At 35.5% G+C, this 144,179-nt stretch overlaps 10 protein-coding genes, 1 long non-coding RNA gene and 1 other non-coding gene across 27 annotated transcripts; 6 read left to right on the forward strand and 6 right to left on the reverse strand.

Moving 5' to 3' along the window:
- Window positions 1-608: 608 nt before the first annotated feature.
- On the reverse strand, window positions 609-4,632 carry LOC124637524 (larval cuticle protein LCP-17-like). Its single transcript, XM_047174040.1, has 4 exons — window positions 4,572-4,632; window positions 3,643-3,837; window positions 1,645-1,749; window positions 609-805 (listed from the first exon to the last, which is right to left on the reverse strand). The coding sequence occupies exons 1-4, from the start codon at window positions 4,572-4,574 to the stop codon at window positions 683-685; spliced, it is 426 nt and encodes a 141-aa protein (XP_047029996.1). The 5' UTR covers window positions 4,575-4,632; the 3' UTR covers window positions 609-682.
- Window positions 4,633-12,047: 7,415 nt separating this feature from the next.
- On the reverse strand, window positions 12,048-13,585 carry LOC124637525. The gene is made up of 2 exons (XR_006985245.1): window positions 13,384-13,585; window positions 12,048-12,307 (listed from the first exon to the last, which is right to left on the reverse strand). It is a non-coding gene; the product is annotated as an uncharacterized LOC124637525 (long non-coding RNA).
- A 664-nt stretch (window positions 13,586-14,249) lies between these two features.
- On the reverse strand, window positions 14,250-16,284 carry LOC124637790 (larval cuticle protein LCP-14-like). Its single transcript, XM_047174444.1, has 4 exons — window positions 16,151-16,284; window positions 15,410-15,589; window positions 14,941-15,045; window positions 14,250-14,499 (listed from the first exon to the last, which is right to left on the reverse strand). The coding sequence occupies exons 1-4, from the start codon at window positions 16,151-16,153 to the stop codon at window positions 14,395-14,397; spliced, it is 393 nt and encodes a 130-aa protein (XP_047030400.1). The 5' UTR covers window positions 16,154-16,284; the 3' UTR covers window positions 14,250-14,394.
- A 20,055-nt stretch (window positions 16,285-36,339) lies between these two features.
- Window positions 36,340-46,261, forward strand: LOC124637720 (erbin-like). Of its 2 annotated transcripts, none has more exons than XM_047174348.1 (4): window positions 36,340-37,274; window positions 45,060-45,210; window positions 45,409-45,978; window positions 46,083-46,261. In XM_047174348.1, exons 1-4 carry the CDS (start codon window positions 36,551-36,553, stop codon window positions 46,198-46,200), a joined length of 1,563 nt encoding a protein of 520 aa, XP_047030304.1. In that variant the 5' UTR covers window positions 36,340-36,550; the 3' UTR covers window positions 46,201-46,261. The 2 variants fall into 2 exon arrangements, with proteins under 2 accessions (XP_047030304.1, XP_047030303.1); XM_047174347.1 differs by lacking the exon at window positions 36,340-37,274 and adding an exon at window positions 42,831-43,433.
- Window positions 46,262-46,456: 195 nt separating this feature from the next.
- Window positions 46,457-50,395, forward strand: LOC124637520 (potassium/sodium hyperpolarization-activated cyclic nucleotide-gated channel 4-like). Its single transcript, XM_047174036.1, has 8 exons — window positions 46,457-46,665; window positions 46,982-47,156; window positions 47,444-47,746; window positions 48,137-48,338; window positions 48,678-48,769; window positions 48,924-49,109; window positions 49,310-49,499; window positions 49,838-50,395. Exons 1-8 carry the CDS (start codon window positions 46,457-46,459, stop codon window positions 50,161-50,163), a joined length of 1,683 nt encoding a protein of 560 aa, XP_047029992.1. The 3' UTR covers window positions 50,164-50,395.
- Window positions 50,396-50,397: 2 nt separating this feature from the next.
- On the reverse strand, window positions 50,398-76,303 carry LOC124637468 (PAN2-PAN3 deadenylation complex catalytic subunit PAN2). Of its 4 annotated transcripts, none has more exons than XM_047173969.1 (23): window positions 76,048-76,303; window positions 74,910-75,070; window positions 74,165-74,334; window positions 73,699-73,819; window positions 73,079-73,278; window positions 72,469-72,691; window positions 71,044-71,183; window positions 61,053-61,205; window positions 60,640-60,736; window positions 60,367-60,462; window positions 59,888-60,004; window positions 59,622-59,703; window positions 58,722-58,879; window positions 58,189-58,447; window positions 57,995-58,027; window positions 57,594-57,736; window positions 56,888-57,075; window positions 56,354-56,438; window positions 56,121-56,209; window positions 55,208-55,322; window positions 53,849-54,048; window positions 53,249-53,389; window positions 50,398-52,750 (listed from the first exon to the last, which is right to left on the reverse strand). In XM_047173969.1, exons 1-22 carry the CDS (start codon window positions 76,097-76,099, stop codon window positions 53,281-53,283), a joined length of 2,991 nt encoding a protein of 996 aa, XP_047029925.1. In that variant the 5' UTR covers window positions 76,100-76,303; the 3' UTR covers window positions 50,398-52,750; window positions 53,249-53,280. The 4 variants fall into 4 exon arrangements, with proteins under 4 accessions (XP_047029925.1, XP_047029927.1, XP_047029929.1 ...); XM_047173971.1 differs by having other exon boundaries at window positions 57,594-57,730; window positions 76,048-76,302; XM_047173973.1 differs by lacking the exon at window positions 57,995-58,027 and having other exon boundaries at window positions 57,594-57,730; window positions 76,048-76,301.
- On the forward strand, window positions 54,502-54,583 carry Trnal-aag. The gene has a single exon. It is a non-coding gene; the product is annotated as a tRNA-Leu (tRNA).
- A 525-nt stretch (window positions 76,304-76,828) lies between the features above and the next one.
- LOC124637455 (dynactin subunit 5) lies at window positions 76,829-78,393 on the reverse strand. The gene is made up of 4 exons (XM_047173954.1): window positions 78,233-78,393; window positions 77,970-78,157; window positions 77,527-77,638; window positions 76,829-77,317 (listed from the first exon to the last, which is right to left on the reverse strand). The coding sequence occupies exons 1-4, from the start codon at window positions 78,278-78,280 to the stop codon at window positions 77,117-77,119; spliced, it is 549 nt and encodes a 182-aa protein (XP_047029910.1). The 5' UTR covers window positions 78,281-78,393; the 3' UTR covers window positions 76,829-77,116.
- A 539-nt stretch (window positions 78,394-78,932) lies between these two features.
- Window positions 78,933-94,404, forward strand: LOC124637822. Of its 2 annotated transcripts, XM_047174509.1 has the most exons (9): window positions 78,933-79,067; window positions 79,144-79,204; window positions 79,503-79,626; window positions 88,969-89,059; window positions 90,348-90,488; window positions 91,470-91,549; window positions 93,338-93,446; window positions 93,710-93,848; window positions 94,168-94,404. In XM_047174509.1, exons 1-9 carry the CDS (start codon window positions 79,028-79,030, stop codon window positions 94,319-94,321), a joined length of 939 nt encoding a protein of 312 aa, XP_047030465.1. In that variant the 5' UTR covers window positions 78,933-79,027; the 3' UTR covers window positions 94,322-94,404. The 2 variants fall into 2 exon arrangements, with proteins under 2 accessions (XP_047030465.1, XP_047030466.1); XM_047174510.1 differs by lacking the exons at window positions 78,933-79,067; window positions 79,144-79,204 and adding an exon at window positions 79,290-79,379.
- A 7,523-nt stretch (window positions 94,405-101,927) lies between these two features.
- On the forward strand, window positions 101,928-102,695 carry LOC124637521 (farnesol dehydrogenase-like). Its single transcript, XM_047174037.1, has one exon. The coding sequence runs from the start codon at window positions 101,928-101,930 to the stop codon at window positions 102,693-102,695; it is 768 nt and encodes a 255-aa protein (XP_047029993.1).
- Window positions 102,696-103,100: 405 nt separating this feature from the next.
- On the forward strand, window positions 103,101-103,826 carry LOC124637789 (farnesol dehydrogenase-like). The gene has a single exon (XM_047174443.1). The coding sequence runs from the start codon at window positions 103,101-103,103 to the stop codon at window positions 103,824-103,826; it is 726 nt and encodes a 241-aa protein (XP_047030399.1).
- A 28,278-nt stretch (window positions 103,827-132,104) lies between these two features.
- On the reverse strand, window positions 132,105-137,387 carry LOC124637578. Of its 11 annotated transcripts, none has more exons than XR_006985256.1 (3): window positions 134,870-137,387; window positions 133,888-134,003; window positions 132,105-132,472 (listed from the first exon to the last, which is right to left on the reverse strand). XR_006985256.1 is itself a non-coding variant. In XM_047174151.1 (2 exons), the coding sequence occupies exon 2, from the start codon at window positions 136,118-136,120 to the stop codon at window positions 133,271-133,273; it is 2,850 nt and encodes a 949-aa protein (XP_047030107.1). In that variant the 5' UTR covers window positions 136,121-136,126; window positions 136,791-137,387; the 3' UTR covers window positions 132,105-133,270. The 11 variants fall into 11 exon arrangements, 9 of the variants coding, with proteins under 9 accessions (XP_047030107.1, XP_047030115.1, XP_047030116.1 ...); XR_006985255.1 differs by having other exon boundaries at window positions 132,105-132,674; XM_047174151.1 differs by having other exon boundaries at window positions 132,105-136,126; window positions 136,791-137,387.
- Between the last annotated feature and the right edge of the window lie 6,792 nt (window positions 137,388-144,179).

Here is a 144,179-nt window from a genome sequence, read left to right on the forward strand (position 1 = left end):
GATACTGTTTCGTAATCATTGAGAGGCCTGCTTTGTTTTAATTTCATTATTTAAAAGTGGGTTCCACCATGTCCACCATTATGTTGTCTTTATGGGATTATGTTCACCAATCCACCTTGAGCAAGCGTGATTATACACTCATTTCTTCTCTTTATGAGAAGAAGCCTGTTCCCATATATAGTGACCTATATATAGTGATACAACAGAGAAGGCTGATGATGATTATGATGATACTTTCTTTTTAGAATTGATGGTACTCAGAAATAGCCCAGCGAAAGCTATATAGAGTAAGAAGGAATGATGGATATAGGGTAATTACAATTTATATTAGAGAACATTCGAAGAACCCGATAAGAATAATTTATTGGTTTTGCACCATAGGCTTACCATGCACTCCTATTAACATATTTTATACAAATTCATTATTAGCAATAGTTCGTGAACATTTTTCAATGTCCATGTCTTGATCCCTTAGACAGTAGTAGAGCAAGATAGAAGATAGTTTCATCACCACAAGTCCCGTAACAGGTTGGGTGCCAACATTCCCTGTTCTAACCTAACCTGGTTCAGAAACAGTAACAGGCGTGGGTCATAAGAATACACAGAAATCACGAACAATAATAACTTTATTTACTACAATACAATGGCAGTAGGGTTTGTACTAGCTGGTGTTGTTGACATCTTAACCGTAAGCGGGTTTGGGGACAGACTTGACTCCCTCAACTGGTGGGGGGTGAGCAGCGATGTAGGCCAGGGAGCGAGCGATGTACTCAGGGATGGCGGGGCCGACGGGGAGGTGAGCGCCCTGTAAAAAAAAAATAGGGAAATTAGAATATATAAGTAATCAATTAGCTTTGGGGTGACCAGAGAACCAGGTAGATGTTCAGGAGTCAACTTTAAATATAAACAATAAATAAAGGAAAAGTATAGTGATGTTGTCATAAAGACTATTATTATCAGTATCACCAGGTACTCTGAACGTCTTTGAAACGTTAAGTAAATAATACACCAATTACTTATCATACTTGACTTGACATAATTAAAGCATAATAAATTATTATTATACTCTATGCATAATATTATCATTCTAATTAGATAATTAGAAGGTACTGCAATGCACTGACAATTGCTTTGTACAAACACTAAGATATTCGAATACTGTTTATGAAATTCTTACAAAACTTGAAGGATTGCTTATTTATGTTGCATTTCCAAATTAGTGCTTTAAACTTGACTTTTCATAAGATTTGTAATTAATATATCGTAAATCATGAATATTTTATTGACAGCAGTGATAAATTAACTGCATCAAAAGTCAATCTGAATCAATATTCCATGCTTCACCTTTGTTAATATTTTGGTGTAAAAATTATCCAAAGATTGTATAAAATCATTAATATTTGCCAAACAGGTATCAGGCCACCCAGTAGGCCTCCGAATTTTGATTTCATTTAAATTATTCAATCTTATATTCCGTAAAGAAGATTATTAAATAAATATATTACGATATACGTTTTGAAAAAAAAAAAACAGAGAAAGTAATATTATTATGTCACATTCCCCTAAAATTACGGAATATTCTTTTGCTGACTTCTGGACCCTAAATAGTTCTTAACAATCCCCGTATTTTAAAGTAAGTCTTACCTGGGGTTTGTAACCGTTCTCGTCAGCAGTGTAGGACAGTTCCACGGGGGTACCATCGGGGGCGGTGTACTTGTAGGCTCCAGCTACCTCCAGGGAGGGGTATTCCTGGAAAAGAAGATAATGGCTGATCAGACCGCGTGGTCTGTAGTTTCCTAGAAGTCTTACCTAAAGGCCACATCTTGTTGGCGCTAAAAACTTTATGACCAACTTCATTATCAAATGATAATCCAGTAACTATACTCCAGTTTTTATCAAGAAAGTAATCTTTTCAAAATATGCATTTGAATCGGACTAGAAACATCCCAAATGATATCCTTTGTCAATTGTGTAAATAGTTACATCAGTTAATCATGCGGAACTAGATTTAAAACCATAATTTATAACCCCCTTCTTCATAAAACGTAGACTTTGTATATTCACAATAAGTTAATGTTTGATTATAATAATCCACTATTCTGTTATTTATTACTCCACGTGGTCGGCTCGTGATACAAAACTAGTTTTCATCAATTTATTTGCCTGCGACAAGGTCTCTAAAGCTTTTATTTAACGATCAATATAATTTAAATATATTCCGAGTATTCCTTGCATTAATTTAACATATAGTTAACATATATTTTAGCCTTGACACGACTTCGTCGGATGGACGTCTGATTATTTTTTCTAGACGGTAGATTTATTTCAAGCCTTTTCTATGAATGCTAAGTTAAGGCAATGAACTTCTTGAAATATTTCTCTATTATTGCTTGACATTAGCAATACTGCATCTGCAGTCATTAGTGTAAGACTTGATGATTTCGTTTCATTGATTTGATTCGATACGGCTATTATGGTTTACTCATTAGGCTAGCTCAAATGTTTTTTTGTTTAAATGAACACAAAAAGTTCATCTGTTTCTTCATTGCTCAATCCTTTTTTGGCTCTTGCCGAATCTGAATTTGGACGATTATCTACGGTACTAGAGAATTTTGTTTTCTAACATATATCTACCTCAGTAACTAATGGCGTGTGTTTAAACACCACCCAAAAAAGTACCTATTTTACAACCAAAAAAATTCTAAACGGTTACCAAAATGGATAAATGGTCACCAAATAACGTTTCCAAAAATATTATTAGATAAAACCATTTTTTCATATTATTGACTACTAAAAAAATATATGGACGCCTTTAAAATACACTTTAGACCAAATATTATATATTGTCACTACTTAGATGTTACCAATTATGTAATACCATGACTCCTAATTTGGTCATTTTTGTTAGACTAAAAAAGCTAACGATCGCTAGAATATTTCCCAAATTTATACCAATTAATATACTAGGGTTCCCAAACGTACGTCGCTTATTTATTGTTATATGAATTTGTGTGTAACTCAGTGCGTTTAAAATGTAAGCACGCAACATGCAGCAAGCATGGCTTCTGTCACGGCTCCGGCGCTGCAGGGCTCCGGCGGTCCCATGGCCAGGCCGCCTCGCCCCTCCGCGCCTACGCAGTTTTGAATTGCACTCTAGGGGTAGGGCAGACAAGACTACGTGGAGTCGGTTTTGCAGCGATTCGTTTTCGTCACTAACTTTGATTTTTGGTGGTAATATTAATCTTTTAGTTGGATAGAATTTGGTGACCATTAATCCATTTTGGGAACCAAAAATAATATGAGTGCGAGATTTGCGATTTTTCTGATGTTATTTTATTTTTTTTGGATCATAATATTATATACTTTAGTGCCCTTTTAATAAAGTCAATTTATTTTTTTTTGGAGTTGTTTATTTTATTTGGTGCCTCTGCTTAGAGTCTTAAAAATATTTTTGGTGACCGCCTAAATTATACCCGTAACTAATGGCCAGTTTCACTGATAAAGTCTCTGAGAGCCTATCAGGAACTTATCTGTCAGATAAACTATGAATTTTTGTTTCATAAGTCTTGGATAATTAACTGGCACTTTATCGTTAACTGTATGGTGGTGAAATCGGGTCTAAATCTTACAAGTGTAACTTACCGAGTTCTGGTTCTTGACGGATCCAGAGGCCTGGGCGTAGATGCCGTTGCCGGTTTCATACGCGTACTGGAAGGCACCCTCGGGGCTGATGTCGTAGCTGGACTTGACGACGGGGGCGCTGTAGTCAGCGCTGACAACGTGAGACACGTCGGCGCTCGCGCACGCGACGGCTACAGCAAGGACTACTAAGAATTTCTGGAAAAGGTTGATGGAATATTTTTAGTCACACTTATATTGTACAAAAAGAAAATGAATGTGTGTTTGCAACTTCTGCACGCTGCTCTACTTCTTTTTCAGCTGAACAGATTTTGATGAAACTTAGCAGTGATATAGCTTATACATCAGAATAATATGTAGGATATTTTTTATCCGATATTGGGATGTAGTTTCCTCAATGAGCTGGTAGTATGATATATGCTATGCTATATCTATGATATGCTATATGCGATATAATGCTATGGATGCTAGTATGATATAATAGTAATATAAGTGTTCGTATTTGAACTTCTAGTAATTTTATATTACTAGTATGATTTACTAACGGCCAGTTTCTTCATCAAAAGTTAGTTAAAGTTATGGTTAAAGTAATGTCTAAAGTAAAAGTAACGGTTAAATTCAATTTTTCTATTAGTTTTGTCACTTTAGCCTTGAAAAAACGAATTTGACCGTTACTTTTACTTTAGACATTACTTTAACTTTAACTTTTGATGAAGAAACTGGCCGCAACAAGTGGTAGGTTTGTTATAATAAAAAAACTAAGTGAAAACTTAATTTAGATTTTCTAGACATAAAATTCTACACTCTACACACATGAGAAGAAAAATACACATGATCCAATTACAAAAAAACTTAGAAATGAATATTTAAAAAAATATAACAATTTAAAAACTCTTATTTTAAATAGGTCACGTAAAAGAATCAATGCTTACCATGTTGCTAGCGGGATGTCAACTTTTTGTTTCAATCTGATTGAATTAAAGCAAGTTCGTCTTTATATACTAAACGTCCAGAATAGAAAATGAGGAGGTTTTGCTACCAGTTTCAAAAACCGGCCGTTTGTCAAAGACTATAAATCTGATGCAAATTATCCTTTTGATGCATTCTAAAATGCATAAATTATGTCAAGGCTATGAGGATATTGGATGAGAGTTATGTAATTATCTATTTTATTTTCAAAAGAAGTTATTTTGTTTTCTTTTTTGAGTCTCATTGTAGACTCTAGTAAACTAAGTAAGACGGAAGGTGTAAGTAAAGCGAAATAGCTTAATTGTAAAACATTAATAAAGTCGGCATTCATTACGTTCTTTTAAGATAATAGTAAAGAAAAAAGCGTCTTTCGACCATAATATCAATTCAATTAAAATAAGAGATGATTGAAAAATTTGCCAATCCAGAAAATAGTTACAGACGTATTTTTCCATCAATTATTTTCAAATAAGTCTAAATTGAAATGAATGACAAAATTATGCATAAAAACAGGTGGAAACTAATAAGTTTGTTTGTGAAAAAGGAATGTAAATAAAAAGTACTTCTTAATATATTTTTTATATCTGAAAATAAAAAAGAAATAGATGTAGGTAGAATATATGCGATTTGAAATGGCTAGTTTACAGAGTAACACATCTATGTATTTTTATTTAATTTTGTTGGTGTCCATTTTTTTCCTGGCTATTTTTATTTATAGATTTTTTTCCGAAATGAAAATTCTGAATCCACTACATAATTATATATCGTTATCTTCATTTGTTCCTATATACATAATATGATCGAGTATGACTATGGGTTTTTTTTTTCGAATAATTATTACATACAATTCAGATAACACCGGAAGAATTGGTATTAAAACGATCTGCAATTATGTTTTTTGTACTCATTGTAGTTAAAACCATTTGCAAAAGCAAATAGTGTTTGCTCTAATTAATAAGGCGTGAATAATTCATTAGGAGTCAATTTATTAATGGCCCATTAAAATAGTAATGGGCTTTTTTGTCGTGAGAACAACAAAATTTGATACTAAAAGTAGCTAAGAGGAAACCTTCATAATAATTACTAAATAGGTGATCGCTAAAATTAGTCTAATATTGGTATTGAATTTTTTTTCCTTAAATGATTATTATTCTTAAATGAGTCTAATTGGCCTTAAAACACCTTTTCTAGAATATACGAATTAGGTACTAGAATTGGGATTTATGTTTTCACATGTTTGTTTGCGTGAAGTTTATCCAGGATTTATAAAAAAAAAACACAACTTTCTTATTAATTATCATTATGAAAGTACATCATCCTCCGAGCCTTTTTCCCAACTATGTTGGGGTCGGCTCCCAGTCTAACCGGATTCAGCTGAGTACCAGTGCTTTACAAGAAGCGACTGCCTATCTGACCTCCTCAACCCAGTTACCCGGGTGACCCGATACTACTTGGTTAGACTGGTGTCAGACTAACTGGCTTCTGACTACCCGTAACGACTGCCAAGGATGTTCAATGACAGCCGGGACCTACAGTTTAACGTGCCATCCGAAACACAGCCAATGGTGTCTAAGATATACTTAGAAAGTACATACAAACTTACAAAAGTTGCATTGGTACTTGCCTGACCTAGGATCGAACCCGCGCCCCTCATACTTGAGAGGTTGGTCCTTTACCCACTAGGCCACCACGACTTTTTTTTATTACATTATGAAAGTACATATTCAAAAGAAATATTATAAGTAAACTACTTTATTTGGCATAGTTCATATACAACTTTTCGTTGATAAATTGTGGGAAAAAATCAATCAGCTCATTTGTCCGATCTTCTCTAATCAACTATTACATAATCGTTGACCACTCCTAATGTGATATTATTAAAACGCGTGATATTTACTTAAATTTATGCTAGGCGAGTAGCATCAGGCGACTGTCCACTGATCTTAACATTCAAGGTCAAATAGTATCCAAGTAGATGTTGTTCTCTTTTTTCTCATTATATTGCATATTGTGTATCATGAACTTAATTAAGTGTATTTTATTGATATATTTTACATCATTATCAGCCTTTTTAGCCCCATTGCTGGGCACAGCGGCCTCCTCTCACACAGAAAAGGATTGAGCGTTAATCACCATATTTGCTCAATGCAACTGCCTAATTTCAGTTTTTTTAATATAGTCATGTAGCTACCTCGAGACGTTTTCCTTCATCACTCACACCCAGAGGTTGGTTCTTTACCCACTAGGACACCACGACTTATCTTTCATTCCGTTTGCTTTGAAGCTATAACAATGTTTAGACTTTGGACGTCTAGGTCAAACGTTGACCTTTACAAACTTACGATACTGACACAGCAGTTTTATTTGGTGAGATTACGCTGTTATACCCTCTATTACTTATAGTCATTTAGTAAGTAAGAGATTATTAAAACGTGATTTTAATTAAGAAGGCTTGTATTCTATCTAATAATTAAACTGTTGCCATGTGCATAAGTAAAACATAAGGAATCAACATTACCATAACGTGTAATAGACATACGAACCTATGTAAATTCGTATCATTTTCATTCTTATCGTACTTTGTATCTCCGTAAACCTAATGTCATTTTTATGTTACATACTTAGGTACAAATACTAGCAATTATTTATGTCGACAAATCTCACGCTGGAGAGTGTTTTTTGCTTGAATACGCTTTTCCTAGAAATTGCTTTCATCATCATCATCATCTCAGCCATAGGACGTCCACTGCTGAACATAGGCCTCCCCTTTAATCTCCACAGATACCTGGAAATTGCTTTGGTCTTGTTGAAAAATATTTCAGTTAAAAATAACAACATTAGATAGTCCATTTAGGGAGTCTATTGTTTACTTTTAATACGGGAGTTAGGAAAAACCTACCACGGGACGCAAATAACTTCGCTGCCAATAGCAACTGTATGTTATAATTTTTCAGTGGTTTCTAATGAAATCTGGCTGCTGTTTTACTGCGATTCAAATACAGACAGACAAGAAAACAAGTCACTATTAAACTTATCGATTTGTGGAAAACTAGAATTAGGTACCTACTTTATTAACATGTTATAATTCATTAACATATACATACTAACAGATGTTAAAAGAAATGTTTTGTAAAAGCATTTTCCAGAAAGAAAATAATATCAAAGAATTTGAGGAGCAAAATTATTGATGCAAAATAACTTCCATTAGTGTCAAGTTAATCAAACGGTCAAGGTTAGGATTCATTACAGATTTCCTGTTTACAGTTAGGTATCAACACTCGAAGATTTATAGTGCACTCATAAAATGCAGTCGATGTAAGGATGCTTCTACACGGTGCAAGTAGCTTGCGCATATTGAGGCACATGCGCAGGTTACATGCATTTTATAAACGTCCGGGTCCAGCGACTCACGCAGGTACAGTAAACTCCAGGTCAGTGGTAACAGTTTTATAGGAAAATCGTACTTATTACTCATTTATTTATTTATTTGATTTACACGACATCAAAAGTCACTTACATAAATCAGAGTAGGTAAGTAAATTTCTTACTAGGAAACTTAAAAATAAAGAAAATTAAAAAAAACGATAACAAAAAAAATAGAAACAAGGTGCATGACTGTTACCACTGATGTGCGGTCTACCGTACCAAAGCAAAATACCCATCCGCGTGCTCTTGTCACTTGTCACTTGCGCATGTTAACTTGCTCCAGCTACATGCACCGTGTAGACGCACCCTTACTTTCAGACGTCATTCACTTCTTCCCACCACGCGGCAACATAGTATTGCCATATAATACTTGCATTCTTGACCTTTGTCGGATTATATACCTTTATGATATTTTTCTCGTGTTGTCTTAGTCAATGAGAAAATCGTTGCAATAAATATTAATTTTCTTCTTCGTTCTTTATTGTGGCTTTTATCCACACCGTTCCTCTCATTTTATAGCCATTAAGACTAAATAATACAGGAGTTCGTGAAAACAGCTTTCTATAAGTCAAAATTTTTCCAAAATCTGCCGAATAGTTTAGGGAAATACCCACAGTAAAGCTAGCATGACTTGTTAATATCTCGTTGACATTTAATTAACGTATAAATTAACATACATAAGTGGTATTTTAACTAAATGGATCGCCTCTAGGCATCATCCTCAATTTAGGAACTAAATAGTGTTGTTTAGTACTTACGTCAATCATTACAGGTTATTCTTGTTAAGTGTTAAAAAGCCTGTTAATATGTTATTGTGGTACCCCCCGTTGCCTCAGCTAAAAATTTCTAGAACCATCTATAAGACTGGTATGAACATTTTACAATAGATAACTGATGGTTTGTGTGGTTTTCCTGTTGTTTTCCATACAGTTAGAAATGCTTCAACAGTTTCCAAGATGTAAGGTCGCATACAAATAGATATGAAGCTCAGTTAGCAGCTATAGATGTAACCCATCTATGAATGTACAATGGATATTTTTAGACCTTCATTTGGAAACAAAAGCTTTAAAAGTCAAGTTTGCGCTTGTCCAAAGAATGTCACTTATAGTTTTATTGTGAAGATGATATCATTATCGTGAATACCAGATGAGCTGCCGCACTGAACGCAGTCAGAATACCTAAATACAAATCAATTCTATAATAGGTAACCTACCACGGAGTAGTGAAAGATGAGTGGAGATGCTATGATGCAGGTAGGTCAGGCACCTTCTTCTAGGTCAAATTCGTACGGTGGGCATGACCAGTACGATCAGTTACGAGTGAACTAACGAGGCGTTTGGATTCTTTGATAAATCTGTCAACGAGTTTTGAAATTGCAAAAAAATAATCGCATCCAAAAAAGGCGTATAAGAGCGAAAACAGTAACGTTCTTCGTTCTCCGCTCAAACTCATTTTGGCGCCCTACTTTCTTAGACGATTTTTCGTGGCACCTCCGCTAGTCATTTTGTTCTCTATGGTACCTACTTACATGAGTACTGGCACTTGCTTGAGGCTTTTACTAATTCCGCCAATTATTTTGGGGATTACCTACTTTGTGGTATTGGGCCAAACCAGATTCTCAAGTGGTTTTATAAATATTAATGTTACGTTTTCTTTACACTGAAGATTAAGAATGAAGTACATAGATAGGGAATAACCCAATTTTACTACATAATGTGGGTTAGTAAATTGAATGTTTAGAAGCTTAAAAAATATTTCATTAAGTTCTTAATAAATATAATATAAAGAAAATAAGACGAGTATTATAAAAGCTATTTTTTAATAAAGGTGCAATTTTATAAAAATAACTGTAATTCTTTCACCTTGGCGCGCTACATTATCCACGAGCAACTACTTTTTTCTATGCAAGGACGATGCAATAATACAGAAGCTTGTTTATTAATAGTAATAGCAATTTGATTACTTCGTGAACCTCCCTACCTACTTAGGAAACAGTCGAAAAATATATTTTTCAACAAGACCCTTTTTTACATAAGAGCAAATCTTCTTTCTTAGAAGAAAGATGATAAAAATATTTTAGAAGAAAGATGACCTCCTTCTCCAATCAATAAAAAAAATGAGATGCCAGACGCATGCGGGATTGCTTGAATGGGTTACCGTGGTGCTAGTACATAATAAAGGGCTTAGGCTTATATTATTAGGCTTACATGGTGAGTTTAAATTAGTAAAAGTCTAACACCCATAACGGGTTGATGATTTCCTATCTAAACAAAAAAAAAAGCAGAATATGATATTCTACAATATTGATCCCTAGATAATAATAAAGTAATTTTCAATCGATATGTAATGCGTTTTGTCTCAACATGGCTGACACGATATGTGGCGTGCACACTACGAACCATGCATTTATAATGGTGCCGTAATGTCGTTAATCATGTTAGGGTTGAACGGTTGATTAGTTAATGAAAATACCTATATGTTGATGATGTTTAATAACGATATTGAGTTTTCATATTGCGTTTTTTTTATTACCTGTACTAAACATACCAAAAAAAAATAAGAAAAAACGCACGTAGAAAAAAATATAATATCGAAATCTAAAGGTCCCATATCTCAATGAATTAAGATTATGAGCATCCGAATTTTCTTCATTTAATCCATATATTTTTAGCTCTATAATTTAATGTCACTGTTTTAAAAGCACTCAATAAAAGCCCTTCTAGTGGCGGTACGTATACGTGTAAGTTTTTCAGTGTGACTTACCTTCAGCATTCAATTCTTGCATCAAAATCACCAGATTGGACCCCCATAAAAGGACTGCACATCAAAACGCAACTGACCACTAACAAAAATATATTCCGTCATCCCTACATTTGCTTTTACCTGTGTAGTACATAACTTAGTTACAGCAGGTACTTTAAAAAGGACACCGCTTAGAACACAACAGGAATCGCTAGGGAAATGAATACGACAACAGCTTTCATTTGTACCTACATTTTACCTCATGTGGACATAAAACACTGCTCTATGGCTGCGGTTTAAAAGCGGTGACAATAGACGAGGAGAATTGACTTCTTTATGTGTTTCTATTACCTCTATTAGTTCGCCTTTTAGAGCTATAAACTCAAAAGAAAATTCATTTCGAAACTCCTATTTTGCGAAAAAATATTTTAGATAAAGGTAGGTCAGATGGGCACTCACTCCTTGTAAACACACACTCAACTACATTCGGTTAGACTGGAAGCCGACCACTACATAGTTGGGAAATAGCCAGATGATGATGATGTAAGACAGAACAAGTGGCGCAAGAAGAACAGTTCCTCCAGGACGCGCGTGAACCCGCACGCTGAAAGCTAGTGTTCAATAAATACAGAACACAATTCCCGTTCAAGTTAACTTCGATGGCCAGTAGTTCTAAATATATACAAAAAACTATTCTCTACTAGTGCCAACGACCCTACGATTAAGATTTGCAAAATTATAATTTATAAAATCTCATTTGTCGAATGTTTCCTTGACAAACAGATTTCGTATTGATTAAAATGTAAAAGGCGCAAATTATTACGAACGCTTAACATACGAAAAGCATTTCAATTATCTGTTAAGCTGTTAATCTTCATATTATTATGATATATCGAAATTGCATTCAGACGCAATAAAAAAATGAAAAGTAATGTATTGAGTTCCTTTATAATATTGCATGGATATTGATTCTCTCGATGGACTTTGAACTTGCCGAACAATAAAGAGTTACATCCAAATCAGTCAAGACCAATGAGGTCAAGCTTAGTCTCTATTAAGATGAGATCCAGACGGTGTTTTGCGTAAAAATCCAAGCGTAATTCACAATTTAGAAGAAGTGTTTTGTACAATAAATTAATATGTAATTAATTGAGATCTAATAAGCACTAAGCTACTAGCACTACTAGATCTAATAAGATATGAATACTTGATTGACAGACAAGTTCTACTGTTGCATAAAATGCGTGATCACACAAAATTAAACAAATGAGTATCAATCATTATGTATATTCGCTCGATTAATATACAAAACGCTGTTTTGACAAATCTAACTGGAACTTATCAGATGTATAGCAAATATTCATCATTTGGAACATGGTACAAGGGTCAATAGATCAAGGTACACCACAGTTGCCGCGGTCATTCCCAGAGGCAAGATTCCACTGTTAGCCACTGTGACGGACAATGTACTACGTGTCTAACAGTAAGACGGCGGCGTTCGTATATAGAAGTAAATTTTCTCGACCGAAACCTAAAATTATAAACAGAAGCTGTAGTGACTTCTAATATTGAAGTTGTAGAATAAAATGCATACACAAAAAATATGATCAGTTCCTTATATCTTGTCCATGAATATTATATTAATTTCACATTTTTGTGCGAAGAATTTCATATTTTTATAAATATTTGAATAAAAATCTAGGTTAAGCTAGGCTATTTTACAAATAGATATGAAGATGATATTAGCAATATATCATTAGTGGTGTTGCATGGCAAACCTTGGCATTTGTGTGTCACTAATAAACATAATTCGATTAATTATATAATGATGCGTCTGAGATGCATCTAACTAGATGGCTGCAGGGTATGAGCGTCCGATAGCGAGTACAATTACCACCAAAATTGATGGTACCGTTTTTCAAAAGCACCACTTGTCTACCACTTGTAGTATGAGTAGGGCTGCCATCTCGAATTTCGCAAAACCCGGACAAAGATTAAAAAAACCCACATTTGGAGACATTTTTCCCGGCCGAATTCGCAAATAATATAAAAAACAAGACCTCATTTTCATCATAAAAACCTGTGATAAAACTTTGTTTAAAAAATTCCCCCGTTAAACCACAGTGCATTTAAGATATTTCAATAACAGGTTCCAACACACAGATTCGAAGGTTTCCTAGCCGGTTTGATGGTGATAAATAACATTGTATTAATAACTGATGATTTATAATAATATGACAGCTGCATTTCTGCACCTTGAGAGGATTTAAGGTGAAGATTTTTTGTAATATATATTTTTTCAAGGCTAGGCATATTTTGTATTTTCCAAAGATTTTTAGGAGACATACATTTAACAGTGACTTCCAACATCTACAAAGAAAATAATCTATAGTGTTTTGTTATTTTATAATTACTTCCATGCTTAGATATCGATATAATAACTTGAATCGAATAGCATCTGCCATTAACGGTAGGTAGGTATGACTGCTGATTGTAATAACCGATTTGTTCGTTGTTTTTCGATTAGGGATTGAAAATTTTAATACATTTTCAATATCAAACAACGAATCGATTATTGTAATCAGCAGTTAATCTACTTCTACTAACCTTAACTTCCAGAGACAGTCAAGCATGATTTTGTTCCTCAACATATTATTATGTTCACGCAAGCCTTAACAGTTGTCCTCAATATTCCTTGTTTATGGTCTATATTAATCTGTGCTGTCAGCAGACGGTTTCCAAAACCACCTGTGAAGTACCCTAATGTCGTTAGTAGCTGTGATGCGGTCAGGAATGCTACCAATGTGGTAATGGCAGCATGCCCGTATACTGACCACTTACATAGCAGTATGTTCTGTTTACACTGTCTATGATTGAAGACCACATGGATAATTGAAGATTATAAGTCAGTTGCAGAAGGTCCATTTAAGTCAAAGCTTCTTTAAATCTATTGCTGACTCTTTCTTTGTCAACAAGATAAAAAGTGTTAGCAAAAGATTTAATTGAGGTTTTTAATTTATCTTTGTGCAACTGACTGTGTAGCCATTTAATATCAATTTAATTAAAATAGTGTTGCTGAGAGGTTGGTTGCACCACTTCTTCTTCAAGTGGTGAGGGGTGGCCATTTTTGGGTGCTGTCTCATGTCATTTTAATATTCGATTTGCTTCTGTCTACTTTGAATAGATACTTTTTGATTATTTTTTATTCAGTTACGTAATTACTAGATTAAAGTGTTCAAGAATTTTAACTATTAAACCGTATCATTGAGTATATTCTGAATACGTTTTAATAATTTTTGATAGCGCGGTTATTAATATATTTTAATGAGCTGACAACAATACTTACTTATTTTTTTTTTATTATAAAATTTATAAAAAATTTAGGTTTAATATATTTTTTATTTAAATTAAACTCACCACGAAGTCAATCGTCAATCGTGAAGTAGACACAAAAAAGGATTAAAACAACAGCATTTGGTAAACGTTTTTACATTATTTATTGTCTAGAAAACAAAAAAATTAACAAAAATTAAAGTTGTTAAAGCCATTTTACGCTTTACGCACATTGCTTTAGGTTACATTATACATTGTTTTGGTTTGTCTAAAGTTGTTACGTATTTACAATTTCTTTTCGACGTAGGGGTGTTCAGCGATGTATTGGAGAGCCCTGGCAATGTACTCTGGGATGGGCTCAGCGGGAGGAGGAGTGGGGAGGTGGTCACCCTATGGACAATAAAAAATACATTAGAAATACAGAAAAACAGATAAAGTTAGGTCTTAAGAAAATTCAATCCGAAATACACTTGTCATGGAGGATGAATTTTCCTAGAATAATCTATCAAATAAAGCAAAAAAATCCGCCATCTTTTAATCTTTTTCTTTTCCTTTTTAGTGACCCTTTGCCCTCTAGTACAAACATCTTCGAAAAAACTGGATGATATTTCGATTGTTGGTTAGCGAAGGATTTCAATAAAGGTCAAACTAAGGAAATCAGGTTTGAGAGATTATATACGTCTTCTTTTATACATAGATTTCTTTAGTGTTGGTTAGAAGATTGATTATATTATCTAAAAGTTCGATATGCACAACAATCTACCAAAGTTCTTAATGTTGTGTTCAACTACCTATTAAAAGACTTCGAAGTTTTAATATGTTTGTATTTACCTGGGGCTGGTATCCGTTCTCGTTGGCTACGTAGGTGACAGAGATGACCTGACCTTCGGGGGATTTGTAGCTGTTGGCACCAGCGACCTCAAGAGCGACCTCGTCCTGAAACAAAATATTTAAACATTGAGGACCCATCATGGTAGACGCACGCAACTGCACTTTGACACCTGTATTCCTCAGTAAATCTGCAGTTGTTCTTAACCCATACCCTTCATAACCTTCAAAATTTCAACTCTAAAACACTGTAGATACAGAATGAATTTTATATAGAACCATATTCATTTGTCAAAAAGTTACTTGCGAGAAATTCTCTCTGCTTATCCATCTTTCTCTTCACTTCTTCCCAGAGTTTTTTCCTAACTATCTTGGGGTCAGCTTCCAGTCTAACTGGATTCAGCTTAATACCAGGATTTTTTGTCATCAAACTTTTCTAACGAGATAATAATTTAATAACAGTCGAACTCACCTTTCCGACGACCTTGACTTTGCCCTCAGCCTGTCCAGCGATACCGTTGTCAGTTTCATAAGCGTACTGGAAGTTACCCTCGGGCGACTGATTGTAGTCGGAGCGCAGGACCTGGGCAGCCTGCTCGGGGGACGCGGCGTAAGCGCACGCGAAGAGGCAAAGGGCTACGATGAAGGATTTCTAGAAAAACGATATCCGTGGTTAAAAGGAGTTTGTATGTCGTATTGTTGTGGACTTGATTTGAATTTATAGGATGAGTTTTTTATTATTTTATGACTTGAAGTTAATTGTTTTATTATTATACAAAGTACTGAAATATAACTGATAAATCAATTATGCAGTTATCAATGACCATCATGTATAAATATCATTGTCAAGTTGTCTAGACAAATTCCACAAGAATGTCTTAATAACCAAAATAATGCAATAATTACTCAGTCAAGAGTGTCAAATCTAATTTCTTTTGGTAACCACTCACAAACGCACAAAGTATATTAAATGTATTCACTCGTAACTAATAACTTTGTATAATCAATTATAATATTCATCAATGTTACGCATCTTAAAAATTATATTCAATTCACACTGCATTGTAAAACTTTTTTGCAACAATTAAGAAATTTAGTAAATCACATATTGATTAACATTCACACTTTTTGCGAGGCGTCTCGAAATCACTAATTATTCACATTTTTTCACCATTAATAAATTCTTTGTCGTTTGGTAGACGAGTGCACTTACCATTTTGGTTGTTGCTTATTCGAACTACTAGTTGAATCTAATGCTGGAGTGAGGTTCCAAGTTTCTTATATACACGTTCCCAGGAATATCGTTTATGATATCATACCTACTAATACCTACATAGAAAAGGTCAACTTTTTATTTTTTTCTCAACAGGCTTTAGTCTTTAAATATAAGACCGATAAGACTATCGGCCGCTCTTTTGACATTTTCGCTTTGTAAGAAAAGCTAGTTTTGTGTTAATGAAAAAAATACATATATGGCTTTACTTGGGATCTTGGTCTGAATAAGAAAAAATAAATTGTTAGCATTCATAGTCGGGAGTTGGTATGGGCCACTTGTCGATGGATTTGCGTACCTACTTGTTCGGTTTTGTCGCAGGAGATATTTTTCTTGACGCCAAAAATATATTCAAGAACCTTTTGTATGAAAAGTAAATTGTATATTTAAACTCAAGGTAAATGTTTTGTTTTTATTTGGTAAGTGATTAGTTAGCGTTGATATTTAGATTTGATAACATTTTTTAAAAATTAGATACTTTTTTCCAAGTAAATAATTTATGACGAAACATTTGTCTCTTTCTGTTTCGTCTACCATGGTTGCACTTAAACTTTTGATTGAATAACCAATAACCATGCATCTATTTTTCGTGAAAAATAACAAAGGAGATTACTTGAAAGTGAAATTATGCTTTCACATTATTTATTTACTTTTCATAACAGATAATTTAAATTATACGTAATTATTATCTACAGTAGGTTCGTTAACTGAAACCCTATTTAAATTTATATTGTCAGTAGTAATTATGCAGTAGGAAGCTAAACAATAGCCGCCTATCATCCTATGTGTTTTCGCAAACCTATACTTGAATTAATTTTATGCATAGGTAACTTAAAGACGTCTAAATTAAATTAATTATTCTTACTAATATTACAAATAATGAATTTGTCTGCAGCCTTCTCGTGGTAAAAATAATGATCTGACTGAGGTGAAATATATCAAGATGACTGAGATTCTGCCGAAAATTAGCTAAGCTTTAATCGAGTGCAATAAAGTTACCTTCAGGGGTTGTGGAAGTCAGTTACACCAATCTCTGAGAACCTATAAAAGTAACATTTGTGAATATCATGTGTAGGTACATGAATTTGTCGAAAAAGGGATTCATTCCTTTAGTTCAATGAATCCACATTAATTTACCCTTGACTGTGTTTGGATATATTGACCATGGACAGCATTGTAAGCAGACGCACGTCGAATAGGTACACTTCACTTACCAAATAGCTTAAAATGTGGTTTAGGTATAATTAATATCACTCCTGAAGAGCTTACATAATATTAATCCACCATTTGAGAATGCGCCATTTCACCTAGTACTTAGCTTAAGGCCAATGTCTTCATTCAGTGTCCACAGATCAGTATTCAATCGGTCTGAGATAGTACTTACCTAGTTAAGTAGTAGTACTTTGGTAGTTATATCAATGAAATATTGATTCATTGATGAGTAAGACGTAGGATACCTAGAAATGAATCCTAAGGTGAGTGTTCCTAATCAAGCTATTGCATCTAATAATCATGAATACAATAGCTTACGAGGAAATGAATAACAAAAGAACAGCTGACAAGATTAGTTCAAGGCCGAAATGGCGTAACGAAGATCTTAAGTCCGTAGGTGGCAGTGGGCTCAGAATGCCGAATATTAATTATATTTACCTTACAATTACGTAGTTATTTGTTAAAACCGCAGTCCTCTCAACGATTTCAAAATGTGTATCGGCCTATAGACTATTAATAATGTCATAGTTGAGCAAAGAGTTTCGTTAATCACCTCGTGTCGACATCATTGGGCCTCCGGCGAAGCTTAGGTGTAACGGCCGTTTAAACAAAGCTATGCTGGCCTGATTTTTTTGCACTGACAGCCTCTCAAAAGGCATCTTTATCATTGTTATTGTGCAAATGAAGGCGATGTGTTCTCCATTTCGATATGTTGAAATTATTCCAATCCTAGTGGATAAAAGAAATGTTTTAAGACAGAGGACCCTACACAATTAAGTTTTCATAAGTTAGGAATACGCTAGGAATAATTGCAGCACATTCCATGTCTATTATTGTACCTAAGTATCAAACATATATGGGTGGAAATAAAACAGCACATAATATTAAAGATTTTAATTCACGTATAATAATAATTCCATTCTGTGGAGCAAGCAGAATCTTGGTATTTTATTTTTATTCCAGAATAAAAAGGTACGTTACTGAGTTACCTACAATTAATTTAATGAGCTAAGAAGCTTCATTTTTAGAGGACACCGGTTCTGTAAGTTTTATTACCATTATCGGTCTAAAAAATGGAATGTCTATTTTTTCAAATATGGTCGTTAATTTTTCAGATAAAACAAATGGATGAAAAAAATTCATTGCTATCCATTAAACGAATGTAACCTTTGTGGAACTTGTTCCATTCTTGTTGAACATTGTAATAAATAAATAAGATTTTTATATTCATTTTTTATATTCAAAAAGTCGTGGTGGCCTAGTGGGTAAAGAATCAACCTCTCGAGTATGAGGGTGTGGGTTCGATTCCATTTCCAGGTCAGGCAAGTAACAATGCAACTTTTCAAAGTGTGTATGTACTTTCTTAGTAATCTTAGACACCAATGGCTGATAAAAAGGTGAAGAAAAACATCTTGAGGAAACCTGGACTATAAAGTCTGAAATCACCAACCCGCAATGAGCAAGCGTGGTGATTAATGCTCAATCCTTCTCCATGTGAGAGGAGTGCCCAGCAGTGGGACGATAAAAAGGCTGTAACAGTAACAGATATATTCATTTTACTTATTAATATTTATCATTTGAAAAATACTAGTGACGTTTTTGGCGGAACTACTTAACCTTTTACCTAGACTTTCTGAGCAGTCAGTAGGACAAAAGTTTATATAAGATTGTCGCCAAATTGATGTAACTTGCTTTAAATATTCAACACATTATTCGCTATTGTTATGGTTATCATGGGCTCAAAAAATAGTTTTTTATAATTCGATTTCATAACACCGATTAGATAGAGGTTTGGCGCCACCCTCTTTCTATGTTCTTTTACAAGAGAATTATATTTTTACTTCATGCACAGTACATAAATGACGAGAATATTTGCTACATATATTGAGCTCTGTAACAAATTGCTTCTAATCTAGTAATTTTCTTCTAATGAATATAGGATTATACTATTTACAAAATGTGTATTTACGCACCTATTTTCAAAATTAGCAACATTTAGGTAAACTTATACTGCTTAAGACCTATTTTGTTCTTAAGTATCTTACCTTTTAAAACTCTTTGATATCACACCCAAAATAATAATCAAAGCGTGTCATTACTAATAAATTGCCACAATTAATATTTTTACCTTGGCAGTGACTTTTAATACCTGTAATATGACGTCAAGACGAATATAACCTTGATCAAACATTTATATGCTGTTGAAAATAAGTTACAAAGTATGAAGTCCCTACATAACATATTGGCACCTGATTTTGTACCCAAGAACTTTTGTTAATAGACTGGCTTCCGTACGTAAAGTCAAATTCGAAAATAGAGGAATAATTCGCTAATTCGGAATTCAAAAGTAGCAACCATTGATGTTATAAGGACACGTGTCCCACAGACCTATGAAGTATAGATGGCACGCAACCTTCTTCAAGTTATTTCTAAAAAGACGTGAACATTCCTCAACTAATTCTCTTGACCTAAGACCTGACATAGTCTAGCGAAGAACACACTGACTTGGTCACCTTGGATCAAAAACTTTCGTCTGAACGGCAGCATACAAGAGGAAAACAGCCAAAATAAATCGAAAAATTAATTTTATTTTTAATTGGAAAATTGCTCCAACCTTCGTTTATTTTTGATTATATCGGAAGAAGTATTCATGAAAAGGTTAGACAAGTTCGTCTATTTTTGGTTAAAAGAAGGTTATTTTTTGTCGAAAGTTTTATGTTTTCTTTAATGAAACTTCCGCCGTGAACGTGGAATGGATTAATTCTGGTTCAATCTTGAGCAATCAATGTAAAGTATAGGAAAAGTTTGATAGCTTGTAATTTTAATGTCGCTTTTTTAATAATTTATTTTTGGAATAGAAGCTTATATTTTCAAAGACATTAAATATGAGGAAGTTTTAATTGCTGTGATGTAAAAATAGAAACGTACTTTGTATATGTATTTTTTGAATGCGCCTATTAATAACAGTTAGTTGATAATTTTATTAAATTGTTCTGTCTTGTGTAAAGTCGTCCACAGGTTGGGCGCGTAAACATAAACTTTTATTTTCTCGGTGACATTAATGTCACATGTTTTATCATAAATGCATTATTAATATATGTTTATTGCACTCGCATTTAATGTTTTAAACTTCCTTTTGCATCTAGCGATGCACGTGAGTGCAAAATATGAAATATTTATTAATCATTTAGGTTTTATTTAATTAAGATCATATAAATGTTAATTAATTTTGTTCTGTTTGGTATATTTTAACTCGATTTGGTTTTATTTTTATTAGAATTGACTTGCAGATTATTTGGGAACAAGAATTCTTTGGGAATACCGGGTTACTTCTATTAAATTCTATTACATGATAAGTCGTGGTGGCCTAGAGGGTAAAGAACCAACCTCTCAAGATGAGAGCGCGGGTTCGATTCCAGGTCAGGCAAGTACCAAAGCAACTTTTCTAAGTTTGTATGTACTTTCTAAGTATATCTTAGACACCAATGACTGTGTTTCGGATGGCACTTTAAACTGTAGGTCCTGGCTGTCATTGAACATCCCTGATAGTCGTTACGGGTAGTCAGAAGCCAGTAAGTCTGACACCAGTCTAACCAAGGGGCCTTGGGTTGCCCGGGTTGGGTCGATTAGGTCAGATAGGCAGTCGCGTTGAATCCTACTCAGTTGAATCCGGTTAGACTGGAAGCCGACCACAGCATAGTTGGGAAAAAGGCTCGGAGGTAAAAACTTGGTTACTTCTATTATTAAAAAAAAAGATAGTTATCAACCAGCGCTTTACATATAAGACTCTGGACTCAACTTTGGTACATGAATTTTCGTACATAAAAAAATTGCATGCTTTGTATAAGTATATGTAGACAACATGGACCTCTCTTTTGTCTGTCAACCACCAAAGGCTGTATCAACGAAACTGTTCTACACAACAACGAACCCTTCGCATGTTTTGCTTTCACAAGAAAAGTTCCCCAAAAAATAATAGGCTTTTCTGTTTCAGTTGAAATAAAGTATGCCTTAAAAGAACAAAAAAAAACATTGTGATTTAAAACGCCGTATTGTGCGAGGCTTAGAGCATTGATCCAACTAGAACCGTCATGAGCACAAATATTTCTGTAACAATTGGCCAGTATACGCGGAAAGTGAGCTAACGCATCAAATGATGCTGGTTACTGATAACTCAACCATGCATTTACGATGACATAGTAACTATTGCACACGATAAAATTAACAAACACAAGCCTAAATGTGTCAACATCTGCACGCGACCCTGTACCTTAGTAACGGTTCGTTCTAATGGAGCGATCTTGGAGCAAATACGAATCGTTGTTGCATCTATGTTTACCTATGTACAGTAATGGCGTCTCCGGTTGGTTAAACGGTCTAAGTTGCGAGGAAACGGCGATGACATCCTTTAGAAAACAATGGTGTTTGGAACCATTGTATGCCATGATTTATAAATAATAATAATAATGTCTGGACACCTTTTCACACACGGTCGGTTAGCCCCATGGTAAGTTATTTATTAACTTGTGTTATGGGTGCTAACACAACTGATAAACTACATATAGCTACATATATACATATTTATGAATACATATTGAATATAAAGTTTCCGCTCTAAGCACACCGCTGTTACTTTTCTTTGGATATCGGCCGTTTTGTGGTGTCAGGAATCTGCAATTCGTGGAAATCTTTAACTTACCTACCTACATATATTTTGGAGCAATTAATTAAGTAGATATTTATTTATTTTGCTCTGTCATTATGTTTTGCTGATATTATTAAGAGAGCGTACAGCTGAGAAACAAAAATAGTAGGTAGGTATACCACTACATATACCAATCATTAATTATTTTATTCGGTGAGAAACTAATAATAGCAATCTGATACACGTGTATAACAAAAAGAATGTCGTTTTATTAAACCGCATCCTCTATCAAACTTTTATTTTTTAGCTATTAAAAAAAGCTGAATAAAATACTTAGTGCAAATTATACCCAGTCCAGGAAGAGAGAATTCTAGCTTAAGAGTGATTGCCTGAGACGGTATACTCTAGATTAAACTATGACTTCCTGCAACCCAGAAAAGCGAAGAAAATTACTGCACAGTCCAATGTTTTCTCATAATAAAAAGTCATAGAAGTTTTTATGTTAAAAATAACATTATACTAATATCTTTTTCATACACGCTTTAACCAAATTTATGTGCAATTATTGCAAAGGTCTGGATTATTAAAATAATAACTCACACAGGATGTCCATGTTGCCTTATATTAAACGTATTATTTATACTTTGTATTAAAATAATAAATATTTGCAAAGTTGCATATTGTAAGATACAGTGAAGGAAAACATTCTGTCTCGAGAGGGCCGATGTATCATGATAAAATTGAAAAGAACGCTTTGAGAATTTAGTTTCAGAAATTCCAAGCGATTTTCCCCTTCAAGAGGTATAAGAAACATTGCTGTTCTTTGCTTTAAAAAACGATGGAAAACGTTTGTGCATTTTCTTTTAAGTTAGTTACAAAGTCCTACGGAATTTGTAGTTCACGAAAGCTTCTTAAGGATACCTATGTGTATGTGTGTAAACAATATAAAGGACGATGATAATGATGAGGCAAACAACAAACAAACTCTTCGCCTTTATAAAATATCCACATTAAGCAAATAATAACCCTACCTAGTATTAATGTACAATAATTTACTAACGTCTTGCCCTTTCACCAGACCTTTGTAAGTCCCTTTTGGTCCCTAATAAGTCGAAATTCCGAACACAGTCATCCAGTTACCTAAATGATGGTAACGTCTCATTTTCTGTCCTAAATCAGGTTAAAAGGACAATATTTCTTTAAATCTGAGGAGCTCCGTCAAGAAATGGTGCTGAATTTGGTTAGAATTCTCATATACGCATTTTCTTTCAACGCAAAGAAAAGCCAGGATACCAGAATCAATATATTGATGTATCTTAAGCACACTTTATTTAAAAGCTTTAAGTAAATTGAAGTTTCCTCAAAGACGTTTTATGTTGCAATATTCTTTTGTACCTTTTTGTAATCCTTCAAGACAGAAGGATGTTACCTTTCTGAATCTATTGTTAAGATACCAGGTCAAACCGGTTAGTAAAATATACATAATATACAATAGGCCAATCTTTATTAATTTGTCACATAACAGAATCGCAAATATTTACATAATCAGCTTAATCTTAGGCTTACTATGACGTCATAATTTTGAGAAAAAACCTACTTTATTACATCGGGTGTGCCGTATGAAACCTATCAAACACTTTCAATTTCAAGCCTACGCTACGTTTAGTTTTGTAGCGAGTATGCTATTTTCAAATGATTTTAGTCCAACTAATTTTCCAATAGACAGCCGTCTGCAAACACTACACTTTTATACAAAACCTCAGTATATTTCCGTAACGACTTCATTTTCATTCTAGCCTCTTTTTTTAAAACGTTGAAAGACTTTCTTAGCGCCTTAACAAAATTAATTCTAGATGCCACCGAGACCGACGCTTCTGTAGTTAGATTAGTTAGAATCCTACAATTAACTCTTGCTAAGCCTTATACTGTAAACTCTGCCTTACCGTTCTACGTGACAGACTGGTACTGAGATTAAGCTGGCTTTAAACCCTGAACGTTGCCATGTATCCTCAGAAATATTTAACAAATGTGACAGTGATTTAGATATAATTTTGTTGGCTTTCTGTGGATTTCAATAATCGTTTAGTTGTTTTGCGATTGCATATTGAATGACATTAGCTTCATTTAGATAATATCACAGTCTCTCAATGGACGGATCAGTTACCGTAACATGCAGATAAATAGTTTCATATCTAACCGTAAGAAACAGTCGATACCGTGCATAGAATTATAAAAATATTCTAGTCATGAATTAAAGTGGTGGACTCCACAAATATAGGTATAAGAATAAAAAAATCATATAAGAATAAAAAAATCGTAATTTGCATTTAGTATTTGTCTTTTTATCTCATCCGTCTTTTATGCATATTATTAGTTAGCATTAATTTCAGACAAGTTTGTTTTTATTTTCTTGTTCAACCTGTTTATGGGAAAATATTTCCAAACCTCATTAATTATCTAGGTTTTTGTTTGTTTTGTGGTATAACTTTTATTGTTATCACTTAACAATTATACAGATGTCATATTACACTGTATGGAATAAAAATGGAACCTAAAAAACATAGAAAAAATATTGAAGCAACCCAGAAGTAATGGAAATATGTCTAGGCAAAATAAGTGGGACCTACAGTGTATGTGACCAACATACGTTATAGAGGAGAGATTTCGAGAGGATCTAGTCAAATTACATGCGAAATCCACCCAGACTGAAAGAGATAGCTTTCGTAATGCAAATAAGCTGTCAACTTTAGTTCCTAACTTATGATGTAGAATTTAAAAGGTTTTTTATGTGAAGGTGAAACGGGATGACTTGGTGAACGTGTTTGAATACATTTTTTTTTAAATAATTTTGACGTATATATAACGTATTTTTTAACCGACTTCCCAAAAAGGAGGAGGTTCTCAATTCGGCCGGTATGTTTTTTTCTTTTTCTATGTATGTACATCGATTACTTCGAGGTTTATAGACCGATTTACGTGATTCTTTTTTTGTTCGACGCGGAATAGCTGCCAGATGGTCTCATAGTCATCAGGTCACGGATCTGATGATGGAAACCCTGAGAAATCGAGGGCAAACTTCGAAAGTTGTAGGCATACATAGAGTAAAAACTTGACACTCAGGTGTATGCCTGAAAGCACTATTCAACAATGAAGGTTTGGAGCTGACCTGATGATGGAGATCAGAGAGGGTCGAGGGAACTCGACAACTGAATATGTAAACTATCTCGTGTTTGGGCTTATATTATTTGTATTGACGAGACCTCTGCAACAGTGAAGGTTTGGAGCTGATCTGATGATGGAGACCAGACAAGGTCGAGGGAACTCGACAACCGAATATGTAAAATACCTCGTATTTGGGCTTAAATTCTTTGTATTGATGAGAACTTTCGACTTATATGGATAGTGACAACTATTCGTATCACTGAAAAGCTGTAAATAAAAAACTTTTTTACAAAAAAATTAAACAGACTTCCAAAAACACTAAAAAGCAAAATTAACTTAGTAACATCCATTAGACACCGACTTCTACGCCGATGCCCCTAAAATTAGTTTTTTTTACTTTTTAGTGTTTTTGGAAGTCGGTTTATTATGTATATTCTTTTATATTTAAGTAAGTTGAATGATACAAAAATAAAACTATTCTTTGAAACGAAAACTTGATATTTTTAACTGGAAATATATAAAAAAGGAAAATTAACCAAAAATTCAATTTCCCTGTAGCTCTCAGAAAATTGACTTTAGTACTTACATAAGGTAGTACCTAGAATTTTACGACCGTACCCAAAACCAGTCATTAAAAAATATTGTACGCCTTTTTACTTGTTGGGTGGATTAAATGGATTTACTTCATATTTCATGTATGAGTTCGACGAATTTTAGCGACATTTGTAATTTAAAACATAGGTAAGTGTAGTTCTACACACTCTACCCTTCGTAAATTAGGATCAAACGATTTAGGGTACTCGTAACATATCTTTGATGTTAATGGCACGATCTTTTTTATCTAGCAATCCCTTTTATTTAAAAGTAACTTACTATTAAATAAAAAAAAACACATGTTCGGACATCAATTTAACCCTGATAAAATGATATAGGTTTATGTTTGAAAAACCCTAGATCCTTAAACTGAAAGATTTATCTAAAAACATTATTAACACTATTCGTATCACTAAAAAGTTGTAAATAAAAAACTTTTTTACAAAAAAAAATAACTAATTTTAGGTGCATCGGCCTAGAAGTCGGTGGCAAAATTAACTCAGTAACATCCATTTGCCACCGACTTCTAGGCCGATGCACCTAAAATTAGTTATTTTTTTTTGCTTTTTAGTGTTTTTGGAAGTCGGTTTAATTTTTTTGTAAAAAAGTTCTTTTTGGGAATTCGGTTAAAAATATGACACAGAGCCTACGAATTTCTTAATAGCAATGACCATGAGCGTCAAAATCTCTCTTACTGAAGGCGTGTATACCTTATCTACTCTTATTCTATATAACTGTAGAATAAGACATACCAGATAAAAATAACAAATGAACAATTAAATAAAAATTATACCAAAAATAGAAAAGGCAAACAGAGAAAAGTCAATTCATAAATCTTAATGGTATACAGAATCGCTACGGAATTCAATAACATTGGCAACGCAAACGTTTCGTGGAAAATTCAATAAGACTGAAATTGAGAGCTGCTGAAGTAATATCATGAAAACCCAATTCTCCTCATTAAGGACGCGTTTGACGCTATTCAAAACAATTTTCGAGTCCGATTAACCGGCCGAGCTATCGATGTTTGTATCGATATTTTATTCGAATAAATGATCGAATTAAAGAAAGATCTGAGTGTCAATATTTGGTTTTATTTTTGGTAAAATGTACAGTTATCTCGGTTTTGTTTTGTATTTTTCAAAAATCTTCTACGCTGGTTTTCTAAACTGGACTTTTCAATTCGGACAAAGATTTGCGCTTTTGGTGTAAATTGGTTTAAGAGTTGAATGATAACATTAGAGATAGCAGTAGCTAAAAATCATCGCTATATAATCATCGCTACCTGTAACTACTACGCACTTTCTTACGTCTCTCCATCAGACGTAAATATTTCCTTTTACATACTTGTATCTAATTTCGTAACCAATACACAAACCCACGTATCATTTTACGTCCTTTTTGATATAAATATGAGGATGACAGTTTCCCGCTTCAGCAAATAACAAAAGCTACATAAATACCTCAAATTAGCCGGTTTTTCACCAAAATCATAAGGTCGTAAATACAAAATTCACCATTTCAAAGAGCTGTGTTGTATCTCATGACAATGGCTTTCAGCTTCATTAGTCACGAGTATGAAAAGCTTTGAAAAAAACGGCTTCCGTCTTTTTAAGGGAAATCAAAATTGGCCGTTCATAGCGAACATTAATACACCTTGTTACTGATAAATACTGCTTATATTGAATATTGAAGCTCTCTTATTGGCCGTTGGCATCAAGACAGGAAGCCAATTAATAGCTTTGTGCACAGAGAAATCTTTTCAAAAACGACGTCTTTCAGACGCAAAGCATGGCTTTTAATGAAGTCTCTTAGAAGGTACAATTTGGATAGTAATAACAATGTATTTAGTTTGTAGTCAACTTCACTTTACATACACATAAAATAGCCAAGTTGTATTTTATCAGGATATACAAAGCCTGATACAACTATTAATAAACATAATTGAAAAAAAAAAGCACAACATTGGTGTCGTTGGTGAAGTATGGATATATAATTTATATACCATTTACACAATCAAATTTTAATATCAGTAGATCAGTAAATATAGGTATAATGTAACCTACACCCACATCTGCACTCTAATACAGAATCGTTGGTCGATGCTATAAAACCACGACCTTAATATCAGATCTATGCGTATACGCATCAATTATGATGACTAAGTGTTGCTTCACTATCACGTGCATTAACACCTACAAAGAAATTTCTGCATATATTAATGACTAGCATCTGCCCTCGGCTTGGCCTGCGTAGAGTTCGGTTATATCGTTTAGGGTTTCCAAGAGAATTCTTCACAAAAGTCCGGGATAAAATCTATCCTATGTTCTTTCTCAAGGTCAACTCTATCTCTGTACCAATTTTTATTAAAATCAGTTCAGTGGTTTAGACGTGAAAGCGTAACAGACAGACAGACAGAGTTACTTTCGCATTTAGTATATTAGAAGGGGTACTAGCTTTGATTCGCGGTTTCGTCTTTGTGCCCATACTTTAACGAAACGTTATATATTTGGGCTGAACCTAAAAAATGATATTAAAAAGCCTATATTCCTATAACTCAAATACTACCTTTCTCCATAAATTGGCCTTTCAAGTGCATTTATATAACACAAGGTTTGAACAAACAAATAAGCTCTCTTTATTATTATGATGATGTACCTGTGAATAGAAGTAGTATGAAATAGATTCTTCTGACATTTTGATTTTGATGAAACAATCAAGATGGCTAAGGTGATCTTCACACTGCCCCGCATCACGCTGCATCTTGCGTGTCGACGCACCTACGCGCGTTCCTGCGGGAGTGCAGATCTGCATCATCGTGCGGGTTTTTCACGCACTCACGCGCGTAGGTGCGTTTTGTAAATTCACGCACAGCGAGTTCCATTTTCAAATATACACGTCACGCCCATTCAAAATCACGCGCGGCATTGCGGGATTCAGTGTGCCATACCTTGCGTCTCGCCCCGCACCTACGCGCGGGGGTGCGTGTTTCTCCGCATGTATGTGCGTGATCCGCATGAACGCGCGTGGATGCATTTTCAGTGTGTTGGACTATGCGTGTTTTCCATACAAACGGAAATATTTCCATACAACGGAAAAAAACGCATCCACGCACTACGCTGCATCATGCGGGGCAGTGTGATAATCGCCTTAGACGGCCTATCAAGATGGTGTGCTTTCGCAACAATTACAATGGGATAAAAAATCCGGTAATTGAACTAAAATCTGCTTTTAGACACTCAACAATGATATGTCTGAAGTTTATATTCGTATAGAACATTTTAAGTCTTGATTGTAAGGTTGTGATGAGCATGAATCAAGAGTATTATTGCTCGGTATTGACTAGAGCAATCGCACTTGAAGCCGATAGGATAGCAGGTTAGACTTACAAATAGGTACAAAATATGTGTTACTTCAAAAAGAAGAATATTAATTTGTAATAAACAAAATCTTTTCCTAAAATAGAACTTTATCTTTACAAAATTACCGTGCGCCCTAGTTCCCGAGTGGCGTCGGTAAAATATAAGTATATATACCTTCATTAGCCATTCATAAAACACGCTAATTACTTAGCTACACCTTTCTTATCTCTGACAAGTATCATAATACTTCGCTCTCATTTTAATGAGGCGTAATTAATACTGTAAAAGCTGATACTTGTTCATACATTAATGGGAATATTTCTTGTACAATGCAATGCAATATAGGGGGAAATTTTCCAAGATAATAGATTTTATTATCAAATAAATAACAAGCCTTTAGTGTTTGGTATACTTAACAGAAAAAAAATATTGAAGAAATTCGTCGCATTATCCGAAAAAACGTATAAAGCCTGCAAAGCCTTTCTCGATAAATAGGCTGTTTTACACTGGATGAATTAATGGCTTAGGTAGATTTCCAAGCCTGATAATTTCTCCAAAAATCCTCCCACAGAAAGTAAACAAAATAATTCACCAAACATCTACATAATATCTTTTCCTCCGTAATAGATTTTCTGTCAATTTCCCTAATAAGTCTAGCTGGAGGTGCATAATAAAATGTCCGTGTAATCCCGTGTATCGCAATACGTACATTAGTGCGGCAGGTGCGAACGTTGCTGTTTCGGGGGAAGATTCTGGAATGTGTTACGTCATTACTCTAGTTTTGGGTGATTTTAGTGGGGCTGTTGTGAAGAAATTAAAAGTTATAGTGGAGTTGTATATTTGAGGTTCATAAAAAGCTGTATATGGTAAAAATTTGTAATTATCTTTATTGTTGATTCTTCTTTCCTGCCCCATGGTACCTACTGCCCTGTTCGCTGTTGACTGAAAATTATAACTTCATTAGCATTTAAAACATATAAAATAATGTAACTTTGTTAAGATGAATTGATCTGCAGATGAATCCATCTTTTCTTCAGGGACTTTGAGCAATTGAGGAATTTTTGTTGAAAGTAATCTTCATCACATCAACTGCCGATGCAAAAGAATGCAATAGAATACTATTGTGTAATGTAATGCAATAGACTGGATTCTGCATTTATCCAGTATACCATCAAGTTCAACATATCCTAACTTCCCTATTTCATAATCCTCGTGAAGGATATAAGTTCTCAATCAGCACATATTGTGACGAGCACTCCCATTGGTCGTGAAAGGTCAGGCTCCACGTTTGGTTAGCAATCATCCACTTATCTATGAACGGCTATATTATCTGATCTCTGGGAACTATTCAATAGGAACTCATGTCTACATACTGTTTAGTGTTTAAGTAGCTATGTTAAGTATTTTGTTGTAAGCGAGCTTTTAATGTCTTGTTTAGCTGTTAAATATTCGTGAGTTCCACCACTTCATCCCACTTATTCTTAACTATTTTAGAAGCGGTATTCGTACCATTACTTCACACGTTTTCATTAACATTATTATCAACATCTGTAAAATACCTTAACAAGTCAATAAATATTTTGAGTTACGATACCTCGGCATTCGCCCTCTTCTAACCTTAGCATTTTATTTTTTTATCATACTACGCAGATATGATTGAAAGGGTCATTATATATTATATTAAGGGTAAAATGAACTGCATTATCTCAACAATTATCACACATTTCCTGACACCACGCAACAAACCAACAAACCAACGAGTCAACAGCGGAATATTCAAATCATTTACTTCCGTAATTATATCTGATTTACCGATTCATTAGCCAGCTGTTTTGTCGCCAATTTTAGCGTTGTTGTTATAAACAGCTCGGGCTCAATGTCAAGGTAGGTTGGTGAGAGATGCTGGCAGGTTGCCACTTATGTACATGTGGTGTAAGACCTGACACGACAGTGTTTAGTGATGTTCTCTAAGTGTGTTAATCTAAGTCCTGGTGACAGTATTGACAGAGTCTTCTGAAACATTCCGAACGGCAGGTGACTTGGCATTGTATGCCAACTTTTATTTCTAGTATTAATAGATAGAAAATCTTCTTGACAGGTCGTTAGAATGCTTAGTAAGCATTGTTTGTATAAAAATCTCACCAATCCTCTCATTTGTATAAACACTGTCAGTGTACTTGAAGCTCACACTATTCAAAACACTATGTCAACCCAATATCGAATACAGAATATAGAAGGAAAAAAACTGTCTTCGTAAGTAATCGCAGCTATGCAGTTCTCAGTACACAGAATAGGTCTGCAGTTGCATATTTTAATGCGCAGCCGAATGCGACGAAGCGTGAAATGGAAATCTTTCGGGATCGTAACTGCCTGCCTTAACTGCACTGCAATATCGGAATACTGTTTTGGAAAAAATATGCTATCAAGGATATTGCTAGCACTTTTACAATATTCTGTATTAGCAAAATATTTTATATCATCTATTAATTTAATGGTACAGTATTGAAGGGTTTAACTTGTGTACGAAATAGATGGCAAGTGAAATACGTTCATTTGTTCGTTTCGTTCATATCACATAAAAAATACGCCGGTTTTTATTGATCTTACCAATTTTTTTGTCGTTAGAAAATATAGGTTAGGATAAGCAATATGATAAATGGGAGCAGAGTCTTTGAAGTGCAGTGAAACGCAACATGTATATAGGTACAATAAAAATAAAAATAGCAACATTTAAAAGCAAAATCCGCATTTCTTATTTAACGAAGATATTTATAACTACCCAGTGCATCTAATCCAAATAATAAATAGCATTATTCCCAGTATTAAAGAATCGTTCCACGTAAAGATAAGTGCCTCGAGCACAACTGTAGAACAACAACCGATGTCGGACAGACGCCAAACAAAACAAATATGAACGCTTATTAAATACTTGCTTCTGTCAGCGGTTTCACCCGCATCCCGTAGGAACCACGGCACGAACCCGGATAAAAAGTAGCCTATAGCCTTCCTCGATAAATGGGCTATCTAACACTGAAAGAATTTTTCAAATCGGTCCAGTAGTTCTTGAGATTAGCGCGTCCAAACAAACAAACAAACTCTTCAGCTTTATAATATTAGTATAGATAAACAAAATTATAGAAAACATTTCTGTTCGCAGTTTTCTTTTAACTTGGTTTGCTTTCGGATAGAAGTATTTTTTGAGGGGTAATAAATTCTTTATCATGATTTAAATATTAATGTTATTGTATTTCTAATTTAATAAGTAAGTTAATTTTAAGTGTTACTAAGTTAATTTTAAATGTTCCTTACGGTGTCCTACTTATCGGTTATCCTATTGACATATGTTAATATATCAAAAAATCATGATGATAATGCATCTTTTTTTAAATGGCTGAAAAAAGGCCATAAGCTTAATGTTACTATTCACCGTCCAAAAATCATGATAATAGTATGTAGATTTTATTATTTCATTTTTAATTAAGTATCAGTAAAACATAAATACTAACAATGCACAACAACAAGCTTTTCATCTGAAACGTTGCATCTTTTTATAATCTGAATCAATCACCAGCGTATTTCAAACAGTTTCATAACCCGACTTACGAGAAGTGCTTCTATAATTATACTTATTTATTTATGACGTACGGTATAGTTCTGAAAGATCGCATCAATATTTCCTTTCGTGGCTATAAAGTATGCCATTTATATTAAAATAAGTAATGTGTGCAGCTACAAACATTTTTAGATATGAATTGAAGGATTGCCACATAGCTATACTACTTTTGAAGTGTTAACACCCTGGTGTAGTAGGTAATATAGATTTCTAAGTCTATCTGTGACTTGATGTATGCAGCCTTATGGGTTTTGCCTTGATCCTGAACTTAAACAGCAGCCAAGAAACATATTTTTACTATAATCTAGTGCCTGACCTGAGCAGATTTTTTATCTCTCGTTCATTTAACCCTACAACTATAGTTACGAACTCTTCTTAAGAAGCTTCACTACACCGTTGTTAGAAAAGCAAACTTCGGAAACAGAACACATAGACTTAAGCCAAAAATCTATCAAATATCTTAAGACAGCCACAGAAATATCGACAACACCGCAAGACACGGTAATTACCACGTTCTCCTTATGTAATATGGTTAATTCCACTTCCCCTGCTACTGGTGGTGTAACCAGGAAAATGGGAACAAACGCCTTATAGTCCACTGAATTATTGACGCCACTCGCGTCCAAATTGAGTTCGTGAGCTTCTGTACTATTACTCGGTTAATATATTATATATAGATGTAGGTACATGATAAGCATTTATTATTGACTGGGAACAATGTTGAAATGCTTTTAAAACCCTTCGTTACATTTTCGTCTCGTATTTACAGCAGTCGTTTGTTTTATTGCTTAACTACCTACATGATTCAGATACAAATACATATTTTTGTTCGTAGACATTTTTATTTTGGTTTGGATCAACCTACCTATAGCTGTACTATAGATACATCTAACTATCTAGACACACGGCAGTGTGTCCGCCAAGTTCGAGCAAAAAAAGCGACACACCGGCCGTGGGTTATATTACACGAACCATTTCGGGCCAAATTCGACCCCCCTGTAACTCAAAATCTATTTTATTTACGCATATCAAATTTCTAGTATCTATTGAGACCCCCTCACTTATCTAAAATACAAAATTTCATTAATATACCTATTGTAGGTCTTGAGTTATTGACGTCAGAAAATCGCTATTTTTACTATACACTCACTGACTGACTGATTCACTGACTCACTCATCAAAAACCTAGACCACTTCCAATGGTCGTATTGACTTGAAATTTGGCATGGAGGTAGGTCTTTATGTCAAGGTAAAGGGAAAAATCTGAAAATGGCCAAGTGTGAGTCGGTTTCAAAATAATGAAGGTGTTTTATACCAGGTGTAAATTTATACCCCTAAGGAACTAAAACGAACTAAAGAACAATGGGCACTTTGTATGGGATTTGGTACCCGCTCCAACAGTAACGTATGATATATCATTAGAAAGGTATTTACGTGAACAATAATAAAAACTTTGGGGCTTGCCTCAATTAGCTGTCCGATCCGAGTAACGATAAAAATTAAATCGACATAGAAACAAGTATGTCATCCATATATGCAAATTCATTAAGAGGCATATGTCTTCAGTATAATAATTTTAAACTCAGTTAATAGACATCTTACATTGTTTGAGATACACTCTATTATAATCTAAAGGTTGTAATAGTCTATGGAGTCATACTACGGAAACACAATCGTCATCTGATTTGACAAAAGTTCAAAACATTTCTGAAAACACAACTAATCATTTTAGTTACATACTATCTTTAAACATACTGGCTTCCATGTACCTACACATTATATGAAATAAAAAAACCTGTTATTAAAACACGATAATCATTAAACATTAATTGATTGTAAATACTGAAAGACTTTCATCAAATACATAAGCTATATTCTGCGTGAACTGCAAAGGTTTGCACACAGACTTTTTTTAAAGCAGTGGGCAGGCAAACATTCTAAGAAGGCCAAATTCTTGTTTTTTTGTTACTTTACCAGTTTTTATTCAATACAGTTGGATTTAAGAACTACATCTACGTTGATGATTTATGAACATTATACATTCTATTAGTCGATGTCACGCGAAATGGACAAGGAATTGGGACTAGTCGTCATAGTAAACATTTTTTGGCTTGCCAAGACCTACGCAATGGTACTAGAATCAACACTGTTGGACAGGGTACCAAAACGCCCATCGTCCTTTATCTATATTTATATAATATATCTTCGAATGGTTTGTATTTAGTTTAGTTAGAAGTAAAATAGTGTAGTTAGAAGTAAAATAAAAATCTGAAAACGGCCAAGTGTGAATCACTTTCGAAAATAACGAATGTGTAACTTTGATCCACGAACATAATATATGATAACATGTCATGTCAGTCAGTTGGTAAATCTAGTCCATTTAGTTAATCTAGTTCATTTCTTTGTAAGAAACAGTGCATATTAAAAAATCTAAAAGATAGTATAAATGAGACATTCCTTTAACTAACTTCATCATAAGAAAAAAATAAAATAAACAACCTTACAAAAATAAATGAAATCCCACCCAAAACAAAAATGTGAAAGACTGCCAAGTTCGATAATATGGGAATGCTTCGCCTATAAAAGAAGTGAGATCTGAATAAGTACCAAGTTCCATACACATACCTTAGTTTAAAATAGTTACTTTTTAATGATGTTACTTGGCAAGTTTTAATAGAAAATTAAATACTTGATTCATTGCGTTTAGTAGGTTTATAACAAGGTGTATGAAAACTTTCCAAGTAACATCGTTTGTTTTATTGCTTAACTACCTACATGATTCAGATACAAATACATATTTTTGTTCGTAGACATTTTTATTTTGCTTTGGATCAACCTACCTATAGCTGTACTATAGATACATCTAACTATTTCGTCTAACTTGATCCGTTTTCACCCGACTAGGCTAGGCATGTCTACAGTGCCAAACTATTAAATGTTAACTGCCATTTAAGTCAACAAAATATGTTTGCTACAACAAACTAAACAGACGAGTGAATCAGCTCTTGACTCAATTCCTTAGTACAATTGAATAATCGCACCTTCGTGGACACGAACAATAAAGTCACAGAACTGACCTACAAACTGTACCATCTACACACTTAATCCAAACGTTATTTGGATTTACCTACATTATAAAAAAGAAGCGTTATAAAAAAATAATCAAGTAGAAAATTAAACTAATGCACTCGGTCTTTCCAATATTAATAAAATACCGGATCATCAAAGCAGGTCCAGATAAAGGTTATTGAATTCCATTTGTTATCTAGCGAGCACTCAGACGTTTATTGATAGACAAGATTTTTCATGCACAATCGGCACGGTAAAATCAATAAACAGGAGATAAATTGATAGAAAGTTAACGAAAGCGCATCGTGTCAGATAAAAAGAACAGGATGCAAGAGGATGTATCAGATAATGGAGCATTTGTCGAAAGTTATGTAGGTATGTGTAGTACGGGCTCGGCGTACTCGCGGCGTACGGTAGCGGTACTCGCGACCCTGGCGACCCGGCCACCGCCCGCACATGCGCACTGCGCGCTACCCACCACACAAATCACAAAATGACGCCGCCGGACAACGCTACGTAATAACACGCTCAAAATATTCCAGACAAACCCACAAAAGTGAAAATTATAAATCCATTTACCACAATCTTCGGATATTGTTTAACTAAATCGTGCAGTACGCGAATAGACACGCACGCACGCGCGCTTCTGTGTCAAAACAAACCAGTGCTTTTGCGATGTAAACATGAACGAACGTAAGATCTTGCTTTTTATATTAGCCGTGATCGTTTATAGCATCTACAGTGTTCAAATGTGGTTTACGAAACGGAATGTTGAAGCGAACGTTGTACTGCCCGAGAAGATTGCTGAGCCTACGATCACTTCGGAAGAACATCACAAAACTCCAGAAATCCAGCCGCTCGCGTTAAAACCTGTTGTGAAACCAAAAGTCATTCCACTATATATAAAAGACGGGTGTAGCATTTTACAAGTGTTCACTGAAAAACCGATCGTGACGAAACGCAAACATAAACATCATGGCTTGAGCACTGACAACAACACCGTCACAGTTATTGGCATTACCGTATTCCTCTTAGTGCTGTTGCTCAACGCTATACTAGATGTACTCAAAGTGAAAGAAGAAGAACGAGCAAGAAGGAAGCTCAACCCTGACGGAGAAAGAAGGCAATCGTTAGCAGAATTTGCTAATAAAAAAACACTGCGAAGAGAATCAAGCAAGTTTGGGCTGCAGCTTTTTCAAATTGTTGAATCTATTGTGAATACCGAAGAAGAAGAGAAGAAGAATAGCAGTCGCCAAACTAGGCCATATAAAAGGGGAGATTCTACTAATTCGTACCTAAGTGAAACACACAGGAAATCTCAGGAGGGTTCAGCTCCGGCGTCTATCGCCGAGACCCCAGCAGGAGACCCGAGACTCGTCAAAAGGCAATCCGTAGCCAAGCTCTTTGGTATGCATTCCATTTTAATTTCCATTTCTATTCTCGTACTAACATGCAATGTCGATAAAATAATTTATGAGTTCATTGCAAGTCTGCTCTTTATTGATTTAAATTTTAATGTTTATAAATGTGAATGTAAATGTTTATGATTTTAAATGTTATCTAAAGTTCTATCTTTCCTATCACTGTTTTATATTCTCTGTTTCATAACAAGGTCTGTCTGACGACTGAAAATGACTTGCAGGTAATCGATGTTATCACACTTCTTGTAGATAATTTCTTTTTGTAATAAATGCTTGATTTAAATTCCTTTCAGTAGTTTCAATTTATTGTAGTTACAGTATTTTCTCAGTATTACAGAGATTGTATTTAAATTGTTTCATGCTTGCCTGGACTACAGATAAATCTATTTCTCTGTAGGATACACGAATGGTAAAGAGCCAAAGCACTTCACGGTCCAATAAGTCTTTTACACCATTGCATGTAAGCACGTACCTACATCGGTAGATATCATCTCCATAGTGGCACATAATGAAATCTGTCAATACGGAACATCCGTGCTAGCAAGTTTGTATGTAATCAATTGAACTCACAGTCTATTGAACACATGATTACGTTCCAAATGGTTAATCAAAGGTTTCATATTCAAACTGTAGCTGTACAATAATTTTCTGCCATGAATCCGCAATCAATACTATCTCGAAGATTTGTGGTGGAATTAGTTAGACTCTAATTGGCTTTTAGCTGTAGCAAATCGGTTTACGAGTGAAACCCTTTCATCCAATTTATAATTACTTGTTGGCTGACAAATATGCCCGTGTTCCCCGATAGTGGTATTAATTGGTACATACTTTACATATTGGTAATCTGCTTGCGTCTGCTTTTAATTAAACACGCTTAGTCTCTTGATCGATTAACTCTAATTAAGGATTTATTTGTATAACAGTTGGAATTACATTGCCATCAATTTGTGAATTAAATAGCTGAACATTCCCAGAGGCAAATTCAGCAAGGAGTTTGTAAGTATTACAAGGTATTAGTTAGAAACGTGAGATGTCTGATTCTCGACGTAAATTGATGTGGCGGGATGTCTTTCATTTTGTGAAGCTGTTTTACTCTCTAGAGACGGACGAAAATATTTGGGAATGCTACTAAGAAGAACGTCACAATACTTTTATCGTCGACAAATGTTCCACATCTTTACATTTATCAATTTCGTCACTTGTCTACCCTTATCATAACATGAGTGTTCAATATATTTTTTAACTACCACAACACATATTTTTCCTAAGATCAATTCACTTTATCTACACACCTTGTAACAATCCAAGTCTTTCCCGTCAAAAATTGTATGCCCTTACAACATAAACAAAACCACAAATCCACAGAACCTATTATATTTTACCTTTACCTATTATACTATTATATTTTATAGATATTATTCATTTACCTAGTACCACCTAGGTAGTACCGAGTAACACTCATATGATGTCTTTTGATTTGAAGTGGACAGCACCAAACCATAGCAACATACTCGTACTAACAACTTTTATTTGACCCAACTTCTTTCCACTTAGGAGCTCGTCCAGTGCCGATGGTGCGTCGTTCCTCATTCCCTGCTCTGCCTCTCAACCCTGAGGTACAGGCACTGATGCTGGGTCATCGACAGACTTCATTCGACAGTGATGACGAGGGAGATGGCAAGGGACGCCGTGTCAGGATCATACGTAGATTTTAAGTTATTTTTTAACCCATGTGGCATCCAGAAATATGTGACTTGTAACTCATTATGAATCTATTTATTCATGACTAGACGTTTTCCTGCGGTTCCAACCGCGTCCTGTGGGAACTACTAACTATCGGGATAAAATGTAGCCTATGTTACGTGCAGATAATGTAGCATTCTAATGTTGAAAGAATTTTTAAATCGGTCATGTAGTTTTTGAGTTTATTAGTTTATACAAACTATATTTTCCTCTTTGTAATATTTATAAAATGAAAATGTACCAAATGAAGATAGAGAGTCCTACCTATCTCGCGCTTAGCCAATGTGAGCATGACAAGTATACAATACCATCTCGGTATGAAAGTTTGTATGATTTTGAACGAAGAAATGTATGTTGCCGTATTTTATTCTAGTCTTTTTGCCAATCGCCTAATTTATAGTTCACTGATTTCTAGAGTATTTTTACGTACTTATTAATGTTAACAAAGTTGTAGTACATTTGTAATTATTTCTTGTTGTTGATGATATTTTTTGTCGCGATGACAATAATTTAATTAAGTTCACAATAGGTGGCCGAAATAGATGCAGTTGCTATTTTTTTAGACATGAGCAGTTCTTTAGTTTTTGAGCAAAAATTAAAACAAATAATTAGAACGTGAATTATATTTACACAATGGAATAATGTATACATAATATTATTAGACGTACTTTATCTAATTCCCTATCTGCACCAAAATGTAAATTGTGATTAACCAAAAGTTTTATATAGTTTTAAGGATTTTGGCAAAACAATGAAAATTGACTACGAAATTTAAAATTTTGCTTAAGAAATTATTATTATACCTAATACGTAAATATTAGTGAAGCAGAGGATTTATAATACTAGTCAATAATTCCAAAAATATAGCCTTAGTGGTGTGAATGTTGATTCTTCTGTCGACTGATCCTTAGACTTTAAATTATAGACTTATCACTTATTTCATACACTATCGACACCTATTCTATCATTAGAAATATAAAAAAATCTCTATATTTCTTATCATTTTGATGAGATTCTATAAAAGAATACTACCTATATAGGAAAAACATAGATTAAAATAGTGCATCATCGAAACTTATCATAAACTACCTCTTCTGTTGTGAATGGTCTAATTTTCACTCATTAATTGAATACACTTGCCAGTAGTAAATCTGAGTCATGACAAAATTAACCACCGATTTTTTCTACCTTACAGGTCACTGCGTTTTAGGACTTAGTACGATATTTATTAATAGTAATGTGGCCATGACCTACTCGGTTTTAATGCTCGCAAGTGTACTATAGGACATTGATGTATCGCCTAATATCTAGCGAGTTGAATGATTGAATGAAATACATTGTAGAAAATCGTTTCAAAAAATATAGAAAAGCGCATGGAAAAATGTAAGAGCTTTAACAGTAACGAGAAAGTGATTTAAAGATTTTAGAGAGAAATTGAAAATGTAAGTATATGAATGAATAAAAAGTCTAAATCTTTTTACAATAAAATTCTATAATTTCGAAAGTTATTAAAATTGAAGTGATGTGATTCATCTCATTAATTGTACTTCAAAGTCTGATCTATTTGTGCTGAATGTGTGATACTTGTGTATGTACCTACCTATTGAATAGATTGATTAATGGTCACCATGTGACCTGTTTTGTATAGCACCTTTTTATTAATAATAATTAAATAATATCAAATATAAATTACAATTTGATGTAGTTTTTTCCTGAAATATATGAAAATTATGACTTTGTGCGTGTCTAATTTATTTCATTTAGTTTTCTTCTAAGGTAGATAATCACGTGTACCTACTCTGTTAATGTTATTCTGATAGCAGCCTAATCCATAATTTTTATTTACAATATCAAAGATTTAAATAGAATTTCTTATCGGAATACCAAAAAATTTAATCAACAAAATGAACAATTCCTTTATAAGTTATTATATATAAGTCCTACTTCGTACTGACAGCTATTTCTAAAATCCCATCAAAATAGGTAGGTACCTATAGATATACCATGAACAGCAAAATTACGTTTGAAATATTCCATACATATCCAAGCGTGGGTGGCCAGTTGATCTAGAATCTAGACTATTCCATAGAATTGGAACTAAACCCGTATGGAGCACATCAACCTTTATTTTATGTTTGGTCTGAAACGTCTTACATTTAGGACAAGGAAATTGCTTTAATATTTTTCTAATGTTAACACCGATATTAGTTTAACTGGCCTGGGAAGACATGAAGTTTTCTTACGAGTTTATAATAATAGGATAGACAATTTAACAACACCTCATTAATTATTTTGCATACGTTTTTTCAGGTAGGTAGGTATGTATAAAATAATCAATGCTGGTAAGTTTTGTCAAACCTACATATTCATTTGTAAAATGTTGAAAACATACTGTTACAGCCTTTTTATCGTCCCACTGCTGGGCACAGGCCACCTCTCACAAGGAGAAGGATTGAGCATTAATGCAGGTTGCGCTTGCTCAATGCAGGTTGGTGATTTCAGACTATATAGACTATGTAGAAAACAGATCATTTAATTTTTAATTTCCTACTATAATATAAGTATCGCCTGAACAACGTCATTAAATCACTCTTTTGGTCTTATATAGAATGCCACGTTTTATTTGAATGAACGACTATTTCAGCCAGTTTACTTTCTTTTTAATAAATCCGTAGTTGCCTTAAAATATTGACTTGACAGTGCTAATATCAAGGAAACTACGAAGAAAGTGGACTAAAACCAAGTTTACCCTGAAATTATAAATTGAAAAAATCAGAATTCATGCCACGACTTTGCCTTCTTGGAAAACTCATAATATCAGTTCTTCACACTTTTTAAGCTGAGCAGTTCTTAGAAAATTTCTTTGTTTTTTATATATCCCAATTAACAAGACAACAGAGGGTATATGGGCGATAAAAATAGATTCTTTAATGAATGCAAGCGATGAAACTAGGACGAATATTTTGATGCATGCTCCCATTTTAGCTTCTTGTCATAATACATTGATTTAATGGAGGGTTTTTGTTTGGTTCTGTTGTTATTTAATTGGATCTTGTCTTGATTGATAAGTGGAACTGAAACTACAGTTTCTATATTGCCAGGGCTAAAAAAAATGTTTTTCGTCAAGATTTCACATTGCTTATTCCAGCTGAAAGCTGCTTTTAGGTATCAACTAAAATTTAAATTTAATTGCTAGAAATACCTTCTCAATCTAAATCGGGAAATAGTAGATAATGGTTTTATTGGAAATGATCTAATTTCAATCTAACACCAATCACTTGGGCTTGAAAACTGAAAGCATAATGTGCCCTACTAAATGTAAAACAGATCGAATGTTTCGTCAACGAGGTGGACTCATTATTTGTTATTGTGCTACGCCTGTCCTCGACCTCACACCGCGCCATCGTATATTGGAATTGGACCAGCGCCAACCTCTCCCGGACTTATCTCACCACCTTACGTAGCTTTCTCGACGTATTTGTAATTGTTTCAAAGGATTTATTGTTCCTGTGATGGATGTAAAAGGAGCAATTGCTTTTGATTTATTTTTTCAGCTGTTTTGTCATTCAATGATGTCCTGAGTAGGTTGCCATCTACCTGTTAGGTAAATAAAATCATAATGGCAAACTTCCTGGAATTAATTATCTCAATTTCACCATTCCAAGCCTAAGCAGAATCCACTAAGCTATCCCCAGAATCCAATCAACCCACGGCAGAATAAATTTTAAAGAAAATTCTTTATAGCAAAGACCTTGTTATAGTTTTAAAAATAATTCTCGTGCGTTCGCTCGATGGGATGCAGTCTTCTTCAGTCGGGAATCAGGGGAGCTCGCTTCTCACTTTTACGTTTCAAACAGACGTATGGACAAAGCTTTTAACTCACACGTTATAACATAAACAATAACTGACTGCTTGAGTGCATTACTTTTAAAACAGTTAAGTGAAGTGAAAAATGAACTAGCAAAAACAGTAGATAGAAATAAACTAGTGCAAATAATAAACATGAATTATAATGATGAATTAACACAAACCAACGTTTTGCATTGGAACTACAGAGGTTTTACGGAATTCCCTCTAAACGAGCTAAGAGGTGAAGAATCAGAAGTGACAGATATATATTTGAAGGAGAATCTGTTGACTCGTTTGCCAAGTAACATCGGGGTTTTGGAGCACTTGGAAAGCCTGTACGTAAGCGGTAATGATATAACGGAGTTGCCGAGAGAGATTTCCAAGTTGCGATGTCTCAAGTGCCTAGATGTGAGCGGGAACAGATTGAGGCGTATTCCTGATGAGATAGGTGAAGCGAGGAGCTTAAAGTTCCTCATATTAGATGAGAATGAACTAACGGAGTTGCCGCTGAGGATCTCAGAGTTAAGACGCCTACGGTACCTATCGGTTTGTGGTAATTTAATTCCTTATTTAATTGTATGTGCGGCGTGGTATATTCGATCCTGTACTATTTTTGCATGGTGTGAAATAGATACGCAACAAAAACTTATAGTTGTAGGATTTTTTGTGAATTATCAGCTTCTACCTTCAAATAGTGAATTGGAATTAAATTATTTTTGTTTATGTATTATTATAATGCGATGACTTTAGCATGAATATAACAAGTAATAATTTATTTAACAGAAGCTTGTGATAATCATCACCTCGCCACGTGCACTGTGTCATAACTAATCTCTTCAAGGTTAACGATCTCATAATAAGCTTTACGAATTTGCAATAGGTATGCTCAAGAATAGGAACGTCAAGGCCGTTGTACTTTTGTTCAAAAGACAAATATTTTGTACATAGGTACTTTCACATCTTCTTCTAGCTTTATGAAATATTGCTCATCAAATGAGAAAGGGTGTTGATTAATGTTCGTAGGTAATGTCTTAGTATGAAGAAATTAATTTGCCGTGCAAGAGGACTTTTAGATTATTTTGATCCATTTATTTCGAAAACACTGATATTTATTAACGATCGAAATGCTGTAAGTCGCAAAAGCAAACATTTATTTTAGTGATAAAATTGAAAATTAACGGTGTCTTAAGCAGCCCATAAGCAAGCATATCTACATTGCCAAATGTTTTCCTTACGTGTTACATAACAAAACCTATTAACTAGGCAACTTTAACTAAACAGTGGTTGGTCTAGTTACGTTTTACTGTCCATCGTAAAGTTACCGAAGGCACTAGTTTTGGCGCCTCAGATAACGAACCAGCCGTGATAAATCAACTTTAATGTTTCCTCATTGATTTGGCTGACCTATTTAGGTGTAAGATTGTATATTCGTGGAGACGGAAAAATGTTTGGAAATGCTTTAAGAGGTTGTGCAATGAAGTTTTAGTAGTTTCATAATTTTGATCTCTGATTGAGTAGCTTTGTAATAGGGATAATGCTGTTATTTTCCGATATGCCTTTACCTACCATTTTTTGCAGAAATTGATGTCTTTGTTATATGTGCAGGAACTGCGATCGTTGATTTTGAGTAATGAGCAATAGTTAATATTACTGTAGGTATCCTGCGAATGTCGCTTTATTTGATGTCCTAATTTTGTAAATCCCGTGTTTGCGAGAAATCAACGTAATACGTAATAGAAAAAAAGATAAACTTTTCTTCGTAGAATTTGCATAATTAAATCAGATTGGATCTTGAAAAAAACAATTACCTACACCCGTATTTTGTGAATGTGTGGGTGTTCCTATTGTTAGAACTAAAGCCTTGTAAATGTGCTTATTCACCTGTTTTGTTCAAAAATCTCAGCAATCACCTTAAATTACCTTTGAAACAAGCTAACTGTCTCCTAAAATCTTTGACTACTTAAAATAAATGATTCTACTATGTTGATATTCAGATTATATTGAAAACAATTTTTCCAAAATCTTACTTCCCACGTCAGTATCTTTAAGAATACCAGTGCCAGAACATTTTTAGGTTGATAATTACCTACTTATTTTGATGGAGTGTTCTTTCAGAAGATATTCACAGATTTTTTATTTCCGTAATTGGCTCTAATTTATTGTTTGTTTCTATCTCCAGATAACAAATTGAGATGGCTTCCCCAGCGGCCTGTCTATAACTACCATCACTGCGAGTTTCGTTTCTGGAGGAACTGCAACTTGAAGACTTTGCCATACTCCCTCTGGTATCACATGTTTAGGGACCAACAAACTAGATGTCTCAATATTGGGTAAGTTTTGATGGTGCTTGTATTTCCCAAACTATTTCCAATTATCCGCGTAGGTTATGCGTTTCTGGGAATATTACCGTAACACGATATTGAATATTATGTTTCTCAACAGATTTTTTGAATGGCTACTGCGACGGTTTATAGTTGGGAATAACTGAGTGTATTGAGCCTTCTAATAAATCCATTGTGTATTTCTAGGTGTCTAGATGCAGCAACTAGTCAAAACACAAATAACAGAAATAATCAATGCAAATTAAAACTAAGTCAAGACTCCAATGAAATAGAAGTCACAATCGAATGCCCACCACAGCACAACGTTATATTAGACTCTAAGTACTATTCCCCGCCTAGTTTGTACGAGATTTGTAGGAGGCAGTTCTATCAGATGTTAACCACAGCTGTGAAGAAGCTCAATCCACAAACGTACAATTTTTATTCCGAACACGTGACTGAGAATCTTTACAACGAACATAATAACAACAACTTAGTTGATCTACAAGAGAATTTCCATAGTATCAACATCGATCCTAGAGATGACAAATATTCAGATGAGAATGGGAACAAATACAAATCGGTTTCGGTAAAGGAGGCTGTTTATAGAAAAGCTACGAAGCCATATTACGTACCGGCTGATGTGCTAAGGGAGCATTTTGATTTCTTGCCCAATGTACTGATATCGGATTTGAGCAGTGGGCCAGTTTCAACGTGTGAGAATTTGAACTGTAAGAAGGCAATTTTTGATCACATCTATTATGAATTTTGTTTTGGGTAAGTTTCTAAATTAAGTAGTTTAATAAGCAATGCACTTGGGACTCCAAGTTTATATGGGGACTTTAAACCGATTAACATATTTATTTATTTTGCTTTTTCAGTGAAATTATCCTCATCGATAAAATTGAAGACGTCCTCCTAAGTGCTACGTTTTGTTCCAAATACTGTGCTGATTATTGGAAAAGAAGCAAAGACGCTTTATCTTGGAGTTTAGATTGATATTAATGTGAATAAGTTTGTGTTGTAAAAGAATGCGATTAAAAATAATTTAATTTTGAAATCTTAAGATTTTGATTTGATACCTATAATATTTAGGTAGGTACCTTCCTTTTGCAGATTATAAATAGTTAAATTGCAGTCATAATCAAACTTTTCTCTGCGTCCCACAATGGTCCCACAACTTTTTTCATTTGACATGTTTCTTATTGACATTGCCTACATTGAGACGAAAGGTATGCTCAAGTGTGTGCCGAAAATGCCTAGGAAAAAACCTAAACCTGAAGAAGGGATTCAGAAACCAGATGGGAGCCTCAAAGTGTCCCATGGATATTTCCATGGCCACGAATGTCATTTGCCCACTGAAAAACTTTCAGTTTACGATATAAAAAGCCATGGATTAAAGAGATGGATCTTCAATTTGATATCTGTTCACGCTGGTGATATTAGGGCTGTGAATATGCACAGGTAACGTCTTATTTACAAGTGCCTACATAAGAAAATTAAATAATATATAGACCACTTGACAGTATGTATGAGACTAGCTATTCCCCGCTGTTCCACCTGCGTTCCGTGTGGGAACTAATTCCCGCACACTGACAGCCTTGCCTATGCACTTCCTAAGGGTCCAAATTCTATTTAAATCGGCTCAGTGGTTTTAGTGTGAATTTTGGAAAAAACAGACATAACAGGCAAAGTTACTTTTGTTAGGTAGGTATTATATTTGTATGGAATGTCCTGGCTTTTTCTGGAATAATGAAGCTTTTTACTTTCTTTTGCTCAGATCATACGCAGGATTATGTGCGGAGAAGTTTCGACACCACGAGAAATACTTTTACACCATACATCCATACAGCAAACTGAGGTTCTATTTAGAGATCTCATTCGTAGTCGCAATGACTGTTGGTTCGGTCATAACCGCTTTCAATAATGGATCGAAATACCCCGATGATGATTCTGTTAGTATATAGAAAACAAAATTAAAATTAGATAATGTATTTAGGTACATAGATATTTCATATTTGGATATGTTTTGTGTTTGGTAGGGAGTTCACTGGAGTCTCTTTTTAAACGGTTTTTTTATGTTTATTCTGAAAACTGTAGAGTCGACGAGCTAGTATTTAACAAGTCTGTCAATTCATCAGTGAATCAGTAGAACTTCTCTGTTTACAAATGGCTTTGGACCGTTATAGGTATGATCTAATATTCATACATCCGAAACTCAACACCACCTTTGCATCCACAGGACTTTCACGACGAAATACTAATCGTTTGCAACAGCATGATCATAGTGAACATATTAGCCAACTTCCTCACCGGGTACATAGAAGGATACTCTCGTAAAATAGCAGTTTTGGCGAAAAAGAAGATTGCTTTGAAATATTTGAAGTCGTGGTTAATTGTGGATGTAATTGCGTGTGCGGGGACCCCCGTGGATATTCTGCACACTTACCTATCTCTTCGGTTGGTGATGGAGGCCGTGAAGCTTGTCCGTCTGCCTGTCATTCTTATGTATCTCCATAATATCCTAGTGGTCATGAGGTGTACAGTGAGTGGATTTACCTACTATAGTTCGGCCATTCAGAGAATGCGTTCCTGACACGTCGCGATTGAACTGACGACGTAACTACATTCATTGATTATTGATATAATAATGTTGTTTTAATGCTCCTCAATTGTTAAAACGGTAAACAACCAGCAAAAATATTTTTATCGTAACTGCAACGCCATTGCAAAGTTACGTCGTCAGTTCAATCGCGACGTGTCAGGAACGCATTCTCTGAATGGCCGAACTATATTACTTTTTATTATACATTTTTGTTTATATTAGTTACATTAAATCCTCACTCTAAACGTGAGAGCTCATCGCTGAAAGTTTTCAAGAGACTATTTAGTGCACTTTTGTCATCATTAATTATTTTAATAAAATACCTCTCAGGTTTACCAGAAAACAGCTGTTGAGATCTTATTCTTCTTAATATACTACCTATCATGGAATATGTACTTTCAATTTGCCGTGGAATATATTGCTGAGGCCACTTATTATCCGGCAAATCCTAGGAACTGTTCATGGTTAACCGTCGGAAAATTGTGGAACCAAACTTCCGATGTTCGGATCTTGTATGCTTTTGACCGAGCTGGTAAGTCGACATTTCCTTACCAGTAGGGGCCTACTAAACAATTGTCCTCTCCAAACTTTTTGTCTTCGCGGAACAATGCTCAGGGGCTACGAAGAAATAATTTTAGGTATCAACGGGCGGTGGAGGTGAGCAGGCAGCGAATGGTATGGGCCATATGCGCGTAGGTACCTCTGCTCCGAATTTCGTTACGGACCACAGTTGGGTTTTTGCTAGAACTGTAACAAATAGAACTTTCAAAGACGTAAGCTAGTGAAAAAGATCCGGTGACAGGCTTGAACCCCCATAAATGTGAAAAGGCATTCTAAAGTATTTGACGATATATAAACTTAACTGTTTCAGTGAGTATGCTAACGACTAATACAAATATGAACCTTCTTGAGCAAACGGGATGCTTCGAAAATTTCCTTGTTGCGTGTTGGCTATTTTCCAAGGTATGTGAATGACTGCTTTTGAAATGAAATCCCCTTGTATTCTGTAGATCCTGTGACATATCTTTTCGCACTGCGTCAGAAAATGTTTTCTTATCCGAGTATTTTCTTAAATTATCTTTCATTATTACCATACTCAGTCCGTAAATATTTCCAGGTATTCATATTCCATTTCGCACTCAAGTATATACTAGCACTTTTTGGAAAGGAGTCGGCTCGCGCCCAGTATTACATGATGAAGAAACAGCTCAAAACTTATATGGTGCAAAGGAATTTCCCACCAAGACTTAAGAGCAAAATCCTGAAGTTCTACGCTATTCGATTTCAGTACAAATATTTTGAAGTAAGACACTATTTTTCTAGAGGTTTACTCACAGACAACGTATTTTAATGAATAGGTACTTTATACCTAAACGTATATCACGGCCCTATGGGTTCGTGAATACAAGGAATAAACGAAGTAGGACAGAACATTATAGACCTAAAAAATTTTCTCAAGTAACTTGCGATTTCTAGTCACACCCAAAGTCTATCATGGTTTAGGAATCCCGCATGTTGGGTTGCGTATCAGGCCAACTCCGCGAAGACATACTCATGCACACTGGTCGACAGCTGGTGAGAGAACTGGAGTTCTTGAAACAGCTGCCGAGCTCCTTGCTGGTGCAAATAGCTTTCAAACTGCGCGTCGTCATTTACATCGCTGGCGATATTATTTTCAAGATTAATACCGTTGGTAAGCAACCAGACGACTTCCTGATTTAATATCTTGATTTCTGACACTTACGCGAATATTAGACATTGAAATAAAAGTACTTTTACGGATTTTATCGCGGTTATGTTAATATTATTTAATCCCGACATTTCGGAACCCACACAGCATTCATCTGCAATTGACCATGGATGCTGTAAACTTTACAGCAGTAAAGGATTCAAAACGTCGAGATTAAATAGTAATATAACCGCGATAAAATCCGTAAAAGTAGTTTTATTGTAACTGATTTAATATTCTCTCAGTAGGTACCTATATTCCTTTTCCTGTAACGACTGTTAATATTCTATGAAATTTCGCAGGCGATTGCCTCTACTTCATTGACCGGGGAACTGTAGCGATTTACTCCGACTCCGGCAAAGAGATTTGCCATTTAGAGGACGGTGACTTCTTCGGCGAAATAGCCCTAGTCATGAAACATCACTTCAGAACCGCGTCAGCTATTGCTGTGACCAATTGTGAGTTGTTCAGACTGGATAAAGAACATTTTGAGACGACCATAGGGTACTATCCCACAGTTTACAATAGTATTAAAGAGGTCGCTACTAGTAGGTTCGAAAGAACATGCGTTTTGGATGAACATCATAAGGCAGAGCTTAGGACCGCTGAAAATAGTTTACCAGTATGAGTGAGTGGGTCTAGCTGTGTAATGCAGTCCTACGATTGAGTTGGAAATTATGTGAATTCATTTAACTAATTTTATTTATAACTTTTAAGCTTTATTGAGACTATTTTGTTGCTTTTCTTGTATTGTTCCTATCTTTTAATGGAGTTTATTGTGTGTGTGACATTTAAGGAGACAATGTTAATATGTTAAGAGAAGCGATTTTGTGTTCTTGGGTGACAAATAAAAACATTGAAATGCTTTAACATTCGTTTTATTAAAAACCAGCCACCGTGTAGGTACAAGCGGAATTGTTTTCAGTTGAAATAGAGCTGAGACAACACTGCGGTCACTGATGCAATTATTTAGCTTTGCGATAAATTACGCTTTCAAAACACACTCAACAGCTTAAAAAAATAGAAGACGTTACTGCACAAATAATCGCAGTGTTTCAAAGCAACATTTAAAGTCATGTTTGAAATCGACATTTTCATAGCCTTAGCTAGTCTTGTGCACAGGCACCAGCAAGCTTCTTGTGCAAGTAAACACAAGTCTACTTGTGCACAAAAGCTTGCACAGAGTTACAAAATAACATCTTTATCTCATGCAACATATTAACCGCACTACCGCATTCATATTAAATAACATAATGACTAATCTCTCGACTCCGTTTAAACGAATAATAAACTTTTCAGTCAGTCGCTTTCACCGAACAACACAAGATATAAACTCGTTTGGAGGAAGATATATTACTGAAGGGGTGGGGATATATTTGACATTTTTTTTCTAGACTATCAAGAGCATTACCGTTAGCTACAACTATGGATTCCTTAAAAATCAGGAATCGCAACACAAAATTTAAATTTGTTCTAAACATGGATTTGTAAGAAGATAACTTAAGTCAGCCATATTGTATGATTTCTGCCAAATGGGAAATGTTCTACCGTCAAGGAAAAGGGCGTAACTAACATTGATGCAAAATACAGATACGCCTTTATGCATATGGCTTGCTCGCGTGTAGTCTAGATTCTTATTGCTCTGTTCAATGGACGTATCATTTAGTGGAAGAGACAAAATTTTGTAATTCGCTAATTTACTTGTAATATCACAACCAAAATAAATAAATTCTTACATCTATACAAATCATACTGAGTAAAATATTACAATATTGTGAACAAACGCAAAACAATGTGTTCTGTGTACATTATAAGAGATGATTTAACTTTAAATTTTAGGTCAATTTTTTGGAAAAAAAAACTGATAAAAAAAGGTAACCGTAGCTTAAAATAAGCAATGAATATTAATGAAAAGCCGTGTAAAGAAAAAAAAATCGATCCAACTATTGTTTTGCATTACTCGCGTATGCGCACCCAATGATTTAGAGCGGTTTCAAACCTCGATTTTGACCTCAAAATCTGAAATCGTCCTTACAAAATAACCAATGAGGTGGGACAACAAACAAATCAAGACAATCAGTTACAACATCATTCATTTACCTACTAATAATCTAGAACAATCTCGAGTCAATAGAAATCTCATCTCTTGTTATCCTTTACTAAACTTCACATTACATTTATAAAAATACACACTACAGCCATCGAATCTCAAAACTTGAAGAATATCGATATTTCTATAGGAACGGAATACGTTTTGAGGTAGATTACACATTATTAGGCAACGAGGAATACATATTTCCGTATTTAATAAGCATTTAGGCACATATTATCGCGTTTGTAGCTAAATACAACTGCGATGTAAAACATACAACTTATTTTTAGTAGCGAAGATCTGTTATGCGCCGAAATAATTTTAAATAACATGATCATTAATTTTCACATCATAAATAGTATTTAGCATGCAAGCAAATATATAGTATATTTATTGAAATCCAAATAATTTAACATGGTATAAAAAGTACACCAATTTTTTTTTTAATGATTTTGAAAATGCTTATTTCAGGATCGCACTATCCTAAAAATAAGGCTGTACGTGTAATAATCAACAAGTTTTGAGATAAGACAGCCGCCTTTCATATGAGTAGAATCTGCATGAATATAAAAACTTTTTTATTTCGTAACTAAATAGATTTTACATAATATTTCGTTCCAACAGTACTAAAAAGGCGTAAGTACGTAGAGCTTAATTTTAGCAACAAAAAAAACTTGAAATAAATAAATTAAATATGAAAGAAACATAGCTTAGAATATTCTCGAACTAAAGTACTATAAACCGGTTGTATGTCTAATAATGAAACAATAGAAAATCAATTGTGTCTCGCGTATATCTGCTCTCCGACATACAACGGGTTAAGGACTCCATCAAATCAGTAGGATATATGCCAATACCCCCAAATTCTAGAGTCCTATAAATCCATACTTACGCCTTTTTAATGGTTCTGCAGGACTAATTAGCTAAAATCGCGACAATTTACACATACTATCATAGATTTCAGTTCGTACATTTGTTCACATAATTTTGTGCCGCCGAACGTTTCTTGAGCTTATATTAATGGAACTGTTTTTTATTATAGTTTTATTGAACGTAATTGTAGTGCGCCTGCGTCGGTACTGGGTAGTACATCTCGCTCATTACGTATGGACCTATTATAGCACTGGAAATTGTAAGAATATTATGAAAGATGTCATAAATATCGGGAATTGTGAAATCTTGCAGGGTTAAGCCATTTTGAAGTATATTTTTTTAAGAAACAAGCCTTAGATGAAAACTCATTTTAGATAAAGTAGCAAACATTTTCATGAAAATACTAGTTACCACCGGCTAGCCACTATGGCCAATAACAGTTTTACAATCACTCACCCGTAATTACATTAAAGTATCACCAGTTACAGAAAATATGAGAGGCAAACGATTTTCATAATGGTCATGCAATGAAGAGGGGCAAAACTAACATGACTAAGTTATTAAGTATGACTATGGATGGAGAGGGAGCATGTCCGAAAATAAAGATCGATGGATTTTCTGAGCTTAACTTCACACAGTACGGAACGAATAAGAAAACATGATACCAACCCCAAATAAAATAGTAAACAGGGTATCTGAATTGAGAACATCCTTTTTGCTAAGTCGGTTAAATGGAAGAATAACTCACCCATGGCTATAAGGTCCATACAAGAGCCCCGGCTATGAGGCGGGCTGGTGGCGGGCGCTGGCGGCGGTGTAGAACAGCACGCACGGAGTCTTCCACCACGCGCCGAACTGCACCACCTCGTCCGCCGGCACCGGGACAATGCTGCCGAGGTAATGGAGTTAGTAAATTGCAGGCATAGTTTTGATACTGGGAAAATTACGTTGGGGCCTAGAATCTACTGTCGGGTGCCGCGGGGTTTGAAAGAGTTACTGCGGCCCCAAAATGGGTGGTCTGAAACTCCCTCGCGCTGTTCCACCAATGGACCACTAAGTCATTTGATGATTTCCCACCTCAAAAGAAAAACCTGGTTCACCAGAGTGGAGAGGAGCAGAGATCTAAAACGACCAATAGAATTCCGTTATTCAAATATCTCGTCTAATTTTAATGGTTGTTTAATTAAAGCCTTCTCGGCTCTACTCCGCTTGATGAAGAATGGGTCTAATTCTTTGGCCCTAGTTGCAATCATGAAAATGGTCACTGTTGTTATGTTTAATATTAGGGTTCACAGTACTAAGTATGTCTTATTGAAAGTTTTCCTTTTCATAAGATTTTTTTCCTCACCTGAGATCGTTGAACAGATACCACACAGGCTCGACGTCCTTGGCCGCGGTCTGTATGTACGCGACCAAGTTCTTCGGGTTGTCCTCCACGCACACTACGGCGGCCGACAATGTGTATTCCTCCTCAGATTGTGTTGTTACGTTCTTCTTCTTGTGTTTATCTGGTCTGTTGTTCGGAGTGTGCGGTTCTGGGGATTCCACCTGGAAAACATATTAAGTATATGGTCGTATAAAAATTCTACTAATATTATAAATGCGCATGTTTGTATGTGTGCGTGCGTGGGAGTTCTTTTTTCACGAAAAAATTACGGGATGGATTTTGAAAAAGCTTATCTATGTATGGTTTTTTTTATTATTTAATGGCATTCGACTGGTATATTAATGATCGAAGTAATCATAAGAAGCATGGTTTACGAATATTATAAATTTTGTAGCATTATGATGTTTTTTAGAAGTGTACATTTTTAGTATTATCTCATTTTGTAAAATTAATTTTTAAAGAATCAATAATATACACACAACTTTACCCAGACTACCAAACAATTAAATAAATGATTAGGCTATTTTTTATTTCCTACATACGCCCAGAAACATTTAAATATATCCCAAAGTATCATTAATTGCTGATGGTATATTTTGGGGACACTGGCACAGGGTAGCGTGGCCGAGCGGTCTAAGGCGCTGGTTTAAGGCACCAGTCTCTTCGGAGGCGTGGGTTCGAATCCCACCGCTGCCAGAAATGTTTTTGCTAAAGTAGTTTAGCTCTAGTGAATCGTTTGTACGAAAGATAGGTATATAAAATATGTATTTGAAACTAGTACTCTAAAATATCAAGAGTAGGTACTAGTTCTTTACCGCGATTTCACCTGAAATTCGCAACAGCAGTAGTTATTCTTCTTTTCACCATCTATACTAATATTATAAAGAGGAAAACTTTGTTTGTTTGTTTGGTTGTAATGAATAGGCTCAAAAACTACTGGACCGTTTTTAAAAATTCTTTCACCATTCGAAAGCTACATTATCCACGAGTAACATAGGCTATATTTTATCCCTGTAAGGGCAGTAGTTACCACGGGACGCGGGTGAAACCGCGGGAAAACGGCTAGTTATAAATATAAGTAATCACTTCATAGTATAAAACAATGTCGCATTCTCTGTCCCTATATCCCTATGCATGGTATGTAAATCTATAGAAATAAAATATATAGATAGAGTGATTGAAGAGGAAGGTTGAAAAATAACATTCATTATAGTGGAGTTTTTTTTCTGTAGTGTATTTAGTATCAGCATTGCACCCGTGCGAAGCCGGGCGGTTCTCTAGTTATTGATATAAGACTCAGAATATTTGTGTATGTCTTACCTTATCATTAATAACAACGTCACCATCGGATTGCAGTCTTATAAGTAGCTGTTGGGGAAGTACACAGTTCGATTCTTGCGTTGGACTCTTCGATGAACCCGCTTGTGGACTCGGTCTGAAATGTACAGGTTACAACTACATATCGATAAAAATACCCCGAATTATTTCTTCTCGTATACGTACAAGGACTGGCTCTGAAATGAAATCGACCATAGTCATCCATCGATAAATAATCCCCGCACTATTTTTTTCGAACTGCGAACCTACATTTTACTTGCACTTATTTTTTGCACCGTATAAAATAAACAAGTAGCATTAGTTTATACAAGGTGTTGATTTGCATTTGTGCCATAGTTCAGGAGGAGGACATACAATACGTAAATAATCGATTGGAATTACAGTAGATGGGAAATAGCTAATATGCACTGCTTTTTTTGTCATTGTAATGTCGTGACATTTCCGAAGTAATCCCATTTTATGAATGAAATTTATGAGTGATCGTTGCGTATGCTTTGTGTTTGCGTTTGTGTGAGGGTGCAGCACGGGTTTAATGCCAGTAACATACGCGCCAAGTTTAAATAAGGCTAGATGACATTTACGGAATTCCGAAAAAAAATTAAAGAAAAAAAATTACGTACCAATTTTTTTATTGATTTGGGTCGAGAATCATTAGCATAATTACCTCCTTGAATATGGCACGGATGCAAATCAACAGCTTGTATGAAAACCAAGAGTCACATGTCACGCCTATCAAATATTATCCGTTTGAAACTTCGATACATTCTTAAAGTTCGTAAATCCGCACGTGATTTCAACATTTACTATTGTACCATTTTAACCGACCTCCTGAAAAAATTGATCTCAATTCGACCGCGTAAGTATATATTTTTCCACTATGAGACATAATAAATACCTATCAGGATGTTTGAAGTGGCACCCCGGTCTCGCACAGTGCAGTCCGTATCGACACGGCTTGCCTCCACCACCTCTTTTGGGCTCCGGCTACAACATTATTAGAATAATATTTATTTATTCCGCCTGCCATTTCCACAAAACATTATTTTGTAGCAGTTATTCAATAAACACTATTAAAAAAATAATTAAAAATAGAATACTTTGAAAATATTTAATGTGAACGCTTCTCACCATTTCCTTTTGTGCACCTTTTGCCCAGTAAGCTTTTTCTCTTACAGTAGCACCACCACAATTTATTGCTAATATTGGTGGTAATCTGTAATTCAAAAACATCATTTTTAAAAGGTAACAACATGCTAGACGTTCAGCAAGAAGTGCATGGGTCGATCGATTATAAGGTTAAGCAACAGTTGGCGCGGTCTAAATTAGGATGACTTCCTCCGTGTTTTTGAAGGCACATTAAATTAGTGGGTCCAAGCTGTCTTTGGTAGTCAGTCGTTGCAGGTAGTCAAAAGCCAGAAAGTATGTCAACCAGTCTTAACAGGGGTAAGGGGTTCAAGAGGTTCAAGACGCCAATTATACTGCAAGCCCACCCCAACATACTTGTGAAAAGACTAGGTAGGTAGCTCTTATTGCAAAGGCAACCTCTTATATGTTTTTAACTAGAACTGATCTTCGACCAATTCGTACCATCGGATGAGATTGCGGTCAAAATATTTCCTGTAAAAAAAACTACAAAAAATCCAAGTATAATATATTCCTCACCTAACAATCCTCCCTCTCTGCACAGTAGGAGTGAACCTAGAGCAGTGTTCGCACCAGGCGGGAGTGCTGCGGCGGGCCGCCAGCGACGCCCGCACCAGCTCCAGGAAGCCGCCGCGGGGCTCCGGCCCCTCGCGTACTGCGCCCGGGTACTGCAGGGCACAGGCTAGCACTACTGACTCGCGACCCTCCTGTCAAAACAGGAGTATATGAAATCATCAAAAACTTCAACAATACGCCTAAAGCTGTTAGATTGAAAAATATTCCGTAAAAAATTAAGTGTTATAAATAAATAAATAAGAACGAAGTCTAGGATCCCTTTTTGTGGCTTCGCAACTTGGAGTGGCAGGTTACGCTACGCTAGCACTATCAAATTGCGCACTTGCAATATATAAATCAATAGAAATAAAGTATTGGGAAACTTGAATAATGTTGTGCTTGTACCGACAAAGAAGCTACGTCTACCACGTATTGATTTAATGATTGGATACTAGGGGTTTTTATAGAGTTAAAAAGTAATAAAAGCTTGTAAAGATAGTGGCATCATAATAAAATCAATATTACGAATAAAATTGGGTTGCCTTGGCCCGTATTTAGCCAGGGTGAAAAGTTTATTTTTTTAATGAACGTCGCTCGAACAATGTTATAAACTTTTACCATGTAACTACAGAAATTACCGTTATATCCAAGTTTTCCTATCAAAACCCACCTCTTTATTACACTTCAGGCACCTATTGAGCTGGTGTCGGCCAATAGCGAACAGCTGTGATATCTCTGACTCCTCCCTATCGGCTTGCTGGCTGTTCGACAACTCATGGTTGTCTACCGGTACATTATCCGCGTCACCTGCTCCTGGCGAGTTCGGAAACCAGAGTAGAGTATTTTGGTTAAGATTACAAATAAAATGACGGCTAAAAATCTAGGTAAATACATTAATAACAGTTGCATAGTAAATTGAATCATTTTAAGAGCGGGAGTTTTATGTTATTTTGTATAAAAGTCACTATCAAGATTGTTCATATTTAGTTAAGTGCCTGCTCAAATTGAGTGCTAATGTAAATCACATAAACGTCAAAAAATATGTACTTAATAATTTAGTTTTATACCCACCTCCATAATCTGGCGTCCCAAATAAGATAGCTACTGGAGTTTGACATAAAAGTTTTATTAAAATTATGGAACAATGTGAACTCATTAAAAAAAAAATCTGTCTTATGATGTAACAGACTACACTGAATACATTTTTCATAAGTGACAAAAACTTCAAAAAATATTTAACAAAAACTAAACAGGTTTCAACTCACCATCTTCCCTAGCCGTCCACCCATCTTCCCTCAACTCCTCTTGACATTCAAACTCAGTAGCCGGTCCCAAGAACTCTAACTCCGTATACTGATACTCTTCAGTATATTGTCCATTCATCTGAGGTACCGGCCTCACTTTCACGTTCATGTTAGGAATACGAACGGGCTTAGGCGGACTGTTAACTAGTAGAGCTTTCTCCTTTTTCCGGGTCTCGAGTATTTCGTAGTGAATTTGATGGAGTATGAAGCGGTTCCAACTCTGTGGGAATGGACTAAAATCTTTAATTGGCTTTTTGTGTTTTGGAAATGCACTTTTATAGGTTGATATTTAGGGTAAAAATTGATTAACGGTTAACTTTAGAGCAGTTGTCAATACATATAAGCCCACGGGGTGTCTCAATATGACTAAAGATATTATGCATGCATACGTGCATGAAATCAATACTTTTAAAGTTTAATATTTAATATAAATAGAGTCAAAATACAATTTTGCCCATAAAGCAAAAACTTTTCCAAAAATCAAAGACATTTACCTGTATTAAAGCCACTAAATCGACTCTAGAATCTGCCCCGCGATCCGGCAGTATAAGCCCTAAGGCCGCAGCTTCAGGTACCGTTCGGAAGGCGCGGAGGAAATTGTTCGCCTGACACGGCGCCCCGCCGGACGTGTCTAACATCCTGAAAAGGAACCCTGAAATGTTTGAAGAGTTTATTATTTTAGTTAAATATAAGGAAGTGTACAGGCTCGATTTCTGAGTTATCGATATCGATAGCTTGTGATTAAAATCTGTTTATGATGATTATCGCAATCAAAATTAATGGCAATCAAAATTGGCACAACATATAATCATAACCCTCAGTATTCTTAGGGTGTGTCCACATCTGGCGAATGCGCCGCGAATGCGCAGCAGCGTGCAGTCACTGCAATAGTTCGGTGCTTGTCTTTAGCGCAACTCACGCAAGGCTCGTATAGAGCGCGCGAGCGGCGCGCGATCTGCGCGCAATCAGTTCTCGCCCTTACAGTTCCGTATATTGGCTCAGTACTATCGAAGATGGCAGACGTCGCGCGCCGCCTGCGCGCCGCTCGCGTGCGGCGCTTAGGTCGCGCGCGAGCAAGCGCGGGCGGCGCAGAAGCGGCGCACGAACAAAAATGCACGCGCGCAGCTCGCAGACAGCTCGCGATCGGCTCGCGTGCTGCGCATTCGCGGCGCATTCGCCAGATGTGGACACACCCTAAGAATACTGAGGGTTATGATTATATGTCGTGCCACCGTCATATTATATACCGTCGTATATGATATTCAAATCACTTAAATTGGCCGAAACTAAATTATAAAGGTAATTAATGAATTTTACTAACTTCAATAAGATGTAATCTCTCATTATTATTTATTTTAAACAGTTATCATATAAATGAATAAAATAGTACATACCCAATTCGCAACTGAGACAAAATTCTTTGGCACATGTATGTGCTAAGAGGGTCGCCTTTACCGGCAATGTGTAATATAAAACCTGAAAAAATTGGATCTTATTAATGTTTGTCCTCTACATATGATCGATTTCGATTCGCATTCTATACTTACGATATGTGATATGTTTACAATTAAAACAATAATTTACTAAATCGCTGATAGATAAATTATCGCATAGTCAGCATAGGTATTTCCATATGAAAAAATAATAATTTATAAATTACCTGCAACATAGAATTACAATATGAATTAGGCAACGTAGTTTCTAATCCTGGAAGACCTGTTTTATTACACTTCTCTAACTCTTCGTTCGGACCGTGTTTATTGTAGCGTATATCTAGCTGAAATTATACATTATATTTTAATTAATTTTAGCAGAACAATACGTATAAATACAAATAATATAATACATGGAGCTGTCTATACAACATGAAAGAATTAACGAATACAGTTGTCAATATTGGACACTATAAATAAATCTATATGGATGATCTGTTTTAGTCAGTTTTGTTTTCACTTAGAACATTATAACACGATAATTGTGCAGAGTATATGCAGTTAAATTACACTTGGTAATCACTCTTGAACACCAAAGACTGAAAAACACTTATTCCATTGAGCATTTACGGAACACTTACATAGCATAAAACGTTGACACTCTTCTAACACTCAGATGGCAATATTTAATAACTGATTATTGTACCTTTTGATAATGCTTGGGTATTGGCTGAGCAACATATTTATTTTCGTTCTGTCTTGCTGCGTGCAAATCTTCGAAATTATCTTCTATGTACGGCATCTGTAAGTAGCAGAATAATATTTTTTTTTTAACAAATAAAAGTGTTCCTCGATGAATGAAAATTGCTAAATGTTCGATTATTATTTCGTGATAAATTAGCATTAAAAATATTTTTTAAATATTTTTACTAACCTTTTTTTGTTGTCAATAGGAATGCTATACGATGGTAATGGTTACCTGATTCCTTTTAAACGTTCGAGGATTCGGCGCGTATCCAATGGGGCCTTGCATTTTCATGGATTTCAGTACTTCGGGGTCGATCGGCTTTGGTTTTCTGTGTAATCAATGTTTTTTTTTTCACAAGCTATCATCTGTATATAATGTAGAATTAGATGTTTCAAGCTGTGCATAGGCTTTATGTGTGGAATGACATTCAAACAAGACAGTCACAGTAATAATAAACATTGAATGACGTGCTTAGTTTGCCATACCCCTATTTATCATGAGGTTTCACATAGTAATTTAATCTTTTATAAAGCACTGTATTTCTATGCAGCTAGCATAAACATGTCAAGGGTAGCATTAAAGAAACCTCAAATATTAATGGATGGATGAAAATTATTTTAAGCAGATTAAAACCATATAAATACCTATAAATCTTCTTAAAGAACTCCTGCGGCAGTTCGTTGAACCACCTGTTGCCTGACGACAGCGGCGGCAGCGGCACCGTCGCGAACTGGAAGCTTGTGTCGCTCAGACCCACGTACGGGAGACCTACCACTTGGTCCGCAAACTCTGTAGCCCTGGAAACATAAAATATTAAACTTGTTTGTTTGCTTACGGATAAATTACTACTTATGTTACAAGAAACCGGGCATACGGAAACTACAAAGGGAATTTTGATGATTTTGATTAAGGAATGTAAGGGAATTTTGACAACATAGCAGTATGACATTTATGGTGCTAAAAATCGCTTGTATTCTTGTGGAATTCTCGCGCATTTCAGCGAAATTTTTGAATCGTCGAACATTTTGATCCATCCTCGTATTTAATTACATTTAAAGTCAGTATGAATTTATTAAAGAACATTGATGAATATAAATTATTTTAATCTGCCCTATTTTTTATGTAGAAGGTTGTAGTCCCCAGGCCGGCGAACAAATTTTTTTTTGATACATATACATTTAAGACTTTGTGAGTGTCTTCCTTACGATGAGTCCGACAAACTTTTCGAATGCGCAAATTTTGGTGCCGCTGCGTTTTTTAATGCTTGACTCCTGAAATTGTCGATATGACGTCACTATGGCTCTTCGTACATACACGTTTCATTTTTTGAGATTCGTTTAATAAAGTTAACTAGAGAATGGTGGTCAACTTGTCCGATAAAGATTGTGCTGCGTTTGGAGTGTCCACCATTCTGAAAATGTCGGTATGACGTCACTACGACTCTTCGTACATACACGTTTCATATTTTGAGGTTTGTTTAATAAAGTTAACTAGACAATTGTGGTCAACTTGTCCGATAAAGATCATGCTGCGTTTGGAGTGTCCACCATCCGAAACATGTCGATATGACGTCACTGTGTCTCCCCATACATACATGTCGGTCAAATACAACAATGATAGATAATACTATTCTTATTGCAAATATCGACTTGTCCGACAAATGTAGTGAGGCAAATAGTCAGTTCGACAAGAAAATGAGAAAAAAATATTACAATTGGAAGAAGTTTATTCTTTTTGTCAATTTCTGACTTAAATATTCACGTGCATTATTTAAGTATATTAAATTGGCATACTACTTACCAATTTTAATTACTATTTTAGAAAAAATAGCCTGACTAAGACGTATTGTTGATAGTTTATATTATGTTAAGGAATAATATTCCACATCTATTAATGGACTATATATCAATCAAAAGGTCTTTTTAAGTGCAACATTTTGTCTCAACATACCACTTATCAATTCTTAGTATTTTAGAAGATATAGCCCAAATAAGGCGTATTATCGATAGGTTTTACTATGTTAGGGAATAATGTCCCACCTCTAGGTATGAACCATATGTCAATCGAAAGATCTTTTTAAGCGCTATATTCCGTCTTAACATACCACTTACCGATTCTTAGTATTTTGGAAGACAACTGACCTAAGGCATATTATTGATACTTTACATTGTGTTAATAGCCCGGTCAAAATAGACATTTGAAATAACAAAAATTCCCACAGAGCTGATTTTTGGTGGAGAGCTAGATTAGATCATTATAAATAAAATACTAAAAGTCCCCATCGATCCCATGTGTGCGTCAAAAGTTATTCGAGGTCAAATGTCAAAATTTTTGGTTTTTTGTGTTTTTTTCGAAAACGGTAAGTTTTATCAAAAAAATACATCAGACCAAAATTGTAGATTATAAAATTTTCTACAAAAATTGCATTAACAGTTTTCTCCTAAATGTTACCATTCCTGAGATATCGCGCTTCAAAGTATATGCCATACATGACATGCACACATTTCCACGCCACCTGTGAGGTAGTGTACTCGGCGCGTTTTTTTTACCGTGGTTTCCCCTGTAGGCCTACTCCACTAACTGTCATGACAATTTTAGGATAGTTTAAGGGAATAATTGCCGTCACGTTCTAATATGATGTCATTATTGATATTAACTATTGGGTTAACTATTATTGTGATTGTTTTATATTTATCAGATTCATAAAAAAACTCGTGGTGGCCTAGTGGGTAAAGAACCAACCTCTCAAGTATGAGTGGGTTCGATTCCACGTCAGACAAGTACCAATGCGACTTTTCTAAGTTTGTATGTACTTTCTAAGCATATCTTGGACACCAATGACTGTGTTTCTGATGGCACGTTAAACTATAGGTTCTGGCTGTCATTGAACATCCATAACAATCGTTATGGGTAGTCAGAAGCCAGTAGGTATTTGGTTGCCCGGGTAACTGGGTTGAGGAGGTCAGATAGGCAGTCGCTCCTTGTCATAATGTGGTTTATTCATTGGTCTCTTCATTAAAATCGCAGGAATCTTCCTCTATTAACTGGACATTTGAGCAAGACTGACCTCGGCAATTGGTACAAGCTGGAGAACATAGCAACCCGACTTTTTTACAGCCACATTTGACACTACAATCTTTTTTGCAATTGCAAAAAATAGTGTTCAGGAGTTTTTCTGGAGCAGGTGGGAGTAAAGTTTTAATAGGTTCCAGGGTATTATGTATCAATTTCCAACCCCAGTCTTCTGGATTTAGTTGATTGCCTAGCCATGTTTGCACCTGATAGTATACTCGATTTAAGTGTTGAATAGCAGATTCCGATGTTGGAGGAAGACATGATAGTTGTACTTGTTTGTTTTTTCGCGTATGTTTTACAAAAGTTAAGTACCGGTATTTATTAATGCAAGTAATTTTTTTGGGAGCTCCATAAACCGCAAGAAGAAAGCGAATTCCTTTCGCAATTATTGTTTCAGGCTTGGAATCATTTTCTGTAAATACTTTGGCGCAGTCAGTCAAATCTTCTTTTTCGAATAATTTGAATACTGACGTTTTGCCCCTTCTGTACATTGCCGACGATGTGTCGCAGCCGGTTATCGCATGTAAAAATAAAATATAGTTTTGGCATTTGGGATAAGCAGTTAAACTTTTTGAAGAATAGATTTCTGATTGCTTTTGAGCCCTTCCAGGTTTCAGAAAATAAATAATTTTATCTATTGGAGTCCTTGCAGTAAGTAATACTAATAAATCAACATCTTCACCGACTACAATTATTGTGTTTGTTGCATTTAATTTTTCTATTGCTGTTTCGATTATGAGCACATCTGCGTCATTTTGAGCTTGTTTCACAGCAAAATTCGCAGCTCTTAATTTGTCACTTAACATGGAAATGAAACGAGATTTATTATTACTGTTAGCGAAAAATTGATGTTGATTACCAGGAACTGTCATAAATTCATCGAAGATAATCTCAGAACTCGATGATATTTTTGCAGTTCGACGACGTTGTTCTGAAGCTTTAATATTCTTTGTAGAGTCACTGTAGCCGTCAAATACTACCGTCACTGTATGCCCATAATGTCTGCGTAGATACTGAACATATTTATCAAAGATCACGCTAAAGGTTTCATCTCGATCCCACACAACGTGGTGTAGTAGGTATCCTCCATCAATAATGTAAGTAGCGTTTGTAAAATTAACCTCAGTATTGACTGGTTGAAAACAATCGTAAATTGCTGACTTTGTTGTTTTACGCATTCCAGCTGCATCGAATAGTGATAAGGGATAAGGAGCTAATTCATACTCAAAAAAATTTTCAATCTCATCCTCAAAATCTTTAGTGATACTCATGCGTTGAAATAATAATACAGGGTCTATAGGTACTTCTTCTTCGTGAATTTTCACGGTGCTACTCACGGCTAAAAGAGGGAGTACTTTTTGAGAGCGTTTTAATTTTATATTATTAAATGTTTTCCCTGTCATTTTAGACATTGAAGCAATCCCAACTTCACGAGCTTTGTGGCAATTAATCTTATCGTCACCAACAACTCCAGACGCAATAGATACGATTTTATTTAATTTAGGAAAAGGTTCATGTGATAAAAACCAGTCAAACAGTATTTTAATATCTTTAGCATCTTTTTTACGTCGCGAATCACTTGCATCTACATGCTGATCTGTTGTATCCATATGAACATTAGCAAGAACTTCCAAACCCTCACATACAGTATTCATTGCATGCATTCCGTAAACCCATTTACTTATCACACTTTCTTTCGTACTACGTCCTCGAGAAATGCCCCCATCGGTTTTCATGGATTTCATCAGCGACTGTTCAATAACCATATCTGTTGGAGTTCCACAATAAAGTTTATCAGAACGTCGAACAGTAAAATATCCCTCTGTAAACTTTTGATAAACACCGGGATCCATTACCTCTTTCAATTGAAGCATGTCTTGTAAGTACAAGTGCGCAGATTTGGCATAAGGTAAATGCCCAGATGCATGGAAATAAGGCAGCATTTCTTTAACGCAGTTCAAATGTGCTTGCCAATCTCCCATACGTTCTGCTCTTATAAAGTCCTTTGCAATGGACACCATCCGAAAGTATTGTACCCATAATTGTGCAGTTGGCCCTCGTTTCTGATATTCAATTAATTTGTCATTAAACTGATCAAGTAATTTTCTACATATTTCCTCATCTTCTTCAATGTCATAGTATGAAAGAGTATTATTTAGGATACTTTCAATGGTAATAATAAGATTTGCATCCATGACATCTTCAATAGCGAGATCTTTTAATATTTTTAATGCTAAAGTAAGTTGAAGTATTGTATGCGCTCGAACTGCTCTCGCATAAGCATGGCCACTAAGCATTTTCTCTAAAGACTTAGTTGCATAAACTTCAGCGAGTACTTCCTTTAGACCGCTTCCTTGCATGATATAACCGATTGCTCCAAAAAATGACATAAGCAAATGAAATCCTCCTAGTCTTACTATAATTTTGGATACTTCAGATTCTTCAGGTGCAGCAGATACAATCTCGCGAGCTTTCGCATACAGAGGTTGATCAAAAGTAATTATACATACTTCGTGGTTATAGCGTTTAGCATTCTCTACAGCACAAAGTAAAGTCGTGTATATTGTGTCGTAATTATTTGCTGGTTGATGAATAAATGGCAAAAATGAAATTTTTGACTTAGAAAAATCTATAATCTTATTTGTCGCGCATTCAATGTAACCATTCCAACCAGGTAGATCGATTTTTTTGTATTTGCCATAGAACCATGTCACATCAACTTTTTTTAAAAAGGTTACTTTAGATTCACTTTCGTAATCAAAATTTTGAACATTTATTTTGCTGTACCCAACCGCGCCAGTGTTTTGATAGGCTTGTATAGGTACATGAGCCTTTGCTGCAAAGTCTTTTGCTGAAAGAACTTCGGTTACTCGCGGCAGCGGGTTCTCCTGTAATACTGAATCTTTGGGAGTCACAATTTGGATAATTCCCATTATATGAAGCGTATCATTGCCGTCCAAGGTATTTACATTAATATCAGCATTATCTGCAACGTATTGAATGAATGTGCCTGTTTCTGGTGGTAAAATATGAAGTGGACGACTGAAAACTGCTGCTGATTCATAGTTCATTGTTTCGCTGTAAGATGCACATAAACCAAAAGACGAGAAAATTTGTATGAGACGTTTCGAACCAAATCGCCGATGAAAAAAAACTGAAAGACCAAGCTGTAGTTTAGATTTAAAGGTTCTAGGTCGAACAGCAGTCATGATGCAGTGGCTAATATTCGTACAAACTAACTTTAGATGATCTAAATTATGGCGCTTGTTTTTTAAAATGACTTTTTCCAAAAAATATGACAATGATTCGGGAATATCGTTATTTATATTCTCGAACATTCTACCTGGTGGGGGGTACATAGTATTATCGAAAACGCAAGATTGAATATCTTCAAGAATGATTGCTGCCGCAGCTTCCAAAGTTTTAAACCGCTTGTCTTTTTCATTCAAGTGTTTTTTATTAGACCAGACTTGACTTAAAGTATCTTGGTAATTGTCAATAAAACAAATAAATGTTAATGTTCCTGGCTTCTCTGTAATAATAATTCTACTACCATACTTCAATTTCAGTCGCATTTTTATAACTCTGTCATCTAAAGCTATATCTTGACAAACATTCTTTAATTCATCCAACGAAAACTGGCAATCATCACTCGTTTCTATGAATTGAAAAATTTTCTCCATCGCAGAGTTTATACTTTCATCTTGTGGACGGCCAATTTTACCACCAGTAGTAGGTTTTAAGAAAAATTTATAACAACTGTCATGGTATTTTGCTTCAGCAGCGATTAAATCGTACTCGAAATTAATACGTGCAAAAACAGCCTTTGAAACATCATCAGAACGATCTTTGACTAATTTCAACAGGGATTCTTTGAAATTGAATGTAGTTACGTTATAAATTTTTTTTCGAAGATGCTGTGCTTTCTTCTTCTCAGTTTCTTCATTGGCTTCATTACCACAAAATAAACAGTAATTTTTAAAACAAAAAGATTCACTTACTCGCGTTCTAGTACGAGGTGGACTTATTTTTGAAATACTAGCCTTTTCCTCTTCACGTTGTCTTTTTACTACAGCGATTGAAGTTTTCCGGGTATATGATTTTCTGCAATCCACGTGTATTATGACGGATTTTTCATTTCTTAAAAACTCAGTAAACTCATCACCTCTCGCGACACTAGCCTCGATTAAATTTGGCATTCCACGATGAACCACAACAGTTTTATTTTCAGTTAAAAGTTTATTGCAAATAAAACAAAACTGAGACATTTTTCAAGTTATCAAATAACACTATTACTATTATTACTGTCTTTTTAGGAAACAGAAGGACATAACAAAGTATTTTTCAAATATGAAAATTATTCCCGCTTAAACAATCACATGTCACAATGACGTTTGGAAAACAATCATCCAAGCAGAGGCGTCTATGGTCGCTCGTTTCTGTAGCCCTATATGTAATAACTGGCAGCTAACAATTTATACTTAGCTTAAGTGCCTTTATGTCGTGTCGTTTGCCAACTTCCCGCGATTATTAAAAAAAACATATGCCATTATCATCTTTTTGAATTTAGAATTCGAAAACAAAATAATCTTTTAAATCGATATGTTGTATAAAATATGTTTTTTATTTTTTTTAATGTAATTTTATTGTATCGCCCACTTAAAGGTGTAAAGTCGGTTGTAAAAATGGAAATGTCGAAGGAAAATTTGCGTACGATAATTTTCTACAACTTTAAAAGGGGATTGTCGCGACTTCAGCGCTTTGAAAAGTTAAGTTTCTGTGTCTGTGATGCAGAAACTTGCCTTAGGACTGCAGTACGTCGATATTTAGGATTTCAACGTGGGTACTCTAGCCTCAGTGACAAGGCACGTGAAGGTAGTTCAAAACCCGCCATGACCCAAGATAATATCGAGGCTAAGCGGCAGTTAATTCTCGCAGACCAACATGACATACCGTGACATAGACCCGTGGGCATAACGATTATTTTACATTGCCCAAAATTAAGCAAAGTCTTCGTGGTCAACGTTGCAGCACACCTGAAAAAGCTGTTGACTCACACAAATCGGCCATTGTGACTACCCCCACTTCAGAATGGAATAAATGTTTCAAGAACTGGTTTAAAGGCATGCAAAAGTGCATTAAATATCGCGGAGAATTCTTTGATAAACAATAAATGTTATTAACCTATTAAATGTCTACATTTATTTCAAACGACACAACTTAAAAGGCAGCCCTCGTATATACGTGGCTCATATGTACATATCATGTGTAGTGTGACTCTTTGAAGCGCGATATCTCAGGAATGGTAACATTTAGGAGAAAACTGTTAATGCAATTTTTGTAGAAAATTTTATAATCTACAATTTTGGTCTGATGTATTTTTTTGATAAAACTTACCGTTTTCGAAAAAAACACAAAAAACCAAAAATTTTGACATTTGACCTCGAATAACTTTTGACGCACACATGGGATCGATGGGGACTTTTAGTATTTTATTTATAATGATCTAATCTAGCTCTCCACCAAAAATCAGCTCTGTGGGAATTTTTGTTATTTGACCACTACTTTTATGTCTATTTTGACCGGGCTATAAGGAATAACATCTCACTTGAAGTTATGAGCCATATTTCAATCAAAAGATCTTTTTAAGCGCAAGGTTGTATTAGCATAACTCCGACAAATTGTTAGTACTTTAAAAGCTAGAGCTTTTCTAAGAATATATTATCGGTAGGTTCTGTCAAGCTAATCCATTACTTCTTTAGTAACAAATTATATATTATTTGAAAAACCTTTCCAAATGAAACATTTCGTGTTAACATACTTCCGATAAATTGTTAGTAGTTTAGAAGCTAGAGCTTATTTAAAATTATAATTATTGATAGATGTTTTCAATTAAATAAATCCCATTTCTAGTAATGAGTTATACATCATTCAAAAGACGTTTTTAAATGCAACATTTCATATTAAAAAAACTTCGGCGAATTGTTAGTATTTCAGAAGCTAGAGCTTATATAAGATTATTTTATCGATAGGTGTTTTCAAGTTAATAAATCCCTCCTGTAGTAATGATACATATATCATTCGAAACGACTTTCTAAATGCAACATTTACTATTAACATACTTCACACCAATTGTCAGTACTTTATACCAAATCTTAAAATATATCTATATTTTCCGGACGGTGGACACTCCATATGCAGCATGATCTTTGTCGGACAAGCTTACCACAATTTTCTAGTTAACTTTATTAAACAAATCTCAAAAAATGAAACAGGTATGTACGAAGAGTCGTAGTGACGTCATACCGACATTTTCAGGATGGTGGACACTCCAAACGCAGCACGATCTTTATCGGACAAGTTGACCACCATTTTCTAGTTAACTTTGTTAAACGAATCTCAAAAAATGAAACAGGTATGTACGAAGAGTCATAGTGACGTCATATCGACATTTTCAGGATGGTGGACACTCCAAACGCAGCACGATCTTTATCGGACAAGTTGACCACCATTCTCTAGTTAACTTTATTAAACGAATCTCAAAAGATGAAATGTGTATGTACGAAGAGCCATAGTGACGTCATATCGACAATTTCAGGAGTCAAGCATTAAAAAACGCAGCGGCACCAAAATTTGCGCATTCGAAAAGTTTGTCGGACTCATCGTAAGGAAGGCACTCACAAAGCCTTAAATGTATATGTATCAAAAAAAAAATTGTTCGCCGGCCTGGGGACTATTGTCCAACAGTAGAAGTCATGCCATTACTCGTCAAAGTCAAAGTATTTATTATTTGTAAAACATAGGTAAAAATAAAATGTAGATCTTAAAATGTAATGTAGATCTTGCGTTAATAAATGGTTTTTCTTTCTTTCTTTCTAAAATTAAAATAGTGCGCTATGTTCTGTCTATGGTGAGACGTACAAATATGGTGTAAACTACATACTAGAATTAAAATAATAAATTTTTACAATTAAAACTAGAATTCATCATCCTCCGAGCCTTTTTCCCAATCATGTTGGGGTCGGCTTCCAGTCTAACCGGATTCAGCTGAGTACCAGTGCTTTACAAGAAGCGACTGCCTATCTGACCTCCTCAACCCAGTTACCCGGGCAACCCGATACCCCTTGGTTAGACTGGTGTCAGACTTACTGGCTTCTGACTACCCGTAACGACTGCCAAGGATGTTCAATGACAGCCGGGACCTACAGTTTAACGTGCCATCCGAAACACAGCCAATGGTGTCTAAGATATACTTAGAAAGTACATACAGACTTAGAAAAGTTGCATTGGTACTTGCCTGACCTGGGATCGAACCCGCGCCCTCATACTTGAGAGATTGGTCCTTTACCCACTAGGCCACCACGACTTCTAGGCCACCACGACTTTACTTTTTACTTTTTTTATGAATTAAAACTAGAATTAAATATCTAAATTAGTCGTTTAAGAACTCATCAACAGTGTAGAAACATTTTAATTTAATTTAAAGTCAAGGCACACAATTCAAACCTATCACCAAGAAGTACTATAATATAATTACATTAAAAAAATTATTATTATCACCTTGAAAAGTTATTGAAAACCGGTTCATGGTTGTGCTGCGGTGAGAACAAATGCAGATGTCCCGCTTGGTCGCCGAACACTAACGCCTGACTCGTAGAAGATACGTCCATTACGCTGCACAATGAACTTTGAGTGTCCACCTGAAAGTACAGCAAGTTTTTACTATGTACATATATCTACTTATAGTTTAAATAAATAAAAAAGTAATAATAGACAGAAATTCTAGAAGGTTGTCTTTGTTTTACGAAATTAAACTAAAACCAACAAAGAAAAGGTATCAATGCAGATTCAATTCTGTGCATAATTTTTACATAGCGGCCTATAAGTAGGTACCTTTTTTTTTTTTTTTTTTTTTTTTATCGACGTAAAATCATCAAATGACCCCTCCCGCTGTGGGTTAGCAGCGGTGAGGGAGTGTCAGACTCTTACTGACTAAAATCGTCGTGTTCCGTCATAGGCCTTTTATGTACCAGGGCCGCGGTATCTCTTTCGAACAACCCGCAGCCCCGGCAGGCCTTGGCCCTGCTGGGCCCCGCTGGGGTTGCTGACGTCTCTTTGAGGAGCGCGTGGAACAACGCGCGCCGTCGACACGGGTCTGTCGTCTAGGAAGACAGAGGGACGATGAGCCACCCGAACTCACCGCCCACAGACCCACGCCTACGGTGGCCGGGAGTCATCTCGCGACACCCGGCGCCCATGGTGTCTACCTGGTCCAGCGCGGCGGCCGGGATGAGAGGTGCGGACTCTCTGGCGTTCCGCCTCCTCCTTCTCGAGCATGACCGCTTCGCAGAAGGAGGCGACGGCATCCCATTCCCTCTCGCCCCGGACCATGGCCTGAACCAGGGCCGGACGCGAGAGGTCGCCGCCGTCCAAAGCCTCGACGAGGACCCGGCGGTGCCCTTCCCATGCGGGGCACACCTGGACTGTGTGGTCCACCGTGTCCTCGGGGCTGTCCGCACAATGGTGACACCCGGGCGCCTCCTCACGACCGATGCGGTGCAGGTACCTCCCGAAACAACCGTGTCCGGTGAGGACCTGCGTCATGCGGTACGTGAGGGCGCCGTGACTCCTCCCGAGCCACTCCTCAAAGAGGGGACTTACCGCCACGATGGTGGCGTGCCCTATAAGTAGGTACCTAAGTTTGTATTTTTAGGTCTAGCCCCTTTTGAATTTGATTTATTGGTAATTAAAATCTGAACAGACTAAATGTGACTAGCTAAAAGTTTTCGTAAAAAAAAAATAAGACTAGGTATTTAGAAATAATTGGGAAGTTTGTCCCACCACTTCTTCTTCCCAGCAAAAACACATATGCAGTGGTGAAAGGCGGGCGCTTTTGTATATTTGACCTTCAAAAAGTGCTGATTTTCACCCTATTCTGAATACCATTTTTATCTTTTATTTAAAAGTTAAATAACCAAATCTCACCTGAAAAGTGGACTGTTCAGCAGCATTAGGCGCGTTAACATGAAGTAAGGCCACGTGTCCATCGCCGGACAATGCCACAGCCCGTCCAGAGAAAGCGGGTACGAAGTGTAGTAGTAATGGCGGCGACACCGTGGGCAGTGACCACGCGCCCGAGCCTGAAGCACCGCGGAGACTGCGCACGTCCCACACTAACACGTAGGGCTCCGCTACTGCCATGCCCACGCTACGGAAATAACAGAAATATGTATTGATGTTTTATCTCAACTTGTGTGTAAATGTTCATGCACATTATCTTATCCGGAATTTATATCCCGAGGTAACCAAAGAAAATACATAAAGGAAGTACAAAGGGGGAGAACATAAGATTATATAAGGAAGTACATAAAAGTAGTAAATAAGGGAGTACATATCGGCGTTCATAGGACTGTATACAAGAAATAAGATAAAGAGAATAAGCTATGACGTCACAAGAAGATTACCATGACCACAATTCCTACTACTGCACACATAATGTCCCACAGCAGTTCCGAGAAATAACACTTTCAACACAACAGACAGAGGACAAATTTATGTAAAACAATCAAAAAACAAAACAGCAGTAGGTACATACGACTGAGTAAATCCACAAGTTATGAGCAGGTCTCCTTGCATATCCAGGTCGGACAAGCAAGCGGAATGGGCTCTAAAGGTATGTTCAGCTGCGTTCGGTGTCCGTATGTCTCGGAGCGCTACCATGCCGTTGGCACTGCCGCATGCGACTAGAGAACCGCCGCCGCTTCGGAGAACTGCGCAACCCTCCTCTTGGATTGGCTGAAAGAGGAGATTTTGAGGGGTTTTGATAGAAATAATTGTGCGTTTAAATAGCAGTCGCACGAGTCGATCAATCAAGGATAAGCAAAGCTTGGTCGGTCCGTGGATGGGAGACCATCCGGTCATGATAATTTCTTCGGTTTTCGGAAAGCACGATTTCCTCCATTTTCGGAAGGCATGCTAAACTGGTGGGTCCCGGCTGTCAAACGTCTTTAGCAGTCGTTACAGATAGTCAGGAGCCAGAAAGTTTGACAAGCAGTCTTCCCAGGGGGTATTTGGTTGCCAGAGTAACAGGGATGAGGAGGTCAAATATAAAGTCGCTCTTTCTAAAAAAACAGCTGCAACCGGTTAGACAGGGAACCAACCCCAACATATTTGGGAAAAGGCTAGGCAAATGACGTACTATATTAAAATACTTACAATAGCCGTCTCAGCCATTTTGTTGAGATCCAGATCAATGAGTTTGTCTTGATGGCCGCCCATCATCAGCTTTGTAGAACTCACTTGGAAGATGCACTGCATGTCCGTCATATTGGGCGATCTGTTAAAAACAATATTTTTAAAACAAGGACTCCAATGGATCCCACTTAAATCTACTGGACCCCAGGGGAGTCAATAAAACAGGTGTTTTTTCAAAATATGCCAAGATATATTCCCTAGATGGTATAGAGGGCGTCCAGTGTGATCGATTTGGCTGTTGTTTCATATGTGGTTAAATATACTTCTACAACTTACTACTACTGATTGACTCTCAATCTCTTGACTCTAAATTACATTTTCTCTGAAGTTATTGATCCCTACATTTTACAGTTTACATGCTTTTTTCTTGCAAGTTTATAAACCTGAGAAGAAGTATCAAAGTGCCCTCAAATTCGTAGAAACTTACTTGAAAGTCCGTTTTGGAATTCCCCGTCGTATTTGATGGCGTAAAGAAGTCTTGGTGAGAGCAAAAATGCCTTGTTCAACAGTTATGATGTCCCTCACTTCTTCAGACTCATGCACTTGGAATGACGTGTACTTTTGCATGCCTGGACCGTAGTATGATGTTACGTGACCCTAGAAGTTGGATAAAATTAAAGTTTACTTCTAAAAATATTTGTCCAAAATTATTGACATAAAAAATACATTTAAAAATATAAAAAAAATAGACGGCCACCAATATTGGGCACAGGGTCCAAGGTACCGGTTGTTAGGGTCCCAGAGACAGAAACCTCCTCACAATACGCGCCGTATCAAGGAGTACTTACCTTCTGAATCAGTCCCTTATTGACATTACTTATATGATAATTATTGATATTAATCATTTAATCATGCACAAAAAATTGTGATCCAGTAATTTTTGCTGCAATTTGATGTAGTCTTTTATGTAAATAACCTTAGATGTGAAGCATAATAAAAACATCTTATATGCTTTTCATATGCTTTATGAGAAGAACGTCTGTATGTAATTAAATGAAGATTTTTACTTCTTCAAAAGCTTAATCATCATCATCTCAGCCATAGGACGTCCACTGCTGAACATAGGCCTCCCCCTTAGATCTCCACAGATACCTGTTGGAGGCGACCTGCATCCAAAAGCTTAATAATACTTTTAAAACATTATCCAAATTAACTATTGTAGCATTACTTACTCCCTGGTTCCCCATCCATATAAGTTCTTCATACTTATCGAAGACCACAGCCGACACTCCAAACCTGTCACCGCCGTCGACCAGCACACTTGCTCGGACCTCATACTCCGCAGCTTGTTTCGGTGGTAAGTATTGCGGAGCATAGTCTGCAGTATAGGGCCCTGAGACATAAGATGTGACATAAAGGCAGGAACTTTATTTAGAATGCAACCTCTTTTTTCATCCGATTTAGATATTGAAATAAACGGACGTGGCCTCTTTATTTACAGTTAAATTTTTTTCCTATTATCTTTTTGGAACATGGAGATTTGAAAGAAAAAAAGTTCATAGCTAGAATAAGGTATTATTCTAGAATCCATTCCTCAAGTATTATCTTACAATAAGCGGTCATTAAACAGATGATAGATATGACTCATTGAATTATTTTTTACATTATATTGAAACAAGATAGATGGATATATATTAGACTAATTGGGGTAAGTTTTACCCAGAATAACTGATAAGATATATATCATTTTCCTTTTATTTTTATGAAAAGGATTACTTGTTGATATCATTTGGCAAGATAGGAATCATTACAAGATATATGTAAATGTTCAAAAAAATGGTTATATTGGGTTCAGCACTTAAAAGGTATATATTGATTACATATATTTATTGATTACAAACGATAAAAATATTTTAGTGCTCTGTACCGACTTTCTCACAGCCTTTCAAAGAACAATAATATTTTTATTGTTTGTAATCAATAAATAGCCTAAGAGGTAATGCATTTATTTAAGAAAAATAAAGTAATCAAACATTTTTAAATAAAACAGTAAGCATAGTACTTCTGGTCAGTTAGCTAAATATTTTAGAATGATCTGCATTGAACCCATGGAAAAATTTTATTCAACATTTCCTTGTTAACTATACTTAGATACTCATCAAACTTTTGTAAAGATTCTATCTAATCTTTGGGCAACAGGAATGATCTTAGAAAATAGTTGTTTACTTATCCAACAAATAATTTAACAAAAGAATCAGTAAGCAATATTCTAGTCAAAGTTGACTCGAGTACAAAATAAACGAGTTAAATGTAATCATCAGATAAATACTTCATAAATAAAATGATTATCATTGAAAAATGTATACAAACCAGTAAGCAGATGATCCGTCGGCATACAAAGGTCGGAATAATGATATTCCATACTAAAATTGTAACACTTATTTTGTTTCACAACATCTATAATAAACTATTTTAACTCAAAAGTTATTATTTAAACGTTTTTAATTTAAAATAAAACGAAATAGATCATGGGTACGACGACGGCAATCAGGAATATTTTCAAGTTATTTTGCTTGAAATTCACACGTACACACTGTGTTCGATGTTTGAAAAAGCAACTTTAAAGCAATAGAAATAGAATACACAGAAAAACACAGTATTGTAGAAGGAAAACAAAATGTACTCGCGTCTTGTCATCAAACTGTATATCCGTTCCGATTTACGGTAAGTAAGTTTGAAAAAAACTGCAAATTCAATGTTGCCAACAGTTTGCGTAAATCTTCAGTATTACGTAAAAAGGAGTGGCTTTATTTTCGGATACACAAGGATAATATCCTTGAAAGTATCCATATTATGAAAATCTAGATTTTCAGTCGATCCGGAGGCCCGCCCCAAAATGAAACGGATAATATGAAGGTCGACGTCGAGGGGCGATGTTGAGAAAATCAGTTAAGGCAGACCCCGCCACCAAGTGGGATATAAAGTAGGAAAGAGGATGGCAGCATTTTGAGGACTCTTACATTATCAACTTTTAGATAAAAGTTGCTATTATAGTTATATTTTTAAGACCGATCAGCAGAAATTGGATTGGAGTTGATAATTATTACCTTAAAATATTACCCCGTTCAATTAAAATAATAAAACAACAAAATCTTGGAAAATGCTTCTTTAATCGAGAGCTTTAATAGCAAAGCCTTATAAAGTCTTTATTAGTTAATTAATATGCTTCCATACACTTAAACATAACGCTGAAATAAAAATAAATAATAATATTCTCCTTCATACAGTTTCCGGCTAAGAACATTACTTCACTGAAGTTAGCATATTTACATCTTGCACATGAACTTTAGTGTTGTTTTTGACTACTTTGAAGTCACTAGTAGCCAACTTCAGACAAGCAAAGCTACCTGACGGGAACTATTCGTGTAATTTAATACAATCATTGTACAGTAGTTGGTAAGAAATGTTGATAATAACTCTTGGTGAACTCCGTCATGAGATCAGGCATTGCTTCAGGTAGCGTTGTGATGAGGCGAGCTGGGCTTCCAGAGTATCTTGCAAATGAAGGCACTACAGTCTCAGCAGGGAGAACGGAATTGTCCTCAATCATACAGCAGTCTTTGAGCACACATCTCCGACCCTGTAATGAGAAAATATTTATTTTAATTTACTTGTAGTGAACCTCAGTGTTCATGGCTGTACAATATTCATTGTATGGATTGATAACATGTGTATTAAATAAAACAATTTTTTTCTAATCTTTTACAACAGTCTGGATGATTCCAGAGACCTTTGTTCCTAGTAAGACCATAGTTCTTTCCAGAATATCATTGAGAAATACAAACTTACAATAACAACATTCTTTCCGATATAGACGTAGGAGCCAACAACAGCTGCATTCACAACTGTGTTTTCACCAACAAATACGTGATCTCCCATTTGTAAAGGAAAGAATGCCACACTGGAAACAAAATTAAAATAATATTAGCTATGTTTTTTGTACGTATTTCATTTGGTATGGTTTCTCAAGTCTTTACTTCGATACAATGATGATAAAAACCTACGTACAATAACTCAAAAATACTGTTTCAATAACATGTTTGTTGATGAATTAATGAATTTAATTTAAGTTTTCCATTAGCAGGTACATATTTTGTTAGAGTTTTACCTAAGTGAGTCTATAAGCATAACTTTATTATTTTTCTATAGGAATTGGGCATATAAAGTTTAAAAACTATCTACCAAAGTATTTAACAATACTTTAAATGGTTTTAATGTTCAAACAAACTTACCCTTTACTAAATTTCTTGAAAGGAGGTCTTATAACCGAGCCTTTGCTTATGATACAAAACCTTCCTGTTTTCACATTTGCCAAGTCTCCTCTGATGATGGCATCGCTTTGCACTATTACTTTTCCGTGTAATACTATATTTTGAGATCCACAAAGCACTGTTTGTCTGCTTACTTTATTACCTGAAGCCTGAAAAAACAAACGAAATAAGTATTAAATTAAGTCTCATGAATATTCAATTTGTTGTGTGTGAATGTTACGTACAGTTTCTACGTATTCGGATTTGTTATAATAAGTGTCTTGAAGCTCCATAGTTTTTGAGTAAATATGTGTTTATTGTTTTATTTTCGAAAAATGTAAATGAATATGATTCACGGAAATGCAATTGCAATTGTCAGATTGTCACTGTCACGGCCTGTCACCATGAATGAAATATGACATTGACATGAATGACTTTTTGTCTGTTTACGTAGTTCGCTATGAATCCTGGGTTGAATGTGTATTCGTGAGCTAACTAAAAAACTTTCCATGAGCTTTCAAAAAACAAATCATTGTAGAAGTAGTGATTTTATAGCGATTATATTTTTCATTAAATTTTCTTATTGCATATTACAAAATTTTCATATTACTGGCACCGATTGCAGAAAAGAATCATGAAACGCCATTTAATAATGATTGTTTATGAATAATTTTCTTTTATTTTTCTATAACTTATGGCATTACAATTTTATTTTCACGAAAAATGGCCAGAGTTTTAATCAAACCTTACTTTATATTATTTTTGTTATTATATTTAACAAAGATGAATATAACCAATTAAAAATATCTAACTTTCTTTACTATAAATTATTTTATATTACCTAATAAATATTTTATTGGATTTATTAAAAAGTATTGACAACAACGGTTATAAAGCCATAGCCAATTACGAAAATTAAAAAAAAAAAACGAAAATAGAATTGGCGCCAACACAAACTATTATGTTTGTTTTTCTTATTTTTCCGTACCTAAGTGAAAATATTTAGGGATTGTGTAACCATATAAAAGTACTGAAGCAAAATGGATAGATACGTTATTAGAGAACCGAGGGTCGGAGCAGGTATGGATTAAAATTTGATCATGTTGCCGTAGCCCGAGTCACAACGTTGGCCAAAGAAATAAATATTATTTTTCAGAATATCCGCAGGGAAATCAAATGATAGCGTATTCAGTAAACGGAGGGAGAAATAATATGATGTAAGTAGGTATAGCCGTTTCGAATTGTAGATCTAGTTAAATGTGAGTTACCTGTCTATGAAGGAATACTCACTTAGTCGCAGTAGTTGGGTTCATACGAAACAAGATTATTTTTTTGGTATTAACTTTTAGGGCTGACCCCATTTCAAGGTAATGTTTTCAGTAAATCAAATAGGTAAGTACCTAAGGTAATATTGTACCTAGATATAGATTATAATTGCATAACTAGTTAGGTATTTATTAGCTTTCCTTCTTTTTAACTATTTTTTGAATCTCATATATTGAATTGCTTTTTCAGGCTTCCTGAAAACGTTAACTATAATAGTGGACGTTACACACATCCGTTCCCGAATATGCAGAATGTTTCTACCGCGAATTATGTGGATGTTGCGCAGATGAATACCCCAGTGTATGGACAAAATGTAAGTACCCATCATCCTCCGAGCCTTTTTCCCAATCATGTTGGGGTCGGCTTCCAGTCTAACCGGATTCAGCTGAGTACCAGTGCTTTACAAGAAGCGACTGCCTATCTGACCTCCTCAACCCAGTTACCCGGGCAACCCGATACCCCTTGGTTAGACTGGTGTCAGACTTACTGGCTTCTGACTACCCGTAACGACTGCCAAGGATGTTTAATGAGAGCCGGGACCTACAGTTTAACGTGCCATCCGAAACACAGCCAATGGTGTCTAAGATATACTTAGAAAGTACATACAAACTTAGAAAAGTTGCATTGGTACTTGCCTGACCTGGGATCGAACCCGCGCCCTCATACTTGAGAGGTTGGTCCTTTACCCAATAGGCCACAAAAAAATAGGCAAAATGTAAGTACCCAAGAAACAAAATTTGATACTATAAAGGTCCTGAGAACGTTTTGGAGCGTGCTAATTAGTGTTCATGTTAGTACTATAATGGTGTTGTAAACATTTACAAAACCCCAATTAGGCCCTAGTATTATCACGGATTTATTCTATAGAGACTACATAAAGGCTCTCACGGTGATAAGTCAGCTCTTTAGTTGAAATGTAAAAGTATCAAGAAACGCTCTTTAGTACTGAAATGGTGTTGTCTGCAACGTTTATGTAACTAAAAGTGCACTATAAAAGTAACCAAAACATGTCTATAGTGCTATTTTGCACCGTAAACGATTCCAGTTATCTTTTTTATCACACTGGTGACCATTTTGTTTGTGTTGTGATCGTGAATCGTGAGTGTTCTTCAAGAAAACAAAATATATCGGTAAGTTATGCTTTATGTCGTTTGCCATTGTTGCTTAACATAACATACTATAAAACATGCATGGACCGATATGGTCTTACTCTCCCATAACTTGCTCTTGCGAAAATTATTGTATCGATAAAATCATTATGCTGATTTCAAATTTGACAATGCGCCATTATAATTTACGTGTTTTAATTAAATTAAAATTAATAAAATAAGGACTGTTCCCGAATATGGCTGCTATAGTACACATTGGTTTCAGCCGTGCTGCTAATGTGCTATCATGGCCGAAAACAGCAGCCATATTGTTACCGAAAACGAAATAGGGTTCGTTGTCCAAATATAAAATAAACCTTTTTTTGTCATAATGCTGGAAGTAATTGTACGATTGCGTTTGTTTCAGTGCTTTGCCTGCGTCGTAACATACTAAAATTAACGATGGCATATCTAATGGACGTGGATTGTTTCCTGAGCAGATATAATTTTTGATTTTGATTTGAACATCAAAATCAACAGGAATCTTGTAAGATTCCTCAGTAGATTTGACTTTATTGGAGTACAGATTTTAATGTTTAATTTTTGATTTATAAAAAAGATATAATTATGTTGTTAAATAAAAAGATGCTTACGCTAATGTCACAATAATTGTGGTATTAGCGTATGCATCTTTTTGTTGATAGTTATTCTCAAGAAGTCGAGATTATGCCCGCCGAAGTGTTTTTTTTTCTATAATTGTTATCTGCCACACTCAGAATGGATACTTAAATTAGTCCTAACGAGTCCTTAACTAATTATCATCAAATCTGTTAATGAACGATACATCCCAGAGACGAAATTTAAGGGTTCATTAGTTAATGACAGCTTTAAGTATGCGTAGGGCAGAGTATCGTCAAATTGTCTTTGATAATGCTTATCGATAAACGAAAGGTGTAGCCGCACCTTAAAATGTGAAATTATAAGTAGCAAAAACTGTTATTTAAATACATTAAAACCTTGTATATCAACAATAGAAATAAGAATTTGTTAATTTCGGGATCATTTTTACGTAAAAACACCTATTTTCATGTAAATGATATAAAGTACATGGAAACTTTTTTCTGGTATCACTGTCAATATTGTACTGTCAGTGTCAAGGTTACGTTTAAAATTCTTGTTCCGTTAACCGTCAGGAAAGAAAAGTGTGATAAGCTCTGAAATAAATAGCTTTATCTTAACATATTATCATGGTAAGTTTCGTTTCTATGTACATTAGTAGCTGCACATATGTATTTGAAGAATTTAACTTGTCCTTGTTTCATTTTAGGAGTCTTCAGGAACAAGAGCCCCACGCAAACGTGTGGCTAATTTCACGGCGGACGAAAAAGCTTTGTTAGCACAATTAGTTAAAAAGAGACCAATCGTGGAATCTTAAATAACAGATGGCAAGTCAGTCGCCAAGAAACAAGCAGCATGGGATAGTATAACACAGGAGTTCAATCAGGAATCAATCACCAACTTCCAGACTACGGGCTGCTTTGTGAAAGTTTAAGAAAACTCAAAAAGCGATTTCGGCCCGACCTCCGACCGGCCGAGACCTCGAGCACAGCAGCCGCGCTTGCGACCACTAGATCAACGAGGAAGTCAAATAAACTTTGTACTACATAATTGGCCTCTTGTTCAACAATTAAAAAAGTATTCCTCTTATTTTATGGATTTTTATTTATTAAAAATTATATTATGAGAAAAATCTATCAACTATAGATTGTCGCACCAAAAATCCATTGCTGTTGGTTGTGCTTTCACGCCTTTCACTCAGGACAACATCATCATTCTCAATACGAGGAGATTCCCAGTTCTTTGGAACCAAATCATCAACCTGTAAAGAAATATTATGCAGTGTCGCACAAGCACATCTAACAGCCACAACTGTATCCATCTTAATGCCCATGCCAAGTTGGAGACAAGGAAACCTTCTTTTCCAAATACCAAAGCATCTTTCCAAAGTATTCCTGGTTTTTATTTGGCTTCTGTTGTAGTTTTCTTGTGCAGTTGAATTTGGTGATAAAAACGGTGTCAGTAGCACATTGCTAACTGCATACCCCTAAAATTATCCCTTTTAACACACCAGTATTCAGTGTTTGTTTACTTGCACTGCTGTTATAAATAAAACTATCATGGGTACTGCCAGTCCACCGGGCTACTAGATCATAAAATTCCAAGTTTGTCCCAGTGACTGCTTGAACATTGATAGAAAAATACCCTTTTATATTCCTATAGACTTCTAATGTTACTCCTCCTGGGCTTCTTATTTGGCCCCACTACTCTAAACCTTCTGGTATAGTCTACAAAATCAATAAAGTCAAGCAAATCACTCATCTTTACTTTATTGTTAAAACACTTCTATTCCTGAGACTTTTTAAAATATTTTATTTACTTTTATAACCTTAAACATAAATGTCAAAATCAATCATTAGAAAGTTAAGTAAAGGTTTTGCTTTACTTAACTTTAATTGTCATTAAGGGATGCTAACGGATCATTAATTGTCTCTGAGAGTGAGCTTTTTTAAATCTATACTAAGGAGCCGCTTAAGTAACCATTAACTGACTCTGAGTGTGGCAGTATGTTTTATTTTAATATTACTTATTGTGATGTCGACCGTAAGTGCCCCTATTTTTTCTAGGTTTAGAATATACATACATTCAAATACATCTTGCCATATGATCATGTTTATAATTAATAAACAAATAAGAAACATTAAGTCTTTTTTTTAAAACTCGGAACTAGTTTTCTTTATCATAATGGGAAAAAATACATCATAGAATCGTAAGTTATGCAGACAATTTCACATTTAATTGAATCTACTTTACAATTAACTTTCTGTTTAAGAATGCTATTATATTATGAGGTGCTCTCCCTCTTATATTCTTCATCCTTATTCCTGGCTAGACAAAAAGAAACATTATTGCTACAGCCCTGTTGTGGTAAAAAACAAATATTTTGTACAGAACCATGTGCTACAGTGTCGACAGTGTGTCTCCATTTATGAAATACTAGTCATATAATTGATTCTGAAAAGCTGGTATAGATGTAATTAGACCATTAATTATTCGTTTTAATCCTTTTATGTCACGCTTTAGTGTCGTATGAGTAACACAGACTCACTAATAGTGCTATTTAGAATGGTTATGTCTATAGAAGGGTTTTCATGACTTTTACAGAACTAGCCCCGTAGTAATAATGAGGGAGCTTTTAAAAAGCTAAAAGGTTGCATAATAGTTGTGTAAGGTGCTTTCATAGTGCAGATTAATCCTGTAATTATGTTTTTGATACTACTACAAAACTAGTACTATAAAAATCATTTTGACGCATTATTAGTGCAAAATAGATACATGAAAGGGTCGGTAAGGTCTTTAATAGTACTAAATAGTACCATAATCACTTTATACATATCTATTATAGTGCAAAACTTTAACGATTCTTTTGTATGGTCCTGTAAGCGTTCTAAGAGCTTAATTATAGAACTTAAATGCTCTTTATCTTATAGAATCAAAACGCTTTGTTAAAAACCTTTATATTACAGACAGTCATAATGGTTACCATTACAGGCCTACTATAACACTGATTGGTGACAAAACGCCTTGGTTATAGAAGCTTTTGTTACTTGGGTAGGTATCTAATGTAAGTAGGTAAATGTAGGTAGGTAGATAGATACCTTTATACCTATCCTCATTAAAAGTTTATTTATTTATTTATTTACTTATTGGAAAACCAACGGCTATACAAGACAATGTTGTAAACATATATAGAAACAGAAAGCCAATTATAGGTTTTCACGGATAATAATGGAATAACACGCTTAAAGCTAGGTAATCAGCTGGTCTATGAGGTATTAAAATTATAGTTACATAATACAAGGTTAAATTTTGAAAAAATCGTGATTTAGTTGCCTACGAACCACAGCACTCCTGGTATTGAATGGGTCAAAAGAGTACTCTTTACACAATTTGTTAAAATCCTTGCTCGCTCGCAACATATATGTATTCTGCCTATAGTTCGAAGATGACAATGGGACTGATATAGGTGGGTTAAACCGAACAGATTTTTGAGGGACTGCGAAATTAAGTTTTTGCAATAAATTAGGGCAGTCAATTTCATTTGACAGCAGTTTGAGTAGAAATGAACAGTCGGCTAAACGGCGTCGGTTTACAAGTGACTGAAGGTGGAATTTTTTGCATTGATTTATATAATTCTCTGACCTGTATGGTATATTGAGCCGATAACATAAAAATCTTATAAAACGTTTCTGAATGCTCTCTAAGCGATCAATATATTTGTCATAGCGTGGGTTCCAAATTTGTGATGCATACTCAAGGTGACTTCTTACAAATGCACAATAAAGAATTTTAAGTGTTTTACCTTTTTTAAAGCACTTGGATATTCTCATCACAAATCCTAAGGCTTTTGACGCTTTAGCAACTACTTGTTCAATGTGACTGTCAAATAAAAGCTTAGAATCGTGATAGACACCAAGGTCACGCACCCCATCACATCTTGGCAGTATTTGACCTTTGAGTTCGTAGTTGGCTAATATTGGTGCGCGTTTCCTACTAAAGGTGACTATAGAGCATTTAGAAGGGTTAAGGTCCAGTTTATTAGTTTGACAGTAAGTGTCAAGTCTTGATAAGTCAGATTGAAGTGCTTCAGCGTCCTTTATTGACGATATGGACGAATAGATTTTCATATCGTCTGCAAAGCAGAGAAGATTAGAATGGCGGAAGCAAGAGTCGATGTCGCTTACATAGATGATGAAGAGCAATGGGGCCATAAGGGAGCCTTGAGGCACACCGCTAGGGATCAAAATCCAGCTGGATGTGTAGTTAGCGATAACAACAGATTGAGATCTATTTTCTAAATAAGAAGAAAACCACCGTAGCAGGTCACCTCTTATGCCATTACTACAAAGCTTCATTTTGAGGATGTTGTGGTCTATTCTGTCGAAGGCTTTGCTGTAATCAGTGTAAACGACATCGACTTGTGCTCCACCATCCATTCCCGCTGTTACGTAATCATTCAACAAGGCCAAATTCGACACTGTCGAACGACCTTTCAGGAAACCATGTTGCGAGGAACTGAAAGTACACTTGAGTGCTGCGTAGACCTGATCATATACTACCTTCTCAAAGACCTTAGCCACAGTGCACAGTTTAGATATTGGTCTATAGTTAATAATTTCATTTTTCGAGCCTTTTTTATGTACGGGAGTGATATAAGCCGACTTCCAGATTTGGGGAACGGTAGATGTGGAAATTGATTTCTTGAACAGTAGTGATATCGGCAGAGCAATAGATTTAGCAGTTCTTATTATAAATTTGGGAGACAAATTATCAGGGCCAGCAGATTTAGACGGATCGAGGTTAGTCAACAATTTAGTAATGTGTTCAATATCAATTTCGATGGAGCAAATATCACCTACAGCATTAATATTCGTCATGTGTTGGGGTACAGAAGGTCTAGAATTAGTTCCTGCGTCATTAATGGAATCAAGGAATGTAGAATAAAAATGGGAAGAGAACGCATTACAGATGTCATTACCGGAAGAGATAGTTTTATCTTCATATTTGAAGTAGCTAGGCATTGAATTAGACTTCGAACGTTGCTTAACAAAACTCCAAAAATGCTTAGGGTTCTTCTCAATGGAAGCTTCAGTAGATGACAAATAATTTAAGTAGCAACTGGCTTCCATTGTTTTCACTCTGTCACGTAGCATCTTAAAAGTAACCTCATCAGAAAGTCTACCATACAGCTTGTATTTTCGGTGATATTTAGATTTCTCTTTAATCAGACGTATAAGTGAGGGGGAGTACCAAATTGGGTAAGAGTTTGGACGGATACTTTTAGATGGAATGTATTTGTTTCTTAGATCTGCCATGGTGCTATAAAAATAGTCTACACTCTCCTCAAGGGAACTATTCGCAAAATTATTGACCCAGTCTGTAGCCGATATTTCATTATTAATTGAAGAAAAGTCACACCTATCATACAGATATCTGGTATAGGGTGCAGGTGTCAAATAATCGTATGCTGCAAAGTTTAAGTCGATAAAAAGTGCGGGGTGATATTTGTCAACAGGTGCTAAGGGCGCTGGACATTCGCTCACGCAAACACCGTCATCGTTGCATAACACTAAATCCAAAATTTTTCCATAGAAGTTTACAATGCTATTGAACTGACTTAGGCCCATGACTCGTAATTCATCCACTAAAATACATTCGTCAGGACTTTTAGTAATTGAGGGTAACAGTGAATTATTAACCGAATTCCAAGATATTCCGCTTAAATTAAAGTCGCCCACAATCAAAAACTTATCGTTGTTAACATTATTCATAATTAAAGTATTTAAGTTATTAATGAAATTTAACAACTGGTTTGAGAAAGAATATCCCTGATTTTGCCTACACAAATAAACAACACCTAAATTTAACTTAAAACAATTTCTAGTAATAGGATCACGTAAACTTATTGACACCCACAAGTCTTCGGCGGAGGAGTGGAATAACGGCTGGGGTACTGCAGATATGTGTTTTTTTATTGCGATTAAAACACCCCCACCACGGGTTTGTCCAGTAAGAATATAATCGCGGTCACGGCGCCACACAATATACTGATCACTAAATAATTCGGAGTCCGAGATGCCATCCACCAACCAGGTTTCCGTCAATACAACAATATCATAAGCATTCGCGCATAGTAGTCTAAAAAAGCCATCAGTTTTAGTGCGAAGTCCTCGAACATTTTGGTAATAGATTCGCAAGTTCTTTATAATTAAATTGTTAGCCATTGAAGTCAGGAAAGGTCATAGCATCACCGTAGGTAAATAATAGTGCAAAGCATAACAGAATGAAAGTGCATATTTCTGTATAAAATAGAAATATTATTGCGGGTAAAATTAGGTAAAAGTAGGCGACAGCGCCAGCGGCGGCAGTTGTGCGAGCGGGCAAGTACATACTCAACTTGCGCAAAGATGTATGAAGCGTGAAAGGGATGGATATATTTTGTGTTAGCGTTATGAATGGAACATTGTGGTAAACAATATAATAAAAGCCAGGTGTGAGGTGATTAGCAGCGGCAGAGAAGCTAAACATTTTACAACTACTTAATGAATGCAAGGATTTGATTAAGCCAGTGCATTTTTTTACAAACTTTATAACAGTTACAAAATTTATGTGATTTAGTCGATAAGTTATACATTTAAGATAGTAAAGAGATACATTTTGAGTAACGCAATAGATTAAATAATTTTGTTTAAATCCTTTTCTGTGTTGATGACAAGTACATGAGCACCGTCATGTTTACGGACGTGAATTTTACCGTGCTTAACCCAGACATACTTGACATCTTTCTCCTTCGCCACAGTCCTTGTCTTATTGAGTAGTTTCTTCGAAGTCGAGTTAAGATGGTCATTGATATAAACCTTAATGACTGGGCCCTTAAATTCAAGGTCATGAGTAGTTAGGCCTTTGACGGCACGTGCAGCAGCGATAAAGTCCTCCTTAATGTATCTATTTAAGAAGCTCACAACGATAGATTTTTCCTTAGAATTGAAGATTGGTATTCTTGATATATAGTTAACCTGTGTTCTAGGGAATATGTAATTCACCTTTTGGCTAATTTTCTCCAAAATTGCAAACAGGTTCTCGTTTTTATTGCACGGAATACCCTTAATTTCAATATTGTTTAGCCTGGATCTTTGGTCATTACTCGACAGTTCCGAATTCATGCTATCGATTCCAGTTTGCATTGAGTCAACTTTACTTTGAAGACCTTCAAGGCAGATTATTCTGGACTCAAAGTTATCGAGTCTCGCCGCAAACTCCTCCAACCTGCCACTATCAAATTCAATGCTTCTTTTAAGTTCTCCAAGTTCATCCCTCATGCTCCGAACGTCTTCTTGAAGCTTGTTAAATCCAGCCAATTGCGCTTTCAATTCCCGAATCTCACCAAGAATTGTTTCATTCGAGACCGAATCTGGAGACTGCACAGCGGGGGATGGAGAAGGAGATGTCGTGCGGCAAGCCATGCACTTCCACAGAGCGCGTCTTTCTGTGCCCAACTTTCTCCATCCTGATTCGCAAATACTCACGCAACCAAAGTCATAGTGCTTCTTGCAGACACCACATTGTACACCGTCATTAAATTCCATATTGCAAGCTGCACACTTCATCGCGACACCAAAACTTTTTCGCAATTAATAAAAGGTTGCGGATCCCTGATCACCGGGCTAACAAGCTTATGCGTGCTTAGTCAGTGAATGCGCGAGCGCTACTGAAGTTAGGTATATATTTTCTTAAAAATGTTGATAGCTAAGTATTACATTATGTTTTTCCGTACGGAGTTAGGAGATAGACAGTTTACGTGGAGTGAGCGCCATTTAGCTCTAGGTACCTACGATTCTGAATAGAACACGAACCACATAGAACATTGAGAACGTATGAGGCGTCAAATGGCTAATTTCAGGATTGTATGCATTTTTCATCAGATAATAAATTACATTTACTCCTTTTAGATGTTACTAGGTCAGACTCCAATGATGACTGGAATTGACCCCAGATATTTGGCGAATTATTCAGATAACAGCGCTCAATTTATTGTTACAGGTGAGTATATGACCTCTTACCTAAGTATATTACTTACCTACAATTAAAAAATACGCCTCCAACAGAGGATAGTTTAAGATACCTAAACGAACCACTCAAACAAAACTCTTTACAGTTTAGTTAAGAAATTGATAGACACTTTCCTGCCTCCTATGATTCTTGGAATTTTATCAAATTATGACTCCGTATTGTACACTATGGCACTGGACTGGATTATAAATCCCATCAAATATATTATCACTTAATTCAGTAGGTGATACAAACGTTCAGTATTATAATGACAATGGACAACGTTTATGACTTTCGGACACGCAACTTGATCATTACGCAGATGTAGATACCTACCTGATTTAGGCATCGTTCAGACCAAACGTATTGTCGGCCGCTGACTGTGAGCGCGCGGCGGACGCGCATTGCCTACGCGGACGCAGTTGCCGAATAGCGCCGCTCCGCCGCGCCCGCACCGCCGCGCGCATCGGCCGCAATACACTCGAGAAACAAACTTCAATGAGGACAGACGTGACACGTGACACCTCGCGATGTTCGACACCGAAAAGTTTATTGCAGAAGTACATTCTAGAGAATGTATTTGGAATGCGAATTCAGAAGAATTTAGTGATAGAAACTTACGAAGATGCGCTTGGGAAGACATAGCATCTGTTATGTATGAAGATTGGGGGGTTCAAATACTGAGCTCTTTTATGTGTAGAATAGTCAGCCGCTCAGCGTACGCATCTAGTGTGAACCTACACGAGCCTATTCTTTTGTTCACACATGTAGCGCATCGTACGCTATAGCTTATTGTCGGCTTGGTGAGTACGCGTACTGCAGATTGAGTCGACGTTCATACTGGGGCAGACAGTGAGTATACTCACAGTCAGCGGCGGACAATACGTTTGGTGTGAACAATCCCTTAGATGTTAAGGCTGATGAGTTTATCAAAGAAAACTTTAAATGTGCATTAATATACATTAGGAACTCTTGCACACTGCATATTAAACTGTCGGCCGATTGTTTACCCGATGGTTACCTATTTTGAAGGGAAACATTAATTCTATCAAACTATTTATTCGGTCTGATAGGTATAGGTACCATTGATTTACTCATACTTACGAATTTATTTACGAGCCTGTTCAATCTATCGGACTAAGTTTGCAAGGGTGCTCTAAACAGTAAAATATACTTCTTTAGAGTAAATCATATTTGTGATCTGTTTTGCTGTCTTCGGGAATTGTATTCAGCGTGGATATGATATGGATAATTTTAACGAATTCGTTTAATTTTCTAGGCCAACAAATGCAAAGGGAACCTCCCGCATCACCTATGAACACAGGATTCGGAGCGAACTATCTAAACACTAACTTTGGGGGCGCAGATAGGAATAAAGCTAAAACTTTTACTCCTCAAGTACTAACAAGTATTAATAGTGGTGAGTTCACGATTTAGCTGAACTTCAGTCTAGCTGTCAGTCAGGCCACTGGAGCGTTACTTTCAGCTAAAGATTAATTAAATGAAGATTCATTCATTTATATTAGTGGTTGGTCAGACCATTGATCTAGAAGTCTCGGGTCTGATTGTAAGCTCGCATCTTAGTTCTTAAAACATTTTGTTAGTATCATTTGTTGTGCTAGAGTTGACATCGGATATTCATCCTGGACATAGAAAAAAAGAAGGATGGGAATTCTATAGAGGTAGGAAGCTTAGCAATAAGTATCTGTGTCCTTATAACGTACGATTTTTACATAGCACCAGAAATTGCCAAAAATGCTGTCTCGTATGAAGGAACACCAAAAACCTGTTTCCAGCACAAGCAAAATAATTATAAGCCAATGGAGCCAGTTCAGCAGAAGGGTAAGGTTTTAATATTGGTAATAGAATACCTTATAAAAAAATAAATAACAAGATTAAAATTATTTTACTTCAGAACTCTATCTAAACTTTTCTTCCGTGTGTAGGAAACATACGTGGTGGATCTGTGTACATTATTCAAGTAGTTGTAAGTTAACTCTTAAAGTTAACTATTGAACAAGATCGCGGAACTTCAAACAAAACATGCACACAAAGTAATGAACCCACAAATTGTGCGCTGTCAAACATAAAAGTATTCTTGGCCGACCTGTGCTAAAGCCCCGTAACTCAGTCTAACAAGCTCATTACTCTGTATTTTCGAGAGAAGTAAGTTCTAAAGGGAAACTTCGCGATACTTGGCAGGATACGCGTTTCAAGTTGAGCCCCCAATGGGTTGAGTTCAAAAAGTCTCCCCTATCACCGTAAGAACGTGATTTAATTAAAGACGTGTACCCACTTTGTTTGAAACATACGCCGTGTTCTAGTTGCTAGGCCAGATTTTGCAAAATTGATGCTGATCGTCTGGAAACTAGCGACGTGAATATTGCATTTTCATTTCCAGTAACCCCCAAAAAACCTATGGATGTAGAAGTGAAAAACGAACCGCAACACCAAGTTTTGACAAGAATGGACAAACTTAAGGTAAATGACACCTACATGTTTGAACAGATTTTAATTTTCTTGGGACTATTAAATTATGAACTGAATGTTTAGTTTGGAAAGTACATAGGTACTTGAATAAAGGATAATAATCCTCGCCTACTAATTTTCATAATTCTCTCACGTAATATTTAAGCACAAAGTATCGTCCCCTTTTAAGTCCAACTCTAGTATATCAACACTCCGTACCTTCCCAAGGGTATAATATCCCATTCTACCCAAACCTGTATTTAATCTCGCATTTATAATTCATATAGCAGTTGGATTACATAACTTTACTACAGTTGAGGTAACCGGAACCCAAATATCTCACCTCATTTCATCAAAAGTCAAATATCAATCTCATAAACTTGAGCACCTTCATTTTGTTTGAGCTCCTGTTACACCGAAGTGTGTCAAACAAATACCGAACAATAACAAAGAACTCAACAATTTCAAAACAATAGAAAATGTAAGTTCGCTTTCCTCATTCATGTCAATTTATCATCGCCACATGGCTTGGTAAGGACATCAAATTGCAATACGATATCCAATAAAGTATAAAAAATTGCTCACAAGTGCTCGCTCTATAGGGATAGACTACGTGTAAGAATTTATAGCACTGTTTATTGACTTTTAATATTTTGGGTACCTATTTGTTTTTCTCGTAGACGAGATTTACCAGACATGTAGATCTGGATGTTTCAGTATTCTCTTTGGGGAAGGACACATTTGTTATAAATGATAGTAATTTCACATGTCGGTAATGTATGATTGTGTGTAGAGTTCTTCGTTGCATTCCTCTTAAACTTCGTAGTGGTTGAAATGACCAACAATTAATTTAATAACATCTGCAACCGTTCTCAATGTGAACCCACGTCACTAAGCTACTGGTCTGACAGACGGCCTCCATCAGAAACTATACAGTCTTGACTTCAGTCATAAAATGAAAACTTAAAGAAATTGCTTGTAATAAAAGTAACAGCGGGCATTTTTCTTCTTTGTCATCTCTGGCCCAGAGGGTCGCATTGTGGGGACAGTGCCCTTGCAATAATAGGGCAGAATGTATTGGGGACATTTCTACATATTTATGTTGGGTTTTACGATGAGAGTTATTTCTTTTGATCCCTAAACTTATCATTTCTTATTATACGTGAGTAGTTATTCTTACTATTCATAATTTTTGGGTCATCTATATCGTCTGTCAGGTTTAAACCATTTCAAATACCACTATTTTTGTACGTTAAGTTCAGCCAGGTTCTTTCTTTAAATTCTTAGTTTCCTGAGAGATGCTCGGCAGCAATCAGTGGGCAGTTCTTGTCACTGACTTGTTCTAAGTAAATACAGTGAAGTTCATTGCGGGAAGTGTGCCGGTGCGCTCGGCCGATGCAATATCCGCGCCTTTGTCTTTGAAAAAAGTGATTTCTTGAACATCCCTTTAGGCCGTTCGATTAAGCGTCGCAAAGAGATAAGTAAGGTCTACTATTTCCGGCGCTTTGGCTGTTGTTTTTTTGTGCCAGATTATTGTTGGAGTACGCTATGGGTGGAATTTTGGGATGGTTTTGTCAACTACAATATTGATCAGAGTCGTTCTTTTTCTTCCTATTACGAAGCGACCAGAACCGCAAACAAAACACCTTTAAATAGACGTCCATTTTTTACCACCCTCAACTGAATAATGTGTGTCTATTTTTCTATCTTTAGCTACAATCTCTCCCACTCGTAAATAGCTTATGATCGCACATATCTACAGTCTGCGGCGATGTTATAATAATAAACGGTCGCATTCAGGCGCTTCACAAAAGCGGTCCGAGGGCGTTTTCCGGTCCAGTGGAGAAGGTGCTTAAATGGCACAAGGCTTTGCAGGACATCGGCGTTTTTGTATTTTACGAAATAGTTGGTAAGTTTGATTGATGAGATTATGTTATATTTCATTCGTTTGATAAGCTAAATGCTTTGTTGAAGATAAGATGAAGGATAAAAGGAGAAGAAAATGTTAGTTGTGGTCCGAAAAAATGCCCGGGCTCTAAAATAGATTGTCGAATAGATTTCAAAACTTATGTCAACGTTTTATTGTTTGTTATGCAAAGCTAAGCAAAAAGTTTCCAAAACATTTGGAAACTTTTGTATACCTAGCTTTTCAGTGATAAAAATATTTTTCAGCCAAATGTGTGAGCGTAAGATCTGGAGAGTCTTGCGCTAAGATCCTTGTTATAAGAGATGACAGCGGCCCTGCAATGCAAGTTGTATACTACGAGATAGATTTTCTTCTCGCAGAATTGAAACTCCCCACCACCGTGAGGTAAGATGACACATTGTTTGTAAACACAAAACTAAATTGTTTCCATTTGTACGCTTGTGTGAACTAGGGATGAGATATAATTGAATTGCTACCGTCCTTTGTAGACCTTGCTGTAATCCGGGTCTTAATCCCCAGTCGCGGCTTTTAGTGGGGCGATAAACAAACGAATGTTGATAGTTTATTTCGTTGTTTATGCCTGTACCAGATTTAAGTTTTATGAGTAGGTATTATGGGGCTTTTTACTGTGGTTTACTTGGGTAAACCAAAGGTAAAACTTATAAAAGATTTTACCAGATTTTCTAGTTCACATAAATTTTAGGGTGATAGGAAGAATGATGCCAGGAACTTGTAGACTTCAAGCATTCAGCGTCCGTCCGGCGACAGGGGATGACGTCGCGACCTTGCAGCGTCGAGCTGCAGTAGCGGCCCACCATGTTGCACGGCTCTGTAAAGAGTATGGAGTCAACCAGTAATTGTCTATGGTTTGTGATTGATTTGATTTTTAAATAAATGAAATGTTGGTTGTTACGTTAATTATTCTAAAAATATGTTTTTGTTTCTTATCAGCAATGTATTTACTTGTTTTTAAATAACTATAATTTGAAATAATTATTTTGATAAATAGAACAAGGCAATGGAGGCTTTTATTGAATGATGCTCGTATCTAACTTGATGAATAAATGATATCATATATAGGCAAGATGCAGAACATATTCCTCGTAACCTCTGAAACACGAAACCATCACGCCAAATCTTGTTACGTGATATTATCCTGTAAATGCAAACAGAATGTCTACAGAAGCGGTAAGGTTATTATATACAAATCCCATTTTGCTGAAAGTTTGCACCTGCGCAGTTACGGGAACTTTACTACCGTTGTGTGAATGTGATCGTAAAACAAAGATATCCTATGAATTTGTAGTTAATCCCACTGCTCCTTTTATGACATTATGATGAGCTTTACAAGTCCCTACTCGGCACTTATTTTGAAGAATTTTGGTAGGTTTAGGAACGTGGGAATTGATAACGTTCGTTCTAAGCAAGGAGGTGACTTTAAAAACCAAGAAAATTGGATTTCTAGCAGGAGAATTGGATTTTTGTTTCTGACTTAAATTGAAAATCAAATGAACCAAATAAATACCTACAAAATATAAAAAGGCTATTCCTATTGAGGCAATAAATAATCATATTTTAAATCACCTAAGTGCTTGATAGACCAGTGTATGGTAATGAGTCTCAATTTTGGCATCTACCCAAGATTCGATAGCACTGTTTACGTAGTTTTCTTAAATAATAAAGCAGCTTAAGTTCACCGAGAGGCATAGCAAAGCATTTTCGAGTGACATTAAGAAAATACCCACGAGATTGCGGGGCAGATGTCGTTGAGAGTCTGCCAAGAAAAAAGCGCTTATTTCAATTCATTGTAGAATGAAATTCCTAGAATTTGATATAATGAAGTGGTTCATTGTTTATTCAGTAACTTTGGAATTTGAACCAAGGATTTATTTTTTATCATCACGTATATTTGTAACATACATATTTTTACAGTAATGTATTTGTTACCTACCTATACCAAACTACTCTTACTTTCTCTGCTTTCTTACCTACCAAAATTCTCTTTTTCAAATTAATATTTCAAACTGATAGCTGTAGGTATGCCAGATCTATATCAGAATTCTCTCGGATTAATTCCGAAGTCACGAGAACTCTTTGAAGTTAATCTAAGTTACTGACTTTACTGAAATGACAAATTTATAGCAGTTCCTTTCTGAAAAAAACACAGGTCTTATTGTGCTATTTTCTTAAAACGTAACATTGTTTAACTGTGAATGATTAAATTTAACATATGTATCTTGGAATATTTTGTTGTTCAATGTTTCCTGTTTCATTTAACTGTATTCACCAAAATGACTCACATAAAAGTTTCAATAGTTTATTGGAACTTTTCCGTGAAATTTCGCGTAACTAATTGCTTACCAGGCACAAAACTAAACGCAGGCAATTACTCTACATAACAAAACTATTCGACTCAAACCTATTCATTAGGAAGCATTTATACGAGCTGAAAATTTCATTAACAACCTAAGAACTTTATCTTGACTGAAATTAAGATTTTCCTGTTAACAGTCTATTAACATGCAAATTGCATATTAATTTTAGCAAAATGGACGACGATTAAAAGTTAATATAAAGGATCAAAAGATCGTTTTACGGTGTAATACGGTACTTGGCGAGTGATTAACTAAGGTTTTAAATATATTTATGGAAGGTTAAGTGCACCTGTCTGGTGTACTATAAGGACCTCTTGAAAATTGCGTTCAAGTTTTAATAGGGGTCCTTTATTCATGGGTATTTGGCATAATAGATTTAGTTTTATAATGAATTTGGATGATGTTGTTTGAATTTATAAAGGAGCAAATATGTTTTTAGACCAAACATATTTTTGTAGATACATATTTATTTACGCACGTTTACACTCAGAATATACTCTAATGGTACCTACATAGTTTCATTTATTATTTCGGCCCATCTTCATATTACAAGTAAAAGTAGTTAAACTAACAGTATTATTCATTCTACTATACAATTGTCTGTTGTACAAATTGGATAGACACTATAAAGTTTTTATAACTTCGTTTAGTTTAAAGGGCTCTGCTATTGCGGAGAAAATAAACTGTCATTTTCCTACATAGCTGCATTGTAACAAGACAAGTTGCTCGCCAGTCTCTGAAAAGTACAAAGCTTTTATAAAATACCGGAAAAATCCGTCTAGGTGAGTCAGTGGAAAGTTGGGACACAGTGAAATTGTGTACTTTTCAGCGGGATAGCAAACATGCTGTTCTCATTCACAATACAATTTTTGGGGAAGAGATTTCCTAAAAATAGAAGGTATTAAATATAGCTACCATGTGTGTATGGTTGCCTATCCAGTCTGTCACATTACTGGAAAGTATTGATACTTAAGTCTCTTTTAAATTATTAGTGTTTTTAGGGTTTTCCAGGTCTGGTACGTGGTCACATTCAATAGTTAAATAAATATTAACATAGTTTTTGTATCACACTTTTTGCTTCGAACAATAATGAATCATCTTTAACTTAAGACACAAAGTATAAAGTTTCAAAGCCCGATTACTCGTTTGTTGTCCATGACACATCTGCTCGACTGGAGCCTAACAACAAGAAAAATAGCGACGCCGCCATTTTCAATCCGCATTGTCTACATTTATTCAGGAATTTGCGTTTTGTTTCCAAATTATTTTGGTAGTTGGTTCCTTATTTTTGATTTCTTTGTAAAGTTTGATACGAGGTAATTTTCTCTTGTAATCCAAACGAGCTAGCATACATTTTTGCTACAGTTTGTATAATTAGTTAAATGCCCATAATTTAAAACATTGCCTACCAGAACCATACTTAAATATCTTCAGTTGAAAACTGACAATCACTGTTACTCGAGTATTCACAGTGGTCATTTGAACGTGGAGTAAAACGTTTACCTAAACAGGGTGTTCATTACATCCTACATTTGCGGTCGGCTACTAGGGTTGTTTACACTGTCCAGTGCGTGTCAACAAAGTCTCAACCACGCTTTGCTATGTTGCTTTGCTCGCCGTAATTCACTGCCGCGTGATAATTAGAACATTAATAGGTAGAATGTGCAGGTAGTAATAGGGTTGTTTCCAATTTTCGAAAATCTATTTAAATAGCTTCTAAATAGTTTAAAGATCACCCCTCCTATAATTTTGCATCTTAAATCTCTTTACTTTTTATGTATTCGATTTTTTTCTATTTTTCTTAAAACATTGCCCAGAAAACGCTCGATCACGTGACTGTGACGTCAGAGTCTACTATGTGTTCCTTTACACTTTGCACATCTAAAGAGAAGAAACTAATTAGAAAAAACTCATTGATTTTTAAATTTTAATAATGTATTCTTATAATATAGATACAAAAACAAATATTTTAAACATTTAAATTATTTTTAAACATTGGGCACAAAAGAAAATACCTGTAATGTTTTGAGTTGTGTACGTGGTTAAATAAAACTGTGCAAAGGAACGTAAAGTTTGTGTTTATTATTGAGGTTATATTTGTGTTATCTTGGTTATTTGCAAAGAATTGAGCTACAATAAAACTATCAGCTTCAATAAATCCTTTCTCCATAATTCTTTTCTAAGTTTCTTTCGCTCAAATACAAATAAAAACTGAAGAAAACAACACAACCATTCTCAGGTTATACCTGTCACAGACTGTCACTGTCAAATACTTGTCATTGTCAATGTAAAGTGACGACATCGGACTCGATTCGCCGTTTTCAAGGGCGTGACGTAATAGACGATAAATTTAAATTTCATAAATTATTTAAAAATTATGTGGTCAGTTATTATTAATATAATATAGCTTATCGTGTTTCTATTTTTGTGAACTTTCGGTGCATATACCTATTTTTAATTGACTGAATACTAGGAAACAACCCTATTGACATAATAAGGGTAGGTACTTGCATGGCTGCTTATATAACTTAGCTGTTAGGTACATAGGTAATTATAATAATGCATGAACACGTAAAATAGGGTAAATTCAGCTTTAGGTAGGAATATTTGAAAGCGAAACATCATCATCCTCCGAGCCTTTTCCCAAACTATGTTGGGGTCGGCTTCCAGTCTAACCGGATGTAGCTGAGTACTAGTGCTTTACAAGGAGCGACTGCCATGCCTGACCTCCTCAACCCAGTTACCCGGGCAACCCAATACCCCTTGGTTAGACTGGTGTCAGACTTACTGGCTTCTGACTACCCGTAACGACTGCCAAGGATGTTCTATGACAGCCGGGACCTACAGTTTAACGTGCCATCCGAAACACAGTCATTGGTGTCTAAGATATACTTAGAAAGTACATAGAAACTTAGAAAAGTTGCATTGGTACTTGCCTGACCTGGAATCGAACCCGCGCCCTCATACTCGAGAGGTTGGTTCTTTGCCCACTAGGCCAAACACAGCTTCGCATATTTAAATAAAGGCAGGCATGTGCTTTCAGTACAAGTTCAAAAATAGGTACAGCTGGAATTCATCGTAATTAAGTCCAAATGGGTGGTCTGCAATCATCATTAAACCTCATTTAAAACTACAAAGAGCACGGCTAACAACAGTCGTAATGGGAATGGGCGAGGAGAAGCAATTAAACAGGTCCAGACAAGTTTTGACCCGTCCTTGCGGTGGGTCCCTTCGCGCCTCGGATATAATCAGTGTTGAACTATGTACCATAACCTGAACTTGCCTAGGAAACACTAATTAACGGTGAACTACAAGTTGTAGAAATTCACGGGAACATTTAAGTTCAGACCTGTAGAGAACCTCTACAGATGTCCACTTCTGTTAAGTAAGGTGATTGCTACGTTCTAAGTTATACGATTAACTTTCGCTGAAGTGGTCAATGTTCTTGCTAGATGGTTGCTTGAAATAGATGATGTAGTAGTTATGAATAGAACATAATTTGATGGAGCTTTTATTTTAATAAAAACTGTTATTTCAACCAAAATAATTCTAATAGGTGAATTCCCACAAAGCTGTCGTCAATAATTATAGTTAGTTACCACTAATCAGTTTTGAAAATTAATAATAGATAATTAATCAAACGCACATTTCGATGTTATGAGTGCACGTGAGAATCGCCAGTGATACGAATTATTTCCATTAATCCATGCAAATAGTTTGCAATGTTTGTTAAATTATAACTGAAAATGGATTCCGTGACGTGTGATGTAGAGCTTTATATTATTGTGTGTTTGTTTGCACAATGTATTTACTTTGTAAGATAGCCATTTAATTGGATAGTTGGATTTAGGCACTAATTAAGCTCATTCTTGTGGTAGACATAGTGGCATGTCTACTTGATAAGCCTATTAGTACCTGCCTGCCTATAACGCTATCTTACTAAATTGTCTATAATAAGTCTTGGAGTATTATGTACTATTTACTTGCGAGACATTTGTAATTCAGAACAAAACTTTTACTTACTGCGAACAATTGTTACGTCATTACTCTAGTTTTTTTTAACATTTCCCTAACATACTTCCTCAGAAATCCCAAAAGAACACAAAAGCATTACATCAAACCCAAACGATTGAACTAATAAAATGGGCCCTATGTAATAAATTCCGTATCTTTTGACTTAGGTACGTACTGTTTATACAATAGACCGGTATCGCGGGTATCGGCAGGACGGACAACGGTCGACTCTGATTTATGATTGCATATATCGAACATCGTGTGTTTATGTCCCTACTGGCTTATTCTAATGTAAGCGGCAGAGCCAGAGGCTGTGCGAACAAAGTTACTATTGTATAGAAACACAAAAGATTTCATCGATATATCGGCTTTTCTCTGTCAATGTTTGAGACAGTTGAAGATATCGTAGACAACACGACATTTTTCTAGCTGTTAATCAGTACAGTCGTCGTAATTTGTCTTCACAGTTTTAATCAGCAAAAGTACACATTTCACCTTGGTAGACAACTTGCTAGTGGGACTTCATTTGATAATATTGTCGGTTTAAATTAAAGTAGGGTTAACAGTACAAGAGGACCGCACTTATTGCGGTCTGTGTTCATTACTGTTTGTGGTCGATTCCACATCTGTTATTACTTTTATGTTGGCCGTAGTACTTTATATCGCGTGAATAAGTTTACTGAGAAACGTTTTGGTTGTTGTTTAAATATTTAAGCAAGGGTTAAGGCCTTAGTGACCCTTAATTGATACAATTGCGAATATTTAAACTGTAAGTAGGTACCTGTACATTGTACTCTAACCACCTAAGTCTTTAGTAATATGTAGATTTTACAGGTAGATGCATAATTTAATTTGATGTAAGACCATTTGAAGTTTAATGCGCAGCAGGTGTTTTAAAAAGATTACCAGTAAAAAGGTTAATGAATAGAAAAAAGAAACAAATGATGAAGCTTACCACACAAGATATTTCAATTAAACTACGTCACCTGGAAGCTGAAACTCGCTTCAATACCTTCCAACTTAAACGTTATCCGAAAATCTGAGTGTGTAAATATCACAAAATCCTCGCGACTCGCAACCAATCAGCCGTGAGAGATCGCTCTATTTCCTCGAAGTGCATCAATTCACCATCGTAATACGTTCACGCGCGTCCCGTATTACCCGTATGTCATAATGGAACTCCCAACTGATTGGGCAAATTTCTATAGAGGGCAAAAAATGACGATAAATCGCGAACAATTTATTTTACGTCGATTCAGAGATTTAACCCTAAACGCTATTGTAGCATGAACAATGGTGGCTTTTGGTAGTGACGTAAATGGATAAATGAAAATTTGATGTTGCTATTTATTGCTATTAACTAGGCTATGTGAAAAAAGTTTATTGAAAAATTCTATTCGTTGTTGGAATAATCCGCCATTGCAAAATAATTATTTTAAATGAGTGATTGTTAGGTGAATTTATAATTATGCATACACCTACAACATGGTTTTAGAGTTAGTTATGGAAAAGTTGAGGGATCTTGTATCCAATAAGCAAAGTCAAAGTACGTAATTATGAGTACTTCAAAAGCATATGAAGACAAAACGAATGCAGGTTTAACAGAGCATTAAATTATCGAAACCGATCCATAAAATGCTCTATCACTTTGGAAACACTTTACCCTCCTATCATATATTATCCATAATAATTTGTATAAAACTGTAACATCAGCCGGGATCAATAGGTTAGATCCAATAACCTGTTAGAGAGAGGGCCATTTCCCGCGCTTCCATTCAATGGGCAATAGATTCATGCTCGTTCTACGCCATTCACTCGATGCGTTCAACGTAATTATTATTACTTTATTTACTTAGATAATTACGTATTTATCCGACTTCTAGTATTTTGATAGTTCAAATTGGTTTGGCCTTTTTATATCAACACGCGAATATACAATTTGAATCTTATCGGAATAGATCCATGATTATATAACTCTGTAGGTTGGTTGTTGATGTCATTCGTCTAGCAAGATTTCTTGCAGGTAAAGAGTTTTTTACTAGAGATCTTAATTCTTGTTAACGAAATGAAGAATATGGAGTATTGGAAAAATAAAGTGGCTGTCGTTACTGGAGCGGCACATGGAATTGGAGGTCAAATAACTGAAGATCTTGCAAAGATTGGTATGACGGTAATCGGCTTTGAACCTGTTCGGGACAGACTCAATGACATGATGGATAAAATGAATGAATGGGGCAAGTTTGACGGTCAAGTTATACCGTGTAAATGTGACGTGTCTAAAGATGAAGACTTGAAGAATGCTTTTGAAGGCATAGTAGCGACATACGGTGGTGTGGATGTATTGATAAATAATGCTGCTATAGGAAAAGAAGGTCTAATATGCACTGGCGCAATACAAGATTTCAAAGATATTGTGGACACTAACATTTACGGACTGATAAATTGTACAAGATACGCAATAGAATCGATGATGAAGAAAAACGGTTCTGGGCAAATTATCAATGTCAATAGCATATGTGGTCACTATATGCCTCCTTTTGCAGAGCCTAAGATTAATATGTACATAGCTTCGAAGAGAACTATGACAGTTTTGAATACTCTATTGAAGAATGAGTTTAAATCGCTGAATCGTAAGATTAAGGTAACAAGTATATCTCCTGGAATTGTACGTACTGGAATATTTAAGACAGCTGGTATACATTTCCTGAATGAAGAGTTTTTTGATAAGAATCCACATTTGACCACTAAAGATGTGTCCAATGTTGTGCTTATGATATTAGCAGCTCCTCGGAATATTCAAGTTAATGAAGTTATTTTTCATGCATTGCATGAGCTTTATTAAAGTCATGGCGATTTTTTGTAATGATTTTTGTATGATTTATAGAGGTACTTGTGAATATTTCACGGAAAAAAATAACCATTAGCTACAATAAGAAGACTTAATAGTTCACAATAATGTTAAACTTGTACTTTGAAATTGCACAATACATACTTACAAAATTAAGCTTCACTCTAATCTAACTAGGAAAACAGTATTTTAAACACAGGATAATATTTCAATTCTTTTTTCTTCACACATTAAATTCTCGTTAGGTTATCAAAACAGCCAATCTGCATAATGCGCATTTATTACCTGATAACATATTAAATGTCCCACTTACAGAGGAAACTTATGTTTTATATAGGCTGGTATTACATTTTTCGAGGTATTTGAAGTTTGGCAGTGTTACAGAGATCCTGATATAAAATGCAGTGTTGGGTGAACAAAGTAGCAATCATCACAGATTGTGGAGACGAAGTTGGTTTCGCTGTTTTGGAGCAACTAGCTAAGGCTGGTATGATTGTAATTGGTTTTAGTAAGAATAAGAAAATGTTGGAAAAAGTTACGGAAAAATTAAATCCTATAATAGCGAACTTTTCCGGAAAAGTGGTTTTGTGTCAATGTAATATAACGGATACAAAGCAATTGGAAGCAGCCTTTGAAAAAATTAATGACACCTATGACGGAGTGGATGTGCTGATAAACAATGCTCACTGTGACATAGATTGTTTGGTAAATGAGGGCGAATCAAAAGACTTTAAAGAAATTATTGACGTGAACATTAATGCATTGGTTGCTTGTACGAGACTTGCCGCTGGGCCCATGATAGCTAGAAAAACTAGAGGCCACATTATAAACATGAATGACTTAGCCTCATTCCAGATACCAATAGAATCGAAGAAAACTGTGTACATAGCTACGAAAGCTGCTATAACATCTGTGAATGAAATTCTCCGACATGAATTCCGTTATTTGAAGGCTAACATTAAAGTGACGAATATAGCTTGTGGGAAGCTAGAAGGGATGTCAGATCCAGTACCCGAAGAGCCGAGACTGCGAGTGAGAGATATAGCTAAGCTGGTGAAACTGATATTGAACACTCCAGAACAACTGCAGGTGCATGAAGTGTTGTTGGATTCTGTGGTCGAATAAGTGTGTTACCTTTTTCATTATTTTGTTTAAACTCTGTTGAATGTTAATGTGGCATACTTTCAAAAACAGTTTGCTTATAAAAATCTCTTGTTTAACGAACTTGGTAAACTGTTGAATGGTTGGTTCACCATTAATTCATGCATGCAGTCATGTCAACGGAGTGAAAACAGAAAAAAATGGGAACGTAACCCGTAAATCTTTTTGTTTTCGCTCCAAAGCAAAGCAAGCACACATTATCTTAATTAAATGGATACAGCATTAGCACTCACTCATTACAGTATTTAGAGTTTTGCAAAGCTTTTGCAAATTCACTCTTGGGAATCTCATTCCATTACCTACGCGATGTGCTTTGTGTTATGTAAAAAATGCCTTATTTCTCAGCTTATACTGCGGAAAATAAATTAGATAGGTAAAGTATTGATTCTGATAACTATTTATTTATTAGTTGTGAGCCTATAGGTATATAAAATCTGTGTGTTTAAATGACCCTGTGTCAATATTTAAACTAGTTTTCAACTTTACGACTAAGATAACCAACGTATAATTAAGTAAATAGCTTACGTTATTTTTTAAATGTGCTTTCATGAAGATTAATGTATTTTACCTGGTGGAGGCGTGCATGTGCAAAGATAGAGAGGTATTGTTCATTATTATAATGTAATTTCAGTAAATACGTATATGTACTTACTTAATAAAGACCCGTGATAAAATCCTGTTATATTTATTATAATCCACCGCGGTAACTTGTACTTATACGATAATTTAATAATATAGGTATCATTTCTTTCTGCCGTGTTACCAAATTGTATGTGAATAAGTAGAGTATAAAATTCACATGAAGCTAAACAATTCTCAATAATATCCTTTTGAATATTTTATTCAAATATCATTGTCCTATTATCACGTTTTTATTAACATTATGACGCTCTTTTACGATCCCGTTTTCCTCTTCGCACCTTTAAGGTAGGAATCATATTTTTATGATTTTGAAACGGCTAGCATCGGGCTTGTTTCAGTACTAATAGTCTTCTTCATGTCTACATATTTAATGTGACGACGTTATTATTTTATCATTAGATATAATAAATAGATAAATATCATGACACTATCACACACGGTCGGTTAGCCCCATGGTAACCTATTTATTAGCCTGTGTTATGGGTGCTAACATAACTGATAAACTACATATAGGTACTTTATACATACATATAATGACACCCATGGTGATCATTGCACCAACAAGGTCGACCATTGCATTAAATTATAAAACCCAAACGACATTTGTACTAGAAAAGTGCATTGTGACAGAAGGACCCATTCAATATCACTTACCACATTCCTACATGAAGGTGAAGTCGAAAAATGGTATAATGATAAAAAGCACTTCATAAATCTGAGCTAGATTTCGTTCTTCTTATGTTCTTGGTAGATTCGAAAACATTGTTCTTTGTGGACTTGGACAATAAAATGAATAACCGTGGCAGTGTCCAAGTTTTTTATAGTTAATATTTAGTTGAATGACCACAAATAGTAATTTTTAGTTGCACTAGCATAGCTGAATAAAGATACTAATAGAAAAGGTATTCTTCCTATGTTTCTAAAAGTTATAAGCAAAATTAAAGCCGACCTAAATTTAGCAGGGTAAAGGCTAGGCAGATGATGTACAAGCAAAATAAACATATTTCCATGTAAATGAAGAACGCAATATTATCGTACAAACGTCTGTCGCATACACACTCTAGTGAACAAATTGTTGTTCGCGTTTATTTTGCGCTGTTCAACAGTAATGCTCTTACAGCACACCGCTTGTGTTTATGTAGATTTACATGCATACAAGCAAACATACATACTGCGGAGGTATTCATTGTACGCACGATGAAATTGTACAAATTGTGATATAGCTGTAGGTACAATTTGTTCGTTTATTCATATAAATCGCAATATTTATTTATAGACTAGCCGTTCCCCGCGGTATTACCCGCGCCCGGTGTATTTTTTGCCGCTCTGGTACATGGTGAGCAGTAGCGTCTACCTACACTTGGTATTGGTATACTCATATAAGTTATGCTACCCTGGTACATGGTGAGCAGTTGCATCGAAATTTTGTTATTGGTATACTTTACTAAGGTGAATTATGCTGTCCTAGTACTTTACTTTTGTGGTTCTGCGGCATTCCGTAAGTTGGTTTTTGTCTAATCACTCCCGTCCCGGGAATCTTACTCGTAATTTTTTTTTCCTTATTTGCTCACCGTTTAGACCTACCCTGGACTACGACAAACGTTTTAAAACTAAAATCAGCTCAATCGGCCCAGCCGTTCTCGAGTTTTAGCGAGACTAACGAACAGCAATTCATTTTTATATTTATTCATAGATATAAATTAAAACGCTGCATTAAAAAAAAAAAACATAAAATATCTTAGCGTATTCAATAAATCATAGTGAGTAGGTATTTCAGTCGTAAGTATTTATTATGAAAATCGAAAAGTTTGACGACTATGTCTTGTTTAAAATATGTTTACTCTTTTTCAGATAATTTTCATATGAATATCGAAGTTTTCCACGTTCCGTTGCTTTAAACGTGCATTTTCTCGTCAAGAAAGTACCTAAAATTAATTCTAGCCGCATCTTACAGTCTTTCACGTTTCATTATTTTCAATGGTGGTAACAATATCTTAGATGTCTGAAGCTGCAGGGGAAAGATCTTAAAAGCAATTCCACTTTGTGAATTTTTCATCGTATTATGTTAGATATAAAAGTCGTGAATATTTTATTATCACCGTTTTATGGGCGGTTAAGTTAATAAAATGGAATTAATTCAATTATTATTTGCGTTTTTCCCCTTTTGAATTAAACGTATGTGGCCTTGTTCGAATATTGCGCGGTAAAAAGGACACTTTGTTTCTGAAAATATGGGTTTTATAAAACGTGCTTGTTTTTCCAAATTGGTTTCTAAAAATATTGCACAAACCTACTTATTTTTTTCTGTCATACCAGAAAGAAAGATTTTAATATACACAGAGACCTACTTAAACAGATTTAATTAGAAAATTCATATAAGCTCGAGTAGAAACCACATAGGCGCTGTGTTGACTTATTGTACACTTTGTTTGTCTGAACAAACTCCGCTGCATAAAGTTCACGAGCACTCCGAAATTCTTAGAACCATAACAACAAGCAATAACGAAGAGGAATTCCTTCATAATTATAATTTAACATTATTGCGTTCCACATGTACTGTAAGGTAGAAAATATAACATTAGTGACTGCCATGAGAAAAAAATACATACGGACTCCAGAACACGCACGCTAAATATTTTTTAATCAGCGATAGCCATGTCTGCTGGGCAGTACCCTACTTCTATAAGTTAGAACTAACGCAAAAATAGCAAGATGTAAGTATCGCATGTAGCGATTTGGCCCTTAATGTGTACAAATATGTGCCTAGAATATCACAAAATCTTTATCAACCAATGACATTTGAAGCAGTTTTTTTTTTTAAATAGAAAGTCCTTAAAGATCATTTTGAAAGTGTAGATACTTTTTTAATGTAAGTTTCAAAAACACTACAAACAGTTTGTAGCAGGGCACTAAATCACGAAATAGGTAAGTAACTATCTCCGTTGGAATTGTGTTAAGTTCCGCTAAGTTGTTAAAGATTTTGCTCAAGCTTTACACTTTGAGCGCTTCAAGTTGTTACTCATTCATTACATGCGTCTTAACACTAGTTTTATTTTGTTTTCCATGTTTTTCTCCTTGACTTGAGTTTGTTAAATAGAAGTTTGAGGGAATAATTAGCTGCTTTTACATGGCTTTGCCTGCGTATCGCGTAGCCAGCTGAAGGAAGGGAGTTTGTCATGTACACAAGGTAAGTTTTCTTTCTTAAAATGCAAAAGTAGTTTGGTAAAAATAAGTTTTTATATCAGCAATAATGTTTTGATAAGATACAAAACATCGCAATATCAAGCCACAGCTATTTGTAAAGTTATTTCATAAAATATTTAAAGAATTTAATAACCCTCTCGCAAACATTTTGAAACGACTTTCGTTTTTTTAACTCTGTGTACTGAACATAAGTTATTGGACATTTTGATGGTAAATATTTGTGTATTTAAAATTCTAGCTTTAGTGACTACTTCTATCACTTTACTCAAGAATCGGATAAATCATAAAACATTTTAGTAGGTAATTACAAACATACTAAAAAGTTCCGTGTTTCCCTATCAGCTCCTAAAAAGACAATTTCCTCGCACGCAAATTACTGCATTTTAAATTATTTTTAGTTTTTCACCAATTCATTCTAAAAACAACGAACTGAATACATAATTATTTTACATCTCTTCATTCCACAAACTACATAACTTAGCACTACAACAGGATTTGCTCCTTTTACTCAGGCCGAGTGGCCGTGCAAAATTAAACAAGACGGAAGAGCATCAGACGAAGTCGTGGCACCGAGATTGAGTGCAATCTGCCACAAAGCATGTGCAACGGCACCTACTCGACGAACAAAGTTATTACTGACTACGTAAAGTATGGTTGGGGTCGGGACATGAAGGTGGAATTCAAATAGATGTAGAATAGATAGTGTGCAAAATTAAATATTTACTTATGAATTTCAAAAAAACGATTTATCCGTTGTTTCGAGATTAGATATTGAATTTAGACATGATGTCAAATTGATTGTAAAATAGTATAGTTTGTAACGATGGTATTGTTATCAATCCTTTTCTAAAGTTCAGGGAAGATTTTAACAGACTGGTCAGTCAGTATTTTTTGTTATATAAACTAAGATTTCATTTATCAGGTGGACTGAAATTATCTCTAGATAATGTACGTATATAAGGTGCTTTAATATTACCTGCCAGGACTTGAATGGGGGGTAGTATTGCGTTTATAGATTACAATAGTGAAGAAATTTCGTTCCCCGGAACAGTCAATTCGATTTGAGACATTAAACAAGTTAAATTAACATTGCCTCTACTCTGCATAACGTGGTTCACAAATTACGCGCGTAGTGTCGCTTCGTCAATGAAAACAACTGCTATCTCTTTCTATTTGTTCTGCACGAGTGGCAACGCGCAACTCCACTGGATGGTTTTAAACTAATAAATTAAGTCAAATTTACACGTATTTTTTTTGTATGAAAAATAATATGTCAAATAATCAATTATTTATCTTTACTATTGCAATCTATAAACGCAATACTACCCCCCATTCAAGTCCTGGCAGGTAATATTAAAGCACCTTATATATGTAAAAGTCCGAGGAGAATGTGAAATACTATATAAGTAAATACCTATCACAATAGAAATGGGAATGCGTACGAGCCACGAAAAATGTACAAATAAAATACCATTCTTTAGTCTTGATTATTCTTACAATCATATTAAGCTCATATTGTCATGTAGAAATCCTGAACACATACTTGATTATTTTCCAAGTTAAGCTTAGTGTAACTTACCGAATTAAATTCGCCGTAAAACTTCCTTATATTTAGACATTGTCTTAGAATATTCTAAGTGGAAACTTCAACGTATTGGGAGCTTCAAATTAAAAAGTTTCGTTTTGCAATTTTAATAATTCGTTTTCCTTGAAAGTTGTTTCAGTAAGTAGATGTTTGAAGGGCGTAATTAGGATTTTATTAATGTTGTTGTAGGTATTATTTATTTTAAGGAACATTTTTTCAGACGGAATTAATTCATTACATGCTAGATTTAAAATGACTAATGGGAGGTATTTAAGATTCAAAACTAGGCTTCTGTAGTGAATTCCCGACAAGAATTAATAGCAAATCATAAATTACCACATTCTAGTAATTTAGCAGGTTCAAACTACAAAACTTTTAGACGGCTGAACAAATTGTATGCGGAACCACAAAAATGATTGCCGTGCCCCTAATGAGGATTTCACGTGGTTTGTAAAGCTTTAAACTGTAATGATAATATAACGAAACACGGAAATCTTTCAGCTTATCATTATCGTCAAGCGTTTTAAAAAAGGATTCACTATAATGATTAAAAGATACCTACAAACTTTTCGCTTACATAGTAGATGGTAGGTTTGGTTAGTTAGAAGCCAGAAAGTCTGACACAAGAACGGGTGACTAGATTGAGTAGGTCAGATAGGCACATGCAAAAATACTTGTACTACCTAAGCCGTAGCTGGTTGGTTACATTGGAAATCAACTCCCCTTTTGATTGATTGATTTTGAGCCCCAGGGGTTTAAACTGTGAAACATTCTCAAATAAGTTCCTTCCTCCCAAGATCGGAGCTTTGTTGAGCTGTTTCCCATTTTTCTGTGACGAAAATAAATAAAATTCAATATAGCAACGAATCCTTTTGTAAACATAATTCGACACCTATACAAATGCGTCTGACATCGCGACACGCAAATGTACCAAGTTGTTTCTTTGAATTTAATACGGAACAACGCGGCACGTGTCTAGAAATACAAATTACATGACTTTGCAGACATATTTTATTTCGTGTTTCTCGTAGAAACATGTGGGGCGTAAATCAATTTTTACGTAAGGTATGATTTTTTATGAATATGTTTTCAGAGCAGACGGCAGTTGTGATTGGATAAACAGAAACAAGAGACAATAGAAAATATTTTTATTTCGAGAATATGTAGGATTTAGCAAAAATATAAGGTAAAGACCGTTACAATTACATATTTTGTTTTATGGCTATCTATATGTTAATACGTACGACTTTTAGGAAACCTTTCATAGAGATTCTACTTTTATATGGGGACGCTATCATTATTTAATCACTCTTTGACAAGAGTTTTATGTTCTTTTTCATATTACTACCGATCTTTAAAAACAATGGCCAACTCTTTCTTACTTACAGATGCAAATACAATAGTTTAACAGTAGAGTATCAATGACACAAAATACAGTGATCCTGTTAAACTGAACTCAGCACAATTGTATGCAGTCGTCTTGCAAATGCGTGCATAAATATGTTAGCGATCTAATGGCTATCGGCTAAGCTTCCGTAGCTGTCTCAGCTAAGACGTCAGCAAGATCAGAGTTACGGAGCTTTTCTTTAAAATAATTCATAATATTTATATTATCTGTTCTGTTTCAATTCGTGTATGTAATTGTGTTGGAGATTGTACACATGTTGTTGTTATGTACAAAGTTATAACTTCCAAAAATAATGCTTTGAAAAGAAGACTATAATTGCAAATAGGGATTTACAGCTACATATTCGCTCGCAAGATACTTCTATCTCATTTATTTACACTCGGCAGTCAATAAAACGACTATCAAGTCAAAAATGACAAATTACAAAAAATACTCGTTCGATACTATTGATAAAGTCGCAGCTACACTTTTCGATGGTACCGCCGGGCGTCGAAAGGCCTGTAATTTGGACGACTCGATTTATTTTCCCTTAATATCGGATCTCAATCCCCTTTGATTGCAGTCTAGCAGTTTTTAAACGTTTCAAAAGGCAAGTTGAATAATTTTCACAGCGAGATGGAGCAGTAATTCAGTTTTTTCGATATGAAATGTTCAATTTCTTTTATACAGGACTGAAGGTTTTTGAATGCGAAGAATTGTGATGTATTTCATGTTTGAGAGTTGAATATGAATTGCACGCTCGTTTTTAGTGATTATGGTAATATTTTTCATTTGCAATATTTTTATGAAAGAGGTGAGTTTTTATCACACACAAGCATTATCTACAGAGGTATTTTTGATGTTCGCATTAGTCTCTATTACTACGCATTTTTTTATGATTATTGCTCAACGTGAGTTGAATATTTGAGCGTCAACTTACGAATACAATTTTGTTATTGGCTAACACGAACAATATGTAGAGATGTTTGAAATGATGCCATATAGGGTTTATTAAGATGGCTATATCTTCACGTCTAGTAATTAGTCAAGGAGATTGCTACTACTGGAGTTTTGATGATTACCTTGCACGTTAAGTACCCTAAAAAATATTTCAAAACAGGCCATTATTATTTAACACAATCAGCACCACATACCTAACACTTTAGCATGATGACAATGTTTGCAACCCCTGACACCCAGAGGCTCACGTCCGCTACCCCTGCATAAATTCGTCTCCCTGACGGTAACAATGACAAATAACCATGGACGTGAGTGCCACAAGGGTGTAAAACCAATGCCATAGGAAAAAAACTGTCACGTGAAAAATGATTTTTCTGTGAAACTCACGCGTGTAGTGTGTAACACCTGAGACTTTTTTGCCATAAGTTTGGTCGACAGATGAGGAAATATTTAGCGAAGCTTAAAATTTTCATATATAATGTGTTTTTGTTGTAGAACGAGAATGACCTTTACACACGACAATGTACATATTTTCTCCACTTCATGAACTATATTCATGTAACAACAGCTAGGCAGTTTATGTAAAAATATGTTTCACAAATCCCCAGCGGAAAAATTTTGATGCATCGGCCGAGAAGCTGGTTGATACGTGAGGAAAAAAAGCGATTCGCTTTTTAATTATGACGATAACTTCCACAGCTCTTTCACCGCGATCCGAGAGGGATGTTACTCTTCATTTGCGCAGCGATAATATACGTCATCATTCTTTCTCTTTATTTCCCCAGCAATGGTTTATGAACTAGACAATGTGCCTTCAAATGAAGCTATATTTATTACGCAAAACACTGTTATTTACTAGAGTGCGTAAAAGCCGTATTTGGGTCAATTTTATGATTGATATTAATAACTTAGAATATCAAATACGACAGGCAATTTGTTTGCAAAATGATGATCATTAATTCTTTGCTTAGGTGTACTTGTAAACCTTTTTGTTTATATATCGAACATATTTTTGTTATGTACTTGTAAAGGTTTAGGTAACAAAATAATATTTTTTACAAATTATTTATTAATTTATTTACAATGCACACAATTGTGTTGTTTCATAGTTGTAAGGTAACTAAATTGAGCCGTTTACTTGATTTGATGAAATGTGTAGGAATGAATGTCCACTCACATAACTTTATCAAGCTAATGCTTGCTCGCTCGCTGGACTAAACCACTTTAATAAACTTCTATTTTATCAAAGCATAGAGATTTTTATTCTAAAAGATTACCAGTATAATATCATATAAGAAAATGACATTATTTAGCAAAGTCTACAATACCATCCACTAAACCTTATTTACTGTCCCTATAAACACACTATAAACGTCACGAAGAGCAAAGCAAACAAAAAGAAAAGTGGCAAAATCTTAATATTACTTCAGATTACCAGAGGAAAAAATATTTAAAATTCTCGCACTATTTCCTAGAGGGACCTTAATGTCTCCATTCACTAACATTTAAGTTTCTTTCATACAATTTACTGGCCTGGTATCACCGTGCTACGAAACAGCCCGGAAAACTAAATTTAATGCTTCCTTTTCAAGAAAAATACTGCGGACTTATAAAAATTGTCGAGTATTTTTTGAGGAACAAGTCATCTTGTGATTAAATGTAAGATTTTTGATACGTTTTTTTTAATAGGTAATAAACTTTTTTGATCCGCAGTTACAAATCAAGACTTAAGGCTAAGTAATTTTAAAGAAGTAAATACGTTTCAAAGTTTTGTTAAGGTTGTTTGATGTAACATCATCACCACAGTAGATATCTAACCAAAAAGTAAAAATGTATAAACACAAGACTCCCATGAATATAACCTATTCAACATGATGCAGTCACTGAAAACAGTTCTACGGTCATAATTGTGTTAATGACAGTTGCTAACTTAATTAATAAACATCGGAACAACAATAATCCAGCGTCCCATATCGACTTTCCATCCAAACAAAACAATTGCTGAACAAACAAAACAATAATAAAAACTAGTTTACACGAGTTCATTAGTAACTTTATCGCTGCAAAACTGTTATTTTCCAACAGTTAAAATTAACAGTCCACATAACAATACTATTTTCGAGTTCACCTAGTATTGAATGTAAACTGTATGCCAGCAAGTTTAAATTGAATCGAAGAACTTGTTAGGAGCGATATATTGCCGATCCCAATTGATCCTGCGCCGAAGTTTGCCGAATATACCCGAAAATCTCGTGAAAGAACTAGTGCACGGCTAAACGAAATGTTCCTGTGCGCTGATTGAATGTTCGTTGCTACTTTTGTGTTCGTAAATTGGTTTTAAACATGTTGATACCTGGTGAATGCATCACTTTTAACTCTGGTCGTTTTAATTCTTTAAACTTACATAGATACCTTTTTGGCAATAAGGTATATTTCTTCAATTTCTTTAGCCAATTAATATGTCTCAGTGTATTACGGTTCCCATTACTTATTTACTGAACTGATTACTTAATGGAATGCGAATGCTTTCTTAAGGTATTACGTCTTACACAGGACCCAATCCTCAGAACTAGTCCAACGTATCGGTATCGATAAACCTGACATCAACGACAATCAAAAATACCAAATACTTTTGAAGCACAAAACTAACGTTCATATTTGTTAGAAACAAAATCCAGCTTAAAAAGCAATTGGAAAAAATATCCACCTTGTAAAAGTAATATTTGGCCGCGACAGTCTGGCCTGAGACGTCGACGTACCGTCTAATCACGGATTTGGTTTCGGCATTTCTAGTAAATGTCCGAGGCTTACTCGCAATCCGCCGGGGCCCTGTAATCTCCCCTGTACTATGGATCAGCACGAACTGAAGATCTAGTAAGGCTCATTGTAATTATTAATTATTATCTGCTGTTACTAGAATTTTTTCGCTTGTGTTTTTGCTATGTATTTCATTTAAGAAATGTTTTAAATGATTTGAATATTATTGCGATTAATTGTTGATTTTATTTCAATTGACAGGAAAGATACAAGGACATTACTGCATTAAAAATAAACCTAAAATCTTCCACGGTATGTGTCAAAAATCATCAAACATTCACAACACATCAAACTGATTTAAAAATTAAGCATTAAATCCGAACGTTCCCCGAAATAAAGAAGACATCGGATAGGTTTCGCGAGTTTTTTCCTCAAGATGAGTTTAAAAAGATTTTTCAAATAATACAGCTAAGCACATCGCACTTAAACATTAATAAATCATCGAGGTATCTGAGCAGCGGAACATTAGACTCGGAACACAAAGAATTACTTACGGCGGCGCCTTCTCAGGGGGAAGCTGAAATGAGATGAACTCCAAATTTTATATTTCGATAGCTAGAGGATAAATATTTTTGATTTCTATTGAGAGCTGGGATTTCTTTAGAAGTAGTTTAACGAACAGTTTGACAAAAATGTTTGTTCTTTGACTTGCATGCGACAGGCAGTGTTTTTTTTATAAGCAATGATCACATTGGGATCAAGTGTGTTTGATTGTGTCGTAACGTACAAAAGAATTTCCTTAAACGAGTGATAAAAAAGCTAACATTGATTTTACCTCAAAGTGTTCGTGGATGTAATAAGTACACACTAAAACGATGCATTACTTTTAATTGAGCGAATTAGCTGTTTTTAATGATACAGCTAATCAAGACCACTTTCAATAATGAATCTATCATCACATATTTTAGAAAATTAAATCCATTTGACGTACGATGAAAATTCTAGAAACCATCATTAGCATCATTAGATTAGTCTGCTTCATAGGAAAACACGAATCCAATATTCAGCATAATACCATGAATGTTCCTATTCAATACACAGGGCCACCGCAAATTAGTACAAGCCCGTCCAACGTTGACAAATGCGTTGCTATCAGATATGCGACCGCAGCATTAGTATCTGATAATATCCAGACTAAAAATGGCTGTTACGCTAATTGGGTAATGTTGATGATTGTTTCTAGCTATTGTTATTAGGTTTCAATAGCCTGTACTTATATGAATCATATCAATTAAGGTCAAAGGCCTGTAAATCGCCGGCCTCTCACGATAGCATGTAAATAATAATGCAACTTTTGTAAGTTGTATGTACTTTCTATGTATATCTTCTACACCAATGTCTAAAGGCCGGTTTACACTTTGCGAAGTGTGAAGTGATAAGTGTTAAGCGTTAACTTTACGCGATAAGTCTCAAGTGTTAAGTAATCTTTTCCATCTCCGTTTACACAGTGTTTAGGAAGAAGCTCATAGTGGTACTGTCCGTTGTGCATAGTGTCTCTAGAAATGGAAGATGAACAGAGCCTAATATTGAGACAAATAATTAAGGAGATTGTATCTGTTGTGGTATATGATATAGAAAATGAACTCAATTTTGAAATCGGGAATTCCCATCGCTTCACTCAGTTCAATAGGGCCGCATCTCTCAACTGTTTGTTTTTAAATTCTGCGCACTTTACATTGTATAGGCATTCAAACTTTATGTATTCTTGTACGAATTTTAAAGTATGTTGTTCCGTCCACTTCATTTTCGCTTTGAACTTGACACTGCGCACTTAAGACACACGTATTTACACACTGATTAGTACAGGCAAATTGCGAGAGAGGGTAGTAGAAAAGTTGAGAGGGGGTAGTCACTTAACAACAAAAATAGACCTTGATTCTATTAACTCGCACTAATCAATAAGTACTAATCGCACGTATCACTTAACACTAATCACTTTACGCTTCCGTTCACACCTTGATTACTAAACACCTGCACTAATCACCTGCAGTGTTAACTTAACAAAGTGTAAACCGGGCATAAGTAAAAGTGAAGAAAAACATCTCTACGAAAATGTGTGGTTTAAAGTCTAAAATCGCCTTGAGCAGTATTGGTGATTAACGCATGATAATTAGGACTACATTGCTGACTTTGTACAATTATACAGCTAATATTCCTATCATCGTTCTATACACAAGTTAACAGAAATCGATCGTCCAATACCTAAGGGAGGGCGATCGCTCACAATACCTTGTCACTTATTCAGAGATAATTTGCCACAATAAATTGAACGCTGTATTGAATCCTTCGGGGAGACGTTGCAGTACCGCCATCTTTGTCTTGTAAAACAAATACTTACGCGATGCACTACTAATGGAATTTGTAACTGTTCCCTCTAAAGTTTAAGTACAGAGTAAAGATCTACAGTTGTGAGTCTACTAACGTTCGTAAAAATGTCACTCACACTAACATGTGCATCGATGAGCTTTTATGAGCGCTATCGGTGCTGTGAGTACTGAGTGTCGTGAATCGAGCACATGCGTGAAATTGTTACGAACGTACGCAGCTTCACAACTGTTACAAGGGAATATGTTTAAACTGTGGTTTTGGTGAGTGTACTCTTTGAGAAATTGGGTTTTGGTTCGGGTAACAGCTATTTTGAAGTGTTCTTTTGTCTTTGATTCGGTTTGTGGACTTTTTGACTTTGTTTTTAATTCGATTTGATCAAAGTATTGTATTTTTAATTTTAAGATAAATTATATCGGGTGTGTCGTTCACAATCACATTAAATTATATCGCATATACTTTATGATATTCTATGGCGAATTGTAAAAAAAATAACCTAATCCATTCAGTGGTTTAACCACAGGAGTCATTTTTCGTTTTTATAATTTACAACATCATGTGTAAATCAGAAATAAAGTTAGGAGTATCGTATGTTTTGATCAGTTGACAGCTGTCAGTTATCAAGGGAGAATTTCAGTTGTTTATAATGACTGATTTTTATATGGTGTTCTAATTTTTGCACCTTTTTATTCCATTTACTTTGTTTGAAAAAATCATTTTTTCATTTTTACGTATTTTTATTTTATCTTTGTGTTAATCGACATATATTAACCAGTATATTAACGCATTTCATTTAATGTGATTATGAACGACACACCCGATATAGTAGGTAACCTTTACCTATTACATGCAAAGTCTTGTTCATTAAGATATTGCTTTTTGACTAGTTTCTGAAGTTCAAAACAAAAAAAGTGTGAAATCAATAAAATTAAAATCAGAATGTAATGCCTCGGCAAAAATGTTGGTCACAATTACTTATTAATAGTTATTAACAATGAAAGTAGTCACAGAAATTATAATCTCTACCTGAGTATTCCTATTTACGCACAATATTCAAGCAATTATTCATGAAGTCTGTATTTCAATGCCAAAGGGCGTTTGCCTCCGTCCTAACTAAAGTCCGTAAAGGTCTTAATCTCCGTGGTCTTAATTCTTTATTTAAGTGTTCCTTCGAAAGGAGATAATTTCTCAAAAGAGGTAGCTTATGATTAAAATGATTTTGTACTTTTATATGGCAACAAAATTAATTCAACATTTAAGGCATAATACAATAATTAAAATTTAAAGGTTTACTGTTTAGCGTAAATATGAATTATAGTTTACCTCTGAATTAATGTAAATGAGAGATTAATGCCTGACGTTAAAAAACTTATCACAAGCGCCGTGTTTCATACCATTAAATTAGTACTTTATTAATTAGTATCAGAAAAAAAATGCTGTCCTTACCTGTCGTATCGAAAACTGCGAAAACACCATCTCAAGCACTTGGAAACGGAAAATTATGACTTCTGCAATGAAAGATCGTGTAGCAAAAGTTACTTAATTAAAAGGCGGTATTGATTGCAGCCCGATGAGATGTTAATTGGCGCCCGCAGTGCCTCGTCAGCATTTCGCTACTGACCAACGCGAAGTTTCTCGCCTTTTGCAACTGATTTATTGTTGCTGGATCGGACAATATTTAAAATCTGATACCTTCCTTTTAATTCCTGTTGTTATAGATGTTTGATAAATTATTGTGAATATAGAGTACCTATGTCAGAAAAGAAAGTAAAGCTATCAGCATTTTACTCTTTCCCCATTCATGTTAAGATTTTATGGATCCCTCTGCTACTAAAAGTTTAATTTTGTCCGACCTTAAAAAAACAAACTGAGTTTTTTAGTTTGTGTTTGTTAAGTGATAATTGGTTGTTTGGTTATTAAATAAAATATGTTAGTTAAACAAGGTACATCTAGCTGTACTTTACATCTACGTAAGTAAACTATTAAGTTTTGAATAATAATCGTGGGCCACAACCCTAGCTGGACGTCCAAGTTTCATAATACCGTCACATGACTGTAAGCATTTACATTTTTAATCTGTATTTATACATTCAAGTTATATTATTTTGCTAACATAAATAAATAACGTAAATGGAGCTGAACAGGCTTTGGGATATTTCCCTTCTTCCAATCTTTCTCTTCCCTATTCTACGTCTTTATACAAAATGGCCGCCAAAACTGCGCATCTCTAGCGCCACCTATCGACGTTAAGCAAAAATACTTCAGTTCGAATGTCAGCAATGGCCGCGAGCATCAATATGCGCGCGGGTTGAAAAATCTAAGTAAAGCCGTGAATTACGACGAAAATTGATCACTACACCTCTTGTTCCGGGCATCCATTAAGTACCTAGCAATTAATCCTTTTTATCTCATAGCCTGTATCTAGTAATACATCTTATCGACGCGTCTGGACGTTAAACTCAATGAAGAGCTAAATACCCTCTTCAGAAACAGACACACGTGAAAGAAAATTCGGAGTAGAATGAAAAAAGAAACAGTACAAAACATAATGTATTCATCTTAGTGAAACTTTCTACTTCTTTTCACAAAAACCCCAACTACAAGGTAAAGCAGGTAGCAATAAATCCAACTAGACAACAATAGACTGCTAAAAGCAGAATTCTCCATAGATTTCACCGAAAATGTAGGGAAAACGTGAAAGACTAAGACATTTTTAACACTCGTGCTAATCTCGCAACGGGCATTCATCATTCCTAAAATACCCCCTCTTTGTGAGCACTTCGGCACAAGTTTGAGCAAAAAAGTTAAACATGGTGATGCCTATTCTGATGTCATTCGATATTGCTGTATTTAAATTGTGCGATGTATGGCTAAATTTGTTTTCATCACAGCTGATGTAATATTCTTGTATAATAGAAATTATAACTTGACAAAACTTCCCACATTTGGATTTTAGTGGTTACTATTTCTAACCATAATCAAAGTTGGCAGTAGTAGTGCATCAAGCAAGATGCTCAGTTTTTCAAAGTACCTACTAGTATTAATATTTTTCTAACAGACAATGTCATGGATTATTTATATTAATACTTTTTACATAATAATATCACGACGATCTTTGAAAACCAGATACAAGATAAACCTACCATCAATTAAATAATTACCGTCAGTTAGTTCATTACTATCAGAAAAAATCTACCATTTTTTGGTTACCTCATATTTTGTGTCGCAGTATGACAGAATAGCCCCCGCCGCAAAGCCTGCATACGTGGCAACTTCGTTTCGCATTTTCAGTACGGTTTTTATTCGACTATTTTCTTGTGTAATTCATATTGACGTGGACTGGATGCTTGTGATATGTATTTAAATACTTCGTGCCAGTATTTTTTAACAATGCTGGTATTAAACTTGGGAGTTTCAAGCTGTTTTTGTTTGCAGAAAGGTGAGAAGTTTTTTTGCTAGATTAGCGATCTATTTTGGCCCATGCAGTCCTGTCAATTTTTCAATTCCTTTTTGAGGACTTGACTAGACAGAAAAGACTGGACAGCTTAGAAAAATATCCATACCTGTTATTAATAGTGTAAGTTCCATAGATTATTTTTATTTGGCTATATTTTACTTATTAGTTTCACTTTAAGGTAAATATAATGATCATCAAATGAACAGCCATCAAAATAAATTAATTCGACGTCTTCACCCATTTGTAATTGGGTGAAGTGAGGATGAAAGTCTCTCAACATTTTAAGATCTATTAGTTTGTGTAGTTGTTATTTAATTACAAAATAGAGTCTAAAGGAGCGTCAGACGTTATTGATTAACGAATTTTCTTTGAACTTTTGGTATTTTGTATAGTTATTTAATTTCAGACATATTAAAATAATCCTCTGTGTTAGTGTCAAACTTTTATTGAGATAGTTGTTAAAAGTTGTGTTCAGGAGTTATTTAATCAATTAATTATTTTAATGCGAATAATGTTTTTCTTCACACAGACTGGCAACTGTTTCAAGCAGTTAGCAGCGCACCAGAGATTCATTGGAAGGTCAGGTCGCTGTTGGCAACGACGGCCAGACAGGAAAATTAGCTAAATACTCGAGCAATTCATGTATGACCGACCTATATACACTACATACAGCTTGCTCAGTGTAAATGACAGACACGAAAAAAAATGATTTTCAGCTGTCTTATAATCTTTGGTATTCGAGAAGTTAGAAAATCAGTATCAACAATGAACCGTCACCCACAATTTTATGAAGAAAATAAATTAATCGGCTCGGACTGAGACGCCTCGCTAATTAAGATTAATCCCTATTTCCTGGTATTGTTCACCCATCTAGTAATTAGATAAAATCGTTCGTAAATTGTTGAGGGACCTTTTCTTTTTCTAATTGGCGGAATTAATAAACGTTTTGCGCGGTTTTTCTGCGAATTCAATTGTTATTCCAAACTAAATACGACTTTTTGAATGGAACAATTCGGCGTTTTTGATTCTGTTCCATTCGGAAAACATTTAGAGTAACGTTATCAGAAAAGAGGCTTCTTTAGATACTTTCATTCTCCGTTTTAGAATTAAAACCATCTTCAAAACTGCTAGTATTTTCTCCGTAAAATACACTTTTTATGTATTTTGCATTGAAAATTGAACGAAGATTAGCATTCTCTTATGACATCTTTATCTTTTAACTTTTTGAAATACCAAACTTAAACAAATGAATAAACTGTCACAACGAACATTGAACCAGTGACACCAATATAAATTCCGTGAATAAAAACGACTCCAAAATCAAATGTGTTATCAAATGATTCTGAAATGGAAAGGCAGGTCAAATAAATGTACTAAAGCATTCAGAATCATTTATCAAATTGTTCAGGTCATTGATCCCATTATCGTGAAAGGAAAGGCTTGAACTAGATTCCATTCGAAATTATTGGTACTCGAGTTCAAATCGATTATTGATGTGGTTTTATTGTAGTAACTAGAATCGAATATTCATTTTCGTATAATCGATTTTATATTGAATGTACCTGCCAGTCGCATCTGCTTTTGAAATCTGTTTTAGGCTGTCGCTGACGTGGAAAACTAACTAATCAACTGATTTCGATAAATCAACCTTATGCAAATATTTAAATCACTTTCGATCGACTTGAATAGATTGATTCAAATATTTTACTATACCGAATCACAGATTCAAAATACATAGGTTTTGTATTGTGTCTATTGTTATTGTTAAAGTGTTAGGTATTAACCTATTCATCGTTCTTTCTTCACTAGACAGGACTTAAGGCAAAATAGGGGGAATATTTAACCCTCGGTCCACCAGACAACATTCTATACGTTCCCCTCATTAACCATAAGAAAAGTCATTAAAATCCAAACGGGGTGAGAGCAATTTCTTTAAACAATGAGTAAAAATAGCACGGTAACAATTATAAATCAACAATACGCGGCAACAATGGCATCCTCAAGCGAGACTCGTCAACTTTAATTATGTTTAAAATGCATTGTTGTAGCTATATGCGCGAATACCAGGGGTGTAGATATGAGTTTATGCGTTTGAATGCGTGGGTTATAAATAGTTCTTTTTGTGGTTGAATTAAATATTGGAAGTAAAGTTGTGTGATACCCAATTCGCCCAATTGTAAGACAGAATCAAAGTGGACCTTTTAATCACTGTGGTCATAGGTAACAAAAGAGTTCCTATTTAACATTAGGAGACACTACTTATGTCCTGCTAGTAAAGTGTATCGAACCCAGGCATAGGTACCGACCTACCGATCATTCTTAGATTCATATCTGTAGCATTGGTTTCAAGTGGGCAACCGAAAGCCTTTTTCATTTGATAAGTCATTGATTAAAAGCAATAAAAAAATGTGAGTAGACTAATCAACATGTTTTTTAAATTAACAATATGAAACCAAAATAGTCTTTCTACCCCAAACATATCAAACAGACGTACAAACTTATCTTTATTCTTTGAAAAGAATCCTCTATCTACATTATATTCGCGCACTCCTTCGCTCCGCTTTTTCGCGCAATCTCAACGGAATCTGGCAGCTCTTAAGACTTTGATTACGCCTTAATCAGGCTTGTGACGGTAAAAATATCTTAAAGTATAGTTACTAGAATTTTACTTGGCTTAAAAATGAATTTAATTGAAAAGCTGTTGGTGAACATAGTTTTGCGGTGTTTAGGATAGTTTTATTTAACTACTGTATCCTCCAGAGGATTTGGACTCAAAACTTATTAAATCTACGTATTATTTTGGCAAGGTGAATATTTTTTCCAGAAACTAGCAAAATAGCCTGTAGGTGTGGTTCTCTGTACTTCCAGCGCTTATCTGACTAACAGTAGGTTCGCACAGAGACTTCATATCATATAGATTCAACAGATCAGATTTTTGCAGGATACGCTTTGGTCAGTATATATTGCCAGATCTGCAAACTAAATGTACTTCTGAACATACAAAATTCTATTATGACTGAATCCTGCAAAAATCCAATTCGGTCATGTCTTCGTGTAACCATAGGGCTAAACGAGGTCACATTCCAATATAAGCTAGACACTACTAGCCCTAAAATAATTACTTAAAATCACTAACAAGATCTTAACCTCAGAACCTCTTTTCAAAATGAATTATATTATAATTTCACCACAAACAGAGCTTATTGTGGCTAGTAAGTAATTTAACGCCACTTACAAGACAACCATTACCAACCACTTATAACATTAATTGCCACTTAAACCGAGTTTGTCTGTCCTAATGAACCGACCGTCTAAGTATACAGGCATTAGATTAATATTTCATTAAATTAGACAATTACCTACACTAACAATGGATTTTACCTTCCTTAAAGGCGGCAATTTTTGGACTAATGAGTTAATTAAGGTAAATTGCATTACCCGAGGTAACTTCTGTTTAATGTGTGCTTAAGGGACTGGGGTCTTATGAGAGTGCACTTATGGTCTTAAGGGTTAATAAATTGTGTTTTTAATTTCATAGGGTATTTTAGGTTCACTGTTTTAGTTGTTTGTAAATTTTGCATGTTTTTGCATAGATTATTGATGTACTTAATAAAATTAGTCTTAGTTATTTCATTCCATTTCCATTATTCTAAGTCTTCCTCGGTTTGCTTTAAATGTTGTTAGTTTCAACAATACTGTTCTTAGAACAAGTAGGTACTTTTACTTTCAACTAAAAAACGTTTAGGTTATTTGAGTGAGAGTTTTGCTCCCTTCGTTATTGAAAAAAAGAGCAACATCTCTTGACACGATCTAACACTTACCCTCTCACGTCTGCACGATCCTGCAATCACATCACCGACGCGATAATTTCAACTATGAATATCCTTTCCAGCGTTCCAGGCTAAATATATTTAAGGAGCAATAAAGAGCTTGATCAAGGGTTTCCATGCTCAGCATAAAGGCATTACCGACGGGATGAACTTTCATAAAATTCCGTGGAACAAACTCAATCTACCCCCTCCCCTGTCACCCTCCCCGCCCCCTCGTTCACGAAGGCTATAGATTCTGATTAAAAATTAATTAACGGACTTACGCCGCGTAAAAGGCAACATTTGATGCCTTTTGATGGCCGCCACGAACTTTTGGACGTAACTTAAGAAATTAAAGCATGTAGAATTAATTGGCTGCGTATTTAATTTTGTAAGAGTAAAGTTATTTGTAGAAATTGTTCTCTGGTTTCAAGTGGGGTTTAAATTAAGACAATCTTCTTAGGTAACTATAGCGCCATTGATTGTGCAAAACGTTTCCATTCTTCCAGTACCTATTCCAAGTCGCGGTCGGGACCGGAGGGATTAGGTAGTCCACGATGCTAATATGATAAAGAGGAAACAATTTTTGTGTGTGTTGTACCCTGAAGTTCCGAGTAACATAGGTTATATTTTTATCCCGGTGCGGGCAGAAGTTCCCACGGGAAGCGAGTAAAACCGTGAGGAACAGTTTATTATCTAGGTATATGTTTTACGGAACAAAAACACATCAACAACCAGAGCTTTTAAAAACTCGTGTATTTCAAAAAACATCAGCACATTGCAGCGTTGATGCTTAATGCATGAACCTAACCCGAGTCCCGCTTGACGTAGCTCCAATAAACTCTGATTAAAATTTAATCAACCGTGTAAGTTCTCTCTGTAAGCGTTTTTGCTAACAAGCAAACGTTGCAATCTTTGACTTGTTCAAACATAATAAGTTACTCGTACCTACATTATCGCCGAATATTTTTATAAGAGAAATTAATAATAAATCTTTCAGCTTATCTCGCTTGAAAGGACTTGGTTTTTTATTGCAAATTAGAAAGGAAAATTGCAATGTTTGCGTTTTGATTTTGGGGCTGATTTGAGAAATAATGCGGATGTGATTTCAAGAGGATAAGACTGGTTGGTGAATTGTGATTTTGTGTAAATTCAACAATTTTTTTTATGGAACAAAAGTAGGGATAGCAATAAATATTTCATTTTTTTTTTCGTCTAGCCTACATAATATAATCGGGAAATGTATAAAGTGGAATAAGTCACCGAAAAGCAAGTCACTCGACATTTTCCTTATGTAGTAGATTTACCTACATAAAATAGTTGTGTCAAAATAAAATAACAGTACCCAAAATCTTCTTACCATCTTCCGTACCCCATAAATTAGTATCCGGAAGGGTCTCGTCTCAGGTCACTACACATTCAAGGTAAAAATATATAATTTATATAGTCTGGTCCTTAAGTACAAAGTGGTCCTATAGTCGGGCCGAAAGAAGCTAATGATCCGTGAACGGTTATATTCGGGGCGTATCGGTACGAATTCGAATGACTTGGGGAAACTGTTATGACGGGTTCCAGATTTGCGTAAGTTAGAAGTTAAGCTAATTTGGTTATAGAAACCATGTATTTATCAGCTTAGTGGTTATGTTTATATTTTTCGTATTTGGATGAAATCCTGGCGCCCAACGTGGGACCGCGATATACCATCCATCTTCATCTCCCGAGCCTGTTCCCAAATATGTTAGGATCGGCTTCCAGTTTAACCGGATTCAGCTGAGCTTAACAAGGAGCGACTGCCTATCTGACCTCCTCAACCCAGTTACCTGGGCAACTCAATACCCCTTGGTTAGACTGGTATACAAACTTATTTAATTGCGTGACAATTGTGTCGAAGTTTTTCAGGGCATAGTACGTAACCCTTAAAACTACAGTAAAATAATACCATTATTAATACAACATTAATTGGCTAACAATTATAACGCTTACTTACATTTTTATGGCTAAGGAAACGTTTTACGATAATAATCTTTTCACTTGGTTACCAAATCGAATTTAATACGTTGTAGTGAACACACAAAATATTGTAATGACATTATAAATAACTGTTATAGGAGCACGGAAGTTTATAGAAAATAGAGTGTAATTTAAGTTTAGCGTGCTCCACAAAGTTTGTATACTGGTTACTTTTTTTTGCTATTTTGCACTTAATTGTAGGTTTGAGAGCAGTGGCCTGGCTTTTCCTGGTGGCTTCACCCGCGGTTCAGTAAATCCGCAGTCATTTTATTGTTAACTGTAGTACTTGGCTTGCTTTGCTATATGTATTTAGTTTTGTCGCAAATGTTTACTTTAAAATAAATGTGACTGTGCTGAAATAAGAAAATCACTGTTTTTATTTTCGACATTGCGACAAACAGCCGGTGGGAACTATTTTATGTACCCGAATAAAAAGTAGCCTCAAACCTTATTCGATAAACGGGCTATCTTACTCACGAAGCTACATTGCAAGTATTAAAAAAAATCATTTTGACGTAGTGCTTCCGAGATTTGTATTCAACTAACTAACCCATCATCTTTATAATATTACTATACATGAATAGTCCTTAATGTACTGTGAATATTCACAAAGAATTCTAAAGCTTGTGGCACATTGTAGCAGCACCGCAACAGCACGGCTGCAGCACGGCGTCGCCTCGAATTAAGACTACGGCTAGCTGCCAGCGCGCCAACCACGCGCTGTCCGCTCGCCGTAGGCGCGCTGTCCGCTCGCCGTAGGCGCGCCGGCCGCGCGCCGGCCGCGAGGTGTAAGCTTGCTGTCACCGCAAACTCAATATTATTTTAAGACGATTATGATTGATGTTATGATTGAACACGACGTAATGACGTTGTTTCGCTGCCGGCTCGGAGTCGGCGCGCAATTAGCACGCCGTCGGCGCGCTGTACGCATGAGGTCCGCTCGCTTGCAGCACGCGGGCGGCGAGTCGAGTTGTGTGGAAGCGGCAAGCACGCTGACTGCTCGCCGTTGACTTTTTCATATTGACATTACGAAATATATTATAATATACACGATTTAATGCTCTAAATTGAATGACAACTTAAATGCTGGTGTGGAGCCGTGCTGTTGCAGTGCCGCTATAATGTGCCATAACCTTAAGTTTACATCAGTGACAATGGTGGCGTTAAAGCCAAATTAACTAATTGCACGAATAGCTTAGACACCTACACATGAACCCTAAGCTTCTAATTACTATGAGGTCAACTCTAAGGTCTACTATAATATCCTGGCTTTTCAAATAATAGAAACAAAGGCTACTGTGGCTATCTCTCATACGTAATTCACATCTCACTACATTACTGTTGTCCTGGTCATTAGTAAGTAGTCTGTAACTTGTCATCTCTATGGATCAAGTAAATGGGGAATTATTGTGGGGATATCATATCTAGGCTTAAGGACTAGTTTTAAATAAGCTATCTAAGCTTAGAAAATATACCTATTAAAGAAAACAAAACATTAAAAAGAAACCTACTTACTAATTTATTTTCCTGCAAATAAAAAAAAATGGGTGCTCATCAAAGCCCCTATTACATTGGTTTCTATAGATTCGTATAAATTAAATCGGCATTGATTATCAATAGAGCTTAAAAAATAAGCTAGATATTTAAACAATTGGAATTCTTTACCTCCATCGCATTAAGACGTCCACTGCTGAACATGTCTAAAATGTTCGTAAAATACTATAACCAACTCACACATTTTCCCAGCCCAATCCATAGAACATTTAAACGGTACACAGAATAAACCATACTATTTATTTTAAGCAAGCCGTAACCACGTCAGCAAATGCCTTTGCTCACCTTCATAACTTCGCTTATAGCCATAAAGCCATGCATCGCTGGCCAGTATCTAATTCAAACTTTAACAAACTCCACGCTATGTTAATAAACAAAGTCGCGCAACTGTTTCACTGGACAGGGTTGCCAACTTTACCTGTGTTAAGTCCTTCTTGGGGAATAGTTGGTTGTGTAGTAAAGGATTGGAAAGTGATTTATTTGCAATACGGCAATTATGTTTTAACAAAAAATTATAAGAGCAACATATATGTATAGGCAAATATTATGAAGTATTTTTACATATTTTACAAGAGCTACATAAGCAGACGCAGCATGGACATAATAATATCCGAGCGTTATGCTCATTTCTGGTACTGTTTTACTAATAAGTTTTATCCCCATAAAACATACCACAGATTTATATAAAAACTTCTGACTGGCGACCCTACTGAACGGCCCATATGGTTGCTATTAAAAATACCTGTTGGAAAAATCTCACAACAATTTACTGTTCATAGAACATCAATATGAATTTAGTAGATGATGGAATGAAGAATCAGCTCAAATCAGTACACTAGACTAGGCACGATTTTTGCATGCGTCTTCTATCTTCACCCTTTTGCCAATCTTTTCCCTTCCCTGGCTTCAGTACGATCAAACTAGCTGAAAAGAAAAAGTATTCAAAGCAAAATCAATCACCCTTAATTTAGAGGCTAATCGGTAGGAATCTTAATTAGACCTTTAAAAGACTGATCACGTGGAAAAGATTTTATTACCATAATGAAAATAACTTTTGAAACTAAACACGTTTCTAACGAGAAAGGTAAAATATTAAAACAATGGTCTTGTTTTGGTAATTAGAAGTTTGGTAAGCATTTTCTCTATTTAATTATTTACCAAAATATTTTACTACCGAATTTTACCTACAATACAGTAAATACAATTCGAAACTTAACTATTACAAAGAGGTGTTTTGCTTGTTCTTTTAACTTTGATAGTAAGCCAAGCCATCCGATCTAACGAGGATCTTACAAGTCAAGTTTATGTGGTTTAAGATTATATTATATATACAACATGTGACTTAATTAACGCACATCCTGAAATTAGTTTGTTCAGAATCGTTTACTGAATCGATTTATATCTTTTTTAATATAGGTAATTTTTATCCCAAAAATAATTAAAACTACGGAAATTATTGTCATATTAACCTTGTACAGTCAAAACAAATTCAAATAGACCGTAACTCAAAGTAATAAGACTTCGTGTATTGTCGGCTTTTTCCGTAGTTTCGTTATGTTGTGTCGGGTCGAGCGGCGCGCGGCGCGATATTTGCTTGCGTAGTAGTATGACCAAAAAGTTCTCCAAAAATTGGTATAACTAATTTAGTAAATAACAATGCATATACATGTTAAATAAAAAATTCAGTGTTATGATTATAACATAATATTCTAATTGGGGTGTTTGAGGGTGTGCGTTAATTACGTTACATGTTGTATATCAAGTACCTTGTAAACAGTTATGTTGTTATTAAGATACAAATCCTGTGTTTTATAGACTCAACGCGATCAGTAAGGCCTTAAAAACTACCTATGTATGTATTTCCATATAACCCTACCAAGTTGTGATTGACAACCAAACACAGAGTTTCCCAAACACTCAAACCGAACTTCCACATTAGAAGTGTTAGTTTATTTAGCAAATACCTCACCTGGTAGCCCTGACCGCCGCCGCGGTAACAAACCAGTCCAGTTCGTTATCTGTACAACAAGTTGTCTCGTGTTTCCTATTCCGAGTTGGATAACACAACAGATTTCTGTTGCGATTCCCTTTTAAATAACTCAATATTTAATGTACTACTAGTACGCTATAAAAATATTCAATGTGTTCATAATTTTTAAACAGCTGCATTTTTATCTTTCGTCTATATATTGTAAGCTATTGTTCTTTTTTATATTTATAATATTTCCTCCACAACAAGGATATAGGTAATAGACACCAAAATAAACTTAGATTTTGCATAAAACAATGTAATTCTCACAACTTACAAATTCTATTCCCAAAACATCGCAAACCAATCCAAAACACATAGAATAAACATAAAATTGTTCCCACCACTCCCATCTCGACACACGTAGTGACGAATCAGCATCGGTCTGGTCACTGTAATTGGCAGGTCGGAATGACCCGATTACGGTGACGAACTGACGAGGCGACGAAACGCAGCTTGCAACCTAACGATCGGAATTTCATTAACCGGTGACAAATTTTAGTACGTTTTGGCAATTTTCGACCGAGATTTCGATGATTTGATCGTTTTTGGTGAACGATTTCCGAGGTCTGGTAATTTGTGTGATTAGGTTATGGTGGTTGGTAGTTATAGTTTAGCTCGTATTGGAAATAAAATAAGTTGGTTTCATGTTATTGCAAAAGTTATAAAAAACTTTTGACCGTTGCTAATTTATTTGTGCTATAATTATAACGTAAACTAACTATTAGTTATAGTTACAATAGTTTTGAAAAAAAAGTCATTCTGTCATTGCTTGGTATTTATTCATTTCCTTTAAGTATACAGACGACCTCAAGCAAGGCAGAAGAGTTTAACAAATCCCAATAACAAAAAATAAACCTTACTTTATTAAACATTCCAATTTTGCCATCATTTTCAAGCTCCATCTTTAACAAAATTGAAGCCGTATATTTCTCATAACCAAGACAGCTGCTGGTTTTCCGGGCAGTCTTCTAGATTGACTTGCTTTATGGCTTAATTTCGTGACATGTCAGCCATTTTAATTTTGTGCAGACATCGTTACAAAGTTGGTTTATTCTGCACAATTTTACAAGAACATATAAACTCTTTGTATTTCGTCATAATTTGTTTTAATTTTAATAGTTTTAACATCTTGACGTGTGTTTTGACAACAATGTCTAAAACTTTCTAACCACTTTATTGTGGTTTAAGGATATTGTGTCAAGAGCTGCTATTTTATTTCTGAAATAAATAAAGATGAATGGAGCGAGTCTAACGTTTAATATTGGATAACTTTTAAGACCCGCCTGAGAAATAATATCCTATTTTTAGTCAAGATTAAGGGTTTATTTAAATGTCCTAACAGGAAGATATTTCTTCAAAAAGTTGTAGGTACTGAATTATTTTTTCAAATTGTTCCACTAATTCTTGAGACAACTTAACAAGCCAACAAACAAGTACTCTCCAGCTTTATAATATTAGTATAGACAAGTAAATACCGACACAACAAGGCAAAGTTTCATACAGTTTGACCAAACAACGGTCAGAGTGCAAAGCTTCACCTATAACCACTATAGCAAGTTGGCACGTAAACGTAAGTTCGACACTTGATCGCGTCATGCAAATGGTTGCACTGCTCTTGGGTGCGTATTGTGCATAAATGTCTTGTGGAGAAGGTTGCCATTTAGAAGTGCAGTTATGATGGTGAGGATGAAATTATCGGATATAAAAATTATTTATATGCTTGTTAGAAATTGTTTATTATCTAATGCATACATAAAATGTAATTATGACTATCTACCTATATGACAGCCTCATCTGAGAAGTTTGTTATAGTAATATTATATAAGTCCAGGTGGTCAAATAACAATTAGTACTCTGCTGCTTCTGATTGGTCCGAGTGGAAGTCTCCAACATTGGAAAAGGCTAAGCAGATGATGATGTCATCAGTAAGTCCAAAAGTAACGTCGTAGATTTTTCCTACACAAATAAAATTTATCAGATAATTTGTACTACACCCCTACTTACAACCACAGCTCACTGAAGCGCAAAGTAAAAAAACGAAATAAACAACAAAAATGTCGTTCTCACTTCCCGCAAAACAAAACATTAATTTTGTTCGACAGTATCCGTATACCGACCGGCTTAACGGGAATGATACAATAATCCTTTAATCGTCGGTGGATGAGAGAAATACGACTTTGAGTAATACCCCATTATCTACTTCTTCCTTCCAGTGTTCGGAGGAAATAGGGCCAAAACAATTTGGACTATAATTGCATCGGATCTGTATGAAATCCCTTCACGTTTGTCAATGGAAAGTAAATATTAGGAAATTGAAACGCTTCGTTTGAAATTTCTGCTTTGTTTCTTAAGGCTTTCAGATTGTTTTATTTTAACCAAGTAACTTAGGAATTGTTATTTATTTATTGTCCTTCTGTAACGACGATAGCTCAGCAGGTGGAGTAAATAATACTAGTGGACTGTATAACATGTAAATACGTATAATGACTTTAAATATAACAATATAGTACAATTAAGCAAATAAGAATTAAAGTAGTAAGAACGCGTGGGCGCGGCTGGTGCGCATAAGCAAGATTTGACCTCTGGACCCGGCGCATACGCGGCGAGCCGTTGTACCACGACGTCACAGTCACCCCCACTTGTCGTAGACGCAGTTGAAGCGAGTGGGACGACTCAACATACTCCCCCCGTTGAAGTGTCTTCAACAGCAGTGGCGACGGGTAACGGGCAAATTGTATTGAACGCTCGCCGAATGACACCCTTACGTGTGCGGATGTCGGCGACTCGTGCAATGCCGTCTCTAGCAGGAAGCACCTTAACGATCCGTCCTAAAAGCCATAACAGAGGAGGTGAGCTTTTATCTCTAATGACGACAAGGGTTCCTTCTGTAAGTTCCCCTGACGATCTGAGCTATTTGGTTCGTTGTTGGAGCCACAAAATGTACTCAGGTGAGAAGCGTGGCCAAAAATGTTGCTTCAAACATTCGATGCGACGGAACCGCTGCAAGTTGTTTACGTTATCGTTCTGGACCTGTGGGTGAGGCAACAAGATGAGCGATCGTCCAATAAGGAAGTGGGCAGGCGTCAAGGGAATAAGGTCGGAAAGGTCATCGGAAAGTGGAGTTAAGGGCCTGGAATTTAAGATAGCTTCTACTTGAATTAAACATGTTACCATCTCTTCAAAAGTTAAATTCGTTAATACAAGGATGCGTCTGAGATGGTGTTTGGTTGACTTAACTGCGGACAATGCTAGACATGAGAAAATGTTGCTTGGCTTCCCCCTACGAGCAATAAAGCGGTTCATGGCAGCCAGAAAAGCCGGATAAAGGTTCAAGATGGACGGCCCTCGTGGCTAAACACACAAACACACATGTAAAGCACTTGATAAGTCCCTACGGTCAGCTATCATGATGGGTGAATGGTGACGAAGTGTTGTAAGAAGCAATTTCGGTAAAAGATGTAAAAGTCGTAGGTGATACATGTCAAATAAGAATTTACAAATAATATGTTTAGTTGCTTAAAGAATAGAGTTTAATATATTGAAATCATAAAAGGAATTGTTACAACTCCAACACGAAGGAAACGACTCCTGTTGGCAAAATCTTAATATAATGTGTAATGCACTATTCAACTCTTAAGATGTAAGTGGACCAGGACAAACTGTTTGTTTTTTAATTTTAATGTTAATGAAAAGTAAGTATGCGGTAAAACGTTGTATTTTATTAAATGTTGTAAATAATTTAGAAATGATGTTGTCGTTATGATTGAAGGTATGAAAAGAAGAAAAGAAGAAGTTACTGTTTCTGGTAGATTTTGAGTGGGTTGATGCGATTCAGGAAATTGAGGCCAAGTAGATGAATCCTTGAATAAAAATTGTGGTCCCGACCACCATAGCGAAGAAGAAAGCAGCTTATCTGCTCTGAGTCCACGCGAAGCGAGGTCTGCGGGGTTTTTTTGTGACGGAACGTAACGCCAAGTTCTACCCTCCGCAGTTTCCTGAATTTCAGAGACACGATGGCGAACGAAGGTCTTAAGTTGCGTGGGTGAGGCGGACAACCAACCCAAGACTATGGTGGAATCAAACCAGAAATAGACGCCGTCAATATGTAGTGTAAGTGACTGACGTACTTTTATGTATAATCTCGAACCCAACAACGTAGCACAGAGTTCGAGTCGGGGGATGGTCGTTGATTTGACCGGCGCTAATTTGCTTTTAGCAGTAAGAAGGTGTACATGAACCTCACCACTAAGCGATACGCTGCGGACATGCAAACAAGCACCATACGCCCTTTCAGATGCGTCGGTGAACACATGCAACTGCATAGAAGATGATGATTCACACGTGATCCACCGATGTATCCTAAAATCATTTAAAAAAGGTAAGCTATTTTGAAAGCTGTCCCATGGATGCTGAATATGTTCGGGAACAGGCTCATCCCAGGAACACTTTACCAGCCACAGTTGCTGCATGATTATCTTGGCTTCCACAATGCAAGGAACGACCAAGCCAATAGAATCAAAGATCTGAGCAATGACAGACAAAATCTTACGTTTTGTGGCAATGTTACTGGAAGTTGCATTTGACATGGAGAAAGAAAAGGTATCTGATGAGCACCTCCAGTTCAGCCCTAATGTGTAGGGTAATGCTAAGCGGCGCTTAGCCATGTTATAGGAATCACCTAATATGTCAGGAGATTCCTTAAGTGGTATGCTAATTACGAAGCGTCCATCCGCATCACGGTAAGTGGACTTCAAAGATAATTCCTCACAAGAACGCTCTTCGCGCGTGAGTGTATGTTTTGCTGAAACTGAGTCTGGCTTAGAAAAACAATTTAAGTCTGCCTGCAAAGTATCAGCCAGCAAACATAAATGGGAAGAAGAATTTGATTGCTTGATGACTCCTGATAACAGCCATCCCAATTTGGACTCAAATAAAGTAGGCATGGATTTACCTAAGTCTATACGGCTAGTACCTAAAACGTTCCAAAAGACTTCAGCACCTACAAGAATATCTATAGAAGATGGAACGTAAAACTGAGGGTCAGCCAGGACTATATTGGTAGGTATATTTATATTGTGCACATCAATATATGTATTTGGTACACACGATAAAATTTTGGACACGACATAGCAATCAATATCGATGTCATATTCACTATTGACTGACTTTAATGAAATCGAACAACCTTGTGTACAATAAGAGGATTGATCATTAATGCCTGTTACCTTAGACTCGACTGTATAGGTGGAAATGTTAAGTTGACGAGCCAACTCCTGTGACATAAGGTTAGTCGTACTCCCGTTATCCAGCAGGATTCGTGCAGTATGAACGTTGCCTTCAGCATCCGACACATTCACCAGCGCTGTGGAAAGTAAGACAACTCGAGATGTAGAAAGGTGATTGATAGACGCTAAAGTACTAGTCGGTTGGTTAGGAACAACGGTATCGCGATCAAAGTGCAACAATGTATTGTGCTTCTCACGACAATACTTACAGTGACCCAATTTACATCTATAAATATTATGACCTGGTCGAAGACAATTTAAACATACATTGGAAGTTTGAGCTTTACTGATACGTGATTGTACAGGCAAGCTTTTGAATTTATCGCATTGAAAAATGAAGTGATCTTTTTGACACATTGGACATGATAAAGGACTGCGAGAAGTTTCACTAGAACCCGAAGAATGTTTACTTTGTTTAATATTGTTGACATGTACACCTTCGCCTTTAGTAAACAATGACTTGGATTCCTCAAGCGTTTCTAATAAATCAGCCCTGTTACGAATGAATTCAATAAATACAGCCAATGTTGGAGGTTCTGACAATGAGTTCCTATGCTCCTCCCACTCTCGGTTTGTCACCTGGTCAAGTTTACATGTCATTATATAAATGATCAGTGTGTCCCAGTACTCAACAGGTTGACCCAGTGTAGATAACGCTCTTAAATTTTTATTTGTGGTGTCAACAATATGTCTTAGTGACTTACTTGATTCCTTGCTGATGGACTGCACATTAAAAAGTGATTGAACGTGGTTATTAACTAATAACCTTTTATTATCATACCTATCACAGAGCAACTTCCAGGCAGAGTCGTAGTTATCTGATCTAAAGTCAAGATTGTCAATAATCAAGGAAGCACTACCCTTTAAGGAGGCGCGAAGATAATGTAATTTATTTATGTTATCTATGCTGTCGTTATCGTGTATTATAGAAATGAAAGTGTCTCTAAACTCTAACCAATCATGATAGCTGCCGGAAAACTTAGGAAGGTCAATTTTAGGCAAACGGATAGAATTATGTTTGTGTGTGTGCTTAGAACAAGAAACATCAACCTCGGCTATGGAGTTCCCTGAAGCTTGCTTGCGAGCATTGCTGATCAGCTGACGTGCTGCAGCCACCAAGCTGTAGTACTGCTTTTCGAACTCCTCACGCTCCGCATATTGCTCGCTAGGGTCGTCCACCATCTCTTCCATGTCGGCCTGTAACACGTCGTATTTATCATATAGATTTTCGATAGTATTAAGTCTATACTCAACCTCAACAATCTGAACTTCGCTCAACTGTTCACATGACTTGGAAATGTTCAAGTATGAAGAAAATTGCGTAAGCTTTGCTTTAATTGAAGCACGTTTCTTAATAAGGCTTTTAATGTCAGACATTTTAAGAGAAGGCGATAGATTTTTGTAATAAAGCACTAAGGAAATATATAAACTAACAGCAAGTTAACACTTCTAATAAAATAATAGCAACGAGTTGCAAGATAAAGTGCACGAGCAAGATTGTAGCCGAATGTGTATTGCTATTTAAAAATGCAAGGCGTTTGTGCACTGATAATCGCTGCGTAATGTTAACGTTATAAGATAATAATATTAGATTTTAGCTGAAATATAAAACGACACTGCAATTGATATGATTAAATTATAGTGAAATGAATGAATGAAGAGATGAAACAGTTGAAATAAATGGTAAAATGGGATGAAATATGATGAAATAATGTGGAGATGACTTGCAAAAATGTAACACCGTTCTTTAATTATTATGAGGTAAAAAATGAATGAAATGTAGGATATGGATGATAATGAATATGATTATGATGATGGAAAGATGATGAGATGATTAAATAAGGAATTGGAACGAGCTCACTGTTTTCCGGTGCAAACCACTGATGATGACTGTGCCGAGGAGTATTCTTGTCAGATATCTCAATGCACGACGACAATCCGAACACGTGTATTTGCTGTCCGTTATGATGACGAATGATGAGTAGCCCAAATTCCGTTTCTTCTCGTGTCAGTTGGGTGACGTCAGCTAAGACGGCCGAAAAGTCTCAAGCCGTGCCGATATATCACGACGTAACAATGTTCACAGCGAAGAAACTTGATAATAATCACTGAGTCACTCGGTGACGTGTACGATGTCCTCCAAAGTCCTTTGTCTTCTTTGTCCAGTTCAATTTTTCTTGGGAGAAGGACCATATGATGCGACGATAGCTCAGCAGGTGGAGTAAATAATACTAGTGGACTGTATAACATGTAAATACGTATAATGACTTTAAATATAACAATATAGTACAATTAAGCAAATAAGAATTAAAGTAGTAAGAACGCGTGGGCGCGGCCGGTGCGCATAAGCAAGATTTGACCTCTGGACCCGGCGCATACGCGGCGAGCCGTTGTACCACGACGTCACAGTCACCCCCACTTGTCGTAGACGCAGTTGAAGCGAGTGGGACGACTCAACACCTTCATTAATGATCCAGTCTGATCTGAACCCTACTTTGTTATACATGACAGACATTTACTAACAAAAACGTCTTCAACATCCAATTACATATACATTCACCCAAACACACGCAAATAGCAAGTCCTTCACGTGTCACTACACCCAAATAATCCCTTTGTTCCGCAAACAAAACTAGCAATATCTACCAGTCCGGTTGATAAGACAACTGAGGTATTGCCCTACCACATATTGGCCATTTGTCGGCACTCGTGGCCACGGCCGATTGCCCTTTGATTGCCGGCTGTCTTCTTAGCGGACGTCTTTTGTTTCGATCATTGTTTGCCCGATTAATGATGGCCGTTTTGCGTGGGGTATTTCTTTTGGTTGTACATCATTATTGGTGGTGTGATCGTGTGGAAGTAGTTTGTTATTTGGTATATGTAAGAAGCGGCTTTTGACGAATAATTTTCTCTTTTACATAATATAAAAATATGGGTAACTAAACTGAAGATAAAAAAAAATATTGCTAAAATTCTAGACGCAAGATGGAAACAAATATTTCAACAGCCATTATAAAGTTACAACGACAAATTTTCATTAACCCTTGCATACAAACAATACAATATTAAGTCAGTCCATTACCTAAATACATACTTGCTACCACACACCGAACCACAGAACAATATGAGAAAACTTCGAAGTGAGTCGACGAAGTAAATTCATAACAAAATTTGGTGACAACAAGCCTCGTCATTGTTTGGGACAAAGTTTCCTTCAAACTTGAGAAGTTTTATCGTATTTTCCAGATGTAGTTCTAGTTGTTTTATGGTGAGTTCGATATTAAGTTTTGTTCTTTTTATTGCGTGGTTCCAGCTTTTTGTGGTCATAATTGACTCGATTATTTTGTCTAAACTAAAGGATAAATTGGCGCTGTATTAGATAACAAATTGTTTGGTTGCTTGTGTTCAATCGTCTGCCATACAAAATATAATTTTAATTTTAATTTCAATAACATTTTTATAGAAATATTCATTAAACATTTTCGATTAACGTTATTGTAGGAACCGAAAAATTTTACAAGGCAATTTATTAGCGCCCCCTGAAAACCAATTTTCGCTTTACTAATCAATACATTGATTATTTTCAACCGGGAAATAGGATGCTTGGCATATTATCTTACCGGCCCTAAACGTAAGGATTTAGCACAAAGCCACGGGCTATTGTGTTCGACGTTTAACTAAAGCAGCCATCTTTGTTTCGGAATTTTCGAGAGAGATCTATTTTAAGCGACGGGATGGATAGCTTTGGGATAGGATGACGATACGTTATAATATTCAGTAGCTTAATTTAGAGAACAATTTATCAGTAGTTAAATTAGAAGGATATAATATGATGATGACGTGAAATGTTCCGTTATTTTATTTATGCATAAATGCTACTTAATGTTAAAACCATGTCGATGGATTGTGTTAAATACCAGGTCATCTTTTATAGCATTTCATAACGATTAGCAAAACAAGAGAAGTGGTTTTCTACAAACGTCTCTTTATTAATAATCCTGTAAAACTCACGTAGAAAAGGATTACATTTATAAGACATAATAATATGGAACTAGAGCTCAGGTACACTGTGTAAACATAGCGGTATTTCTCAAAACACTGCGTTCTATGTGCACCGATTCGCACCACCGTGTGGGGCCACGAGACACGCTGTAGACACAGCTTTGTTAACTATGTTGGGAGCGAAACTTAGGGGCAACATTGGCTTGTGACGCGTCATTTAATTATTAGCTAATTATAAAGATGCCAATTATTTATTTTATATAGTCCTTTATTTCAGGCAATAAGGGTTCATAAAAGTACAGATACATAACAATGCATATAAACGAATACATAAAAATTCACCATATCAATATATTCAATACTATATCTATAAAAAACGTGTATTTACAACTATAACTGTAATCCTGAAAAATGTTATAAATGCCCTTTCAAGTTAAAAATGCCACCCGAATCGGATCACATTTAGGAACTATGACGCCACAAACAGACTTATAACACCCCTTTTTTGACGTTGGGATCAAAATATATATCAAAACGCTAACTCCAAAGGCCAAACGTTAAGATAAGTAATCGGTTCATCCGTTTAAGAGATACGATGCAACAGATACACAGACTTATAACATTCCTATTTTTGCGTCAGGACATCAAATCGCTAGTTTCAAAGGCCAAACGTTAAGATAAGTAAGTTTTCTAGTACGCAACAGCATTAAAGTGAGCGGAGATGCAGGGAACACGTAATCAAGATTATGTGCTGAGCTAGTTAGCACTCACAAGTTGTACGGTGCTTTCCACGCGGCTTCCTCAAATGTGTGTGCGTTTAGGTTAAGTATGTTTGGAGCTTTTTATTTAAATATACTGAGAAAATACATATGTTGTTTTTAGATAAAGTGGTTGGAAAAGACAACAACTCTACAGCTATTGAGTTACAGTCTCCATAAGAGTTATAATTGTATGACTGTTGAATAAAGACTAGGCAGAAGTTCATAAATAAGATAACTCATCATTTTTTTTTTGTAAATACTAGTTAAGATGAATAAAGTATGAATCAGTGTGAATATTATCGTCATAATCGTTTCACTATATTATAAGATACTGCTGAGAAAATACACTTTTAAAAAATAAGAAACCTTCTTGTCCTAAGAATTGTCCGCTAGTAACCAATGGGCTATGACTCCAGATTTTCATTTACGTGAGCAGGTAGGTATGTCTTTTTCTTACTTTCGTTATGATGCGTAGGTAGTCGTGACTTGAGATACAATATTAGTAAGGTTACATTAGTGAAAAAAAATCATGGCCTTAAAATAGACTGAACTTTCAAATTCAATGTGTCATTATTTGTCTGTGTCTTTAGTGAAAAGGTTAAAAGAAATTTAAGTCATTCAATAAAAGTTCTCAATTAAAACAAAACTTGTTGTTCTTACAATCTATCATTTCTCGGTAACAACTGTTGTCTCTCAACTATCCAAGTTCTTACGTAACTCATCGTATTTACATTATTAATAGTGTAAAGGCGAGTTCACATGACTAAAGTACATTCAGTTGTTATACTAATTTTAGTTGCCATCCTCCGAGCCTTTTTCCCAATCATGTTGGGGTCGGCTTCCAGTCTAACCGGATTCAGCTGAGTACCAGTGCTTTACAAGAAGCGACTGCCTATCTGACCTCCTCAACCCAGTTACCCGGGCAACCCGATACCCCTTGGTTAGACTGGTGTCAGACTTACTGGCTTCTGACTACCCGTAACGACTGCCAAGGATGTTCAATGACAGCCGGGACCTACAGTTTAACGTGCCATCCGAAACACAGCCAATGGTGTCTAAGATATACTTAGAAAGTACATACAGACTTAGAAAAGTTGCATTGGTACTTGCCTGACCTGGGATCGAACCCGCGCCCTCATACTTGAGAGATTGGTCCTTTACCCACTAGGCCACCACGACTTTTTTGTTTACACTAATTTTAGTTGCCAATAGTTATTTATCCTTCCTTATATACGAGTAAGTTTTTGTCAATATTTTTTTTTCAGGAGATAAACAGTTACGAGATTGATGTCTAAATCGGTAATTTAAATATATTTAATGCTTTTTGAGTGAAATTCAAAGTGATATCATAGATAGAAATGGATATATTTTTAGCTTTAGTAAGAACCTTATATAACATCAACAATTATAATTTAATTGGCTGCTGTAGCCGTGTGAGTGAGCCACAACTCACTCGAGCGTTAACCCGAGAGAGATGGGGATCTCATAAATTATTAATAAATAACTTTATTCTGAGAAACTTCACAAAACTTTGACAAAGAATACCTGATAAAATTATGAAGATAAACTTTTAATACGTCGGTAGGTAATACGTACGGTATCCTCATTAGATAAAAAGTCGTGGATTTTCTCCGAAACGTGAACATGCGTTCGTGTAGGCCGTGTAATATCATAATTGATGTATCCTCTGTTGGTAAAGTTACAGCAAACGAGGGAAGAATATTTAAGTTTCGTTTCTCGTGTAAGTGAATTTTATTCTGTTCTGTGAGGTGAATCGCTCCCGGTACAATCCATCAAGAAAGTTGGTGTTTCGTGAAAATATTACACGCTGGGTTAGGTAAGGTGGACTGGAAAATATTTTTGTGGGAATACTGGGGCCTTTTGGTAAACTGTAATAATATTTAAGTCATCCCCGTTATTGGATTAGTGAACTGTCTTGTAGATTTAAGTTGTTTTTGATGTTTTACATTAAATATTCAAGGAAGTGCTGTTAGATGACTGGTTTCGCCTAGGATAGGTCATTATCTTATCAACAGATCACAGCGATGGTATTTAGTGTTCTGTAGCGGGACACGACACTGAAATCATTGGTTTTTCTTATTTACATTATAATTGTTGTAGTATAAAATGTACTTTTAAGCATTTAAAATAACAATTAAAAAAAGATATCTCCCCAAAACTTTCCTTTAAAACCAGCACCAAAAATATCACTTTCCCAAAACAATTTCACAAAAAAACCTATTGCAAAACAGTCACGATTTCGACAATGTCTCATAGAAAATCGTGGAGTGATTCTGTTAGTCCGTCACGTATGCGTTGCGTGTCCGTTACGTATGTACGCGGAGAACAAAATGACTAGTGGAGATGTCGTAAGGGAAAATCTCTTAAGAAAGTAAAGAAAGCAAGAAAAACCATTTATTCTACACAACAAAAATGACGTTAAAAACAGCAAAAAAATAAATAGAAAGTAACACTCCAAAATATGGTGTGCGGGAGACGAACAACGTTAATATCTTCGCCCTTGCAAAGCCTTCTTTGGACCCGATATTTTTTTGTGATACCAAAATTCGTTGACAGATGTCGCAAAGAACCCGAACGCCTCGATAGTTTACTCGTAATTGATCGTTTTCTTCATGACCACCGTATGTATTTGACCTAGAAGAAGGCGCTTGACCTACCTGCATTATGGCATCTTTTTTTTTTTTTTAGCGACGTCAAAAATCATCAAATGACCCCTCCCGCTGTGGGTTAGCAGCGGTGAGGGAGTGTCAGACTCTTACTGACTAAAAACCGTCGTGTTCCGTCGTGGGCCTTTTATGTACCAGGGCCGCGGTATCTCCTTCGAACAACCCGCAGCCCCGGCAGGCCTTGGCCCTACTGAGCCCCGCTGGGGTTGCTGACATCACTTTGAGGAGCGCGTGGAACAACGCGCGCCGTCGACACGGATCTGTCGTCTAAGCAGACAGAGGGACGATGAGCCACCCGAACTCACCGCGCACAGACCCACTCCTACGGTGGCCGGGAGTCATCTCGCGACACCCGGCGTGCATTTTGGCATCTCCGGTCATCTTTCCTTAGGTATTCCGTGACGAGGCACCGCTCTGCGCGGAGTGAACGAGCTCAATGAAATGGAGCGTGTGGACTGTTAGTGAGGATTTCTGCTAGATATGTTTATTCTGGAGTATTGGGTCCTGTTGTAGTTTGTTTGTGTAGGTATTTAATATATAGTTTTGGTATTTGGTATTTGTAATTTACTAGGTCTTGGAGAACTTCCTAGATTTTATTTGGCTAATTTTGAAAATTCTTAAGTAACGAGACACGGGAGCAATGTCGAGGATATAGAATTTAAGTATATTTGCTTTTTACGTGTAGTTCACCAAAGTTGAATATTTATTTGTCTTCAATTTGTTATGTAAAAAAAGGATCCTAATACGCCGTACAGATAATTTCTACTTTAACTTGGCATCTAAAGGTTTTATGAAGCAAATAGAAAACTCCAAATTTCAAAGTCTCGCAAACCCTTTCACTATTGGACTATCACCATTTAAAACGAATCTATAGAGTAAAGCAACTACCGTATTTTGTGTGCGAAACACTTCATGTGTACTTGTGAAAGAATCTCATTTACTACACAATCTCTTTAGATAGAACGACTATATCGAAACGATAGCTTCCAACTGATTTAGACGATACTTAGCTTCCAATGAGTTTCTGTTTTGATTAAAACAAAAATGCTAAATTGTATTTATTGAAAAATGATAGTTTTGGTGAAATATTACATGAGTAGGTACAATAAATAATGAATGAGGATTTGCATTCATAATATTTGAAATGAAAATAATGTTAAAATTTTCTATATTTTGAGCTGTTACTTTTTTAATGATATACTGATACTTTTGATAGTAATATTAAAAACAAAAACGTTGGTGAAAACGTGCAATGGTATTATGACTGCGACAAAAAATAAATAAAAGCATATCCTTTTACATCAATTTTTTACGAAAATTTTATAGGTTTTAAAATCATCAAACTTTGTTATTAAAATATACATTGAATCAAGTATAATACCTGCCATACTGAGATACCTCAGAAGCCATTTACACATTAGCAATGTCGATCGAAAAGTTAAACCTATCTAAATATTAAGACTTTTAAATACACACTCTAACTTTCCAATCACACAACCTATTTTCTCATTACGTTTCGTTATTCCTAATTGCTAGCAGCACGTAACATCGCCTAATCAGGGAACAAAACAACAACTAAACGTTGATAAATAAATAATCAACGTAATAGGCTCCTAATGCATGTTGAATGGAAATAAGGTAAGCAGAGAAGTAGGTTACAAGAACTGTAGTATTTCACTAATGATCCCTTCCTGAATATATAGGAATAAATGTTTGTTTTATTCACGCAATTTAGTTGTAGCCTCCGGTCTGAGTCTCCGGAGATTTTTAAAAGGCGCGGACGAAAGAATAGCTTTAGAG

Source organism: Helicoverpa zea, chromosome 16 (genome assembly GCF_022581195.2).
Source record: "Helicoverpa zea isolate HzStark_Cry1AcR chromosome 16, ilHelZeax1.1, whole genome shotgun sequence".
Classification (NCBI taxonomy): Eukaryota; Metazoa; Arthropoda; class Insecta; order Lepidoptera; family Noctuidae; genus Helicoverpa; species Helicoverpa zea.

Bases quoted from the DNA above. Each gene is read 5' to 3' on its own strand.
- LOC124637468 (XM_047173969.1), bottom strand. From the start codon at position 76,099: ATGGAATATCATTATTCCGACCTTTGTATGCCGACGGATCATCTGCTT. The intron at 58,028-58,188 runs GTGAGTTGAAAC...GTCAAACTCCAG, and splicing joins GTGGACGGCTAGGGAAGATG to TAGCTATCTTATTTGGGACG. The intron at 54,049-55,207 runs GTAAGACATACA...TATGTTTTCCAG, and splicing joins ACGTTGTTATTAATGATAAG to GTGGAATCCCCAGAACCGCA.
- LOC124637578 (XM_047174151.1), bottom strand. From the start codon at position 136,120: ATGGAAGAGATGGTGGACGACCCTAGCGAGCAATATGCGGAGCGTGAG.
- LOC124637790 (XM_047174444.1), bottom strand. The intron at 15,046-15,409 runs GTGAGTTCGACT...ATTTTGTTTCAG, and splicing joins AAGTCAAGGTCGTCGGAAAG to GACGAGGTCGCTCTTGAGGT. The intron at 14,500-14,940 runs GTAAATACAAAC...TATTGTCCATAG, and splicing joins AGAACGGATACCAGCCCCAG to GGTGACCACCTCCCCACTCC.
- LOC124637789 (XM_047174443.1), top strand. From the start codon at position 103,101: ATGCAGTGTTGGGTGAACAAAGTAGCAATCATCACAGATTGTGGAGAC.
- LOC124637455 (XM_047173954.1), bottom strand. From the start codon at position 78,280: ATGGAGCTTCAAGACACTTATTATAACAAATCCGAATACGTAGAAACT. The intron at 78,158-78,232 runs GTACGTAACATT...TTGTTTTTTCAG, and splicing joins AATCCGAATACGTAGAAACT to GCTTCAGGTAATAAAGTAAG. The intron at 77,318-77,526 runs GTAAGTTTGTAT...TTCTCATTACAG, and splicing joins TCGGAAAGAATGTTGTTATT to GGTCGGAGATGTGTGCTCAA.
- LOC124637521 (XM_047174037.1), top strand. From the start codon at position 101,928: ATGGAGTATTGGAAAAATAAAGTGGCTGTCGTTACTGGAGCGGCACAT.
- LOC124637520 (XM_047174036.1), top strand. From the start codon at position 46,457: ATGCCTAGGAAAAAACCTAAACCTGAAGAAGGGATTCAGAAACCAGAT. The intron at 46,666-46,981 runs GTAACGTCTTAT...TCTTTTGCTCAG, and splicing joins AGGGCTGTGAATATGCACAG to ATCATACGCAGGATTATGTG. The intron at 48,339-48,677 runs GTAAGTCGACAT...TAACTGTTTCAG, and splicing joins GTATGCTTTTGACCGAGCTG to TGAGTATGCTAACGACTAAT.
- LOC124637720 (XM_047174348.1), top strand. From the start codon at position 36,551: ATGAACGAACGTAAGATCTTGCTTTTTATATTAGCCGTGATCGTTTAT. The intron at 37,275-45,059 runs GTATGCATTCCA...TTCTATCTCCAG, and splicing joins ATCCGTAGCCAAGCTCTTTG to ATAACAAATTGAGATGGCTT. The intron at 45,979-46,082 runs GTAAGTTTCTAA...TTGCTTTTTCAG, and splicing joins TATTATGAATTTTGTTTTGG to TGAAATTATCCTCATCGATA.
- LOC124637524 (XM_047174040.1), bottom strand. The intron at 1,750-3,642 runs GTAAGTTACACT...CTTCTTTTCCAG, and splicing joins CCGTCAAGAACCAGAACTCG to GAATACCCCTCCCTGGAGGT. The intron at 806-1,644 runs GTAAGACTTACT...TTTTTTTTACAG, and splicing joins AGAACGGTTACAAACCCCAG to GGCGCTCACCTCCCCGTCGG.
- LOC124637822 (XM_047174509.1), top strand. From the start codon at position 79,028: ATGGATAGATACGTTATTAGAGAACCGAGGGTCGGAGCAG. The intron at 79,205-79,502 runs GTAAGTAGGTAT...TTGCTTTTTCAG, and splicing joins GGAGGGAGAAATAATATGAT to GCTTCCTGAAAACGTTAACT. The intron at 90,489-91,469 runs GTGAGTTCACGA...TTTCATTTCCAG, and splicing joins ACTAACAAGTATTAATAGTG to TAACCCCCAAAAAACCTATG.